The sequence below is a fragment of the Paramormyrops kingsleyae genome, chromosome 4 (assembly GCF_048594095.1).
Source record: "Paramormyrops kingsleyae isolate MSU_618 chromosome 4, PKINGS_0.4, whole genome shotgun sequence".
Classification (NCBI taxonomy): domain Eukaryota; kingdom Metazoa; phylum Chordata; class Actinopteri; order Osteoglossiformes; family Mormyridae; genus Paramormyrops; species Paramormyrops kingsleyae.
Window position 1 is genome coordinate 36331582 of NC_132800.1, and position 140635 is coordinate 36472216.

A 140635-nucleotide genomic window follows, 5' to 3' on the forward strand; every position below is an offset into this window, starting at 1 on the left:
TCCAAGGGGGCCGGATAATTGGCCTGGCCCCAAGCTTTGCTCTCATTAGTATATAATGTGTCTTAAAAAAGGAGAACAGAATGGGATGAGTACAAAAACATTTTGCAATATACCTGTACTTACACAAATGGCAAATAAGGCTTCATTTCATTTTATTTCCTTTCAGGTGGCACTTATCTAGAAGGGGAATGCGGTGGGTGAATTGGCTGGGCACATGTTGGTCATTAACAGGGTCTCATAACCTAAAGGCAGCCAGATGCCAGTCTTAGGTGGGCGGGGCTGGAGGCTTAGATGTAAAGAAATGGGCCGGGATGCAAAATGTGCAAGAGGGTGTCGTCTGTGGGGCTGGACGGGGAGGAGGTCCGTGTCTGGGGCTCCACGTCGCCCCCTGCAGCCATCGGCCAGCGGAGCGACACGCCCAGAGCCCGTGGCCCCTCGCAGACACTCCCTGCCTGCGTGTGAAATCGATCACGGTGCCTTCGCCCCAGTCCCCCGTGCAGGGGTGCGAAATGCTCCCATTTCGCAAGGGGGGTTGGGGGGGGGGGGACGCAGGAAATGCCCCGGGGAGCCATAACTGGGAATTATGGAAATGATGGGGTCCATTTTCTGAGAGGCACTGGATAAGAATGGAATTGGCTCTGGGTGGGAGGGAGATGGGGTGGGGGGGGGGGGGGTGCTGTCTCTGAGAGCTGATCTATCACCTGTATGGGGGGGGGGGGGGCTCACTGTGGGAGATAGTTCCCTTCTTCCTCAGAGTCCATGCAGCCAATAGAGCTGCCCTGGACGGGGAGGGAGGGGGGGGGGGGGGCAGTAAACCTACTTTGTAATATCAGTAATAAACTCTGCTATCAAGGGGCCACCACAGGCCAGGGAGGGCAGAACAAGGGGGTCACATTATGTGGAGGGGAAAAATATCCCAGAGTGCTTCAGAAGGCCTCACAGACCAGATATCAAGGAACAGAGCTGTGATCTGCATTAGATGCCATCCCTCCCTCCATCCATCCATCCATCTGCTTCTACTGGTCAGGAAGCTCTAATTATTCTGCACACGCTCGGGTCGGTGTTGTTTGGAAATTTTGCTCACTGTCTCTACAGTCACTGACTGTAATTGTGTGTCATGTCTCTCTGTCACATGCTGCGGGACAGTCACACTGGCAAGGACACCGTGGGGAAGTAAATTTACTCAACTGAATTACGCTGGACCTCAGTTGTGTGATTTAAAGGGCAGAGTGCCGCCCCCGCCTGGCTTTTAATAATGCGCTATTAACCCTGAGAAAGCTCACAGCTTCTGTGCCATGGGAGGCCCTGAACTAGTCCTCTGGGAGATCACCCATAACCAGCAGCACCACGAGGCCTCGTTAAAGGCACGTTAACCAACAGCCTGTTTCCATTCGTCAGCTGCCTGTCATGTGGCATAAGGGACAAACAATCCAGAAGAATCTAACAGGCACTGTGAGAACGGCACTGAGGGAATTGCTCTACTTGAACACAGGAGAAATGTGTTAAAAACTCGGTGTTCATTTACCAGCGGAGGGTTGGAGCTAGGGTTAGCATTCCGCTTGGAGTTGTGGTTAAGGTTAGCATTCTGGTTTCAGATAGGATTAGGATTACCGTTCTGGTTGGAGCTAGGGTTAGGGTTAGGGGTTAGGGTTAGGATTCTCATTTGAGCTAAGATTAAGATTAGCATTCTGGTTGGAGTTGTGGTTAGGGTTAGCATTCTGGTCTGAGCTAGGATTAGGATTACCAATTCAATTGGAGCTATGGTTAGGATTAGCATTCAGGTTTCACCTAGGACTAGGATTAGCATTCCTGTTGGAGCTAGTGTTAGGGTTAGTGTTCTGGTTTCAGCTAGGATAAAGATTAGCATTCTGGATGGAGCTAAAGTTATGGTTAGCATTCTGGTTTGAGCTAGGATTAGGATTAGCATTCCGGTTGGAGTTGTGGTCAGGGTTAGCATTGTGGTTTGAGCTAGGATTAGGATTAGCATTCCAGTTGAAGATAGGGTTAGGGTTAGCATTCTGGTTTGAACCAGGGTTTCTGTTTGCATTAGCTCTTCCCCAGTTTCATATGGGTTTTTTCTCGGGACTGATGTCCTTTAGTGACGCTGAATTGACATTCTCTGCCATTCCCACCAAGTCTGAAGCAGCAGCCCGTAATCCTGGGACTGGGGACAGGAGCGCAAAAGACAGCTTTCAAACCGGAAATCAAATCATTTTTACAAATTGTTTTCAACATAGCTGTCGGGACTTGTTCTATCCCTGTAGAGTCAGTGGGCTGAAAATGTAATTGATTGCCTCTTCCAGTCAAACTGCTACCATGATCCCACTGAAATTTTAGTGTTGTTGGCCGTGTCGATGAAGTGGACAACCGCGGGAGAGCATCAACTGGAGCCCAAGAGGAAAACGGCTGACCGCAGAGTGTCACCCACACTAGTCGGGCCGGATAAGATGAAGATCACTGTGGCTATTAGGGTTAGCCGCAAGCTCTCTCCCTGCCTCACGGCCAGCTCACATCTGTATCCATCTGCGTGAACAGACCACCGACAACCCCTTACGTTCAGGTAGCAATGACTCAGCAGAGATGCTGAGTCACCATCTTAGAATAAGATTTTGGGTAAAAACGTAGCCCTGTGCTACACCTGCCGTAGTGAGTCATTTCGTCCCCTGGTCATCATTATTCTGGGCAGTGTCAGTCACCTTGAGTAATAGTTTCTGCTAAATAAACCGTACCATTAAGAAATAAAACATTACCTTAAAAAAAAACAATAAATGAACAATAGTGTTTACTACAGCAGAAATGTAGTTTCTCAGGCCGATTTAAGCATCAAATCGTAATGAGGGCACTAATTAGACGCAGCCCTCTGTCTCGCAGATGCCAGGAGGCATGTCCTCCGCATCAGGACCGCCAGTGTCCGCCCCCAACGCTGATTGTTTTTAATCTCATCACTTGTCTTTCTTTCCAGTCAATAAACCACCCCCCGCCCCCCCCCCCCCACCCCAAATCAGATTGTTACTGAACCCGACTCGGGTCTCAGTGCCAGCCGAGCCTGTGGGCTCTCAGTGTTAATGTGGTTTGTCATAATTAAGTGCAGGAGCTAATTAATCAAGGGGCCAAGATGCTAATTAGGCCGCTTTGGGGGGGTTTGGAGGGGGGGTTGACTGCGGAGAAGTGAAGGGCGGGCTTGGTGGATGGAAAGATGGGAGGGACAAGGACTATGCCTTAATCCCAAATCATGATAATTATAATAATTATTATTAATATAGTAATAATACTGGCTCTATAGCCTCTGTGTGTGGATTTCGTACACTTTCATACATGATTCCTCCTGCTATTCTGGCCTCCAGAAATAATGAATCGGTGTCTCTAAATAGCCCATAGAATGTGTGTATGTGCCCTGCAATGGACTGGCAGCTCATCCTGGGCGACCCCAGCAGACCGGCGACCCCAGCGGACCGGGCGACCCCAGCGGACCGGGCGACCCCAGCGGACAGGGCGACCCCAGCGGACCGGGCGACCCCAGCCTTGTGCTCTGTGCCGTCTGGAACGGACTTCAGGTGGCTCCATGACAAGCGGACAAGCGGTTATTGAAGATGAATGATGATAATAACATTTCCATATTTTTCGGACAACATTCTGAACAGCTAATGTGCGTAAAACCATTTAAACGGGTCTGTAGCTGAAAGAAAAAAAAACAATGACAAACTTCAGTGTGTTTCTACCTGCAGTTTGGGCTCCACGGAGAATTTATTAATAATCTGCAAATATCAACACGTTAACAAAGCAGCCATTTATATTCACGGAGCTGAAATCTGGATCGGACATTTAAAAATAATTGACCGACATAAATTGTCTGAACCGCGGTGGTGAAATAACGACATCATCATAATCATGATAATTACTGTTGATATATTATATGGCCAGAGGTGATAAATCAGCCTCGGGGCCACAAAGGAGGGACAGAGGAGCACATTTCCTGACTCTCCGGCTCCCGTGGGATTTAGGGGGAAATCCTCTCAAAGGCCGATTCCCTGAAATCCCATCTCGGCTCCGGACCGGGGATAGTAAAGCGATTGCTGAATTCTGCCGGCGAGGGAATATCCAGGAAATGATGTTTGCTTGTCTCTCTGGGCTGAAGTGAGCGACTGTGGAGGTGAAGTCGGCCTTGAGACAGATAAATGCTGGCACAGCGACTTGGGGGCTAAACTTCGCTAAGTTCCTCTCCTCCTCCCGCTCTTCCCCAGTTCCCTTGAAATTTCTCTCAGGAGATTATCCGCAGGTAAGCTTGTTACCGCGGCGACCTGCATCAGCAGCTCTGCTCTTGCACTGACCACTCTGTAGGCGTGTGTGGGTGGGGTGGGGTGCGGGAGGGGGGGGGCACCAAGGGAGGAGACAGTCCCTTCGTGGAGCCCGATGCGGCGTGACGACATCACAGGTCCGATGCGAATCGCTCCCACTGCTTCCCGCAAGGGTCAGTCACACATGTGGGGGGGTGGGGGGGGGGTGGACACCCACAGCCTCCACTGTGGCCAGACTGCTGTGAGCTATTGCCGCCCCCCCCCCCCAGCCTAGAAGGTTGGCTCACTTGGAATTGCCCTAAATTGATTGCTCACACAGCCCACAAAGAGTATTACCTGGGTTGAGCGGGAGAGGATGGCAAGTCACACCTTTACCCACGCGCAAGTGTGTGTGTGTGTGTGTGTGTGTGTGTGTGTGTGTCGCCGCCCGCGTGCATCCGCTCTCCCTTCTCCCGTCGGCTGCCGACGTGCTCTGCACCGCGCGCCGTTGTGAAACCAACGCTCTGGCGCGTGTGATTTTTTACATTTATGTCTCTCTTACCCAGTGAAGTCGTTTGCCCCTGGAGGACGTTGTCACATCCATAAATATGTCACTAATGGTGACAGGTAACAGGGAAGCAGAGGGCCATGAATAAAACATCCATTAAACATTAATAAAACATTTCTTTAACTTTTCAGATGAATTAATTAACAGGTAAGCAGCCGTCTGAGGAGCCTGAGCAGGCGTGATGATAAAATAATACCCATAATCCTCCGCAGGCCTGTTCTGTTTACCTGGGCCATGTGGCTCTTTAGGGTCCCCTCATGTCATCGCCTTCAGGTCAGACTTAAACCTTTGTCCCCTCGCCAGTCTGTCATCCGCTCGCTGTGCTGTCGCACCTCACAGTGTTTCCCATTTCCACTTCTTTGTCTTATCCATACGATCCCCTCTCAGTGTGTAAACGCTATACTCCCTGCGCGCATCTTCATTCTTGTCTCAGGACCCTGCAGTGAAGTGGCGCCGGGTTCGAGCCCCTAGTCTTTGTGCTGTTGGACGTTCGTGTGCTTCTGTGTGTGTGGGTGTTCCATGTTCCTGGATGTATTCGTGATTATTATTATTATTATGTTGCTTTCATCCAAAGGGATTTCTACTCATCTATACAATAAAGCAAAGTAATTTCTCAAAGGTACAACAGAAAGGGCTTGCCGTGACCCTTGTGCCTTTCATAACTGTGGTGTGGGTTGGTTCTTTACACGTGTAAAAACTTGCTTCGTTGCAAAGGCAGCAGATTTGTTTGTATGTGACCATTTATTTGTGTCTGTGTGTATCTGTGAGTGTGTGTGAGTGTTTGAGTGAACTTGTCAGTGTCTGTGTATCTGTGAGTTTGTGTCAGTGTGTATCTTTGAGTCTGTAAGTGCTTGTGTGAATCTGAATCTGTATCTGTGTGTATATGTGAGTGTCTGTACATATTTGTGAGTGTCTGTGTGTATCTATGAATGCCTGTAAGGTTCTGTATGTATCTGTGAGTGCCTGTGTGTATGTGTCTGTCGGTGCTTGTATCTGTGAGTGTCTGGGTGCATCTGTGAGTGTCTTTGAGCGTCTGTATGTCTCTGTGAGTGTCTCTGAGTGCCTGTGTGTATGTGTCTGTCGGTGCTTGTATCTGTGAGTGTCTGGGTGCATCTGTGAGTGTCTTTGAGCGTCTGTATGTCTCTGTGAGTGTCTCTGAGTGCCTGTGTGTATGTGTCTGTCGGTGCTTGTATCTGTGAGTGTCTGGGTGCATCTGTGAGTGTCTTTGAGCGTCTGTATGTCTCTGTGAGTGTCTCTGAGTGCCTGTGTGTATCTGTGAGTATCTGTGTGCATGACCCCACCCCCCCAGAAGCCCTTGCCTGACCTGAGACTCTCAGTAACATAGGCTAGAACCTGCTTCCCCCCATTTATGCTGAACAGACTGAACAGATTAATGAGCAAAAGATGCCACCAGTGTTAATGAATTAGATTATCCGCTAAAGGGGAGGGGGGTATCCTCTGCTTGGGGGGGGGCAGATTAGGCGTGCCTCTTGGAGATGAATAATACGGCTGACATGGGGGAGGGGGGGTGACCCCTCCTCATTTATAGAGCGTGCTGTCACATAGTCAATGCGTCCCTGCTGAGCCCCCCCCACCTGTGACCGGCCGTACCCCCGCCCAACCTTCTCATTAATGAGAATCTAATAATCGCCGGTCCACCCTTCAAACACCTTCCCATTGACTGAGGTTCGATCCCTCGGTCCAAGCAGCTGTCTGTCACCTGGGCGATCCCACCCACCCCCCCCGCTGACAGATCACGACGTGCGCCATTCCACAACGCCTGGAAGGTACAGCGTCGCAGTGGAAGGCGGACCCCCGATCCATGAATAAAAGCCGAGCGCGGCATTTCCGTACGAGCCGGGCTTTCCGGAACCGCATTTCCCATTTCAGCGAGCGGTGTTTGCGTACGACGCAGGTGAGAATCCTCACCTCCGATCACATCCCCTTCATGTTTCGCAGGAGCCGTGAGCATCGGAACCGATCCGGTTTCCTGCCTTTAATTGATATGATGTTTGGGTGCCATTTCTGGGATGGTGTCACATGAAGCGGGATTTCGGGGGGGGGGGGGGCAGTTGTCTAAACGCTTTGTAAGCACTTTAACCTGCATGCTTGATCTCATCACCTTCATCACGCTCCCATCCTCCTCCTCGTTTGTTGTTGTTGTTCTTGTCGTCTGTGTTGTCAGGTTCCCCGTTCTCCTGGTTCCCTTCAAAGACAGGATTCCGGGTGGGGCGGGTGGGGGGGGGGGGGGGTGATGAAGGGAGGTTCCTTCCGCCATGCGCCTCCATCCCATGCAGACGTGCTCATTACCCAGCAGCCACCCCTAGCCAGCCTCCACAAGGACCATCAATTATGCATCAAGCCTGAATCCTAACACCCCCCCCCACCCCTGAATGCTGGCCCACCACAAAGCACGGAGATCTCACAGAAAGATGGGAGGGGGGGCATATCTCCGGAACATCCCAATCATCTGGGTTTTCCATGCGGAACAGCCGCGTCCTTTTGTGAAGATCCCAGTGAGCGCCGTGCTCCATGTGCTCATGCCTCCAGACTGCGTACCTGTCCCTCTGAAGCTCATTATCCCCGATCGACTGGAACATCGGAGCTCCTCGGCTTAGCTGCCGCGTCTCGCCGCTACTCCCGACTCCAGGACGTAGGCTGACGCCCCTCAACAACGCTCCTCAAGTGCGGTCTGCTGGCGATAGCATTTAGCACGTGGAAACTGAGCACAGCTGAAAGGGGTCACACCGGAGTGTGATTCTGATTGGTTCAGTCCACATGTGCCGTTAGACATTCCGCACAGCTTAGTGGGGCTCTCCACTGGTGGTTTCAGGTGAACACGGAAGGCTAGAACCACAGTGAGGCCTATAGTACTCACACACTACTGTCATGTGACCTGAGCGACCAATCACTGTCCATCATCCCACCCCATTAATATAAATATCCCAGTGTTCAATTCCCACTATTAAACTATATCATGTCGCTAGATTTCCGTTTTTCGTCCGTCCGTTTTTTTTGTTAAAGTTGCAAAGTCTGCGGTTCTTTCCATTATAAGCAATGCCTTAAAGGTTACATAAACACTCAAAAGAATCTGCATTACCCAAGTGCTTCCATTTAATTAGGGGAATACAATTGATTTACAGCACTAATTAATAGCAGCAACTGAAGAAGCTTCATCCAAAAAGCTCAATTATAGAATGAGGTCCACAAGAGAGTGAGTCAGGAGGGTGTTTTTAAGAGAGTGAGCTGTACCGAAGAGTGAGTCAGGAGGGTGTGTTTAAGAGAGTGAGCTGTACCGAAGAGTGAGTCAGGAGGGTGTTTTTAAGAGAGTGAGCTGTACCGAAGAGTCAGGAGGGTGTTATAGAGTTAAATAATGCCTGTAGTAATTGCCTACATCTTGTCTAGGGTGTAGCTGTACTGGGCTGACTGGGCTGGGCTTTGGAATCTGCTGCTGCTGGGTGATCCATCCCTCTCCCCTTCTTCCTGATGTTGTCCCTCTGTAAGTGAGTCAGAAAGCCGGCTTGAACGGCTGACCACACTCGTCCCTATAGGTGGCTTACTGAGACATGGTCACATGTCTCTTTTCCTATTGGTCCAAGCCCCGCAGACACGCCTTCCTGCTTTCTATTGATGCACCGTGTGACGTGAAGCATCATTTTTCCCCTTCTGTGTCCGGAACGTGGCCACACCCTCATGATTCTCATGTCGGGCAAGAAGGAGATGACCTCGCCGTGGTGGTGGTGGGGCGGCGGGGGGGGGGGGTCGTCTGTTCCGATCAGATGTGCCGATCTCAGGTGTGCATGCCCCCTAACCCTGGTCTTATATATCCCTTACCTGTGCACTCTGCAAGGGGCACTGACATCCCACGCCACCCTGCACCAGAGAATCAATGGGACGGCGCGGACGGTCACATGACACGCCCCGGGCAGATGGCCGCTCACCGTCATCTCACCTTCCAGCGGCCTCCGATGCAGACGTTGACCGGAGACCCTGACTGCGATCCATCATGACCTCAAGCGAACTGTCGACGCCGGAAACAGCATCACTCTGTGTCTGCACTCAGAATCCCCCCCCCCCCCCCCTCTTCCGTAAGACGGCAGCGTCACATGGAAGATTCCTGTATCTTAACTCAGACCTTAAGACCGGCATCCTCGACCTTCTGGGATAACTGGAAATTCACACCAGGATTACATTTCCCTCCCCTGGCAGGAGGTGCTGAAGACTGGGAATTGATCGCACTCAGAGGTCATTTCCAGGCTGTTTCAATTAACAATCAAAATGGAAGGACTTGCCCTCTATGGTTCCACGTTTCCAGCAGTTAGCAAGACGGATGGGGGCTAACAGATACTCACAATTAACTAAATATAAACCCAGGGCCTATTACAGTGTGAAGAGGACTTGCGTTTCTATGTTTATATGGGAACCGTTTAGCAGAAAGTCATTATTAGTAGGACAGTAATACTGTAATACTTTATGTGTTGCAGGTATGCTAATTAAAGTAGGGGTCTGCTAACTGTCGCTTAATGATGATGTCACAATAGTGGGCGGTCGCCCACTGCAATAAACTGCTCGTAATGACCCCCCTTCGAAGAGGGCAAGGGGTGGGAGTTGTGGAACAGGGCTATGCACACAGGCCCCTCCTGCGGATGACTCCCAGTGGCTGACTTAGTGTACCCCCCCCCCCATACCACTGCTCATAAAACCCTGAACTGAAACAGCTGTCTCAGCAATGAGGGCCAAAAATCAAAATATCAATAACCTCTTATAGCATTAAGAAAAATGCCTAAATCTGATGCTTTTTTTTTCTTTGTTTTTGCCAATATCACTCAACCATTTACGGCCGGCAGAGAGGGAGTTAGTGAAGCTGGTGTGTGATTCTGGTGCCTCACCAGCCTATTTCCACCCCCCGACGGACACACCTGCTTCATAAAAGGAGCGGGATCAGTGAGTCCGCAAGGGCGCCGTCCCTGTGGCAGGACCTACCGACCAGCAGATCTAGACACGCCCCCGAAAACACAAGGCAGGTGATGGTGAGGAAGACGGAGAGCTCTGAGGTTGAGGAGGATGTGGGATCCGGGAAGAAGGGGAGACAGGAGCGGAAGGGGAAGCATTAGAGGGAGAGAAGACAGGGATGACTGCATGGAGAGGAAGGATCCTGATGATTCAGGGTGTGAATTATTAAGCAGGGCAGGAAAAAACGCCTCAAATGTGTCTTTGACATCGGATACTGATGCAGGTCGATGGGCTGGCAGAGTATGGAGCTATGCGGGGGGCGGGGGGTCGCCGTGGGAAACGCTCAGGTCACTTTAACCGCACCACCGTGACCACCAACAAGCGACAACAGACATTATGATTATTATCATCCATCTCACAGCCACTTATCCAGTACAGTGTCACAGAGAGCCTGGAACCTATCCCATAATGCACAGGGCACGAGGCAGGGGGCACCCTGAATGTGATGTCACCAGGGCTGGGTTTGTTGTTCTGGGACCCCATTGGAAGAATTACTTCGGGGTCCCCTGTCGCTAATGCGCTTTGGTAAACGCTCCCACTGGATGTCAGTCCATCACCAGACACACACAATTACACACTTTGGACAATTTAGAGACGTCTGTTGGCCTAACCACATGTTTTGTGGAGGGGAAACCCAAACCTACGGACAGTTCTTTAACTAACACACCACCTGTTGGCCAATAAGAGAAAATATATATAGAGATAGGCAGCAGAATTGTTAATGGTGCGTGGGAGTGCCTGGGGGACAAGGCTGCCCCCGAAGCCTGACGACCTGCGCAGGATGCCAGACGCCTGTCACCCAGGTCCAAATGGAGAGCTGGATGGGCTCCTACCATAACTACTGTCTGAAAGCCCTGGATCAATTTCTCGGGGCCTATGAGATGCAGTGAGGCCAGTGGCTTAGAAACCCGCCCGCCATCTTTACCCCAATTCATATTTCACAATAAGAGTCTGTCTGCGCCCCAAAAACCGACAATAATGCATTTCAAATTTAAGGTGGACTGTCTTGTAATAAATTAATAAAATTTCTTTTGCTTATCACTGCAAAACTATTTTAGCTGCAGTAGAAGGGAGATAAATCATTCTTTTCCTCCTAATTAAAAGCCATCCCTGTTGCTTCCTCTCATTTCAGGGGTGGGGGGGTTCTCACTGAGATCTGTCCCTGAGCCGGACATGCAGGAAATCTTGGGCCATTTTATTTAAAGCTCTAAGCGGGTTTATAAATGTCCTGCAGTGTGGTCAGGTAGCTACAGCAGATCTCCAAGGACCTGCTTCCCGCGTGTCCCGCTGCGTGGCGTCTGAAGACCTGCGATCCAGAAGCTCCGGCAGCACGGTGCTGTCCCGTTCGGAAGCACTCCCCGGGAAGAAGCGCTGTTCCTAGACACCCCCAATGTCATTGTCCCCATGGAAACTGACCTCTCCCCCATGACGGATGGCTCCCTCACGGCGGGAGAGATGGATCGCCGCTCGTTCATAAATGGCTGCCATATGCATCATTTGCCTTGTTTATGATGCATTCATAAAGAGACCGACGCCCGCGGCCCCCCCTGCAAACTGGAGTTACGCTGCCATTAAGGCCCCAACGTCACCAATAAAGCCAAGGTTAATGCCCCCCCTCCCTTTTACCTGCCTGTCCCCCCCCCCCAATCCATCAGCCCCCGGAGGCTCGTCGCCAGGAAGCAGGGCCCCCCGGGCCGATCCCAACGGCCAGAGACGGGCCATCGTGTTCGCATGCAGCCATAAAGGGCACTTTCAGCATTCGATTGGGGGCCTAGTTTCCAGGAATTATGGGTGAACAGAAAGGGGCTGGGAGAGCGGGGTGGGGGGGGGGGGGGGGGCATGAAGGGTGTCCAGAAGAAGAGGGAGGGGGGGCCATCAACACACAGGCACACACAGAATGGGGCAGGTGCGAGGAGGAATGGAGCGGGCAGAGAAATGAAGCAGAAGATGAGGATCTCAGGATGGAGGAGAATATCTCAGACCTTCAGGGATATGTGTGGAGATACCAGACGTGGTTCCATGGCACACAGTGACCGTCAGTACTGCAATGTCCCATAGCATACAGTCACAGTCATTACTGCAATGTCCCAAAGCACTGAGTCACGGTCAGTACTGCAGTGTCCCATAGCATACAGTCACAGTCATTACTGCAATGTCCCAAGGCACTGAGTCACAGTCAGTACTGCAATGTCCCATAGCATACAGTCACAGTCATTACTGCAATGTCCCAAAGCACTGAGTCACGGTCAGTACTGCAGTGTCCCATAGCATACAGTCACAGTCATTACTGCAATGTCCCAAGGCACTGAGTCACAGTCAGTACTGCAATGCCCCATAGCATACAGTCACAGTCATTACTGCAGTGTCCCATGGCACACAGCCACGGTCAGTACTGCAATGCCCCATAGCATACAGTCACAGTCATTACTGCAATGTCCCAAGGCACACAGTCACGGTCAGTACTGCAATGCCCCATAGCATACAGTCACAGTCATTACTGCAGTGTCCCATGGCACACAGCCACGGTCAGTACTGCAATGCCCCATAGCATACAGTCACAGTCATTACTGCAATGTCCCAAGGCACTGAGTCACAGTCAGTACTGCAATGTCCCATAGCATACAGTCACAGTCATTACTGCAATGTCCCAAAGCACTGAGTCACGGTCAGTACTGCAGTGTCCCATAGCATACAGTCACAGTCATTACTGCAATGTCCCAAGGCACTGAGTCACAGTCAGTACTGCAATGTCCCATAGCATACAGTCACAGTCATTACTGCAATGTCCCAAAGCACTGAGTCACGGTCAGTACTGCAGTGTCCCATAGCATACAGTCACAGTCATTACTGCAATGTCCCAAGGCACTGAGTCACAGTCAGTACTGCAATGCCCCATAGCATACAGTCACAGTCATTACTGCAGTGTCCCATGGCACACAGCCACGGTCAGTACTGCAATGCCCCATAGCATACAGTCACAGTCATTACTGCAATGTCCCAAGGCACACAGTCACGGTCAGTACTGCAATGCCCCATAGCATACAGTCACAGTCATTACTGCAGTGTCCCATGGCACACAGCCACGGTCAGTACTGCAATGCCCCATAGCATACAGTCACAGTCATTACTGCAATGTCCCAAGGCACACAGTCACGGTCAGTACTGCAATGTCCCATAGCATACAGTCACAGTCATTACTGCAATGTCCCAAAGCACTGAGTCACGGTCAGTACTGCAGTGTCCCATAGCATACAGTCACAGTCATTACTGCAATGTCCCAAGGCACTGAGTCACAGTCAGTACTGCAATGTCCCATAGCATACAGTCACAGTCATTACTGCAATGTCCCAAAGCACTGAGTCACGGTCAGTACTGCAGTGTCCCATAGCATACAGTCACAGTCATTACTGCAATGTCCCAAGGCACTGAGTCACAGTCAGTACTGCAATGCCCCATAGCATACAGTCACAGTCATTACTGCAGTGTCCCATGGCACACAGCCACGGTCAGTACTGCAATGCCCCATAGCATACAGTCACAGTCATTACTGCAATGTCCCAAGGCACACAGTCACGGTCAGTACTGCAATGCCCCATAGCATACAGTCACAGTCATTACTGCAGTGTCCCATGGCACACAGCCACGGTCAGTACTGCAATGCCCCATAGCATACAGTCACAATCATTACTGCAATGTCCCAAGGCACACAGTCACGGTCAGTACTGCAATGTCCCATGGTACACAGACGCAGTCAGTACTGTCGATACTATGGTGTCCTGTGGTACACAGACACTGTCCTGTGATGGTTCATGGTCCACAAATGTGGTTGGTACTGTGGTGTCCCAGTACTACACTGAAAAGTAACTCTTCAATTCCTTAGCATTAGATGACAAGCAAGTTTTCCATCGATGTAGGGAGACGATCACTCATCACTACTACAGCTGGATTGATTTATCTTTATGGCCTTTAATGATACTTCTAGCTGAACATTTTCTATAGCAGGTTTTGAATATGAAAATTAAAAATTAATCTTGATGTGAAGCCTTATTTGCGGAGTGGTAATGTTTGTCTATTTAAAGTGACATAACATGACATGTTCTTATGTTCTTAACAATGGTCTCAAAAAATAAAGCAAAGGTAGATTATCCTTCTGAGGGATAAATGAAAGGAGGGCTGAATCTATACGATGTAAGCAGCACAAATGTCTTCAGTGAGGGTCTCATGCACATACGCGCACACGCGCACGTACACACAAGTGTATATAAACACAAATGCTCGCACACACACATTTTTTTCTGGAAACCAGCTTAGAAATGCAAACGCATGCAAGCTGGAGTGCTGCTGGGGGGGGGGGGGCGGGGGGGGGGGCATTGTCTTCAGCGCACTGCGCTTTTTGAAGTGTTTGTTTACTCACAATTACCAGCTGTGATGTGATTACGACGCTTTACTCAGTAATGAGCTTCTCGGGGGGGGCACACAGGACTTCTAAGGTCAGGAATGCAGGTGTATTAACTGAAGGCCTTGGTGCCGAGTCCCGGGGGGGGGGGGGGGGGTGATTGGGGGGGCACCAGCTGTTGTACCCATGAGCCAGAAATGCCCCAGCAAAATACCCAGGAAGCAAAGAAAGCCCAGAAAAACAATAAGACCCCATGGCGACCCGACCCGTAGCAGTATTCCGGGGGCGGCTAGGCGTGTTCTAGGGGGATGGGGGTGGATTGGAGGTGCCGCGGCACGCGGAGGAATCTCGTTTACGGAAAGAGCTGAGTCGGCGTGCAATCTGGCGAGTGGCGGACCGCGGTACGCGAAGCCCAACCGTGCTGTGTGAGCCGTCAGCCACCATCTATGCAAATGAGTGACATCGCTTAACAGCCACTTCAGATGGCATCTTCTGACCAATGATGTCATTTGGAATCGCGCTGTGCATGTGTGGTTCTGCAGGGTATTGTGCTCTGTATGTGCCGTTCTGCGTGGTACTGTGCTGCACATGGGCTGTTCTCCGCGGTACCCTGCAGTATATATGCAACTCTTTGTGGTACCATTCTGCATATCTGTGGTTCTGCGTAGTATTATTCTTCATATGTGTGCTTCTGTGTAGAACCGTTCTATGTGTGGTTCCGTTAATACACAATTCTGTATATGCATGGTTCTGTGCATGAATCATGTCTATCTTCTGAATAAGAAGGGTCACATTTGTAATACAAGTTCATCTACATTATTTTGAGTGTATGGTTCTGCTTAAAGTTAACAGAAATACAGGGGTATGGTTAAGGTTCAGGGAGATGGGTCAGGCTTTGTTTGCGTTCATTGCGGTGGGTCTTTCGTGTTGGGCATAACTCGTACTTTGTTAATGTAATATTCAGTCTAATCGCCACTCGTATTTCACTGGAGGTGAGTTTCAGCAGTTTCCGACCCATAAACCGTTTGACACAGAGCCTCTTCTAACAGAAGCAATAGAATCTGTGATCTGATTTATTCAGAGTTTACATATGCGATACGAAACATAAAACTCAGGGGAACGTCTTCTGACAGCCATCATTTTTAGTTACACAGCTCTCATTTTTAGTTGGACCGTTAGTAGGGCGAAGTGTTGGTCTTTCCATCCATCCATCCATCCAAGTATGTTTGCATGTGTGCTTTTTCGCATAAATGCAGCCTCGTACAAGTTCCCCTCCTGGATGTCTGGATGTCCCGTGTGTGCGTGCTGCCCTTCCGTTGCCCCCTCCCCAGGACCCTGTCCCCCCAAGGCACCGTCATCGATGGACTGCCTGTTTGATTACACTCACCGCAGCTTAAAAGGCTCTAATAACACAGTAATTAATCCATTGACCAGACAGGGGCTGATGAACTACAACAAAGGCATTATCTCTACCTTTGCCCTCCTTGCCGGGGGGGGGGGGGGGAGTCAAACACTCATCCCTCTATCTCGTTCCTTTACTCATCATTCTTGCACCTTCCCCATCTCTCCCTCCCGCTTTGCCTCTTCCCCAACCATCTCCCTTTTCTGGTCCATCTCTCCATCCCTCTCTTCCTCCATTTCATCCCTACATCTCTTTGTCCCTTTCTCCCTCTCTCCCATCCATCTCACCGTCTCTCCATCCCCTTTTCCCTCTCTTCCTTCTTTCCATCTCACCATCGCTCCGTTCTATTCTCCCTCTCTCCCCGTTCATCTCACCATCCCTTTCTCCCTCTCTCCCCGTTCATCTCGCCATCTTTCCGTCCTGTTCCCACTCCCTCTCTGCTCATCTCTCTATTCCTTTCTCCCCATTCATTCCTCCGTCTCTGTGTGACACGCTGATCAATTCCCCATCAAATCTTAATGCTGCAGTTTAACTCAAGTGTGGCATCTTAATTAGGGCGATAACTGTGTGCTGTCAGGGTCATTGACCGCACCTGCCACTGGCCAATGGCGGCCATTGACAGCCTGCCAATGAGGTGGCCGGGGGGGGTGGGAGGCAGGATGGGCCGGACAGAAATGGGACACCACACACCTTACTGTAACATCGGCTCAGGGAGTGAAGCTATCGGCAGAGGATAGCTAACGAGCTAATGTCATAACGATTGTTATTTAAATCACGGCGGTTCCTCATTTGCCCACAGTAGCAATAAAATACTGCACTCTAACCCCCTGTTCAGCAGCACGGCGGCCGGATCAGCTTCTGAGTCGCACAAAAAGATACGATTATGTTACGAGGAAATACATTAACAGCCTGGCTGGATGTCTGAAGAAGTGGAATCGCGGAAAAAGATGGATATTGGGGGCTGTAAATAATGAATGAAGCGACATGAGATTTGGCGGGGGGGGGGGGTGAATGGAGTGATGAGTCTGCCTGCCTCTTAGAGAAAGCACACGCGTGTGCCGGCGCCCACGCTCACACGCACACGCGCAGGTCGGTCCGGGAAACCCGTCGCGGGAATCGATGGAGGATGCGGCCCTCAGCTCCGGCCCATTCGTCATGCGGTATTTATGAAGCTGTCGCCGGCTCCTTCTCTCCCCCACTGGAACACAGCTGGAAAGTCGGCATGTTTATCACCGCTCAGGTCGCGGGTGCCAGATGTTAGGGTAGGAGTCACCTGCACCCACAGCGTCAGCTCCGAGCCCACATGGGGGGGCAGGTCATCAACCCCCTTCCAGGGCTGGGTCTGTGTGTGTGTGTGTGTGTGTGTGTGTGTGTGTGTGTGTGCACATGCATGTGTACAATGAGGTAAATGCTATTAAAAACAACTATAACTAAAAGCAATGAAAAAAAGTGAGAAGCAATTTAATAAGCAAATTAAAAAGTAAGGGAAAATATTTAACGGAGGCACAATTTTAAAATAATTTAAAAATACAATTATAACCAAAGTACGTGGTATAAGAACACACTGAAAATACATGAATGACAGTGCAAAGACTACAGTGATATTAAACAATAAACCCATATAAAACAAATAAACTGAAACCAAAACCAAAAAAGTTTTACAATTGCAACAGCAATCAAAATGAATGAACTCAAAAACAAACATGTATGTAAAATCTAATGCCATCCACATCAGAATCACCCCCCCCCCCCCAAAAAAAAACAAAATTCCTGTGGATTTATTAATGGTAGACCATTTTTCGGAATACATACCTTCCTATAACTCACTTCTGTGTTGAACTAAGTTGGGAAGTCTATTTTTTTATTATACACCTATTATAGACCTTTACCTAATATATACATAGAAATTATACTGTGAGTAGAAGGTCTACAATGCAACCACACAGAATAGGTGGTCATAGCTGCTTCCAAACAGAAAGTAATTATTCCAGATGCACTTTCACCTCGGCAGGGTGTGAGAAAATGTATGGATCATTGATTTAAATCTTCTGATAGACGATCGTGGGCTGTCGGGACGGAACCCACAACCCTGAGAGTTTTAAACTTAATTTATTATGGAGACAAACATTATCTTGCTTATTTTGCGTATTTTCTTGATGATCACAATAGTAATTTAGCACGGTGAATTTAATCCCAATTAATGAAACAATAATTCAAAACTTTAAAACTGTTATTATAACCTTGGCAGGTATGTCGCGTTATTTGTACTTATGAGGACGCGTTGTTCTGAGAGGAAACAGCAATCCGCAGCGCTGTACTGGTTTGCTCGGGATTGCTTACACTCGCCAGGGAAGCACTTTGCGTAAAGGACAGAAGCGCACAGCATCCCTGCGTGGATGCGAGTCCGATTAACGCGCAAACATCCCCCTCTAGTGGACAATTCGGGGAATTGCATTCATCCGCCATGTAAAGATTGTCTGCTCAAAAATTCAAATAACTCGAAGGATTCTAATGAATAGCAGTGACTCACCCAAACAGGACGACACAAGACAAAAAGCCGTTTTGCTATACACTCCATCTCAGTTGTCAAGCTAATAACCAACAGATTAAACTTAACTGATAGCTTTTTATGACAGGAGGGCCATTAATTGTGACTCTCAGCTTTGAATCACGGTGGTGGGTGTTATTGGCAAAAATTTGGATCTCTTTAAAGTGTCATACATGTCATACCTGGACAAGGCTGAAATGCCCGGATGCACTTTGCTATAGTGCCCAACTTGAAAAGGTTCAGTAATATCTACAGGGGGTTAAACGAATACGATTAAAATATGCAGAATACAAACGGGAGGTATTACGGTAACCATTGCGGATCGGCACACTTCACACTCCGGCCGCTTACAGGACCCTGTCTCCGTAAAACGGTGCAAATCGCAAAGGTCCACTACAACACAGACATTGGCCAATCGCACCCGGGCCAAACGCTTGAAGGCTCAGCTTGCCAAAGCAAGCAGCTGAGTTACACAAATAAGTAAACACGAGGCATGTGGCACATTAAAGAATGCCTTTAATGATCTTTTAAACCTTTCAATGCACGTATCAACCACAAGCAACACAAATGCATACATTAGTTATCATTAAATTAAATCTAGAAACGTATTTAAAGTGTTCGCTTTTAAACAGACCACTGAAGTTTCGTTTTTTTTTTAGCCATGCATGTTTTTGGTCTGTCTGTTCTTCGCTGCCGTTCTCCACAAACGCATTACGATCGCTGGTCATGAGGATCCGGTCTGACCATATTCCACCATTTACAACAGAACTTATAGTGAAATGCGGCACGCAATGCGATCCAGCGACTTTAAGACGCATTATTTCTCATCTGACAGATCAACCCCAGTTAAAACAAAGCTGGCTATAAATGATTATTTTTATTTCTTCCGTGGAACCTTGTCACCCAGTGGGACCTCCTGGATTAGTTTCTATCGAAGAACAAACACAAAGACTCAGACGCGCATGTAAACCGTAACACTGTATGAAGGTGTCTCATTACTGAGTGGTGTCACTGCGGGGCGTGTTAAAATACCTTCAGCAGCCGAGAATAGTACGCTCTGTCCTCCTCGAGCTCCCCCCGCCAGTCGTCCACTTGGTACCTCCGACAGGCCAGGAGCAGCTCGTTAACGTCATAAAGCAGGGCGGGGTCAATGCAGTGCCCGTTGATGAGACTGACCAGGTACTCCCTGTAGTGCTTCCTGGGCAGATGTAAACAGAAGCCAAAATTAAACCAGGGTTGAATAAGGACCCAGAGAATCGCCGTCCTGGAGAAGTGGTTAGAAGATGAATGGAAGAACGATATGCCATATTTCATAATGTTGGATGAAATACGGCAACTACGAAACACTGGCAATATTAAACAGCCTTGTATCCTGGCACCTGGAAGCCAAACGTGTCTGTGCAGAAGTAACTCCGGCAGCAGTTAAAGGTACAGTTGTTGCACCTGAGATATCTGCTTTTAGTTCTGCTGCTGTACCCTTGACCACAAAGACATCCAGCTTGTATGAAGTGTAAAACCAAGTGTAAAAAAAACAAACAATAAGCACAACCGTTTGTTTTAAGTGTGTTTGTTAGCTTGAGTGTCTGTTGCTAGGGCTGCGTGGGGTGGGGGAGGAGGGAGGGGGTCACGCACTCGCAGAGCCCCGCCTGACCCGGCTGTGTCTGGGCCCCACACGCTGCGTCCGTCTGGTGGCCTCCATCATCTTTCTGCTCCATCACACTGCACAGCCCTGGGGAGAGCAACGGTTATGTAATACACACATCCATCCATCCATCCATCCATCCATCCATCCATCCATCCATCAGCACAGAGTTCAATGGCACATTCCAACCTGAGAAGGATGCTTATGTGACATAGGCTCCACCCCCACGTACATAAGCAGCTGGAAGATGGATGGATATATATAGTTTACATGCAGAACCGACGGCCACGCACTGCATGCAAACATGCGTACCAATTGCACCACAATTAAAACATATTTCATCTTCACAGACCGAACAGAAGCTTTTGAAATATTTGTTTTCTGAACAACAACAAACAGGTCACATGACAATCGGAATGGCGTCCTCTTAGTAGCACACGTCTCACTGACTATTGAGTGTGCACACTCAGGTCAAGCTAACGGCTAAACTCAGCTGAGTTGCACAGAGCTAGAGGCTGCGTATTCAGCTAACCTCGCCCGGTACTGCTGGGTTACTAATGCGCTGCCTGTAGAGAATCATCCTTCATATGGATAGCAAAGTTAATGTGCATTCCAAAGGTTTCATTGGACTTACTGTTGTGGGGTTAGCTAGATAAACGGTATGTCAGTAATGTTTCCCAGGGTACGAAATCACAGAGCTTTAGTGCACTGGGGTGCAGTAGGGACATGGATTCACGGGGCCCATCATTTCACAGGGGCCCTTGAATACATAAAATTACATATAAAATTGGGTGGGCGGGTCCCAGGTGACTTACTGTCAGGGGGCCCATCATTTCACAGGGGCCCTTGAATACATAAAATTACATGTAAAATTGGGTGGGCGGGTCCCAGGTGACTTACTGTCAGGGGGCCCATCATTTTACAGGGGCCCTTGATTACATAAAATTACATGTAAAATTGGGTGGGCGGGTCCAATGTGACTTACTGTCAGGGGGCCCATCATTTCACAGGGGCCCAGAATTAACACTGATGCAGTTTTCAGTCTAGCTCTCAGCCATTTACTTTTAATTAATGATGACTGACGGCTGTTGTATTCATCTGTTAGTAACGCAGGGCCTGATCCTCAGACATGAACGTCTGGTCTTATGATCACAATATGCTGTTTACACTCTATGGAAGAAGCATTTGGAAAATGTGGCTGGAGTGGGCGGAGCTCCAGGTTGACAGCTTACCCGGCTGTATCCCATGGGGTGGCTCTGTGTTGAAGGCCACGCCCCTTTTCTGCAAGCAACAAATGAAAAGAGATTAAGGGGCTACTCATACTTGAACCGGTTGCTTTGAACCATGCCTGAGCATGACTGTCCCCCCTCCCCTGCTGGTCTGTGCTCACATTGCACCTGACATCCCAGACCCAAGCATGCTTTCATCATCACCGTGCGACTTTTTGTGTTGAAGAAAACAGGAAGAACAGCACAATGCAGTTAATGATTAATGTCCTTATTTTGTGGCTTTTTTGTAGTCGTTTTGGGCACAATGACACACGGCCCTCTTTTAGGTTTATCGCATATGCAACGCAGCGATTTTCATTTAATCGTGCGGCATGTATGTTAAGATAGTTCCGTATTTTACCAAATATCTCAGTTTTTGTGTGTTGCATCCAATTATTCCCACGTACTCTTGTCAGTCCAAATTTCCAGCAAACACGGTACCTCTACTGTAGACCAAAGTAATCTCTTTACTGCCATGTTTGTAAAAGGTTTTTTTTTTTTTTAATCCAATAACTGGCGTAAAAATCTGTCCTGACCCCAGTCTTTTGGTATCACACACTAAAAATGTTTATGAGAGGCGCATTATGATTCCGAAATGTCGGTAATCTGTTTAAATTCAGCGTATCCTTACATTTATTAAATTAATTTAGCGGATCACGCCACATGCCACTGTTTTGGTAAATCGAGGAAGAGAAAAGCACTGAAGCGGCGGTGAAGAAAGGAACAGCTCAGCAGCCATAACATCTTCTACAAGAGGAGATACCGTGGATAAACAATGTATAAGGACGACGTGGAGGCAGTTTTTGCAGTCCGGCACGTCTAAGAAAACCTGTTCTTCACACATATTTCTACACCCGTTATCAAAGCCCAGTAGCTGTTTGTCGCTACTCAATCTGCACAGCCTTCGCAATCCATGTTCATGTATATTGTACATATGTGCATGTGTGTGCTAGGGGCATCATTGACATCCTATTTGTGTTCTGTACTATGCGCACCAACGGACCTGTGTCCTGACCGACCTCTACAAGCGGACCAGGGCACGGTACAGAGCGATCACACTAGTCAAACGAACTGGACTTTGGGGGTCAGTACACCCTAAATGAGCACGGGCATGGGCGGGGCCATTCGCATGTGCGGACAGGGGTAACCCCGAGTGTTAGCGCGCCAACACGTGCTGGTCCGTACAGCACCTGCAGCAGGACCTGCAGCCGAGCCGGTTCCCAGTCCCTCAGGTAGAAGAGGCAGTCCCGGGGGTGGTGGGCATGGAGACCCGTCACGCTGCAGTGGGGCACCGAGCATGTCTGCACACAGGATGCGTGGGAGCCCGTTACCCCCCCCGTGCATCACGACGCCACACCAAGACACCTTCGCAACAATCATTTTCTGAAATATTATGTAACTCTGCACCTTTCTTTCACTGTCTTTGATTAGCTCTCTTCTCTTTCTTTCTAACCCTCTCCCTCTTTGACTCACTCCCGCTGACTCTTTCTCTCTGTCTATGACTCTCTTCTCTTCTGACTCTTCATTTCTAACTCACTCTATGACTCTCTCCCTCCATGTCTCTTTCTTTCTAACCTTCTCCCCCTTTTTCTCTCTCCCTCTCTGACTCTTCCTTTCTAACCCTCTCCCTCTTTGACTCCCCCCCGCTGACTCTTGCTCTCTCTCCTTCCCTGCCTCTCTCTTTCTGCCCCTGTCTCTGATTCTCTCGCTCTGACTCTTCCTTTCTAACCCTCTCCCTCTTTGACTCCCCCCCGCTGACTCTTGCTCTCTCTCCTTTCCTGCCTCTCTCTTTCTGCCCCTGTCTCTGATTCTCTCGCTCTGACTCTTCCTTTCTAACCATCTCCCTCTTTGACTCCCTCCGTCTACACCCCTTTCTTACCACCCTCTCTCTGACTTTATTCCACTCTGATGCCCCCGCATGACTCCCCGTTGCTGTGACTCACAGTATGGAAAGGGTTGTTGCAGCCACTGCAGAACTGGTAGCGGCACTGGGAGCAAGTGAAGTGCATGCACCCCCCCTTGGAGAGGGCATACTGGAACCTGCAACTGGGACAAGCTGAAGGGGAGGATGACCAAGGAATGAGGAAGAGCAAGCAGAGAAAGCAGTTGGATGAGAAAGCAGTTACTCTTCATTCTGCATATAACCAGTGTGAGCTATACTCTGAAACTCAAACTGAAGTTTCCTTATCATACGGAGGTCCTATCATATGGAAATACTATGAGAATCTCTGGACGTCTGCATTTACATGCGGCGCGGCCACACTCACTAATGCCGTTGTCACGCAGGTAGCCAGCCAAGCCCTGTCTCTGGTACTCAGGGTCATTCTCCCTCTTCCAAGCTTGAAACTGCTCACACGTGAGTCCGGCGTGCTGAGACTCCCACTGTCGATGAGGGGAGGGACAGGCATGGAGACTCAATGAACTCCCAAACCAGGGAACATTAACACTCAGAGCTGATTATAATTCTCACACATGGATCAAACAGTAGGAAGTGCAATTTATATGGATATTAGAGAGACAATCAATAGTTTTAAGCTTTAATTTTCAATCCTTGGAAAAGCCTTTGCAGTTTGATGCGCTAGCAAACAGTTACTGTGCAAAAGATTCAACATTTAAGGCTATTTATCTGGTTAGTTCATGTATATTTTCTCAGTAAAACAATTTAACATTCAATATTTGCAAATTAACAGTAAGAATTTCTTCCCTGCTCCAAAAGGTTACTGATATCTAGTTGGATGGCTAGATGAACACCGCTTCAGTTCCCAAATATTTCACCACTAGTTCAATTGAAAAATTAATTAAACTAGTTAAATAACTCAATGACGTACTGATTAGCAAAGGTATGCTAGTGATCGAGTTAAAAAATACATGTGTGAACTAGATGGTTGCTACAAATACTGGGATTTGAAATGGCGAAGCTGACACATTTTGACAGATATCATAGTTTTGCACCAAAGTGAAGATCATCTGAACGTCATTTCCCCTGACTGCCTCAGACTTTTGCACAGTGCTGTACATCCAAAGGTTGATACTCACTGGTTTCTTGCACTGGGCACAAAAGCTGTTCCTGCAGTGGAAACAGGTGACTTTGAGCTGATCTCCGTCATAGATGAAGCCGCAGGAACACTGTTGTGGTCCATAGAGAAGAGAAACCGGGAGCAATGACATTAATGCCATCGAGCGCCGATGTGCTCATCATTATTCCATACAGAAGCAAAATGCCCCAAAATGTTGCTCTGGAGACAGTTATGAGGGTCCCAGAGGCTGCTACCAGTGAGATATGATATTAAGGCCATGTGGTGAAGAATGTAATATAGGCAAACTGAAAAAACATAGATAAATAGATACTGTAGATAGATAGATAGATAGATACTGTAGATAGATGCCTTCACTCACGTGGCTGCACCACAGAAACTTGGGGTCCTTGATCAGCGCTTGCTCCGTCAGCTTCTTATGGAAAAGCTCATACACCTCAGGCTCCAGGCATTCCCGCAGCTAAACAGAGAAACGGCTCATGGGCACCCCTACAGGCCAAATGGCGCACTGCATGATCCCCTTGGAAATCGCAGCTTCTCCAGGACGGAGGAAGTAGCTTTAAAGTTGTACTACACCACCTGTTTTGCTCGAGAGGGAAGAAGATCCCTCTGTACCTGAATGTCCAGGGTGGAGAAGTAGCTGTTGAGGTGCTCAGGGTCATTGATGTCAGGTTCCCAGCACACAGGACACACCATGTCACGGATGTGTTTGTCTCTCACAGCAATGGTGAAGTGCTGCTGGAAACAGTCGCAGCAAACGGAGCACTGACAGGAGGTCAGTGACTGCATCTGTCAGGGACATGGAGGGATGAGCACAGAACTGACAGGAGGTCAGTGACTGTATCTATTAGGGACATGGAGGGATGAGCACAGAACTGACAGGAGGTCAGTGACTGTATCTGTCAGGGACATGGAGGGATGAGCCCGGAACTGACAGGAGGTCAGTGACTGCATCTGTCAGGGACATGGAGGGATGAGCCCGGAACTGACAGGAGGTCAGTGACTGTATCTATTAGGGACATGGAGGGATGAACACAGAACAGATTGGAGGTCAGTGACTGTGGTTGGGGACTCGCCTTGCTGTGGGGGAAGACGGACAGGCAGATAGGACACTCCTTGGTGAGGACGCGGCGGATGAAGTCCCGGTCATGTGACTCCCGTACGGCCTGCACCACATCCTCCAGAGTATAGGGCACCCCGGGATCCTGCAGCAGCGACAGGGCCAGCTCACAGCGCCCCCAGCTGGGCAGGTCGTAGACGGCCAGCAGTCGGCGACACACTCGCTGCACGCAGGTTAAGAGAAGACGAGGTAAGAGGCAGGGCTCGGGTCGCACGGGCACCAAGGATACCGTCCGCCCTGGTGCGGCCCCCACCTGTTTGTCGGGGTGCCGGACGTCGAGGCTGGGCTCCGGCTGATCGCTCCACATGCGCTGGTGGAAGGGCTCCAGCAGGGGGCGCTGCAGGAGGGACAGTGCACCCCGCAGCTCTCCCCCACTCAGCCGCAGCGCCTCTGCACACTTGGCCGTGTCGCCGAGGCCTAGCGAGCACAGCTCACGCACCTGAGGTCACGCGGGTGAGGGCGGAGTCAGGCTAACCGTACATGTAATGGCTGAACAGCCTGCCACCCGTCCTGCCAGCCTTACCTTGGTGCGCCTCTCCCTCAGCACCAGCCTCACCGCCTTCTCAGTGTCGCCCCCTGCTGCCAGCCAGGCCTGCTTCGCCTCGGCCCGGGACAGAGGAAGACTCCCACCCGGGGCCGTGGACCCTCCATCCTTCGAGGAAGAGTCACATGACCCGGGGCGCTCTGCGGGGGGCGCCGGCTGGACAGAGGCCGCCATGGCGCAGATTTCATCCAAGAGGTGGGGCAGCTCAGACTTCAGCCAATCACAGGGCGATTGGCCACCCGCAGTGGAGACACACTTCGCTGTGTATACCTCCTCCGGGCTGATGCCCTTCCTCTCGCCCTCCTGAGAGAACAATGGCAAAAGTCCGACAACGATTCTGCAGCGAAATGCTAATACGGTGCGACTGGTCATTAACTTTAAAGAAAAATGGCCGACGGGGGACGAATACTCATTTGGTTTCACCCACTCGAATCAGCTGAATCAGCTTTAAACCCTGCTCCCTCATCACTTTCTGCCTCTTCAGATCAGGGTCCTCTGGGGGCTGGACTTTAGGCTCGGTGGGTGCCGGGGGCACCTCCTTAACAGGAGACTGTGGGAGGGGCTTAGAAGGAGCAGGGGCGGGGTCTGGGCGTGGCAGGTCACACATCTCACATATAAGGGAGGGGGTGGAGTTTGCATATGTGCAGAACTGACACACCCACTAAGAGGAAAGAGAGTAAAGAAAAACAGGAGATGAAGCTTTACTGACAGAGCAAAAATGAAAGACAGAGGAAGCAGATGAATCACTAACCTGGCTATTAGTTTGTCTGGGGGGCTCTGATGCAGGCTGGGGAGAGAAGGCCGACATGACGGGGGGGCGTGTGGCCAGACGGGGGCGCTCACACACCTCACATAGAACACTGCTCCCAGCATTCACCACAGTGCAGCTCTTACATTGCCACTCTGAGCGAGAAAGTATGTATGTGTGAGAGAGAACACACATTCCCAATTAGGCCTATGAGAGCAGCAGCCCTAACCTGTGATGGTTGAAGGTTGCAGTACTTCCTCCAGCTCAGCGGTGGCAGCAGAGAGCATGCTGACGGGGCGAGTTCGCTCGCAGCTGACGCAGAACACTGCCTGGACTTTGTTCACTGTGGTGCAGTGCACACACTGCCATGTAGAAGGGGACGACGAGCTGGGACAGAAAAATTTAAGATGTTTTCTGACCACCGTCTGAGAATTTTGTTTTGGGTGGGGTCTCTTTGTTTTGGGTGGGGTCTTCTCTCACACCTTAAAGTCCTAAGAGGTTTAGCCGCAGTAATTATATCCCGGATATGGCCGGTCCTCCCCGGGTGAGAGTGGTACAGTCTGTCGCATTCTGAGCATAGCCGTTGCACGCAGGTGGGGCAGTGGGCGGAGACTGGGAATATCCCACAGATGGTGCAGTTGTCTGTAAAGTAAGACGAGAAAATGGACATTGGGCACATTTGGTGGTTCATTAATGCTGACGAGTGGCCGCTCCGGGATACCAGACAGGCACTACATAATGGATGCTCACCTGGCCTGGGCACCTCTGTGAGCTCTCGCCTGTGAGAGGCCCGGCTGGGGTGGCGGTGGAACACGAGGTCACATGACTCACAGAAGGTGATGGACCCACAGGGGGGGCAGAAGAGAGAGGGGTTGCCCCCACACAGGCAACAAACTCCTTCAGATAGATAGATAGATCAGTGACATTGGCAACATGAACTGACAGACAAAAGGGAGACAGGCAGAGTTAGGGGGTCTCACTTGCATGGGAGGAGGGGCTCTTGGAGGCGGAGACTGAAACTGGGCTCTGAGAGCTGGGAGGGAACGAGGACGTCAGAGGCTGGGCCTCAGTCTCCCACAGTTTCCCAGTGGCCGGAGCAGGCACGTCAGAAATGGACCTGGGCTCATCCTGGAAAAACAGCACTAAGGTCACTTCTACCAGGCAGTACATCCCCTGACACACATCGCTGTTCTGTGAGTGTAATACAGGCAGCACATCCCCTGACACACATCGCTGTTCTGTGAGTGTAATACAGGCAGCACATCACCTGACACACATCGCTGTTCTGTGAGTGTAATACAGGCAAAACATCCCCTGACGCACATCAATGTGCTGTGAGTGCAAAACAGGCAGCACATCCCCTGATACACATCACTGTGCTGAGTGCCAAACAGGCGGCACATCCCCTGACGCACATCAATGTGCTGTGAGTGCAAAACAGGCAGCACATCCCCTGATGCACATGAATGTGCTATGAGTGTAATACAGGCAGCACATCACCTGACACACATCGCTGTTCTGTGAGTGTAATACAGGCAGCACATCCCCTGACGCACATTGCTGTTCTGTGAGTGTAATACAGGTAGCACATCCTCTAACGCACATCGCTTTTCTGTGAGTGTAATACAGGCAGCACATCCCCTGACGCACATCAATGTGCTGTGAGTGCAAAACAGGCAGCACATCCCCTGATACACATCACTGTACTGAGTGCCAAACAGGCAGCACATCCCCTGACACACATCAATGTGCTGTGAGTGTAATACAGGCAGCACATCCCCTGACGCACATTGCTGTTCTGTGAGTGTAATACAGGCAGCACATCCCCTGATGCACATGAATGTGCTATGAGTGTAATACAGGCAGCACATCGCCCTGCCACCCCTCCACAGAAATTCCCAGCCATCGCCCCCTAGTAGAAGCTGGTAGAAGGAGCTCTCAACACCCGCTAGAATCACAGAATCACTCACACAGACTTTTGGCTGCCTCCTGACTCAATTAAGCCCCCAGAATTAAATTCTGCCACACTTGGCTGAACTTACATCAGAACACCCAGACTAATTATAAGTACTTCTGACTCTACGCTATATTTATTAGATTTTTATCAAAATGGCTGTTCGCCATGGAAACATCAGCATTGCATAAAGAGACACACACCTGCTCCCCCAATGGCTCCTCCTGCCTGAGAGAGGGGATGACTCTCTCGAAGAACTCCGGGTGGGGGTGAGAGTCCTGTACCGACACACAGCTGATTTTACTGAGGCACAGGTGACCTACAGAGCCACCGCAGAACTTTCCCAGACAACACTACTGTTTCATTAAAGTTTCAGACCTTGATGAGCATATCCAGCTCCATGCGTAAGGTCATGACCTCCACAGTGATGGCAGCCACCTTCACGATGTCGGGTTCTATGACGTCGTCAGGGAAACTGAGTCCGTCTGGCTGCTGATTGGTGTATCCATAGAGACACAGCACAGCCCTTCCTCCCTAGGAGATACAGATCACAAATTGCTGTAATAAATATAATCCAAAAGCTAAAAGTACAATGCATTTGCTACTTCAGTTGTGTAAATGTATCACATTTAGCCTAACACTGTGTAGAGAAGTATGTAGCGGAATGCTATTGGTAAAACTACATATCCCATGATGCCCCGCTTCCACATCTGACCATGGCGAATCTTCTGGCCTTACACTGATGGCATCGACGGTGGCCTTGAAGACAGGATTGTTGTGTTTCACGCTCCGCCAGTACTTCGGTCTACTGGGACAGGTCAAGTTACAGCCGTACTTCTCCAGTATGTTTAGGGCAGTAGACAACCTCTGTAGAGACTGAAAACTCTGATGTGAGAGGCAGGGAGGGGCAGGTGAACACAGGCAAGAATGCAGGAGGTGGTTAGAGAGAGCAGCACGAAGGGTCATGGAACAAAAAAACGTGAGAAGGCGTTTCAAGCGCAATGAGGGGGACATGCTGTTGCGCCCAACAGACATTGGACCTTAGTGTTTATATTTTGTTTATTCAGCAGGCAAGAGCCCAAAGGTGACACCACCTTGCTGACGTTGGGATTTGGGCCTCACCTCATGACGGCTCTCCCCGGCACCGTTCCCTTCCACCATGGCCTCGGCGGCGATGTGCTGATATTTGGCCGAGAGGGGCAGCGGGATGTTGGCCATAGCCACGATGTCGCCCTTGACCTCCGTGGACGAGCCGGTTGCCGATAGACGGGCCTCAGCTTTGGCCCTCATCTCCTCCAGCTGGGCTGACAGGTTGGCCATGCCTCTGCGAGTGGGAGGACTGTCCAAGGGGAGGGTGCAGGAACACCAAGAGAACAGCAGGAGGCGATAGAGTTCACTTTAACATGACCACAGAGCCCTGCCAGGGTACTTACAACGCACATCAACCAGAATATTACAAGTGAGAAGAAAAAGAAGGTAATGCAGCTGAACCTGCACTGGACATTATAATGTATAATTATTTATCGATTTATTCAGTCCCACTATTTTTATTCTGCTGTATTTATTGTTTACAGACACATTGCACTATGTTTATAAATCCTTGCGTCCAGCCTCCCTGTTTCCAACTGTCCTGTGTTGTGCACTGTAAGTACTGTGAAAATCCCCACTTTGAAATTTGCTGTTTCTGACACCAATGCCCTGGGGGAACGTTTGTTTCGTGCTATGATAAACCTGCACATGGATGGATGGAAATAAAGCCCACGTGACTTTAACTACTGGAAGATGGGGACGGTGCTCTCGTTATCGTTACAGAACACAGCTTCCCAAACCTACTCATTAGCTATTTGGTGACACATAGTGCGTTACGTATCACCTATATAAGGATGTCTTCCTGTCAGATAACGCGATGTAAGTGTGTGAACGGGTTACCACAGCGATGACGTACACCATTACTTATTGCAATATGCATGTTTTGAACGTTTTACTCGTGTGTTTAATGGTGTTCGCATCATTTTAAAAACCAGTAAATCATATATTGATGCAAACGCACAAAATAACTATCAAATATGTTTAGAAGACTATGGAACAGAAATATTTAAAAATTGTTTAAAAGAAAACTTTTAACACGCTCGTCTATGACTGCGCATTTGAAATTATAATATTTTATATATTAATCTTAAACGAATATATTGTTTTTTCAAATCCTAAATAATTTACCGCGTCGCTGAATGCGTGATTTATAGTGATAACCAAGCATGTCATTCGGTGATACTAAAAAAGACCTTCATGCTCCACTTGTCCACCGAGCTTAACACTAACTCAGCATATTGAGCAGATGCTTATACCTTTAAATAAGTAATTAATAATTTAACAATAATGCTTCCTATAAGCTTATAAAGTGCTTTTCCAGCAGTCTGTCACGTTATCATAAATATGTCAATGTGCCAAATGGGCATAACATCAAAATAAAACGATTCAGATGGCGGCGGAGCTGCCTTCACACGCACATGCAGGTTAATGCAGAAGCCCGTTATTTATCAGCATTTTCCCGACTGTCACCGACTGCAGGGTCGCTCCTGTCCATGCTGTCACGGTCACCGACGGTCGGCGACACTCACGCCGGCTGCGGCTCCCGGCCTTCGCCCTCTTAGTCCAAAATGCGAATTCAGTGCGACGGTTTCATTTTAAAAAAATCCCTGATCATACATAAGATGGAAAACGACCCACCGCTCCGGAAGCGGACTTGCTTTTGACGACAGTGAGGGCTGTAGATATGCGTATCCTCCGCTAGGTGGCGCTACGCTCCATATAAAAACAAATATTGCGTTTATTTAATAGGACACGAAAATAAAAGACAATCGCATGAGATCATTATAATTCACTACCCAGTAATGTGCATGCATCCGTAGTCTGTGATATAAATTCCCCGTCTGTGAAAAGGCGTAAATAACTTAAATCTGTGCCTTTCGCTCGACAGCAAAGCCTTGGCGTGTTAGGTAAATCCAGTGTACTTGTTGAGTGAAGTACATTCGTTACATGACCACAGCGCACAGTAACATTTACAGCACTGCTGCTGTCAGCCGATCCAGTTTCCAGCAGCGAAATTATATCCAGCGGCTGAGCTTAGACAGCCGTGCATTGCAGGGGTGGATCGTCCTGCGTCATGGAAGAACAGGGATAAGTATTTAAAATATATATAATGTATATTACGTTATATTAATACAGCAAACAAATGCTTATGCAGTCCTAGTAAAAACAGGTTCAGCATTTGAGTTTGCAGTACTGACTTGATAAGACATCCCCCCTCCCCCCGAGAAGCCCGAAATAAACAATGTACTAGTTTCACTTTACTAAAGATTACACTGCAGACAGCATGTGTTTCTCATTCTCTAAATATAGAATGCTCCTCTCCCGGTTAGAAAGGGTTCCGCGAAAACACGTGCTCGCGCTTATATACTGCGCCTGCCGTGACGCTGCGGCGATAAGGTGTATTGCTTAACTTCCCTATAACCGTGACTTTAAAATACATATTACACGTCGTCCGTTGATCAGTATAAGAAATTGTTAGTGTGATAAACAATTTGAGTTCTTCTTTTGTTTTGTTTAACACCTAAAAAATTGTATTATACCTACCAAATTGCCGTGCAGCAATATCGCCAGAAGATGGCGGTAATGTAACACAAGCGAACTGCAATTGCATGCTGTTGTTTTGATTGAGTAAGAAAAACAAATAAATGTGGTAACAGTAGAAACATAATAGGAAGACAGATAGTTACTCAGTAATCAATATCTATAGGTATAATATATTATCAAAAGCAGCCTTGCATTAATTTTTCCAGATAAAATACTTGTACACATACAGTGGAATCCGCTTATAGTGATGACATCTGTCTGGGTGAAATTGTTCAGTATAAGCGGATGATCATTATAAGCGATTTTTTTCTACTTTTTCTTTGACTCAGGCTGTTATGACGGCAGGGCATGGTGCAGGCAGGAAAAAGGTGAACGATCCACTTGCGGTTTAGAGACTAAATGGGTTTATTAAAAAAACAGAAGAGAATACTGAGAGAAATCACAAAATAAAAGGTACCACAAGGGGTCGGAACTAAACTAGAGGAAAAAACAAACAAATTAAAAGAAAATCAATAAGCTAACATACGAAGGGAAACGGGCAGGACCAGGAGCATGATACAAAGTAACAAAGCACAATGACTGACTGGGGAAATGAACAAAGGCAGGAACTTAAATACACTGATGATGAGGACTAACAAAGGGCAGGTGTGAACAGCTAATCACCAAGACCATGGAACAACAAGACACAAGTGAAATAACTTTCAATTAACAAGACCCGTGGCCTGTACTACGAAGCGGGGTTACTGGCTTATCGGGGTAACTTGTCGGATTTAAGATACCACAGTTTAAATGGACTTCATATTCGGTCACTTACATTTTTCCCAGACCACCTTAAATCCGACAAGTTTCCCTGATAAGCCAGTAACCCCGCTTCGTAGTACAGGCCACAGGAACCAGGGAACCTAACAAACACTAAGGCTTTAACAACACGAAGGAAGACTACGAACATATGTAGGCAAAATAAAAATCAATCAGGACATGAACACGGCAAACCTAGGACAGAAAAACTAAGATAGAAAATTTAACACCTGGAAACAGAACAGCCACACACTCAAACCACTGAGCCATGCAGCAGTCTGGGGGGCAGGGAAAACACACAAGGGTCTAGCACAAAAACAGAGGGAACAGGATGGCCAGTGACACCTGCTGGCCAAAGGGGGAAGAGACATGAAGGGCAGGGATGGACAGGTATATATCCTGACACAGGCAGATTGCTATGTAATTAACATTTGTATATTTATGCAAAAATTATGCATATAAAGTAATTAAATGGACAGCCTATGTATTTACTAAATTTGATTGACTATTTCAAAATATAATACAGCTGTTTCAAACACTTTTCAAATTGCAGTGTTGTACAAATTAAATTACTGAACTGTGTATAATTCAAATATGCTATAATACAGTATAATACTATAATAGTATAGTACAATACTGTACATAAAATACAGCTTATTGTGGTTTTGCTGCTGCATCTTGTTTTGGCAGTTTATCATAAGCTTTGATAAGTCTAAGATGTAAGATAAAATAAATCTTTGTCATTGTCACTATAAACAATGAAATTGAAAATGCAGTCGACTCGATGTGAGGCATAAGAGTAATAAAAAAATATATTAAAAATATACGAATTGCACTGGTGAAATATAAAAAAATAACAGTTCTATTTTGAATTTAAAGCCATGATTGCTTTAGGATAAAAACAGTTTTTAGGTGATTTGTCCTGTTTTATTTTTTATATTTGTATATTTGTCATTGAGAGAAAATTACTTTCTTTTTCCCGTCATGTTTTCTGTGCACACAGCATTAGCTTCAGATAGCTAGCCGGAAGCAGACGGATTGCCGTAAGGCAAAATAGGGCTATCAAAGTAAAGTAAAAAAAAAAAATAAATAAAAACAATTACGGTAGTTTTAATTTTTTTCATATGTTGTCATGTATTAAAAAAAGAACTCAAAATGAACAATGTAAGTGGACTACTTGATTACTATAAAGCAAATTATTTAAACAGTATTTGTACAGGATTGATTCTGTACCAAGATTGTTGATCTATATAATCACTATAACAGTGATCACTGTAAGCGGTTTCCACTATACACTTAAAAAAATTGACTCAACTTTAAAAAAAAAAAAATGTTTTTAGGTTTTTCCGGTTTCAATTATTGAGAAAACTAAAGGAGTATTTTCAAGTTAGACTAACTTAAATATTTAATTACAGCCAAAACGATTTGCCTTTACTTCTACAAATCTAATTAAGTTAAAACAACTTATATCACTACAACTTTTGAACGGATATAATGTCTACATTATTTGAACTTCGCCGTTTCTCCATCTTTATTTTACTTCCATCTTACGTCAGTTCTTCACCATATCAGGTAATGCATTTCTGCATGGTAGGCTACAGCAAAAGAGGGGGCTGAAAAACTAGATGAAACTCACTTCCTGAAGATGCATTAACTTCAGATGTTAAGGGAGGGCAAAAATATTTGTTCAAAATACATATATAACTAAGTTGGCAGAATATTCTTTATTTTTAATTTTGACCAACTTCTAAAATTATGTTGCTAACTATGATGGGAAAGTTTTATGCTGAAAAACATCATACTTGCAATCCCCTCGAACAAGTGTATATAACGGCGTTCTGTAATAAATAAATTACATAACATGTTTGGCTGATCTGCGAATCTATAGGTACTTCTAAATAATAATATTCTTAATAATATATCGGAAAATCAGTTGTCTACCAAATTTGGTTTTATGTCTCACACAACGCGCACTTGACCATGAATCCACAGGTGCTGCTATACGGCCGCAGATGAGTGCGATGATAAAAACAACATGTTTCTATGTTAAAGCCGGACTTAAAAAGAGGAGGTTCTTTTATGTTAAGGGGGAGGCGGGGATTTAACTGCGAAAGCGAAAGTTTAATTTGAGTGAACGGAAGAAAGACTGGGAGACGAACCGATTCTCGCTCTAATGTTAAATTATTGTCTTTAACGACCTATAACTCATTTACGTCGCTGCCACAATGTCAAAAACCGCCGTTTTAAAAATAACGAAGGCAAATGCCATCACGGTAAGTAGTGAAACACTGGGAAGGATAAAATGAATTGTAAGTATATCTGCAAAATGCGTCTTGTTGCTTTAGCCTAATTGGATTTCAACGCGCTACTGACGACAAATCAAATGATCAGGTAAAAACTGAACAGAAATCCTAACTAACTGGATAATGTGCTAAATATTCCACATTGATTACGCGTGTTTTAAAACGGTTAAATGGATTACGCATGCGTACCGAGATTTGTATAGACTTTTTAACACATCCTTTAGGTAATATCATATAAAATAACCACGCATATGTATTTCAAGTAATATATTATATTTGTTGCCGTCTTTGTCCAAAAAACACATAGTCATGCCATCCGCCAGCTACCCCCATGGGTACAGAAATCGAAAGTAAATTGTCGCGATCTCCTGGTATTCCCCTAAATATACTAATCAGAGAAAGGTAACGTGAACTACCCAAGCTTGTATACTCTTGTGCATGTCTATAATGTCATTTTATAGCCTAAGTAACATTTCACGTTAACATAGGCCCATTGTTGTTTGCCGTGCGAAGTTTCGCACACGCGGAAGTTTTGCCATGTGTAATAGGCGAGGCACGGTCATGATTTAACTTAACGTGTAATGCTATGCTTTTTTTCGTCCCAGGTGGAAAACTTCATGCGGTCCATATGCACACAGGTATCACTCGGATTTTCTCAGCTTTGGACAGTGATGTGATGATGTTATCTAGTCTGGTTTTATCCTCCTCTGGAGTTTCGTTCTTTGATTACATATATCCGCAGGCTTCTCTTTGCCTTACGGGTATTTATAGGTTTAATATACGTGTTAGGGTTTGCTGACGTGAATAAATATCGTTCTCTTATAAATGGCTTCTACGCATGCTCATTAACTCGGTTGCTGGTCTGCAGGCAGAGGACCTGTTTTCAAATCGCATTCCTGTGAAGATCACACAGCTGGACAAAATGCTCAAGGTTGGTCCCCTCAATCAGCCACATACTGACGCCATAGCGGCTGAAACAAGGCTGAAGGGGAGTTTGAGCTTTGATTCTGGACGGAAAACATTCGCTGGAATGTATATTTGGATTATTAATTCTTAAATCCTCTCCCCCATAGGAGCCTGACTTCTGTATCACTGACCTCGCTGCTCTCCACGCTCCTCTGGAAATTCCTATCCCTGACCCCCCCACACCAGAGGAGGAGGTCAGCTGATGTTGTGTTTGTCACGTTCCAGACTTCCCTCAGGGGAGGGAGTAAAGTATTAGATGCATTTAGTGTTAGGTGGCTGTAGAATCTCGGCAGTGTCCTTTATCTTTGCATTTAACCGCTAATTCTTTCATTCTTAGTGACTGTTGTGTACAGTGACCGTATTTGTAAACAGGACTGTATTTGTTTTCTTATGAAAACCAGGAAATGGAAACTGATAAGAATGAGGAGGATGAGAAGAAGAAGAAAAAAGGTAAAATAGCCAATGTTGCCGCTCTTCAGGGTAGCCCTCTCTCACCTCTGAGTAGCCTGCACCTCTGAGTAGGCCTGCACGTTTGAGTAGCATGCACCTCCAAGTAACTCAAACCTCTGAATTGCCCGCATGTCCGAGTAGCCCTCTCTCTCCTCCGAGTAGCCCTCTCTCTCCTCCGAGTAGCCCTCTCTCTCCTCCGAGTAGCCTGCACCTCCAAGTAACTCAAACCTCTGAATTGCCGCACTGAATTGCTCCGAGTAGCCCCGCACGTCCGAGTACTCTCCTGCAGCCATGCAGCATTCTGGGTATAGCCCACCAGACTGTCACACTACTCTGTTTGTCCCTGATCAGCACCAAAGTGCGGCTACATCCCAGGCAACGAGAAAATGATGAAGCTGCTGGACAAGGTGAAGCCTGAGATCCGGGACCTGAAGGAGACCTGCATCCTGGTGAGTCTGTACAGCAGAGCCGTGCTGCTGTCAGAGAGCTGCCAGAGACTGCACTGTGGGGCCGTTAAAATGCAGCCGGCTTATTATTATCATTATTATTATTGATGATTGGATGGGTGGATGGATAGATAATAGTAATTAACAATAATTCTTCAATCCATCCATCCATTGTCCAACCCGCTTATCCTACTGGGCCGCGGGGGGTCCGGAGCCTATCCCGGAAGCTATAGGCATGAGGCGGGGAACAACCCTGGATGGGGGGCCAGCCCATTGCAGGGCACACTCGCACACCATTCACTCACACACACACACGCACACCTAAGGGCAAGTAAGCAACGCCAATTAGCCTCAGCATGTCTTTGAACTGTGGGGGGAAACCGGAGTACCCGGAGGAAACCCCACGACGACACGGGGAGAACATGCAAACTCCACACACATGTGACCCAGGCGGAGACTCGAACCCAGGTCCCAGAGGTGTGAGGCAACAGTGCTAACCACTGCACCACCATGCGGCCCCTACAATAATTCTTTTTCATTAAAATTCTTTTACATCATTGGCGACTGCAGTTTATAACACAAATGGAAAAACAAAAATAAAAGATAAAGCAATACAAGGTTGTGCCAAAGAGGTATAGGGATGGAAAAACATTACAAGCACATGAAACATTCGGTGAAGGTTCAAGTTCAGTGTAATGTAAGTATTAATTTAGCTGCTACATAAGACACGAAACGTTACACATTTGATGTGTATAGTAGCGTGAACAGCATTCAGGGAACGAGTAAATAAATACACGGGAGGGACGGACGAACGAGAGGTGGCAGAAGTTTCTGGACGTTGGAGATCAAAGCAACATAAAGACAGACTGCAGGATCGGGTGCGAGGACCTGATGGTTACGTTTTGCTCCTTAGCAGCAGGGGGCGCTGTGTGCAGCCGCCGTGAGCTCATTGACAAACTCTCCCTCTTGTCTGCCCAGGTCACCTGCTGGATCCAGCACCTCATTCCCAAGATCGAAGACGGCAACGATTTCGGTGTCGCGGTCCAGGTAACGTCGCACTTGTGTGTGCCTTAGCTGGGTTACACACAGGAATGCATTATCTTTACAGACAGATGGATAATTCTTTAAATTATTTGCTATTTTTAACACAAATCGTGGTGCCATCACAGATTTACACAGTACAGTGACATTGCATCAGCTGTATTAATCACGCAAAAAAGTTGACTTTTAAAGAGCGTTTTCGAATTCAATGATGGTTTGTTTGCAGGAAAAAATTCTGGAAAGAATTGTGGCAATAAAGACAAAGCTGGAGGGATTTCAGACCAACATCAACAAGTGAGTTGGCGTTCAACTGACAGCCGTGACCCATGGAGTGACGTTTGTCATGTTCATTTCAAAATGGCAGACATCTACTGTGGTACTAAATCTAATGTTGACAGGCTGATGTCAATGCCTCCCTCAGGTATTTTACAGAACGAGGCGATGGTGTAGGCAAAGCTTCCAAAGAAACGCATGTGGTGAGTCTAGATCCTTCATAATATGGTCTTTCAAACCCCGCCTCAGCACGTCTGCGGGTCCTTGAGCAAGGCCCTTAACCCCCAGCTACGCCGCTGCGGGTGGCTGTCCTTCGCGGACAACTTACTCTGCAAAGAGCAAGTTGAGGGAGGCGTAAAAACAATTTCCCCATGGGGATCAATAAAGTATCTTATTATTATTTCAGCATTTAGTGGTGAGTTTCTCGAGTTGTCTTGACATGTCAGTAATAGTGATGTTTTGTTTTATAATATGCCTAAGCTGTGTTTCGGAGCTGTGAGTCCGTTCTAATCAATCGTGCATCTGTCCCCTCACTCCCCCTCTTTGTTCCCACTCTCAGATGGATTACCGCTCACTGGTCCATGAGAAAGACGAAGCCCTGTACTCGGAGATCAGAGTCATGCTCCTGGATGTCCGTGGATACTATGTGAGTGTCGGCGAGGGAAGGGCGAATCTCCGTGGTGACGGAGACGGGGAGGATAGCGACATGTGTCGATTTGTTGACGTATTAACGTGAAATTTGTGCGGTGTGCAGTTCTTACCAAAATTCATGACAAACCATGGGTTTCTCAATACCAAGAACGCAAAGACCGTACTTCTGCTCTTGGCAAGACTGGTCTTACTAACTTACCTCCCAAGAATGAACTTGGGGCGCAATTAATCATGGGATTCTGAACGGTGCATTGTGGGACTTCTGACATTCTTGTGGGACCTTTCCAATACAGTTTGGGAGCTGAATGTATTGTTAAATGCTATACAGTTAAAACCGTTAATAGTATGACAGCTGTTGAGCAGTTGGGTAATGAAAATACTACGATAGTTTATTTGTGCTGGGTTTTGTGTGAATTGTGGGACATATCAGGAGGAAATTAGTTCCGTGTCTGAATCCGAGGAATTTGATGATCACAGGTTTTTGTGTTACTTTTAACCATCGATGTGCGACTGCTGGAGCGTCAGTGCTGTGAGCAGCCCGGCCTGCTGTGAGCGGCCCGGCCTGCTGTGAGCGGCCCGGCCTGCTGCCTCACTGCCCTTTCCTGATTCCCCTTCCTTCTCTTTCCCCAGGCGGAACTCTATGACATCATCAGCAAAAATCTGGACAAAGTGACCAATCCCAAAGGAGAGGAGAAGCCTTCCATGTATTAAGGAGGCATGGTGGGGGTGGGGGGGGGGTAGAGATGGGGGGGCAGGACCCTCAAGCTCGTCCCTGTGTGATAGCATCTTTAGAGCAGTGATCACCTTTCTTCAGGTTCAACTGATTAATAAACACAATACAGGATTTGTCATGCTATAATGCCCATGTGTGACTTTCAATTTGACTCGACTGTTTTTTACAATTTTATATGGCTTCGGTATGTGTGAATGGCACCTGTGTTCGGTGATGAACGGCTTGGGACTCATGGTTATATAAGTGATCATATTACTACACTAAATGTTAATGTCAAGTGCAGTGTAGTTTCATTACAAATGATCACTGACATGCACAGTGATTACCTTTCTCCTGCGTAAAAGGTGACACTGCAGAAGTCTTTTGCTTCGAAGACAAGCTGCTTTCTTATAAGTCCTGTCCTTTGTAACTAAAAACATGCAGGTAACTTAACCCTAAATTATTTTTCATCCTCTGAAAGCCTTGTTAAATAACAGGTAATATTCAGTATTTTCCTGAAGAACTTAACTTCGTTAATGTAGTTGCTACATCTATAACACGTTAGAAAATTTGTGGATTAGTGGAATATATCAGAATTTACTGTGCATTTCACAATATAATCATACCCTCATAACATTAATTGCTTAATTGGTGTCCCTATTATACAAAAAGTGTGTTTGAGTATCTGTGCCCGGCAAATAATCAACATCCATCCTGGGTGCTTTGAGCCTGGGGCTAGCCAGAATATGCTTTGTGCTCGACCAGACTGCATAAGTGGTTGTGGAAGACCGATGGATGGATTATTTGCTGCATTCCCCATTCATGAAAGTTTTCAGGTTCGGCATTGGTGTGGGTCGAGCAATAAATTTCGGAACCGGAAGAGGGCGCCTCTCGGCGTTACGGATGCCGTGACGTCATGCTCCAGGGGCTGGACGAAGCAGAGGCGGCCATCGGCTGTCAGGCATCTTGTGCCCGGCCTGTCTTCGCCTCTGCGCCGAGCTCGATCTCCGGAGGCCATGGAGCCGAAGGGTGGCGCCGTCCTGCATGTTGTGGTGGTCGGATTTCACCACAAGAAGGGCGGCCAGGTAAGAGCGGCCGCCACCGGGGATCAGGGTTTTACCTGCGTGTTACCTTCCGGGGTTCGGCGAATGCAGTGCGGATCCGGATCCACACTAGCGCGGTGCGTCTGGCCGGACGGGACCAGTCCCGAATCAGGAATCAGCACCACGTCTCTGAAGACCTGGAACTGATGCGGCATCTACGACATCAGACACAGACAAGGCGCTGCAGTCCCTCTGCGTGCATTTTTACGGTGTATTGCAATAAATTGGATCGGAACCAGAGTTTCCGTGCGGACAGTGTTTGAGTGAGACCCAGCGTATTCGCTGCTTTTTACTGCAACAGTATGACAAGTGTAGTGCAAGAGTCTTGCGTCATGATATCTTTGACAGATCGCACTACACACGTGTACACAGAATAGATTTCCGCATTTTTAAAAAGTAAATACTTTTTTTTTTTTTTCTCAAGATCGTGTTGTTATTTATGCTGTTTGATTTTCAGGCAATGATAAGTGCTATAAGACTCATTGTAGCGTAAAAACAAAGTAACACAGTATCATTTTTTAATTGAAATTATGATGATTATTATTTTTTCAGCCTTTATTCATATAAACATTTTTGTCGAGGATTTTAGGTTTATGGTGGGAGTGAATTTTATTACAACAGTGTATTAATCTTACGTAGTATGCTGAGTGTCAGAATATCCCTGTGTGACTGAATCGAACCATGTAGGATCAGGATGAGCAGTCTGTGTAAATACAGCCACGTGCTTGAAACCTGAGGGCTTCAGCGGGGACAGCGATCCTGTGATCCTTCGCATTCCTGGAGTTACCCAGCTGTCTCCACATCTCCCCCTGCAGGTGGAGTTCTCATATCCCCCGCTTGCCTCTCAGGACGGCTCTGAGCGTGGTGCCCTGCCTGAGGAATGGAAATACCTGCCGTTTCTGGCCCTGCCTGATGGGGCACACAACTATCAGGAGGGTACGTACGTAATAGCCAGGGAAATGCCATAATCCAGACAGCCTCACAATCTGGTTTACATCCATCCATTTACCAATTCAGTCATCTACCCATCCATCCATCCATCCATCCATCCATCTTCTGATTTCTTGTCCTGGTGAGGGTCACAGTCACTTGCAGGAATATCATGTAAGACTGAAGCATGTCGTAATGTACCCTGTATAATTACAATTTTAGTTATCGATGAGCCATGTTGGGTCATGTTGGGTCATGTTGGGTCCTGCTCAGCTCTACAGCTGTCTTATTAATTTGTGGATGAGGTACGAGTGTTTTTGGTGTTGAATATTTTATTGTTAAAATACCTTTCAATATTGACACATTTCCGAGAATATAGCAAGTGTTTGTACTACAGGTGCTCATAATGGCAGCTGTTAGCTTTGCCATGTGACGCCTGTCACCTGCGCCTCACATGCTCCAGGTGATTTATGTCAGGAAGGGGGTGTCTGTCCTGTGGGAAATGCAGCACATATAAATAACTGCAGTCTATTTGTGCCGCTGGCTCATTGGCACGGGAGACTAATCAAACGCGGGTAAGTCTCCAGAGTTGGGTAATTCAGGGCCAGAGAGTAAAAGTCCAGACCAGGATTTTGTTTAAACCAGCCACTTGAGTACGCCGTGACTGTGACTCTTTATGCTCAATTGGTTGGTTTAACCAAAATCCCGGTCTGAACTTTCACTCTCTGGACCTGAATTACCCAACTCTGGTATCGTGTAGCTCAGGGCAGGTCTGAAGTGACCATATGGACAATGGATTTACACGATACACAAAAGCATGTTACACTCATTTGTAACTCATACAAAAGTGGATACTATTGTATACTATCATATGTATGTGTATAATATTTGGACATCTTTATTCCCATTGCATTTTTTTTTCTCACTTACTTATTGTTTACTTCCTCTTATATTGCACTGTATTGTCTTTTACTGCATCACTCTTTGTATTGCACTGCGCTTTTATCCTGTATTGCACTGCTCTTTTATCCTGTATTGCACTGCGCTTTTATCCTGTATTGCACTGCTCTTTTATCCTGTATTGCACTGCTCTTTTATCCTGTATTGCACTGCGCTTTTATCCTGTATTGCACTGCTCTTTTATCCTGTATTGCACTGCTCTTTTATCCAGTATTGCACTGCTCTTTTATCCTGTATTGCACTGCTCTTTTATCCAGTATTGCACTGCTCTTTTATCCTGTATTGCACTGCGCTTTTATCCTGTATTGCACTGCCGTCTGTCCTCTTGTCCCCCCATACACCAGTCCCGCCCCCTGCAACTGTAACATAAAAATTTTACTGTGCTCCTCTGATGATGCATAACAGTCAAACTTCAAACTTGTATGCAGTGTGTGTGTGTGTGTGTGCACATGTATATATATTAGCAGTGCATCTATAAAGCAACACGAATGTGAAATATGGTACATGACTGCAACACTATTTTTTTTTTCCTCGTAAACAGACACCGTGTATTTTCACTTGCCGCCTCTGGGGGACGAAACGGATTGCGTGTATGGGGTCTCCTGCTACCGGCAGATTGAGGCCAAGGTTGGTACCTCTCCACAGAGTATTTTCCTCCTTAGAAGACGCCGAAACAGACCTGATATACAAAGTCTCATTAAGGGACGAGCTGAGGGCTGTCGGATGTAAACACACGCCTTCTACACTGTGGAATAGAAGGTGTCAGAAATTCCCGTCATTCCTTTATCTGTCCATATTTTTGTCAGCTTCCATTTTGTGTTATTAAAACACAAGCAGCCAGTGTAGATTGAAGATATGATGTGTAGTTCTCAAACTTGACCGGGGGGACAGTGTACAGCGCAATGGGTTTGCATGGTGTCCCTGGGATTTGGAAGGTTATTGGTTCAAATCTTAGGGTCAGCGGAGTGATGTCACGACTGGCTCCCTGAGCAAAGCCTTTTAGCCCCAATTGCTCCTGTGCCTGTATAGCTCTGCTTTCTCAAAATGTTATTCAAAATTTGAATAAAGCATCTAATGAATAAATAAATTGCAATGCGAAAGTTTTTAGCCTAACTGAGGCCTAAAACGCGAGACTGAGGTACCTGTGATTTGACGGATTAGCTAACTTCCTCAGCCCTTTCTCCTCAGTCACAGATGTGATGGTTCGCCTTGCGGTAATTATTTTTGCTGCAGGTCCTCAAGGTCCGCCAGGAGGACGTCACCAGGGAAACCGTGCAGAAGAGCGTGTGCGTCCTCAGCAGGGTGGTGAGTCAGCGCTGCCGCCGTTTCGCTGAGTCATGCAGCCCCCGGACTGTTCCCATTGGTCGGGAACCCAGAGGGAACTGGATTATTTTCGGTGCGCCAGTCACGTCCAGGTGCACTGCTGTGGCCGAGCGTTGTGGCTCTGTGGAACCCGGCGAGCTTTTCCTTGCGAAGACAGTGTCTGGGTGCCGGCAGAGTTTAAGCCATTATCTGCATTTTTAGCATCCCCGCAAAAAGGGGCACGTTATCCACACAAACGAGAAAGTAGATCGGCAGGAGGGTGACTGGAAACTGGATCTGCCGTTTTCTCTGTCCTGAGCGGCGTGGAGGCGCTTTTCACTGATAGAGGATTCGGAGGAGGAATCTCTGAATAGAGTTACATAGATGTAGTTACTAATCTCACAAACAGGCAGCCTTGCAGGTGGCACAGTGGTAACCTCATATCTCCTGGGACTGGCAGTTTGCCTCATGTCCCACAATCATGAAGTTAGGGTAATTGCCACTTGTGTGCCCCTTTTAATGGGCTGGCATCCCATCTGGGGTGTGCCCCAGTCTAATTCCTTGGATGAGCTCTAGTCCGCCAACCCCCTATCCCTCCCCCCCCCCAACCCCATCCAAGATTAGCGGCAGGAAGGTAAATAGATGGCCGTCCTTCCTCCACGACCTGAGGACAGTTGTCTCATTATTTCTGGCTTGACTGCTTCTCCTGGTCCATTAATTCAGCCAAGTAGCATCAACACTGCGACCTCTATGTAAGCATACTTCATAAATTGTTCCTTGGTCCTGAGCCGCGTTCCTCGCCTCTGAGGATGGCTGAGGATCGTGACGTCAACGTTCTAATCAAGTTGCCGAAGCGCCCGGAAATCGCTGGAACCGCTTAATTTCATTTCCTTTGCACCTCATTAGAAATCACGGGAGAGAGTGATTAAGGATGTGAGGGTGGTAAATGCCCAGCTGCTGGTTTTGCTGCTGTTTGAAGTCTCCATTGGGACCAGCAAGGGTGTAGACCTGAGTATCTGGATATACAGTGTAGCAAAAAAATTATTGTACACTGTGAAAATATGGTCAAAAATGTAAATGAAATTGAGGATATCGATTGTGAAATTTTATGACTCTTTTCCTCAGTGGTATTTCAGCCGTTTTAGCCATGTTTGGAAACTCAGCTAACCCTACAAACGCTTTAGTGGAGAATGACCACCAAGCCTACAAACTAAAGACGCCCAGTGACCTGCCTATTTGGATCATCTGCTGTTGTGTGTTGTGTTAAAAGATCTCTTTTATGACTGGGGACTCCTCCCATTGTCACCTATTCATCCAGCTCAATGAATGGCCAGGTGAACAATATTTGTTTGAAGAAAATAAATGACATAATTTGAAAACAATTCCATAATATGTTTTGGCTAAAACATTTTCCTGTTTCTTTACATAACATACATAATTGTATCATTTTAGATGTTTTTTTTTTTTAAGTTTGTTCTTCAATATCCTCAATTTCATTTCCATTTTTGACTATTTTTTTCCACAGTCGTACAAATAATTTCCTGGCTACACTGTACGTGTAAATAAAATACGTCACGGAAGCGGTGTTGAGGAAAAGCACATATTGAGACATTAAAATATAATGAACCATATGATTCTCTTCCAGCCACTATATGGCCTGATCCAAGCAAAACTGCAGCTCATCACTCATGCCTACTTTGAGGAGAAAGATTTCTCTCAGATATCTATTTTGAAGGTAAGCTAAATTCTACACATTAGATAACCATTAACCGTGTGTGGATCGCCTGGCATTCCTTATGATGGTGAAAGATGGGTGCCAAATTTGACTGTCCCTCTTTCATCATGTGTTCTGGCAGCGTTTTGTAATGTCTGGGATTCCCATGCTGACCATTGGTTTCCCGCTGTAGGAGCTGTATGAACACATGAACAACTCGCTGAGTTGCAGTAGAGCCGTTGAGTCCCAGGTTTACTTGGGTAAGTGTCTCCCGCTATGTACGTTCGCCTCTCGGAGCTGTAGGCTTGCAGAGGATCTGCGTGGGGACGCATGGGTGTAGCGCCCCCCTATGGTGGGAAGCTGAACTGCTCCTCGGAGCCAAACACAGACATTCTTGTTTTGGCAGATTGGACGGTCTGGGTGTGTCCCAACTGAGTTTACGCATTAGCTTGAAAAAGAACCTGTTTTCATGATCATTTCTTTGTAGGTTTGTCACCCACGGATTTAATACTTCACTTTCGACATAAGGTAGATAATACTCCTTAAGATGATTTCCTTATACCTCAGCAATATTCCGGAAGGTTCACGCCATTCTCTCTCTTTTTAGGTCCTAATTCTTTTAAAGTTGATCTTACTTGAGAAAAAGGTATGAAAACATTTCTATAAGCTTCTGAAAGTCAGGGAGGTGCATATAAAGTACAGTAACTTTGCCGAGTTGGATCAGGTCACATTCAGATTATGAATGTGTGCAATTATTTCAGGAATAGATGTTTCATAATGACATTTTGTTGTCAAATTAATTAATCCATTTGATTTGCCCCCATTCTTTTTAGGTTCTTTTTTACGTTTCTCCGGTCAGCAGATTAGTTGGAGCCTTGATGACTCTCTTGTCGCTTTTTCCCGGTAAGGAAAATGGCGATTATTAAATCGCCTTTTAAATGTGATATGTGCCCCATCACTGTCACAGACAGGAAGTTGTGGGCGGCCATTGTAACTGTACTGTTTGATCTCCCTTGGGACTTGCTGTGCTGCAGGGATGATTGAGCGTGGGCTGACCGGCTGCTCACGTTACAAAACCAGGGGCAGCGTGTCCCGGGAAGCAGGACCTGAGGAGTTTGTCGCTATCTCTGCGGAGGATGTTGCCAGTGGAGAGCCTGAGCCTGGAGAGGATAGCACCAGTGAGGAGAGGGTACCCCGGAGCTCGCCGGAGTCCTCGGAGAGCGACTGGGAGACGCTAGACCCCAGCGTGTTGGAGGATGATTCCCCAAACGGCAGCAGGCAGACGGGATCTCTGGTCACGGCCCAGCCGCAGTCCGCTAGCAGCGATTCCCCCGACCTGGACTCGGGGCTGCAAGAGGACCAATTCGGCCAGCCCCTTGCCATCTTCACCAAGGTACCATGAGAGGCTCTGTTTGACGGTCATCTCCACGACTCTGTCATCGAGTTCCCTCTCTGCATCGGCCATTAATCTCAGCATCGTTTTGGTTGCCAGGGTTACCTCTGCATGCCGTACATGGCCCTGCAGCAGCACCACCTGCTGTCAGATGCGACGGTGCGTGGCTTTGTCGCCGGGGCGACCAACATCCTCTTCCGGCAGCAGCGGGACTTGAGCGATGCTGTGGCGGACGTGAGTTGACGTCCCCTTTGAGACCGAAGGTCATAGGTGGAGATTCCAGTAGACGTCGGCAGTATTCCCGGTGGTCTGTGGGATCTTCGGTCAGACCTGCTTAAAGCTCACCCACCTCCTCCGCCAGGTGGAGGAGGCCAACATCTCCGTGCAGGACCTGGAGCTGCGGAAGATCCTGAGTCTGACCACGGCAGACCTGCGTTTTATGGACTTCCTGGTCCGGCGTGTGACGGAGACGCGAGAGGGCACCCACCTGGGCGGTACCGGCTGGGAGGGAGGGGACGAGTGGATCCGGGCCCAGTTCAGACTCTACATACACTCCCTGTTATGCGCCAGCTTACACCAGGATGGTAAATCCTCTTCCTGGTTCCTTTTGTCTTACTAGTCCTCTCTTCCAGTGTTGTCGGGCTTCCAACAGTGACTGTAAAATTTGTTTACCATATTTCCTTTTCATAAGTGGCAACAGAATTAGCCTGATATAGAAAAATAACGAGAGTGTGAAGTAGTTTGACCTGGAGCTACCCAGGTTGATGTTACTGTGACCATTCCCAGCCAGGCTCCGTTGCGTGAACGGCACCCCCCCCCCACTTCTCATCCTTCTGCAGACAACGAGAAATTGCGGGCTGATTACGGTGCCTCCTTCGTCTCTGCATGGAGGGTCACCTACAACTACAGGGTGTGGAGCAGCAAAGTGCGTCCGGCCATGTCTGAGATCAGCCCGGGGTAGGTCGAGCATTTTTAGCTACCTGGGGGGGTGGAGGGAGGGGGAACTCGCTGGGATAATCCTGATCGACTGACCGCCACGTTTCCCTCCCCTCAGGCATCCGTTCCAGGGACCATACAGCGCGGCTGATGTGAAGCTTAGGCTCTCGCAGTGAGCGTTCGTTTAATACCCTTTTTTCTGCTTCATAATGTTTCCGTTTGGTCTGTTTTATGCACCGTAAAAAGAAAAATACGGTGAGGTTTTCACAGCCATTTGAAAACGAAGGGGTTATGATATTACTGTTATTAAATAATAAATGAGATGTGTATGGGTCTTTGCTTGAATGACATCCTCAAACTTTTAGTGGTGTCTCCAAGGAAACCATGGTGTCTCCAAGGAAACCGGAGTCCAGTGCCATGGATATGAGTGCAGAGCTAATGAGGTTTAGGATGTGATCAGGCATTAATATTTTAATTAGATGGGACGAGAGAGGTGTTTGACAGACTTAGCCAATGAGGAATTTTCTTTGACACACATGGAGAGTGGGGAAGTCATGCTCAGCCAATCACAGGCTGGTTCAAGACACCTCCCATTGGCCACTTTGAGGTTGTTATTGGATTAAAGGCAGTAACTGGTCCCTGTGTTCCCAGCTCCATGCAGAACAGTGAGAGAGGGATGAAACTGGGAAAAGCCATGATGAGTACCAGCCAGAGCGTCTACCAGACGGGGAAGGCCGTGGGTAAGGTCTGGGACCCAGTTCCCCATGACACGTTTTGACCGATTTCTTTCTTATAGATTTCATTTTTTAATATTGTGAATATCACCTCAAACAAACTAGTTCCAAGTATAATTCAGCATTAAGCAGCCATTTCTCAGTTCTTTTTTAGTGACTAATTTTGCAGGCCATTCGTAGATCTAACACGTAGATGTAGAAGACACGCCCCTGAGTGATGTAATTGGCTACTGTTCTTGTCCAACTGCAGGCCAGTCCATGGGTGGGGCACTTAACAGTGCCAAGTCTGCCGTGTCCTCCTGGTTCTCGTCACTGACCCAGCCCACAGCCATTACCGACTCCAGTCTTGCTGAACCACCAACGCGGAAGCAGTAATGCCCCCCCCCCCTCTCTCCTTCAACCTCAAGCGTCTCCCAGTTCGGCCCCCGGGAGTAATGGAACTGGGTGGTGTGGGAGGTACTAGGGCACCTGGGAAACATTCCCCCCCCCCACCACCACCTGCAACTTAGAGTGAAAAGGCGTGATGACATACAGGACAGCGCAGGTCCCTGTCAGTGAGGTCTAAACAGCGTTAAACACATAGGAGGCCCGTCATTGTTGGTATGATCCCTGCGTGCCATTTTTCTGATGGACATTTCATGTAAGATAAAGCAGAAAATGCACTAATGTTCCTTAAATCCAGTGGTGTGGTGATGGAACGGAATGTTGTCCCGATACATATTTCTTCACGAATGCTGTACGATGCCTTATGAAGGCCGGAGTCACGTGACTCTGAGCTTTTTTTCAGGTTTGTGGAAGTTTTGCTTTTAATGTTAAGTGTGGATTGAACTAATGCAAAGTGGGATTGCTTACTGATGCCAATATTACTCATTTTATACTTTGAATCTCTCAGAAGAAAAGCATGCTCTGCCCTAAGGTCATCAATATTAAGGTAAATGTTCAAATAACTGAGTCCTTGGCCCAGACCATTAATGAATCATCTTGGTCTTAAATTGTTCTTAAATACTGTTAGTCTTTGATGTTTTAATGTATTGCTTATCCCAGGCTTCTACTTCTGGTTCTAGAAATTGGCTGTGGGTACGGATTCATATTCTACTGGGGAATTTGAGCTCTTCATTGAACTTAATTGAGGATACAGGTTCTGTGGTGTTTGAGGTCATGGATGTTGAGGTCGGTGTTTAACCTGAACAGCTTTTGGTAAAATATGCAGCCATATAAGTAAAATCTGTAAGTCCTGCTTGATAAAAGTATCAGCTTAACCCGAATGAACTGTAGATGTCTGTCTTATTTATTTGAAGTTCTACATGCCTTTCGGGACCTCAGTGATTCCGAATTACCTACTTCTCTTGGAGACCACAAGGGGGGGGGGGGGCTGCATGGGGACCGTGTCCACACCCAATGTGCCATTATGAGAAGATCCAAGTGTCCCCCCAGCTGAACCAAGCCATCGAGTGACTGTTTTGCCTGATTCTCTTGTCAAACCAAACTGGAAACACCAACTTCAGCATCTTAATAAAAGGCCCACCTGCCATATTGTTCATTTTGTTATGAAACTGCAGTCCTCTCTTTACATGTAGTATGAGGTCTAAAATGAGTCCCATCCCTGCAATGGATAGTGTATGGGTCAGTATTTAAATGCATGTATTTTGCATATATATCCATCTGGCCATCCTCTATACCAGGGGCAATTCAAGGATTTGACCATTTGGGCAGCTTGCTAAATGGAATTTAATTATTATTTTTTTGTTTGGGGGGGGGGGGGTTAAGCCCCCCTAAATAGGCTTTAGAATCGCAACCTACATATTATCTGGTACGTACAGCAAAAACATTTAAGCTCCACACAGATACTAAGCAGGGATGGGATTCGAACTTAGAACCCTCAGGGCGTGAGGTTACAGTGTTGCCCACTGACTCATTCATTAGTCATTTCCTTTTTTTTTATATAAAAAAAATCATACCTGTTTTCCATCATCAAAAAATGCACATTAGATAACCCGCAATCATTCTCATTAAACTGGTCATGACAATTGGGATATTAACAGGAGTGGTATGCTCTCAGCCCTCTGGGGCGGGGTGTAAGAACCAAAGGCCTCCAGATGGTACTCAGATCTGTGGCTGGCGGAGAACGGTTAGAGAAGCTGGCTGAACACCAGGCAGATGTGAACACGCCTTGATCCCGTACATTTTAATCTGCCTCCACATCTGCGCGGTCGACTTTATCTCCGACGCCATCGAGCACGGTCCGAGAAATCCGGAACATATTTCCAACATCTGTCCCGCCTCAGAGGCGAGTTGTCTCAAGCTCGCAAATATTTCCTGGCGGATTCGTCGTAAAAAGGAGCATCTGGTCTGCGGAAAGGCAGAAACACTAAGTCATTTCACGTGAGATTTATTTTCCAGGTCTGGCTACAGTAAGGGTGGATGCGAGTGCATGCCCTGCGATGGCCTGACAGTCTGGGCCAGGATGTTCCTCTGTCTCGTACCATGTAAGTGCTGGGAAAGCTTACAGACTTACTGTGATCCTATACTGGATACGGGACTATGCAAGATGGATAGATCCTGTATGAAAGGGCCTTGGAGACTCACATGCTCGGATATTCAGCGGGGTGTGTTGGGAAAGTCCGACCGAGGAATTTTGCGTCTGCCGAACATGTAGACGGCTATTACCCTCAGCAACCAAACACAGACACACAAATATTCTGCAGACAAAAGTAGCAGGTGGCTGAGTTCAATGATTTTACATTTTGCTTTTTTAATAAATTAACGTCATTCAAAATACAGTGCTGAAGGAAAATGAGGCAGCCAAACATGCTAACATACAGTCTGTCTGGCGGGGGCCAGGTGCTCATGGGTCACCCCTGCTGACCACCCATGTCCCCTCTACCACTAGTGGTTCCCAGGCTGATTTGTGAAGCTAGGGGTGGGGGCGGGGGGGGGGCTATTTGCATGATTGAGGGGTATCGGGGGAGGTGGTATGGCTGGTGCCTGGACCTGCAGACACCATCGACACCCCAACCCCCCCCCCCCCGGGATTGTAAGCGTGGCTCTTAAGAGAGGAGCTGATCTGTCCTTTATCAGGTGGGGGGGGGGGGGGCAGGAGAAACGTTCTCTTACAGTAACCGTTGTCATGGCGATTGCGACGGCAGTCCCTTCCGACGTGTCACATTGTAAAAACAGTAAAAGGGGCCAGAAGCACCGACTGGGAGGGGGGGAAACAAGTCAAATCAAACGGGGATCAAACGAAACAGGGACACTAAACATTTAAATCATATATGTGCTAATTCAGTCTGAGGCGAACTGTTACTGAGGGTGGCGGTGGATGATGAGGCAGAGACACCGGCGAATGAGGACCAGCCGGGGGAAAGAGGAGTGACCTGCTTGCTCATTATGCTATTTCTGTTCCCTATGGGACACATGAAGCAGGCCGGATTGACCCAAATACCCTGGTTACAGCTAAACCCCCTTGGTTATAGGGAGGGGGGATGTTTGGAGCTATACGTGGGGGAGAGACACCATCTCCCCGTCCACCTCGAACTCTTCCACCCCATCGGGGGCGAAGAGGTACGCCGGGGGTTTCCAGGGCGACACTTCCAGGCAGGAGGGGTATAGCTTCCCCACGGCGCAGCGGAAGTCCTTGCCCAGGTCCCAGAGCACGCGCTCGGAGATGGCCTGGCGCGGGTACCAGCGGTCGGCCGCCACGTCGTACTGGTGGATGGCGTAGCGCGGCCGCTCGTTCATGTGTGTCTCGCGCATGAATATGCAGAGCGAGCCCAGCAGCACCACGGCGCGCACGCACGGGTCCGAGTAGCGCTTGGCGGGGATGTTGGCGGCACGGCGCCACTGGTTCTTGACGACGTCGTAGACCTCCACGGCGACCGAGGAGCCGTCAACAGTGCTGGTGGGCAGCCGGAGGCCCGAGGTACTGGCCACATGCAGGCCGCCCACGTAGAAGATGAGGTCGCCGAGGGCGGCGGCCGAAGAGAAGCAGCGGCTGGTCTTGCGGGAGGCCACCTCTACCCAGGTGTCGGCCTCTGGCGAGTAGCAAAACGTCAGGTCGTGGGCCAGAGCATAGATGCAGCCGCGCGCCGACACACAAGTGCTCCAGCTCCAGGAACACGGCAGTGGGCTCACCGTGCTCCACTGGTCCTTCTCCCAGTCGTATCGCTCCACGGTGCGCCGGTTCAGTTCTCCGCCGACGCTGTCGCCGCCCACGGCGTAGATGAAGCCCCTGCAGTGCACCAGCGAGGGCCGGACGCGGGCACACAGCATGGGCGTCTTGGCCACCCAGACGTTCTGCTGGGCGTCGAACCAGAAGAAGCTGTCCACCGAGCGGTAGACGGCCTGCGTCTTGCCGGCCTTGCCGTGGTTGGCCACGGCCGCCTTCAGCGGGATCTGGCCGCCGGCGATGAAGATGTCATTGTCCGGCGTCACCAGCGTGCCCACCTTCTGGAGGTCGCCAGGCAAGTTGCAGAGCTTGTAGACCTTCTCGGCCTGGGGGCTGTAGCACACGGCCGAGTGCAGGGAACCCGAGCCGGGCCCATCGGCTGGAGACTCCGACGCCGCCTCCACGAAGATCAGCATCTCCTCTTTGGTCATGCCCAAGCGCGGCTTGAAGAACTTGGGCATCGACTTGTAGAGGCCTTGCACGGCCACGGATTTGTCGTTGGGCGGTAGGCCCTGGAACCAGGCGCGCTGGGTGACCTCGGACAGCGTGTCGATGCGGATCTGGCTGAGCACCGAAGACAGATGCTGCGACCGCGATTCCATGTCATGCTCCAGCCACAGCATGGCCGCCTCGCGCACCGTCTCCTCCTTCTCCACGTTGAGGTTGTCGCTGCTGAGCACGTCCAGGAGAAGCTCATGCGACAGCTGCAGGAAGGCCTCCTGCTTGTAGACGGCGGGGAACTTGTGCTCCACCATGCGCTTGGCGCTCTGCTTGAGCTCGGCGCAGCTGAACATGTCCCCGATGCTCAGCATGCGCACGCAGTTGTCCACGTTGATCTTCTTCACTAGGTACTCGCGGCACTGAAGAAGCACATCCTCTACCTGTGGGGGGGGGGGGGGGGGGGGGGGGGGGTGGAATTCTTTTCAGGGAGGTAGTTTTAATTTTTATGGTGTCCTCTGAGACAGATTTTGAAGATATAAACTAAAAAAAAACGGGAAAAATGTAATGGGAAAATTCATATTGCAATGGATCCGTCAAACATCACAACAAACTTACGTTCACTTGAGGTGGTTTTTGTGGCGAGTCCAAAAACAAGAAATTTGCGAAACTGCAATGGAAGATGCATGGTACATAGAGAGTCATCAGATCTAGAGCAGGGGACGGCAATCCATGGCTCTTTGGTTGTCTGCTTAGGGCTCCAATGCAGGTTATCATGCATACATACACTACTAACTACACTGACAGTTGAGTAGTACACTTCCAATGAAATTCAGTAAGCACGGCATAATATGTGGCTGAGAATGCACCTTTACGGCCGGCGAGAACGCTGTAGATCGTATACAGCGCCTCAAGAAGTCTGAAAAGGCTTCCACAAATGTCACACGTTAATTATCGGTGGCTTGTGACTGAATAATAATTGGTCCACCCGGTATCACTTCTCATTTTTAAGCTAGGGAAGAGGCTTTGAAAAGTAACCTATAGCAGTGTAATTATTGAAACAAATCTTTTTTAAAACAAATTGTGTGTCACAAGGCAGCTAAAAACGGATCTCAAAATGTCAAAAAAAGAAAAATAAAACTAACATTGAGAATTTAAAGATGGATGGACAGAGGTGTACAAATTCAGTTACGCCATCAGGTTTTCCCATGTGCTTAAAATGCCAGAAGAAAAAGACGAAATAATACTAATGTTGTGCCGATATATTGAGGTTGCGTAAAATAACACGCCTGCTTGACCACAGCTGCTGAAGTAAAACGTGTAAATGACCTGTTCAGTTCCATTTTTGTGCCTGTATTTTTGGATAGCTTCTCGATATCCAGCCTGTACAGAGACACTGATTAACAAGCAAGACTGCAACCTTTCACTGTTCAGGCAGCTTCGGAGTTTAGCACAGTTGCTATTTTGTGGCATCTCTGGAAATTATAAAACACGGAAATCCCTTCACTGACACAAAATACATTAACGGACGTTTTATCAAAGTAGCACAACACTTCTTGACCAATTTCAAAAATAAGAATGATATAATTAAGAAAATAAGGGACATTCTGCTTTCCATGGAACAAAGAAAATAATTTGTTTACATTTTGTTATTGACCTCAAATAAAAAATGATGCTGACTTTTTTGGAATAAAATTTCAGCTTCCAATGGTTTTCATTTTTCTAAGAAAAATAAAAATAAAAAATCCAGAAGCGCGCTCTCTCAACTGGGCTGCCAACCCCTGTTGTCGCCTGCTAACTCGTGGAAAGCCTCCGTCCATGCCGAAATATGAGACGTTGATCTTAATCTCACGGGAGGAAAAACGGCAAATATTTGCATGACGTCAATTAATGGAAACTCAACCTACTTGCAATTTCACTTTGTCGACTTAAAGAAAATTCTTTAACAAATTGCGCAAATCGTTAGCAAAACACACGGCTACTGAGTGTTTAGGGACAGACACAGCAAAGTCCGTAACTGATCTTCAGAGACTTGTACCACTGTCTGATCCATCTGTCAGCTTCACCAAACCTCTGCATCCACAGAACCGATTTTACAAGCCGACAGCAACTCCAGTTAGAACACCTCTCCTACCGAAGCTTGGGGGTGGTGCCCTTGCCCTGAGCTCCTGGGTTGCAAGTTCTACCACCTGCCCCATATTTGTGTGGGTCTCCTTCAGGTCCTCTTCTTGTGTCCACAGTCTAAACTGACCTGCTACATAGCTGGCCCTTGGTGAGTGATAGACCAGCCTGCTATCCACGCTCACAGAACCAGGATGTGGACCCCCAGAACAGCGTGCAGCAGCTTCTGGAAGATAAGGCTCACCTGTAGGAAGCAGGCTGTCTCGTACAGGGGTTCCACGGTGCCGTCGGAGATAGCCAGGTTGCCCGTATACGCGTAGGTGACGATGATCCGGAGGGCGGCCGAGTTAACGCTGTGCAGATGGACCCGGCCCTGCCGGCTCTCGCTCAGCCCGCTTGTGAACATAGCCCTGCAAAAGAGGCACGGGAAAGCATGGAGTCTTCCTCAGTGAAGTATTCACCTGCTGCCACAAGGGCGGCGCCACTGAGCTCGGGGCAAACCTAGATGGACCCACTCACCTGAAGTAGGAGCTACAGGTGGCCAGCACCATCCTGTGGCAGGGGATCTCAGCATCCTCCACCACCAGCACCACATCCGTCAGCAGTCGCTGCTCAAAGAAGACCCTGAGCTGCTCCAGTAGGGAGACGGCATAGTCCGTGTTGACCGGCCGGGGCTCACTGTAGCCCGACATGGTCGCATCCCCCAGGCCGCCGCCTGCTCCTGAGTCTCGCAGCGGGGACGTCTCGGGCCAAGCTCCGGAAGACGACGCGGAGGGCAGTATGTATTTACACCCTGATCAACACGCTGAAGCACATATATTCGGCAACGGAGCGCAAGACGTCTGACGCTTGAGTATACGGCACACGCCCGAGGTAGACAGGAAGGGTCTTCACACACGGTGATCTGTCAGCAGCAGGTCCAGCGTCTGCGAGACGAAAAGGCAGGACACCCAGGGGGATATTAACAGACGATCCCAGGTCTGTATTATTTTGTTGTATTATGTCACTGAACTGTCACACAATTTGACATTTTGCTCGCTTAGGTGTCACCTTTACAGGATATGAGCCGCAATCAAAATGTCTATATAAAAGAATGTAGCCTTTCCCTACTCAGAACCCTATCTGGAGGTGCCTTCATCGTACTGTCGTTATCTTCGTGCATTTTAAAGATTTAATGTGCAAACTATAAAGTTTAGCCTTCTTAAATATACTGCACAATAAACAACTATATTAAACAAATAAAGTAGCAGCCCGATTTACGGTAGGCATGCATTCACACATGGTGGCTAAGAACTTCCTGCCAAGGCTGGGTTTTAACATTTTCAATACGAAATATCTATCTGCCTGTGTGCTATTCTACCGCCGTAACATCGCTGATATTCAGCTCTGGTCACAGATATAAAAAACCAATAAAAAAAGAGCCGAGGCTAATTAAGGAAGGGAGGAAATGCGGTCCCTAATTATGGCACCACGGTAAAGACGCCGGCTCCGCTCCTGTGTTTCGCATGCAGGGCTTTTATGAAAATGCGGAAATGCAGGACTGTCACACCAAGGCAGCCTGACATCAGATCCCCGCTCCCAGGACACATATTACTCCCAAATGCCGGTGGAAAGGGGCGCAGGGGTATCTGCCTGCTTAACCTTGCGTGTTAGTAAGGAAAGCCCGGAAATCGCCGCCAATCTCGGCATTTGGCGCCCCCCCTCCTCCCGCCCGCATGGCCGTGGGCTTTGGCGACCGAGGCCCCGCCGGTGCAGCGCTCCCCTACCTTGAACGTCCCGAGGTGGGGAAGGTTGTCAGCAAGTCGACGGGGTCCCGGTGCCCCAGTCTCGCACAGTAATAGATCAGCAGCTGCGGCGCTTCGCTTCCGGCTGCCGCCTGGCCGCATACACAGCGACACAGTCCCGGGATCACAGACACACAACCACACACACACACACCCCGACACTACAGACACACTTCCCGGTTAAGCAAACGCCCGTCCGGCGACGGATCCCATAAACGGCATTCAAAGGCACGTCTGAAAGCGGCGATGGAGCTCCGTGAACCCGCGTCCTACATGCTCCGCCGGTGCTGCATTCTCCACACCGCGCTTATTACACACTTACTACACCCTTATTACACTCGCATTAACGCGCGCATTGGCGAGTGTGTTACGTGCATCCGAAAGCTAGAGCCCCGCTTCCTGTGATCCCCCGCACGCACACACACAGGCGCAGCAGTGCGCTCCGGAAGCCAAATTTTGCACAATTAGAGTGAAAACAGCACGGAGCCTCAGTCAACGACGCAGGCGCCGTGCGGGATCAGGGGCCAAACGGGGATACCGGGCATGCGCCCAGCCGGCAGCTGCCGGAGCGCGTCTGCGGGCAAAGGCTGCCCCCTGCTGGCCAGGCGCACTTTCAGTTTCAATGCGGAAAGTGGGTGTCCCACGTACGAAGCAGGATTTCTCAGTTAACTGGGTTAACTTACAATATAAGTCCTGAATGCTTCTTACTTAAACTCTTATTAGAAAATCGTGCCTTTTAGCTTGAGTTAGTCCAGCTAACAGAAATCTTGCTTCGGGGAACACACCCCGGCCACCGGCAAGAAGGGGGGGTGGGGGGGTTTAGTATACCATGTCCAAATGTTAATCTTGCGTATCATTGCGGTGGAAACGGCTCTGGTGATGTCTTGCGAACCGCCAGTCCGTATGGCCGAGGGCGCTGCCAGTGACCTGACCATGCAGCGACTGCAGTGAAGAATTAATGAAAACAAGCTGAGCGTAGAACTTCCCCAGCCCAGAAAAAATAAACAAATACCTACATTTATAAGAGACAGAGTCAAATATTTGGTGTTTTTTTTGTTTGTTTAAACTACATTATTGTATTATACAGTTGAAGCTGCCCGCACACAATATCCATCACTCATTTCATATGCATATTCCCCACGCAGATTCTGTGCAACATGTGATCGGAATATTGACGGTATGCTGAATAGGTTTGCAATACTTTTCAGTAAATTCAGCTCAGGTAGTTATCGGATAAGTACCCTCTCAGTTTAGTGGCCTCGGACTGCTCACCAGTATATTCATTCACATGGGCGTTGGAACCCGGGGGCTGTCCCTCCCCCAATATTGAATTCGGCAAACTCTTTCCTACGCCATTGTTCATTCGTTTTCACGAAACAATGCCCTTGGACGTCTCCCAGCTGGCCGTGCTTCATTGTTTTTTCTTTCCGAGAGGCGAATTTCCCCAAAACACCTGTTTGAGTGGTGACTAATTAGACAATTACTGGAGGGTAGTTTATAAATCCGGCGCAGCAGAGGATGGACGGGATACGCATAAATATATATTTATTAAGTTTCTGTGTTAGGCGCACTGGTTTACGGGAACACTGAAAGTATTCACCTTCACCACTGAGGTTTGTACTTTTGCATCGTTTTTGTGACCGAAATGTTTAATGCTCTTTGAGTTTTAAATTATTCCCGAAGGTACTGCATTTTTTTCTTTTTATTTGATTAGTTACAGTGACTCCACTGACTGTGTTGTGGACCTGATACCCACTTTTCGCGTTCATTTATAGTGTATTCGGGGTATGTTGTACCCGTACTTTGTTTGTCCTGAAAACACGAGAAAATATGGAAGGTAACGTATTCCGTAATACTTGGTACATTTTTTTTTTTTTTTTTTGTACGACAAAAACGTTTGTCTAATGCGTTTTCCCAATCACAGAAAACGCTCCACATTCAATGGGAAGTGGACAATCACATGCAAGCAATCACTCAAGACCGTTTTTCTACGTTCAGCCACCATCTCATCCATACTATATGTGTCAGTGGCCAATGAACAGTCCGTTTGGTCCTTATGCCTTACCTGGTTCAGGTAGGTCTGAACAATTACCGCCCCCCCCCAAAAAAAAAACAAACTATGCTTTTGTGTAGCATAATTCAGTGGTATTTATCATAATAAGTTGGCTGGTTTTGAATATGAGGAATGCTCTCCTCTTGGTCCTAAACTCTTACAGGTATGCCTTTTGCGCGCCCATACTGGGCTCTGTATCCCTGCATGCAGTATCCAGGCTACATGATGCCACATGCACCGATGCAGCCTGCTGACTGCAGGAGAATGTTCAGCCCCCCTTTCCCCCCCACCCACGATGTCCGATTCCGCCACCAGCATCACCATCAGAGCCGTGTGCGGCGAGAGACCGCCTGCTCCGAGGTCCAGACTGACCCCAGCGACCTAGTGAATGAGCTGATTGAGAGCTTCAGCAGGTTCCGGAGTTTCTCTGTAGCCTCTGAGACCAGGAAGGAGCTGGATTCCGGTGTGGTGTCCCCGGGGGCTGGATTGTATGTGCATCCTGGGTGTGGGGACAAGGGGGAGGGGCTAACCACGGAGCTGGAGCCCCTGCCTCAAAGGCAGAGACCCACCAGGAGCGTCTCCCCTATATCTGCAACATTGGTGGAGCCCATCAGCACGACCTCTGGCATTAAGCTGAGACAGAGCTCCCATGAAGACCATGTTGAGTCAGACGGTTGGCCTTTAGCCTCTGAGGTTCCACCCTTGGACAGCTCCTCTGTGCATGAGGAGACTGCTGAGGATGATGATGACGAGTTAGAGCAGGACTACATGCCTGAGAAGCTCCACCTGGCTGATGCACTTGGAGCTGAAGCCCAGTTGCCAGGAGTGACTCGGGCCCGACCGGACTGCCAACCAAGCGATACGGGGCCCCCAGACACCGTCTCTGCTCAAGGTGCTGACCCCGCCCAAGTGGGGTCTCCCCCAGCTGTGTCGCCTGTGAGTCGAGAGAGCATAGAGAAAGGTAGCCAGAAGACGAGGATTCCCCAGGTAGAAGGAAAGGATTTCTCTGAAAAGCCCACCCTTGACTTTGAAGATCTGCCCTGTAGAATCTTGCGACTGCCTTGCGATAAAGTTGCAGCAGCTGGCGTGTTCCAGAAGGGGAGTCCCTTCTGGTGCATGGATCCAACACTCATGACCGCCCCCAGCTACCTGTCCTCCTTTGGGAATGCTCTATACTGCAGTTACTACCCCCAAACAGCCCAGGAGAGGCAGAGTGTCCTCAGCCCCTCCTTGGATGAGCTTTCCTCCAGGGATGAGCTGTTCTCTACTGACCTGGAGGACCTGGACTTGGTGTCGAGTCAGGGATACACCAGCAGCGGGAGGGTGTCTAAGGATGTCCAAGAGACCCATCTCCATGCTACAGACAGTGATGTTCCAGACCACTCCTTCCAGGAGCACTGTCCTGTCTGCCCGAAGAGAACGTGCTCAGTGTGTGGGATGCGTCTGTCAAAGGAGGCCCAGAGGAGAGCCTCTGTTGGGCCTGGAAGCTGCAGCAATCTGGAGAGGGGGCTATCCGATGAGGAGATCGAAGAGGAGGATGTTTCCAAGAGTGCTGCTGGCCAATGGAAGGCTCCAGTCGGCAAGCACCATGTGAAAAGGCACTCGCATACGCCAGTTTGCCAGCCCTCCAAACAGAAGTACAAGCAGGGATATTGTGAACATGAAGAGCAAACCAACCTTGAGCACCAGGACCAGGCTTACGTACGGGAGCCAGAGTGCTGTGATGAGCACAAGGCTTTGGCCAAGGCTCGGGATCAAGACTCAAAATGTGGCCAATCCTACCTGTGCCCAGGTATGAACTTCAGCTGCTGATATGTATGCAACCAGCTCTTAAGTGTGTGCCATAGCTAATTTAGCTAGATTTTTAAAATCGATTGACCAGTGTACCTGGTTACACTGTGTACTATCTGCACTTGGTCACTTTGACAATGTTTGTTTTGTGTGCTGTATTCCTAGCTTAAGCTAGAAGTACTGTCTCTCTCTGGGATCAATAGTTAGCCTAATAAAAAACAAACTGGCCATACAGTAGTCCCACCCATTGCAGTAATTGTTTTATTTTTTGATCCATTACAGAAGGTAAACACACCTGCCACGTCTCTGCTCTGCTCTTTGCCTCTTCCAGACAAACGGCGGCGAGAGGACTCCGCACCCTTAGACCAGGAGCATTCTGCTCTGAAACAAAGGCCCAAGTCCACAAAGCTTTGTTCACGGGGACAAGGTAGCGTTCATGTTCCTGTGATTTCAATTGGTTGGCCTGACGTTAAATTTTAAGGTGCTTTTTACTAGTGTGTGTGTGTGCGTGCGTATGCGTGTGCGTGTGCGCGTGCGCGTGTGAGAGCTCTACACGCGTTCTGCTGTGTATGTGTTCGGCTTTGCTCCTGTGACTCCGCAGAGAGACCTGCTCGAAGAAGAATGCCCTTCAAGACTGAACATCAAAGGGCCAATAGGAATGATTATGATGAGCCTGACGATGAGAATCCACCACACCAGAAGGGTAAAGGTGAGCCATTCATGTCTGTTGGATATCTGTGGCAAATCTGATACATCTACACCACTTGGTTGTGGCAGAATATGACACTGTAGTACAGTATGGGACACCCATAGTCTTGCTTGAACATTAACCTTTTATTCCTCTGGGTCTATTCAGGGTCCACAAAGAGAAGAGGTACAAGATGCTGATCAGAAATATTGCTTTTTAATTTGGCAGGGGGGGGGGATTCACTACAATGCACAAGGATATCACTCAATCCAGGAAGCGATGCAATGCAACAGAATCACTGCATGGCAGAAGTGGTGCTTCACTGCATGGCAGAAGTGGTGCTTCACTGCATGGCAGAAGTGGTGCTTCACTGCATGGCAGAAGTGGTGCTTCACTGCATGGCAGAAGTGGTGCTTCACTGCATGGCAGAAGCCCCATTTGATGCGTATGCAGACAGTGGAAAAGTGACCAGAGGCCAACTCTTGCAGTCCCTCAGTTCTGAGCTTGCAGGACAAGAGCCCTGGAACTCCTGGCTTGAATAGGGCAGGACCAAGGCACTGAACGCACAGTTAGATTAAAGGATCGATTGACTGGCTGGTTCCTGGAGCTGCAGTGTCTTGCTGTCTGTATGATGCGTTTGTATCAGGTGTGGTGGTGTAATGTTAACTTGACATCCATGTATCTGCATAGTGTTCATTAAAATAGCTGCATTGCACTTAACAATTAGGCTTGAATGAGTGTGTCTTTCTAACTACCTGTGGGTCTGTATACATACCCAAAAAGCTCACATCTCAATTTCTTTTAAAAGTATCAGATGGTTCAAGATGGTAAGTGTACTTTACTGCAGCCCTGGTGTCAGTTTTGACCCCAAACTTCAAAACTGTACAAATTTCTTTAATGGTTTCATTAGCATTTCTGCGGGGCTTTTAGACCCCCTGTGCTATGAAAGCAGGACCTACTTCAAAGGACTAGATTCGCACATTTTCACTTCTGCAGAACTGCAGTCCAGCTATTCATTTTTAAATCTCCTCTATAAACTTGTGTAACTGCACATCATTGATATTTAATATTTAATGGTCTAGTCTTCTCTCGTCCCTTTTACCAGTCTGGAGCTGGGAACTCTGTATGACTGTGGTGAATCTTTACCTTGACAGGGAGAAGTAGGGTTATTGTTCAAATGAGTCATTATGTCTACAAACACCAATGATGTGCTTTGCTGAAGGACTTGATTGTCCCAAATTTATATGCTGATTTCAGGCTGTAGTTCTAATTTGCTAAAGTTGTTTATAAATGATATTAATTTATCAGTCTGAATCAATACTTGCCAAATGCCAGTGTTTGTGCATGTTAAAAACTTTGAATATGTTGTCAAATGCCAAAACTTCTCCGGTACTCTACCTACATGCATTCAGATTATGCACCAGACCTTGCTGATGTCAGGTGAACATTGAAATTGGATATAATGTAGACACTTAATGCCCTGGTTGTAATCACGTTTCACTGCTCCCACATTGGATTTTTCCACGATTCAATAGGCAAATCATTTTGAGATGGTGTATTAGCTTCAATAAGTACAATTAATTTAAAAAAAACCTTTAAGACCTTTAGTTTGTATCTAAAATGACAAGCTAGAAAACAATTTAAGGCCATATTATCAAACTAAAGGCAATAGCCTAAGTGAAATTAGTTATTCTCAAAGTAAATAGATATAGACAAATATTCAAACAACACAAAACTAATAAACACTAAAAGGAAACCCAATGCATGCTGGATACACATTGTCCTTATCTACAGGAGGATTCTGCACACAATCATGGTGGAACCATCTGTTGCAAAGATCACAGCGAATTTAAAAGGAAGGGTGAGTGTTTCCATTGAAGTATAGTAAACACTTTTTACATTAAAGATTCAAAGCAATACAAATTATAATAGGAAATGAGGGCAGATTGCTGCCTAAATGTAACAACTGTTTTCCTAAAACACCAATATATATTAAAAAATGGATGAGAAGAAAAAGCGCGAGGAGTCTATTGATAAAGGTGCTCAACTTAAGGGCTGTAAAGAATGTTTCACTATATTATTATTAATGAATCTTAATATAAGCTTATCAGTAATGCATTGCAATATTGTAGCAATTCCCCATAGCCTGCCAGACTCCTTCAACCCACATGAATTGTAAAGGTTGCTCAGACTGTGAAGAAACGCCAGGAATGCTGCAACCGTCATTTTGTACATAAGTCACATGCTTTAACCGAAACAAGTTTTATTAACCTTTGCATGTGCTAAACACGAGTAACAATGGCTCCTCCGTTTTTAAGGCAATCACAACAGGAAGAGTTTAATGGTATAAAACAATCCTTGAGCAATTAAAAAAAATGGTAATATGTATAATATCAGTTAGCGTGAAGGGAGAAAAAACAAAGGCTACAGAATACATCATCCTTGGCGGAATTTCAGAAACGTATACATGGTTCCTATTGCATGAGGACACAGGCGAGACTAGAGGTGAGGACACAGGTGTTAGATGATATTATTGCGTAAGGTTATTCTTTATGATAAAATGCTAATTAAAAAATCTGAAATTTAAAAACAGTGGGGAAAAAATCTCCCCCTCCGTATAATCCTCTTTGTTGCAGCCAAACTATCGAGCATTTTAGTTTACGAATAGGACAACAGGTAACAGCAGAACAAATTTAAAGTCAGTCTGACCTTCCAATTTAGAGATAAGGCGGGGCGGGGTATTTTGGCAGGGAGGAAAATCACATTTCACTGCCGTGTTGCACTTGTATTACTGCGCATTTTACACATCTTGTTTATTAACATTTTTTTATTAAAACCATTGTTAGAAAAGTATTCGCAGTTCACCGAAAGGGGCGGGGGAGGATCTGGTAGGGGGGAACACCTGTTTGACGCAGTTATTTTAATAGCCAAACTGAAATACGTTCCAGCTGAATTGTTTAAAACTCATCCCTGATTTGCTTAAGATATGTAAAGGATTGACATTTTTAAGTTGATTACCCTTAACGCTCAGTTAGGTAAAATAGTATGGTAAATGTAACACTACCACGTGCATCCATAAAATGGTACTTTGCGCCATCGGTTGTTTTTGACTTTTTTTATTTAAGTTGCTGTGTCTTTAATAACATGCATTGTCTTAAACTGCACGATAGCATATATTAAGTGGGAGACCGGAAACCTCGTGTTCATTTCGGCGGCTTTTACCGCGTTTGACGTGACGAAGCAGTGTGCACGGACCGCCTCTAGGGCGCGCCAAACCCGCGTATATTTAAGCGTGGTTTCAGCAGCTGTTCCTCATCCAAGGGAGGGAGGCACCGCTACCGCACGCGCAAGTACGACACGGTGCCTTACAGCGCGTTTGATGGCGGCGATGAGCGAGAAATCCCGTTTCTTATGAAAATGGCTTCCAAGAGTAGTTTGGGTTTTATTAGTGCTCTCGGAGTTGTGTTTGAATTACGGGAAAACTTGGATAATTTATAGGCTGATATGGGACCGAATGTCAATAATACAAACGTTTGTCGTAGCTGTTCCGTAGCGTTTATTTGCATTAAGTTGTACTCTCCCATGCCCTCTTTAAGGTTAGCGTGCTGTTTGCACCCTCTAGGTGCATGTTGTATTATTGTATTTTGCAAAGCATTATTTAAAACTCATGACTAACTCCAGCAGACATGGCAGCCGCCCGGCCGACTCTGGGTACCGTACCGCTGGGATCAGGAGGTCCATTCTTCCCGAGACCTCTGCATGCTCCCCAAGGCCTGGCCGGCACGCGCCATGTGGTACCCTTTTACATGCACCCCTCCCCACCGTACCTCCCCTGTCAGTACCCGGTCCCGATTCCTATTCCCTGCAGTCCTCACTTTGGCCTCCCAACCATGGGTAAGTTCATTTTAAATGCTTCAGGCTTACAGGTGGTAAGAGGTGCGCAGACGTAGCTTGGATATTAAACCTTGAGGGCTGAAGCAAATTTCGAGGAGGGTTCAAACTAGTAACTTTACTTTATGGTTACATGCCTGATCGGTAACAAAAACTATAGGGTGTTCGAACCCGGTATTTTGTTGCGTTTCTACGGGCCCCTGTTAATTGGATCTGGCATTTGGCAGCTAACTGAAGTAACCTTTTTGGATGGGGCTGTTTGATAATGAAACTGAAGTATGTGATTCATTTCTGTACACAAAGTTCAGTTTGCCATTAAGAATTTGTACTGTTCTATCTTGGGGAATTTTCTGAGCAGAACATATGGTCAGGGGAAGATCCTACATTAACATTAATGCTGTGGGACAGGGATCTCCACTACTATTCAGTAGGTTTTCTATCCTACCTGGGGCCTGTACTACGAAGCTGGGTTACTGGCTTATCGGGGTAACTTGTCGGATTTAAGGTAGTCTGGGCAAAATGTAAGTGAATGAATATGAAGTCAATTTAAACTGTGGTACCTTAAATCCAACAAGTTACCCCGATAAGCCAGTATCCCTGCTTTGTAGTACAGGCCACTGGCTTCTGATGAGCCACATCTTTTCTCTGGTAAATACCAGGAACAGGTGCGGCTTATGAGAAACCGGGTGTAATGGAAAACCTTCTGGATAGTAGCTCTCCAGGATCGGAGTTGGAGCCGCATGCTGCAGGCCGCCGGTCCTGTTCCTTCTGCCGCGTGTGTTCCGTTAGTTTGTGCTGCGTGGACTAGATTCTTCGTGGCATTTACATGCTTTCCTGTTCATTGTCTTTCCAAGGTTTAGGCATGGCCATGTTGCCAAACCCTTACATGGACGTTCCTGGGTATGTCCTGCAGTCTTCCCAGTTCCCTTTGACAGACTTCAGGCAGGTGGTGGACCCTTCCCTCATGAATCTTTATCCCCAGAGGTTCAGACCGCCAAATCCTGGCTCGACGCAGGTGGTCAGCTCGGGGGTGCAGACAGAGCCACCAGCCGCCGTTAAGCATGTCACCAACTCCGACATGAAGTCCGAGTCGGGGAGGGGGACTGATTGTGCAGCCTCGGGGTCCCCTCTGACTTCCCCAGGCTCCAGCCCCCAGACCAGTGTCTACTTGCAGCCAGACAACCAGGCATGTCTGGGGAATGAGGGCTATGTCACCCAGGAGGATATCAGAAGGGCTTGTGGAGAAATTCTGCCAAAGGGTGTTTGCCTGCACGTGCCTTTGGCAGGGATGTCTGCTCTGACGGGATCCGCCAGCGCACATTCTGCGCAGGGTGACTGTGGGCCAGCAGATGGCGCTGCCTTTGCATACAGACCCCCACTGCATAGCAGTAGCCACTGTACAGATGCAGATGTGGGAGGGCGACAAGTTCCAGGTGTCTTGGCGCAGGAGGAGTCCCAGTCATCCAGCTTGGAGGATCACGAGCGGAAGGGTGCATCAGCACCAGATCTGAGCCCGGTACATGTCAAGTCATCTGTATGGGAGAAGGAGGAAGAGGAAGAGCAGGCAAGCGATGCTGAAGACGAGATGTTTAAGATAGTCAGGCTGCCCTTTGATGGGCAGTTTGTGGCGGCATGGCGGGAAATGGCAGAGCAGTCTGTGTGGTCCGTCGGGTCCCTACCGTCGCTGGTTCCCTCGCCGCAATGGCTGGCGCGCCACGGGCTTGCGTCCGGTGAGAATGGGTCCGCCGATGCTGAAGCTTGTGCGGTTTGCTCGAAGCCGGGTGAAGACGTATCCCTGGTGGTCGCTGTGACGGAAGAGCGCCAGCGGTTCTCGACGTCGTCAGACTCGCTGCCTCCTTACGTTCCCGCCGCGAGCTGGCTGTCCGAGTTCAGACACGTGCACTGCTGCGGCTGGCCGATTCCTGGCGCCCGGGAATGCTGCATCGTGTCTCGTGGACGACGGGGAAGGCAAGTGAGAAATTTCAGGGGATAAGTCAAAAGCCGTTTGAGTCTGACGGGTCTGCTTGTGTCCATCTGCAAGATTAGATGAACTTTATTGATCCCAGGGGGAAATAAAGCACTGCATGTAGAGCACTGCCAGACATACAGTGCAGAACAAAGTTCAAAGACATTATGCATAGTGCATGCAAGTAAATGCAGTGCACACAAATTGAAAAGTACAAGGTACCCAAATGCAATTTTGAAAGGATCTTGAAATATTAATGTATATTAGGGCAAAATAATACTGAATGGGTAAAATGAATTGGAACCTGGTAACTGGGGAAGTGCTCATTTTAGTGTATAAATTAGGGCTGTTCTGCATATGTCACCTACATGTATGTAAGATCTGCTTGCTTGAATCCCATTACAGAGAAGCCACACAGAGCAGCAGAAGCCCCAACTGCATCTAGGGAAAGGGTTTTGGATCAGGCTGAGGGGCTGGAAGCAGGAGCTGCAAGGTGGGAAATTAGTTTATGCTGATGCTGACCTTCAGTCGTCGGCCTCCGATAATGGGCCGAAAACCGGGGCCGTCGTTTATCTACAGAACCTGAATGTGGTCTAGTTTTCAAATGCCTGGGAAGGATGGACTTGCTGAATGTTAAACTGGAGGCAGGTTTTCTTGCTGAAATCTCATCTCGTGGTATTGAGATTTAAGTCATTTTTGTTCTGATTTCTCCCCCCCTTTTCTTTTTAGGAGCTGGTATAGAACATTGGCCTTCCAGAAATGTACAAATGGAGAACTGGTTTTAAATGACTTTTTGAACGTTTAATAAATAGTAAATATGACAAACTAGGTGGTCTTCATTTGAGGTTCTGTCTTGTATGAGTACTACAGCTAATATATCTAGAACAGACAGTGACTGGCTTTTGACCTGATCCCTAATGCTCTCTAATGAAATGGTGGTTCTCTACATAAAGGTGTCATACTTTCAGGTACTCATTTAAGGCTGTGACCAAATGATGTGCTTAAAACTCATACTACGGCCATTGGACAGGAGGGGGTATGAGGTCAAACTTTAACACCTGAAATTTGAAGCGAGCTGTTACTGTCAAACTAAAAGAACCCGTTACACTTCCTCACAATGTTACTGGACTCCACCCTATTAATAATGTGCGATTTTAATTCTTAGGTTTTGCCAGTAGCTCAGGTTCTATGTAATCCGTTGTTAAACTTTGGCGTAGGGGTTGCATTTTAATATTATTTAGAAACTAAAGGCAAAAATACTGAAATGCTGGATATTAAATCTGAGCCCTGAGTAAGTTCGTAAGCCAATATCGTTGCGTGTGAGCTTTATTAGCCAAGATGTCGGAGTGTCTGGCGAGATGCGCTCGCAGAACTATGAAGTTATGGCCAGTAACGGGGCTCAGCCCATGAACTACTGGATTCGTGTTTATTTAAACTTACCGCAAGCAGAAGACAACTTTGAATATCCTGGTTGGGTGAATCAGATTGGTCATAGACCCGTCTAGGCTATTTTCAGTACGGGTTTAGCCCTTTAGGGTGCCAGTGTTCCTGGGCAAATTCTAATAAGAGCGAATCGAGCTGCGCATTTTATCAGGTACGGCTGCATTCGCAGTAATAGGGCTGGAAGCTCGCTATTGTGAAATTCATCATGTTGAAATATGGATAAATCACGTTTGAAAAAGGGAATTAAATGCATGAACGAGGGCTTATTTCTGAAGGTTTGAAATTGAAATGGCGGTAGGCTAGTTTTCTAAGCATCAGGACTACAAGTAGCAAAACGGTAACATCTGAAAATGAATCTACTCATGTTTTGCTGTTAACGGATGTTGCTATATATGTGACATCTAAGCTATTAATAAAAATCTGGTTTTATGGGCTGTTTATTCATGCTCTGCAAAATGATTTTAAGGTGTGTGTGAGCTGAAGTCGAACTTAAGTCTCGCACCTTCGTAAATCTGCCAACTAATCGATGATCAGCGTTTAAACTGCAGTCCTATCACAGTCAATATCCGGTGAGAGAGACTGGAGTGGTGCGGGTCAGTGTAGAATATGCAAAGGACCAGGGGCGTCTCAGCGCGCACGGTACAGCTTCTCTGCGTTGGTGCTTCATCACGCGGTTCTATGGTGTTTATTCAGCGTTAGAACGCTCGCCGTTTATTAGCGGGAAATAAACCACGCTGGGCGAGTAACACGGGACACCTGTTGAGAACAACCCTGCACGGTGGTAGGGAAAGAGGGGGGCCTGGACCTAAAGTAAATGGTTTGATGCATGCAGGGATCAGCTCGAGGGTGAAGACGTCAACTTGGGAAGGAACGGAGATGGACGTGTCGGCTGATTATTATTATTTTGGGGGGCGGTCTCGGCGGAGGGAAGTTCAATTTTTTTTTTAAATCGCGGTTATATATTGTGTGCATGTATCAGTGATTCTAAATGAATTTGTTGCGGTATAATGGCGTTACCGTTATCCAGTGACAACGGGTGGGTTGATTTTGGGAATGATTTGAAAAAGTAGGCCTATTGATGATTTGAATCACATCTGCCTTTGTTGGTTTGCTATGGTTATACATTGCAATGCGGTTAGCCTTGTGTATGCACATAGTGATTTAGATATATTTTCCAAGTGTGCATTTTTTTTAAATGCCTTCCTTCGACCCAGGGGGGGGAGTGCAGCTTTTTGTGACCACTGATTAGAATAAGCTGTAGTTGGTTTAAACACGCGGTAGGTTCTAAATTAAAGACCCCATATCATTCGTCCTGTGGGGATCCAGTGGTTTTATGAATTCATTTAATCTTTTGTTCAAATAAAGGTTTGTTGTTACCATATCCCGTTTGTTGTGTAGGCTTGTGGAACTTTAGATGACTATATAACCGGACCTTAAGAAGGTGGTGGCACATTACAATACTACACTATTTTGGGGGGTGGGGGCAGTGCGGGTACCCGATGTATTACTATGGAGGATTTAAAAGGTCAATCCGTTTGGTTTCCAACTTTCAAACTTGTTGGCCGTCGTCCACATCACTGCCGCTTATAAATTACATTATACCCTATCAGTACCAGTGTGGCAGTGAAATACAAGCCGCTGTAAGGTCCTATATACGTATTCAAATTGTTTTCTGATTTATTGTATAAATACCGTACTTTATCGGACAGATGTTTCCTGTTTTTTCCCCAATGCCAGGCAGTTGTACCACAAAACGTTTTATGCTCGTACGCTGATAGCTTATCCCGATCTGATATTAATATTAAGGGAAGTAAATTAATAAGCACATTTTGCCACACTGCCGTGGATTCGGATATATAGACTTGATCTCCTCAGAGTAGGTAATAGACGCATTTGTGTTATAAAGCCACGATTCGCATTTTAAATTAATATAAAATACGCGATGGTTTTGAATAGTTGGTATTTCACATTACGGGACTGGGGCGCAGTGTGATCTCTCCCGTAATGACGGCGTGCTTCCTCTCGGCGGCGTGCCAGCATCCCTTTGTGTGTGACAGACTGCGGCCAGAACAAAGCCAGCATTCCAGGAGGGGGGATCAGACCCCGCGTTTCCCTCATCGTCCGAGCCTGCGAAGCGTGAAGACCCACGGTCCCGCACTCTCCACAGCCTTTGTTAAACGCTCTCACAGACACGGCGCTGAAAGACAATACCATCTGTTGGTAGGTATGTAATTTGACTTCTTTTCCTTTGCCCGTTTCTGTCGGGAGTAGGGCAGAGTACCGCTTTCTTTCGGCTGCGTCTTTACAAATGTGGATCAAAACGATAATCCCGCGTATGGATGTGCTGATGCTGCTTCTGCTTCATGGTCCCGCGTTATCTTTCAACATCCCAAAACTGCCTGAACAGCAGTACACGGTTACTCTGGTTAATGATCGGTGCCCCTTTTTGTGACAAAGGACAGACGCTGTCCCGACACGACCCCAGCTGCGTCCCAGGAAAGGGTGACACTACGGAGACCTGGGCGGGGAATGATACGCCCTGAGAGGTGCATATGGTCGGTCAGGGACTGTGCAGGTACCGGTCCTGTAGGGGTTCAGAGTCCAAGGCTCAGGGTGGGGTGTGTGTGTGTGAGTGTGTGTGTGTCGGGGGGGGGGGGGGGCGGCTAGAAATATGGGTCACCGGAACGTGGAGTCCTCTGCTTCACTTTGTGTCTGGTGTTAAATAATCAGGAAATTTATGTTTTTCTATGGCCGGTAAATTTAGCTTTCAGGTGGTGAACGGGAGCCCGTTATTTAAACACACAGGCAGAATTTGTTACCCATTTTTCACTCTATGGTGTAGTTTGTGTCGATGTTGTCGTGAAGTCAAAAGTACCAGGACTGTCGTATCCCGCAAATTTCCGGGCTGCTTTTTTTTGTTGCCAGACCGCCTCCTGCACAATCAACTCCTCTCTAGAACAAAGCAGATGCTCTAGTATCACATGCAAGTGAATTCCGCTTGTACAGTATATATGTATCCTATATATGCCCTGGCGATCTGCACTGAACGGGTTCGAGGATGATGGGACGCTGAGGAAGAGATCATGTGGATTAAGTCAGCCGCTGTGTATTTCCCCGTGTGGGGTCATACCTGACCCCAAAGCGGGCCACCTTTCACCTGACCGCAGGTGAGACTGAGCAGGAGTCCGGTAGGCTTGAATGCCCGCAGCGTCCACCTCCCTGGCCAGGAGGTACCGTCGGGTCTCACGGTGCCTCGGGATGAGTTGTCCCTGTTTATCTTCCACATCTGGCTTTGGGACATGAAGCGCAGCCAGTTGGCAGGACTGGGATGTAGCCCCGACCAGAACGTCTGCTTGACAGCTGCTGTCGTTAATTAGACAGACAGGTTACTGTAATCCACAGAGAGTCATCATTCTCAATCTGTTGTGTGGCATTATGTGCCTTTGCACTGGAGCAGTCTGGGTAAAATGCCTTTCCCGGAGCATCTGCCGGACTTACACTCAGTATTTATTATGGTGTGATGATATTTCCTACATTTTGAATATTTGCGCACATATTTTTTTTCCCAGTGCACATATATATACATATTTTATCCACTCTAATGTTATTGCTTGGAACAGGTTTCTCGGACTGGTATTCGCTGTGGTGCGCAGAGAAAGACGATAACAAAAGTGGTTTAGAAAAGCAATTATTAAAATATATACATTGTATATACATTTCTTTTAGTCCATACTGTTTTGTCTGTGTTTCCACAGTTCCACCAGTAAATATATTTCTGGCCAATGTCTCTGAGATGTGCAAGTGACTGCTTAACCTGAGGTTAATTGTCAATGTGTGACATGAGCAGAGGTGTGCTAGTTTGGCCAGAGAAAGGCACCAGGAGAAGGGCTGAATGTCCTATTGATGGTGGATGTCATTGATTTATTAACTCCCGCCTGATTTTCGTGCCGACACATTTGTCAAAGACGCATACACCACCCGACGTGTCAAAGTCAGGTACGTCCAGAAAAGTTATATGGGTCTTTTAATTGACTCGTGGATACAGTGATTTAGTGGCCGTATAATATAACGGTCCAGGTTACAGGCAGATGCGGAAATTGATTTTGACTCAGATTCGATTAGAATGTCCTCAGTTTCCGTTACTCATTTTGGTAGAATATTCTGAAATTAAAATTAGTTGGGATTTTGTGGTTGACGCACATCCTGGTCGCAGATAGCCTAGTTGATGGGCTGGTGTTCTTTTGATTATTACAGAACTCCAGTGTGGTGTCAAAGCTTAGTTTTGGACTGATTTGATGACTTTCACGTGCTAATCTAGGCTACACCCTAAAACATTATTAAAACCGTCTCGGGCACCTTGATGTGGCTCAGCGTATTTGTAAAAATTATGAGACATCCCAGGGGCCCGTTCCACTTACCACTCAATGGCAGGTGTAATTACGTAATTAATTATTTTTGACCGGCTAGAGAGAGCTGCGCAGTGAGCCTGACCCTCCCCTAGGGGGCCATTACCTACTCATAGCAGCATTGGTCACGTGTGCCTCTCGCTGTCATTTAAAGTGAATGTGTAAAAACAAGAGGGCTACCCAGGAGACCCTTTGTGTAAAATTAGCACAAGGAATGAGGCACCCAGCGCCCCACTTGCTAGGATGACGTCACCCGCATCCTGTATAATTTCTTTGCGCGGTGGAATTTAACTCGCTTCTTCTACCTTTTCTGTTACCCTGTGTTATACATCAAAGACTAACATGCAGTTCAGTTCATGTTATTCTTAACTTTATTCTTAACTAATTATTTTCATTTTTAAATGGCTGAAACGCACTAATGATCCGTTTTATTGATTTTTTTTTTTTATCAGTCCGTTTCATCTTCAAACGTAGTCTATACAGCCTCTTTCAGGCTGTAAGCAGAGGTCTTCAGTAACGTAGTAACTGATTTGTTTGCCGTCGGTCTTAACTTGGTCTTGCAGTCACTCCTCAGATGTGTTTTCATATCTGCGCATGAAGGAGATTGGCTGTTCAATACGGATGTCAAAGCGGGAAAAACTCCGGCAAGAGGAACTGGTTCTTGTCCAAGCTGTTTGTTTCCCGGGGATTTTACTGCATCTTCCATCAAATTTTAGGTGGTCCTGCGTATTTCATGCCCCAGCTTTCAGCGTGCATGGCAGCCTCCTTTTACCGCGGTACAGTATTTAATGTCACAGGGGCTTCGAGGAGCCTGGCTCTGATGGTCTCCACTACCCGAAAATGCAATCTTTGGCTCTAGCACTGATGAGTTCTGAAATAGGGAGGAGGAACCCACCTCCTCCAATCAGGGATCAGATCTGAGCTTTGGCCCTCCCTGAATGTGATGGGGATCTCTGACGGTGGAGTGTCACTCTATCCAGGGAGGGTTTAAATTGGATAGGCTGCTCCAGTCAGCTGCAGTGAAAGGGGCCTGCTTAACCTCCCATGGACCAGCACGTCACTGTGGGTAACACCGCTCTGCTCCAGACTGAGGTGAAGCTCATCCACAACCATGGTTCCTAAAGTCAGCTGAAGTTGTGTAATTACCCAGAAACACCTAACAGAGATCTAACGACAACATAACAAGTAGAAATCTTTAACACCTTAAATGACCAGTTAGACACCACTGTGGACCGATCTGAGAGACTGGCAATGAACATGAGCTCAATAACAACAGGCACTTTGTCACCACAGGAACTTCTTTTTTCAGAATCCAGGACCTTTTTCAGGAACCAGGAACTTCTGTTTCATTCGCACCACAGGAACTCGTTGCCATTGTAGTTCCTGAGCCTTATTTTAGTCCCTACTCCAGAATAGGTACTTTTTGCTCGACCAGAAGCGACTACTGATGTGGGGCTTACAGTGATAACTTGCTGGTTGGTTGGCTGGCAGCCCTGACACTAACTTTACTTATGCAGTTTGCAGAAGTGCAGGGAAAAGAGAGAGAGGGCAATTTGACCATTACAGGAAACAGTCTCAGTTTTTTCCACACAAGCCAGCTTCCATCTTCCCCTTTTATCATCGTTGCATCTTAATGATTTTTAATGTCTCATTTTAAGCAAAACAACAAATGGATTTTTAATCAGGAGTTGCAGGAGCCTGAAAATTAGGATTGAGTTTCAAACCAAGGAGGGACCCTTTCAATCAAAAATGTAATTTCCATGTTAATTATATGGTTAGGGAACTGGATTAAAGAGCGACAGATCTTTAATAATCATTTTTATCAGTAGGAGTGTAAAATTAAGGTTCCATCTCAAAAGTGGTGTTTTCGTGATGAAATAATGTCTGTTTTTTGCACTGTGTCTTTGAAATGTGCTTCTTTGAAATGTGCTTCTAAACACTCATTGTGTTTAAACCGTCTTTGAAGTCATACTGCTCAGGTTGGTGCTAACATCTGTTTTTTCATTTCTCTGTGAGAAATGCACTGTGCCTGTCATTGTTCTGGTATTTGAAAGGATCTAAAATCTCTTATTCATTCATTTTAAAGAATTATTTTGAATGTCTGGCTGCTTTTTCTGGTGGAATCTTTGCTCAGGCCTGCTTGTGATCCCCTCGAGATTACCCCCCAGCCTCAGAAACCCTGTGCCCGCAGGACACAAGGTCTACGAGCAGGTGATGATGGTATATATGATTCTGTGAGCAGCTAGGTCGCCTGGTGTTGCCAGACTCAGGTGTGTAGATCACAGATACGTCTGTTTTCGTGTCTTTTGTGACATGGAGTGTCTGGAAAATCTTCACTCAGTCACCGAGACGGAGAAACGCTCTCAATACAGCATGCTGTTTGCAGTGGAGGTGTTCTCTACCACTCAGACCATGCATTTGTATGGGGCCCTTGCAGTTTGGGGGCCCCTGCTGACCACAAACAGTCACTACAGTAGGGGGGGGGGGGCAGAGGGGCCTGGAGTGACTTTTTGAGTAGGGCCCCAGCAACCACACAAACCCCCCCCCCCCCCCCGGCTGTTTGAAAGTAAATGTTTACATCAGAAGGGAGTCTGCATTCCTCTCCAGTATCACTGCTGCTCTGTTATTCATTAGAAGGGTTATTTACCTTCGTGGTAGTGAGAGTTGGCCCATGCTTCAGTTTCCTGGGCCAGCTTCACGCAGTGCTGGCTTCAGATCCTCAAGCACTGTGCTGGCTGTTCCAGTGAGGACGGCTACACACTCTGTTGGCAGCATTGATATGTAGCTAGCAGGGTGTGTTAGCACAGCACCACATGTATTAACAGCGTACTACAGCTCAGGGAGGATTAACACAGTATTACTAAGGTAACTGCCATGGACTTACTGTAGTTAGCTGTAACGGCTACATAATGTGGCCTTACTCTTTATCTGCTGCAGATTTGCTGATTACCATGGAGTCAAAGCTGATTCAGTTACTGCCATAGACACACAGAGGCTCCGCCCCTGTCCAATGAGGCCCCGCCTCCACATCACGAGACCCCGCCCCCAAACAGTGAGGCTCCTCCCCAGACATGGTGGCTGTATGTTGACTGCAACATGACATTTGACTGACAATGAATAGTTCTCTGCACGCCTTCTTTTGACAGCCCGCTAACCAGGCATTTTCCGACAAATTTCTTGACAGTTTGCCGAGGCTCTTTGTTCTCCACTCTATTGTGTGAGGCGGGTTTGCACTGCCAATCTTCCAGCTCTTTCTGTAAAATGCAGATATCGTCTTGGACAGATGCGTCAGTTCCCGAAGGTGCTTTTCAGCCTTACTAGCTCTCAGATGAGAGGATGGGCTTCATTGTGCAAATTAGACACCATCATCCAAGGCAGGAAAAAAATGAACCAACAAAGGAACAGCTGGCCTTGCCTGAACAGTGCCATGTAGACCCTCCTCTCTCAAGGATACAGCCAGTGTTTATAACACTATTGAAAATGCAGGTTTGTGCTTTCTTTTATCCTGTCTGTTGCCTGTGTTAGCAGTTAGCTCAGGAGAAATAACACAAATCATCCAAATCGAGTCTGGCGTGCAGGTGAATGGGTTAATTGTCCTGAGCTCTCTCTGTTATGCCAGGTGTCTTTGGCCTTCTCCATTTCTTCTCCTTCATCTTCTTCCTCGGCTGTGATCCCCGTCCATCACCGATGTCCTCTGTGGCAGCGGCAGAGGAATTCTTGCATCACGATATTATCGCCTTAGGATAGGTTTATTGGAACGTAACCCCATCATAACCTGGGGAGAGGGTGTGTTTTAAATGCAAATATCTATTCTTGGGGGGACTGGGGACATGTATCCCCAATATGGCTTTAGTTGCCCCCCCCCCCACCCCCAAGAAAAAAATTTATATTTGTATTCAAAATACAACCTCTCCTCAGGTTGCGATAGGGTTACGTTCCAATAAATAATAATAATTGTTACTTTATTGTCCCCACGGGGAAATTGTTTTTACGCCTGCCTCAGCTTGCTCTTTGTAGAGTAAATTATCTGTGAATGGCAGCCACCTGTAGTAGCACCCAAGGAGCTGGGGGTTAAGGGTCTTGCTCAAGGAGTTGCAGATGTGTTGAGGTTGGGTTTGAACCGGTAACACACAGGCTTGGCCCACTGAGCTATATGCTGCCCCCAATAATGTTCCCTGTCCGGGAATCGAACCCAGGCCGTGGGAGTGAGAGCACCAAATCCTAACCACTAGACCACCAGGGAAAATGCATTTTATAACAGTACACATAACCTAACAAACATCGTAGCCTAGCCTACCTTAAATATCCTTAGAACACTTAAATTAGCCTACAGCCAGGCAATATCATTAACACACAGCCTATTTTATAATAAAGTGTTGAATATCTCCTGTAATTTATTGAATTACAGAGCCCCTAAAGCAGGGGTGGGCAATCTTATCCGCAAAGGGCCAGTGTGTTTGCAGGTTTTTGGGATAACCTGTAGGTCAGCTGTTCAAACCCAGGTGTGAGGACTCTTCAGCCAATCAGTCCTCTAATTAATAAATCTAATTAGGGAGTTGCAGCGAAAACCTGCATACACAGCGGCCCTTTGCGGGTAAGATTGCCCACTAGTGCCCTAATGGGACGTAGGTGATTAAAAAAAAAAATTACAGTATATGGTGCACACTAGATACTAAGTAATCAGTAGTATCAGTTATTTATCTGTTAGTATCTCAGTTAATCGGTTAGTATCTGGTGCGCACCAGATACGGTAAAAAAATATATAAATGACCTGTGTCTCTTTAGGGGCTGCGTATTGAATAATAGACTGAAAGTGAAAAACAGTTAGCCATCGTAAAGTCGAAATATCATAATATACGAACCATCGTATTTAAATCCCCCCCCCACCCCATCTTTCTGCTATGCCCTTGCTCTGAGGCATCTCACTGCCAGCTTGTCACTAACCTCTCCCTGTCTCGCAGGTCACAGGGGATGTGACTCACGGTGAAAAGCGAGCTGGGGATCCCCCCCCCCCCCCGCGGATTCCCTCCCAGACACCTTCTGAACTCGGACCCGCCGGTGACTCCCGCTGGTTTCCCCGCCCAAGGGGAGATGGAGCCGCTGCAGCAGGACTCCATCTCGGAGTGCCAGATCTGCTTCAACCGCTACAGCCCTCGGCGCCGGCCCAAACTGCTGGACTGCCGGCACACGTGCTGCTCGGCGTGCCTGACCCACATGCGGAGTGGCCAGCGGGAGCTGCGATGCCCCTGGTGCCGCGCCGTCACACGCCTACCCGCCGGCCTCCCCGTGTCCTGCCTCCCGGACGATCCCTCCGCCATCGCCGCCGCGGCCTTCCCGCGGGTCCCCGAGCGCGGTGCCATCTTCGCATCGCTGCCCGGGCCACCCCTGGGAGGCACTGATGAGCCACCCATGCCTCTGGGCACCCGGCAGAAGGGCATGGCCACGGTGGCGATGCCCGAGACCGAGGGGGGCGTGGCGGAGCGCCGTAGCGCGGCCAGGAAGGGGCCGGCGTGCCCCGGGGTTTGCACTGTGCTGCTGGTGGCCTGCGTGCTGCTCTTCCTGCTGGGCATCGTTCTGCACAACATGTCCTGCATCTCCAAACGGCTCACGCTGGTCCCGTGCGGCTGAGGGAGGAGATGGCGGGCTGGGGGGGGGGGGGCAGATGGGCGGGAAACGGAGTCTGGAGGCGCAGAGCTCTGCTGTGAAGACAGAGACAGAATGCAGGGCAGACGCAAGCTAAAGCACACAGACACAGAAACTCATGGACACACAGACAGACCTTGATAAGATTCACACACCCATACATCTGTGCACATGCTTCAGGAACACACACCCATGTTATAAACACCCATGTATGACACACATGCACACTGTTGACTATCACAGAGGGCAGTTGGTCTTCCTATAGGTGGTCAGTGCCATTACAGACCTGCCATCGCTATTACAGCCCTCCCAGCATCATTACAGACCTGCCATCACAATTACAGCCCTCCCAGCATCATTACAGACCTGCCATCACAATTACAGCCCTCCCAGCATCATTACAGACCTGCCATCACAATTACAGCCCTCCCAGCATCATTACAGACCTGCCATCACCATTACAGCCCTTCCAGCATCAATACAGACCTGCCATCACCATTAGTCCTCCCAGCATCAATACAGACCTGCCATCACCATTACAGCCCTCCCAGCATCATTACAGACCTCCCAGCATCATTACAGACCTGCCATCACCATTACAGCCCTCCCAACATCATTACAGACCTGCCATCACCATTACAGCCCTCCCAGCATCATTACAGACCTGCCATCACCATTACAGCCCTCCCAGCATCATTACAGACCTGCCATCACCATTACAGCCCTCCCAACATTATTACAGACCTGCCATCACAATTACAGCCCTCCCAGCATCAATACAGACCTGCCATCACAATTACAGCCCTCCCAGCATCATTACAGACCTGCCATCACCATTTCAGCCCTCCCAGCATCATTACAGACCTGCCATCGCCATTACAGTCCTCCCAGTACTATTATAGACCTTCCAGCACATTCCAGGCCCCACACATTGCTTTTACAGACCTCCAAGTTATATTATAGACTACACAGCACCATTACAGACCTTCCAGTGCCACAGAAATCTGGATACTTGGGGTTCATTCTCCCAGAAGCCTGTAACTGTAAGCAGTGCTGTGATACATGAAATCACTAGTGAGCCTTTCTGCTGTTTCTTACAGACTGTTAATCATACAGGTACACGAGCCGACAGGGAGCACAATTCAGCCACTGTGGAGCAGCAGGGAGGTTATCAAGCAGCTCCTGAAACACCATGCAAACACACACACACACACACACAGACCCATACTGATATCTTTGTGGGGACCGTCCATTAATTTCTATGGGGAAAACCCTAATGCCAACATTGACACCCATAAGCCCTACTCAGCCCTAACCTTAACCATAAGTAACCATTCAAGACTTTCGGCTATTTCAGTTTTTTGATTGTAGTCATAGATTTTTATGAAATTGAATTTCGCCTTGTGGGGACCGAAAAATGGTCTCCACAACGTCTAAATAAGGTTTTTAATCACATTGTGGGGACATTTACATGGGTGGTTGTTCACAGGTGCTTGAAATATTTTCCTAAACGATTTTAGTTCCACGAAAGTGGTTTGTTGTTTGGTATAATGAATAGGGTTACAGTACTTTGTACATACATTTTTTTCCTTACTGTGTTTTATGTGAACAGGTTATAGTTGGACACTGATTTTTTAAAGTTGCATTTTACACTTAGGGGTACTGATGTGTTGATTGTAGGTCTGTGTTTGTTGTCTTCCATCAGGATTAAACTTGGATGTCACTGTAGTCTGGTTGCCAGCCATTTCCATGGAGATAATGGTTGTCTCCAGTGGCAGTGAGCACAAAAGTGTTTGACCTTCATGGTTTATTGTGAATGCTATCCCCCAATCCTAATCCTAACCCTAACCCTAATCCTAACCCTAACCCTAATCCTAACCCTAATCACCCCCACCCCCCTACTAAGGGTTCATTGTGGTCTGTCTTCATAGCAAGACAGAGTGCATCTGAAATCGCATACTTACACAGTAAGTACTGAATATCTCTGGAAGCCTACTTCTGGACCATTAATGTAGTACATAGTATTTGTATGCATGACAACAATATGAATGTACTTGGACACACTGTGGTGGCCATCTTGCACATTATCTGAGCTGGATATTTACCAATGACATAGCATGACTCCCCACAAAAGTTAAATACTAGCTATGAACAAAATACATATTCAAGTCACTGGGCATTGTTTTCTACTTAAATTTGTATAGAGATGACACTTCCTCCACCATCTTGACAATTTCTGAAGTTCCTCGCCGCTTCGCCGGCCTTGTTGGGTAGTGTAGCATCCACTGGCTGTACACCTTAGCATTTCCCAGAATGGAGTATGTCATCTGGGTACCGTTCCTCCATGCTGAGGATTCGGATATACTGTTCATAACGCATACCGCATTTCATCTACTACATAGTAAACAAGTATGCGATTTTGGCCACACCCATTATTTGTCACTTTTTCTATGAGGAGAGGAAAAAAAGGGTTATTGGGTTTTGAATGTCATGCCTTCCGAAATGTGGTAGCAATACTCATGGAACTTATTAAAATAAACAGAAGTGTAATGTTATTATTATTTTTTTTTTAAAGAAAATTTTGAGGAGGCACACGGATGATGTGTGACCATCCCGCTTTCTCCTCAGAAACACCCGTTAGTGCTGCACCTCCTCCTTTCCGGATATTTCCTCACCTGGCCGTGTCTGTGTTCCTGTCAGTGCTGACACTGTTCTCCTAAGGTCTCTGTGCTCGTGTCTGTGTGAGGGCGCCAAGAAGCGCAGGTGTTTAGTGAAAATTAAAGCACTTCTGAAAGACACTGCTTGGCCCTGGAGTCCTCGTTCTGTCGCGATGTCAGGTCTGGGGTAGAAGTGGGAGGTGCCCTCTAATGGAGGGAGGAGGGATGAGGGCTAGAGACCAGGCGTGGATAGGATATGACTCTCTCACCATGCGGGGTTTCGTATACAAAGGTGTTGGATCATAACTAAATGATCAAATTATTAGGATGTTCTGTTCGGTCCAAGCCCAGCCGGAGCTTCTTTTCAGGAAGAAGAACATGTGAAGCTGACTGCTTCATCTGAGCCCTGCGGTAATACGGTGATTTTAAACTTTTTCTTAATTAAATATGCACTTTATTGATATATAAGAAGACTGACCTAAAGCAAATCTGACACACCGTCTGGATCCCTCTTTGGTGAATATCTGATGCTGATGAGTGAATTTAGTTGTGTAACTAAAATTAAGTGATTAGAAGATGGATTGATGTAAAATATATGCATGTGCATAGAAGCATCGTGCTTCATCATTTGATGTCTTGGACATCGAAGTCAACTTCATTTTAGATTCTTTTCATGTGTGTCATGTTTCCTGCTTGAAATATATCACCAGCCAGGTTGACAGATTACATTCCAAGCTTTTTATTTGGACATCCAATGATCGCTGTCTCAGAATAGCACCTGTCAAAATGTTGGTCATCGGTCGTGACACGTACAGTGATGTGAAATTCGGCATGGCAGAATGTCACTGTGACAATGGATTGTTGTAGTTGGATAATAGGGACATTTCTAAAAAGGTTCTAGCAGCATGGAGTCATCCATCCATCCATCCATCCATGATGCATCCATCAGATCTGATTTTTGACATTGTTTGGTGTCTTCTTTGATGGAAGTGAGTCCCCTAGCCACAAATACACCACAACTGCAGCTTTGCCGTGACAAGATCAGCAGCTCAGTATCAGCCTTCAACCAGCCAGGCTGATAAAAAGGTAGAGGTCTTCTAATGTGATTGCACCAGTTTTATGTCGTGTCCGGCTGTTGTGGACATCTGGTGCCACAAGGGGGCGCTACCACGAGGGGTCTTTCCTTCCCAGCACCCCATATATTAAGGCCAGCTTTTCAAATTGCGGCCCCCATTCGCGTAGGTAGCTGTAGTCCTGCGATGCGTTGGAGGGGCTGGCCACCAGTGGACTCAGGGACCCAGCTCTGGAGTCCTCCCCTTCGTAAGTGTAGGTCTGCAGGGAGTCATACGGCGGGCGCCATTGGTCGGTGTTGGCCTCCTGCAGCTTAGCCAGGAGAGAGTCACGCAGGAAGCCACGGCGGCCCTTAGTCTCGCCACGGCTGTCTTTGATGATCCACATGGTGGCGAGGTCAAAGGCTACGGTATCTACTTCGCCGCCGCCCTCGTCGTCGTAGTGCACGATGTTCTCGTGGGCAGTCAGCTCCTCGTCCCGGGGGTAGTACCTCCTCCCTCGGCTCCTCAGCGACACGATCAGCAGGACGGCGACTGCAGGAGAGGAGGCGCGGTTAGGGGGGAGGAGATCCGGAGCAAGCCCGGAGCGGAGGATGTCGGTGAGCAGTTACCCAGTGAGAGGAGCGTGCAGGCCAGGATGGCGAGCAGAGCCCCGCGGCTCAGTCCTCCAGAGGTCAGCGGCTGTGGCTCGGCCGTGCAGCTCAGCACGTCGCCGCGTGCGTCGCACCGGCACACGCGGACGGTCAGCGTGCTGGTGCCCGTCTGGGACGGCGACACCCCGTCACGGATGAGGATGCTGAGGTGGTAGGTGGTCTGATCCTTCACAGAGAATCCTTCTCTCAGGACCAGCACCCCAGCTGTGTTGTCTTTGGAGACACGTATTCATCAGCTGGTGCTACTTTTCATCATCTTCATTATAACAATCATCATCATCATCATCAGGGATTAAAGTGGGGCGGAATGATCCAGAACGGCATTCCGGCACCTTCGATTAAATAAATATCTGGTTTCATACATAATAATGTCAAGCGAATACATTATTTGTGCTGCATCCTGGCATGTTTTCCTGCTGTTGCCATCGGGACACTTAACAAATCAGAAAGTAACATCACCCCACGGCCCCGCCCTCACACTCGACACACGTAAATAAATTTATGATTGTGGTTTTACCTAGCTGCAGAAGGGGAGCGGACAAAAATTAGTTGCTTTTTTTCTGTAGTGGTAGGTAATTTCAAATGCAACATTTCAAGTGAGCTCAACAAACACACAGGCTTTATGTGCAGGTCCTGCTTAGAGACAGAGCTAGCATGGGGGTGAATGGTGCGAATGCTGGGTGTGATGCTTGCTAGGAATCCCCTACAAGAGCCCTCCTCCCCAGGCCTCTCCGAGTGGGCAGGGGGTGATTTTAGCTCCACCACTGGTTGCTATCTTAGCATGAAGCTACGTCCACACTGCTATGTTTTTTGTTTAGAAATATAGACATTCGTCTCCATTTTCACCTTGTGTCCAGACTACCTCAGAGTTTTCAGCCCCCATAAATGGAGCCTTCAATCAACACTCTAACAGCCTAAAGTTTTAAAAACTGTACTTTAGAGTTGCTGTTTGGATGAGTGAAAGCGATGACTTTTTTTTTTTTTTTTTAATTTTTTTTAATATTCCCTCCTCCACCCCCCCTCTGCGGGGGACTGTATCTATTTATTTATTTATTTATTTTTTAATTATTATTTATTTATTTATTTTTTATTTTATTTTATATTTTTATTTACTTCCTCAAAAGAAGGAGGGGGGGGGGACAAAGGAGAAGGAGGGAAGAGAGAGAGAGGGAGAGAGAGGAATGGAAAGAAAACAGAAAAAAAAAAACAAAAGAAAAACAAAAAAAAACAAAAAAACCAAGAAAAAAACAAAACAGATAATCTGCTTCCATGTCTGTTGAAAAGAGAAAGACAACATACAACATCTGTACTAATCACAACGTCCATCAAACGTTAAATGTTGTTGAACAGCACACACAACCAGCCTTGCAACCCATGCCCAGAAACAACAGCCGATCAAGACAGTGTGTGTCCTTGAGCACGTGTCCGTGAGCACCTGTGTGCACACCTGTGTGTCAGCGCGCTGGTGTTCCTAAGGTTTCTCCAAGTAATTGTCTAGTAGTGTGTGTGGGGAGCCACAGCCCCGCCCACCCAGGACATGAAGTCGACACGGGGGAGACCCGGGCCCCAGATATCCAGAGGCCCCCCAGGGCACGGGAACCCCAGGAGGACCAACGCAGGGACAATTGCAGCCCCCACCGAGAAAAGGGCAGAGGAGCGCTCCGGAGGGGGGCCATCCGGCAGCCACATCACAGGAGCCCCAGGGGGCCGTGGCGACGAGCACGCAGGCCCCGCCGGCGGCCGGCCACACCAGGGCAGACCGGACCCCGGGCCCAGAGATCCAAGGGACCCCCCACCCCCCAGCCAGGGCCCCGACAGAGCCGGAAGCGATGACTTTTGAAAACGCAGACTCTAAAAGCACCCTGATCGCTCCTTACTCATCACATGGCCCATCCCTGATTTGATCCCACTAGATACACCGTCTCATTGGTTGACTGATCACCTGGTCACACTACATCGATGTAAACAGTATTCCAACATGGTGGATATGAAGGAGCTGCTTTCAAAGGCACTTTCCTTGTTGCTGTCCTGTATGCAGTTAAATAGCAGGTTACATGGATGACTATTGCATATTTGCCGATCACTGTGTTGAGGTGCGCATGCCCAGTTTAGGCTAATAGCTATGTCATGTACATTTTGGCTTGTTTCAGTGTGCATACAAATACCTTTGTAAACTATGTGAAAATGCCTGAGAGGATGGGGCTCGTTCTTCGTTTGGAGGTAATTTGGAAGCTATCTGCAGGCCAGATCTTAAGGTTCCTCCCCCCTTCCAAATCCCACTTTATGACCTGATCATCATCACCACCGTCATCATCAGTATCATTTTCACCACCATCATCATCCTCAGCATCACCATCACAATCACCATTGTCATTATCACCACCATCATCCTCATCATTCATCATCATTTCATCACCATCACCACAATCACCATTACTACCATCATCATCATCATCATCATCATCTAATATTATTAATCTAAGAATCAAGCTGTCTTGAGATGCCAACACCAAAGCCAGCACACATTCCTCCGGGACTGACATGTGAGCCAGAGCCAAACAGGGCCCATCTGCTAGCGGGGGGAACGGTCACCTTGGTTATCTCTCAGAAAGAAGTAGGAATTGTTGGTATCCTCGGCCTCTAGGCTGTAGTAGAGCGGCTGTGCTCCATGGGGATCGTCCTCATCTATGGCTCTTACCGTGTATATCAGCTGAGGGGCGCAAAGAGGAGACATAGACTGTGATGACAAGTGCAGAAGACATAGACTGTGATGACAAGTGCAGAAGACATAGACTGTGATGACAAGTGCAGAGCGTGTAAGGCAGGGGTCTCCAACTCCGGTCCTGGGGGGCTACTATCCAGTAGGTTTTCTATCCTACCCGGCTTCTGATGAGCCACACCTGCTCCTGGTATTTACCTGAGAACAGGTGTGGCTCGTCAGAAGCCGGGTATGATAGAAAACCTACTGGACGGTAGCTCTCCAGGACCGGAGTTGGAGACCCCTGGTGTAAGGTATTCAATGAACTGTTGCCTTCATGGCGATGAGCTACCTGGCCCGTCTTCGCATTGTCACACACGAACACGTCACACTGCTCCAGTCGAGGTGGGTTGTCGTTCACGTTAAGAACCTTGATAGCGACGGACACGCTACCCATCTGTGAGGGGTTGTCTGTGACAGGAGAGGGCCGTGATTGGCCAACACAGGCGCTGATTTTATAAACAATATCATGACATACAGTCAAAGTGAAAAGCTTGTGAACCCGTTGGAATTTACTATATTCATGTGTAATTCCCATATAAAACATGATCGTATCTCCATGTAAGTCGCAATAATGAACAAACACGGTCTCTTATAACTAAAGATACACATATTTTCAGAGAATTTTTGAATCATATTGAATAATTCATTCAAACTGTGAAACTGAAGGTTGGAAAAAGTAAGTGAACTCTAAGCTAATGAGTTTTTTAAAAAAAAGCTCATTGCAGTCACAATTTAGCAAACCTGGAGTCCATTTAATGAAAAGAGGTCAGAGGTGTGGCCTAGAATTACTGTGTTTGATGAAAAACACTGAAAGGTTTGAGTTTGAGCTTTTGACAAGAAGCATATCCAGATGAGAATCATGCCGCACAAAAGAGCTACGATCAAGAATTGTTAATTTACATAAGGCTTGAAAGGGTTACAAAGTCATCTCAATTTTTTTTGATATTCATCAGTCTACTGTTAGGCAAGTTGTCTATAAATGGAGACAATTTGGTATTGTGGCTACTCTACCTAGAAGTGGGTGCCCTACCAAGACGACCCCAAGAGCACAATGCAAAGTCATCAATGAGGCAAAGAAGAACCCTAGAGTGACAGCGAATGACATGAGGACGTCATTAGAACCGGGTAACATCTCTGTTCATGATTCAACAATACACAACACAGTAAACAAGAAAGGAGTCCATGGCAGGACACCAAGGAGGAAGCCACTGCTGTCTAAGAGAACATTGCTGCATGCCTGAAGTTTGCAGTAGAGCACTTGGACACTCCACAATGGTCCTGGGAAAATGTTTTCTGGAGTGATGACACCAAAATTGAACTATTTGGGAGGAAAAAGCAGAACTTCATTTGGTGTAAAAAGGGCACCTGCATATAAACATCAAAACATCATCCCTACAGTAAAGTATGGTGGAGGGAACATCATGATTTGGACCTGCTATGGTGTGTCAGGACCTGGACAGCTTGCCATCATTGAGGGGAAAATGAATTCCCAAGTTTTTCAACAAATTATCCAGGACAATGTGAAGGTGTCTGTCCATCAACTGAAGCTCAGAAGAGGCTGGGTGATGGAACAGGACAATGACCCCAAACATTGAAGCAAATACACAGCACAATGGTTTCAGAAGAACAAAATCCGCCTTTGGAGTGGCCCAGTCAGAGCTCAGATCTCAGTCCTATTGAGAGGCTGTGGAATGAATTGAAGAGAGCCATACACAGAAGACAACCAAAGAATAAGGAAGAGTTAAGGCCGTTCTGCAGGGAAGAATCGGCTAAAATTCCCCCTGCATGATGTGCAGGTCTGATCTGCAGTTACAGGAAGCGCATGGTTGTGGTCATTTCTGCCAAAGGAGGGTCAAGCAGTTATTAAATCCAAAGGTTCACTTACTTTTTCCACTTCCACTGTGAACGTTGAATGCGTTTGTATAATAAAGACATGAAAGAGTAGAATTTTTTGTGTATTATTGGCTTAAGCTCATTGTGTATATCAGTACCTGTGACTTAGATGAAGATCAGATCACTTTTTATGACCAATTCATGCAGAAAACCAGATAAGTCCAAAGGGTTCACATACTTTTTGGCTCTGACTGTATATGATACTACAAAGGTAATGCAAAGAATATGTGGTTAAGTGCTGCATAACTGGGAAATGCCATTGCTTGGTAGAGTTACAGAGTCATTGTTCCACATACTATGTCCTCAAGGGGGCGGTGTGGGGCTCATGAGGTTACGATGCTGTGTCTGTGATTGGTAAACCGCTGGTTCAAATTCCAAATTAATGTAATTAGTATCTTAATGCCTTGAAATATGGTTGAAATACTTTTTTTAATTAACACAGCAATGTGTTCCCTCTACTGGCTTCAACACTTCACAAGGCCTGGATCTTATCCTTATTCACAGTGCTCTTGGTTTAGTTTCCGTATTAAAGCTTCGAGGTTGGCATAGTGATAGATTACAGAAGTGTGGAGCAACAGAGCAATGATTAGCGGCATCTCCCAGAGTAAAGATATCAGTATACTGCATGTGTTTCACAATCCGGTCCTCGGGGACCCACAGACGGTTCACGGTTTGCTGCCTCCCAGCTCCCAACAACAATGCGGACTGTCTGGGCAGGGAGCTCAGAGGGAGCAAAAACATGGACCGACTGTGGATCCCCGAGGACCGGATTGGGAAACACTGTGTTATACTACTGAGCTGAACATAGTTCCAAAGCTGATGTCTGCTCTGGCCCAAATATCTGCAGCCCAACCTAACACATGTGCCCCCAGTGTAAGACCATGTACTGGGGGCAACAGGGGTCCTAAAACTGAATATCCCACTGGTGTGTTCTTCTGTGACCGGGAGTTATTATTGTTAACGAAACCTAAAATTACTACAAAACATTTTTGTAAAACAAAATAAAATGTGAAATTAAAATTTAAAAACAACTAAATGACAACTATAAGTATTGCTTCCAGAACTAACTGAAATAAAAAAATAAATGACAAATACTTTGTGTCATCGTTTTCAGTACTATTCAGATAAAGTAATGATTTGTTTATCTTTAATTACCATTAAAAAACCTGGAAAAGGCTCTGGCCATTTCGAGTACATTAGCACACAATGTGTAACACATATTGATGTAGGATTCTGTAGAGTAGCTCTGAAACTTTCACTCTGTCTCTAAAAATAAAATGACTTAATCTGATTTTCAGGATGCCACTTCATAATGTTTGCATTCTTTGCTGTAAATGTACTTAATTACATTTTGTTAAAATGTTGTAACATTTTGTAATTGTACCTTGGGCTCTGGAAAGGTGCTATATAAATTAAACATTATTATTATTATTATTATACTTATTATTATACTAAGACTGAACTCAAAACTAAAATTAAACTAGATTTCAACTGAGAATTGAAAATAATATAAAAATCTAAAAAAAAACAGCTAAATGTAAAAGTGGGAGCTGTAGAAGCCGGGCCCCGGACTCACTCATCTCCATGGCCAGTACGGTGATGTTCTGCCAGACGTACTGTTCTCGGTCCAGGGGACGCTCGGTGATCAGGGAGCCCGAAAAGCTGTCGATGTAGAAGAACCTCTCCGGGTCGCTCAGCCTCTCGATGGAGTACCTGATGGTCAGGGGGGGGGATCTCTGATGTCGAACAAGACCGTGACAAAAGCGCGTGTCTCTCAGCGAAGTGAGAGGTCAGTGGTAGTGTCTGCCATCACGGAAACCACGCGTTTGTGGGGAAGCCCAGGTTTGGTGGCCACAAAGATTCACTACGCTGAGAGGAGGGGGCTGAAGAGAGTTTTTGAGTGGGGGACCCAGGGCCTTTCAGAGGCTACACACACTGAGGGCTCAGATAATGGAGAATCATGCAAACTGCATCCATCCATCCATCCATCCACAAACATCTCAAACTACTATAACTCTCACATTGCCTAGTTCTCTAAGCCAGCCTAGTGCACCACATGTTTTCAGTATAGCCACAGCTTGCTTGGTAGACATTGTTTGAGCATGCAGCGCAACCCTTTATATATATTTTGTGACATTTTCATGACATCTTCTTATAGCTAAAACGGCTTCACTGCTGTCACAATCTGATTATTGCCTTAAAATCAAGTCTCATTATACTCTGTCGTTGGTGGATAAACCCCCCAGTCAGTAAATTAGACGTGTATTGTACAGAATTGCCCGTACTAACCGCACATAATAATCAGAAATTCTCCTGGCATCAACTACACGATACGGTGCTACAGGTGTAAACAGCACACAAGCTGCATAATGCCGCCACCCAGTGGCTATATTGATAAATTACAATGAGTCAATATTATGAAGGATGTAATCTAAATCTAGGTCGAAATGGTCAAAACGGGGTTTAACGTGCCCAGTAAGTATGTATTAATCAATTAACTGAATCTGCCTGTATGAGAAAACAATTTGTTTTACATCTACTGAATCACATGGTTGCTTATATTCACTATCATGTTGTAATCGCAAATCTAGATTACAGGCAGTCCCCAGATTACGACGAGATCCGTTATTCTTTAAGCCGAATTTGTATGCAAGTCGGAATAATAATAATAATAATACAGTACTGTATATAATAATAATTATTAACCTATATAATAATAATAAAAGTAACTACATGTACTGTACTTGGAGCCGACGAACCGATGAAGCCGCACAATGTTTTCACGAGCGTCACTAATGTTGTGCGTGCGTTCGTTATCGTGAACCATGACATTTTACCTGAATTTTTAATGTAATAGGCTTTATGGCAGTCCGGTCGTAAGTACGAGCTGTCCGTACGTCGGCCGTTGTTACCCGGGGAATGCATGTATAAGGTGTCACCATCATTCGTTGGGGTTTTTGTAACAGCTGCACTGCTGTCAGGCTGCCTTGGTTTCCCACCTGATGGAGTCGTTGGCCATGTCAGGATCCATGGCGGAGAGGGTCTCCAGTTCTGTGCCGGGCTCCACATCCTCTGGGACCTCGAGGTAGTAGAAGGGAGCGCAGAACCGGGGCGGCTCGTCCACATCCTCCACGCTGACCCTCACGCTGGTGACGTCGCTGAAGGGGCCCAGCCCGAGGAAACGGGGGTCCGGCTGCGTGTTCGCCGCCTCCACCCTCAGCGTGTAGCTCTGCCTGGCCTCGAAGTCCAGATCCTGCGGCACCACAAAGACTCAGAAAGCATACAAATGGGCAAATGTGGAGGAAACCACAACTGTTTCATCTCTCAGGGGAAATATCTGTGAAGGTTTAGTCACAACAAAAGTTTTAAGCGGCTCTTTCCACATGCGGGCAGGACAGCAACCCCTACAGGGATGGATTCGATCATTATTAGTGTTTGCATCATCTTTGTGTCATTGGCGACTCCTCCGTCGGGTTTCGGCAGTTTGACATGATCACGTGACACGGCCAAAGTGAACGTGCTTTTGCGGAGGAAAATGTAAGCAGCTGGCGTCTGTTAGGCGTGAGTCTGTCTGATATGGGATTGATTATACCTGCAATGTCCTCGTAGGCTACATATTTATAAAGATGGTGGGTAAGATATTACTAGGGGTGTCTGATGAATTAACACTAATTAGTGTACATTTATTTGGGGGTGGGGGCAGGGCTAAAGCTCCCCCTAGCACTGCCTTGCAGTTATGTTGTGTGTTCCTGCATGGTAACTGTAGCTCTGATGCTATTGGTTGGTTTCAAATGGATGATTAAGTTGCTGATGTGGTCGTCAATCAGCTGCTGGTTTGCCATCGATACCACATAGATTGTCCTTAGATCTGGCTCATGAGCTCGTCGGTAATTAGACTACTATGCCAGCCACCGGATTTGAACCCACAGCCTTCCGGATGCAGGTGCTGATCCCTAACCCGCTGTGCTACACTGCCCCCCCACAGAGATCTGTACCTTCTTCACGGTGATGATGCCAAAGCGGTTGGTGGGGTCTGTACTGATGGCGAATGTGTCCTCTGCGTCCCCTCCGACGAGGCGGTACACCATGTCGGCGTTGGCCCCCTCGTCTGGGTCGTCAGCCCGGATGTAGCCCACAACGGTGCCCTCTGCAGCCAGCTCAGGCACACTGAGCTGGTAAAGCTCTATTATGGTGAGGAGTATGACACAATGAGATGCAGTGTGTGTGAGGGAGAATGAGTGCTCACAGAGTGAATTACGCGAGAGCTGTGGTTTTACGTGACAGAATTTACAACACTTATTTTGCACTATATTACTATTACCAAATATATATGATAATCATGGCGATATGGTATATATTGTCATACACCATAGTTAACAATATTTTACTATGTTATCCTTTTTTGGGCAAAAATTAATTTCCCCAGGGCAATCAATAAAGTTCCATCTTATCTTAGAATGCAAGCCTCCCAAAAATCACAGAACTTAATAATGAAAAACACGTCACGGCAGCTGACCTTGGGAGAACCTGGGTGGGCTGTCATTGACGTCGGACAGGGTGACGGTGACGGTTGTGGTGCTCGCTAGCCCCCCCTGTTGGCCGGCCATGTCCTTGGCCTGGACGACGAGGTGGTAGATCGCCTGCTGCTCCCTGTCCATGTCGGGACGGGAGACCCGGAGGATGCCTGCGAGGGGGGGTTGGTGGTGAGAGTTTGCTGGGTTACAGGACAGTCTGTGACAGTGTTAGGATGTTTCAGAACCATCCACTACAGGAGCTTTAGAACATATTTATAATGAAAAATGCCTTTTCGGCATGAATTTCCCAAAATAAGTACAGTATGACAAACATGATCTTGATTGCAGGGCTGCATTGAACACTAATGCTACTGGCTGCCACTAGGGGGCAGGATCTGCATACAGAGGCCATAATCGCACTAGGTAAGGATTGTGCACTAATGCAACGCATTGCGTCACCCACTACATGATGAACCACCTCAGGGATGAGAACTCGAGTGCCGCCGTGCAGCAGGTGATACCTCAGCACCACATTAGTTCGAGTGGAATGGAACAGTGCGAAAAAAAAATTTCAGTGGCTGGAGAGCAAGTCCTGCCACCAACCCCGCAAATTTTCCCTGTAAGTTGGAGGACCTGCTTGCAAGCCTGGATGTAGGTTAACATCATGCCCAGGATGAAGCAATTGCAGGTTTAGGGTCCCGTTCACGGGCCCAACAGAGTAGGATCACTATTGGCATTCATGGGATTCGAACCAGCAACCTTCTGATCGTCAGCACAGATCCCTAGCCTCAGAGCCCCAAACAACTGCACTGCTTACAGCATTATTCCCTCAGGCACATTTTCTCCTGTTGGGAGGGGGGGTGTTAGTGGGAGGATGCGGGGCTGAACCCCCACCTGTCCTGGCCTCCACAGTGAAATAGGGCTCCCCCTGCAGGAGGCTGTAGGCCACCATGGCACTGCTCCCGTACGCCGGGTCGTCCGCGTCTGTCGCCGTCACCCGGATCACCGACGTGCCTGTGGAACCCGGGGACAAACGCCGACAGCGTTACGCAGGGGACCCTGATACCCGCACAAATGGTGATAGCAGGTGAAAGAAGGGGTTCTGTTCTTTAATTACATTGATTCCTGGGGTGAAGGCCTGTAGGTGGCGTAGTCGAGCACTGTTGTGTATAACAGCTTGGTCAGCTAAAGCTAGGTCAGACATATACATACATGCATACAAGCAGTATTACATAAACATATATACAGTACAGCGGGTAAAATAAGTATTGAACACGTCACCATTTTTCTTAGTAAATATATTTCTGAAGGTGCTACTGACATGAAATTTTCAACAGATGTCGGTAACAACAATACTTTTTCCCTGTGTCACTCCATTTTATTACACACAACTTAATTTATGGACATCTAAGGTTTGATTTCTTTGCATGTGTTGGTTGCATGTGTTGTTACCGACATCTGGTGAAAATTTCAAGTCAGTAGCACCTTCAGAAATATATTTACTGAGAAAAATGGTGACGTGTTCAATACTTATTTCACTCGCTGTAACACAACATTGAAACATAGTGGGGAATCAATTCTTGTAAAACCTATAAACACATGGCGTATATTGGTGCCCTCCAACCGTATTCACTGTGAGAGCTGCTCAGTAGGTATTGTTGATGGTAAATATTGTCGACCAGGGGATGGATGTAAAATTAATTATCCTTTTGCGACCACTCCGCACCACGGCGCTCCTTGTCCAAAACAATCAAAACAAACTAAATCTCATCTCACCACCCAATGCACAAAACTCGCTTGCACTCTACCCAAGCTCATTACATTTTATTCATTTATTTTTTTATTTGTCCACGTTTGTCTCACCATTGCACATCTTTAAAAAAAAAAATTATTATTTTTTTGCTATGGATGTTTCTTTTGAAAAATACCAATTTTTTTGCTTTATTCTAATTACTGTCTTTGTATTTTTACATTTAGATTGTTAGTTGTTTGTTTAATTTCTTTAAGTCATGACACCACCTACACCAAAAGAAATCCCTTGCACTTGTCTGTATTTGGCGAATAAAAGACTCTGATACATACAGTGCCAGTGGGCTTACTAGCTTGCCGCCAGCAATTCGCTAACCACTGTTCTGATGCAACTTCTGCGTACTAATGAAGTTAGCTAGCGGCCTGGTGAAGCACAGTGAAGCATGCTATTTGATTGGGCAGCATCGTGGTGGCTGTGTGATTGGCACGATCGACTAGGAATGTCTGAGAGATACTGACATGTATATATGTGTACATATGCCACACAAATGACAGAGGGGAAGATGAACAGCTGACTACCGTGGTTTGTTTATGATTGTGTGACATACAAAACCCCGTCATACACACTGTATATACATTACTACAAATACAGAACAGAGATCTGATGTACATTATATGTGCATTATTTTATTACTTCGCATATTGAAAGGATATTGTAAAAAGAAATGAGCGTTGACTTGAAAATTCTTAAAAGATTATTATCATTTGATGTGGTTTTAACATACTAATTTATTTACTAATCTTACATACTAATTTACATACTGTTACGTTGACAGTGCTAATAGCCACCGGCTGTTGTTTGTAAGCTCACCTAGGGCGGACATCTCGGGTACGGTGGCCTGATAGGGTCCATCCAGAAACTTGGGCTCATTGTCGTTGACGTCCTGGATGCGTATGGTGAACTGGGAGTCCGGTTCCAGCGGGAGCCCCGTGTGCCGGTGCAGGGCCCGGGCCCGCAGCACGTACTGGGCCTTGGTCTCGCGGTCCAGCTTGCGCAGGGCATGTAGGTCTCCCGTGCTGCCGTCCACGGTGAACACGGTTCCCGCCCCCTCGCCGGACACCATGTACTCCACGGAGCCATCGCCGGAGTCCAGGTCCGAGTGCAGCTGACCGGGTTGGAGGGCATCACAATATCTTGTACTACTTAACATTTAAAGTGGTAACACTTGTGCTCTGGAGTCACATTATGCTGCTATATGTGGCTGATGGAGAAGATAATTCATGCAGTTACTTTTCACTGAAGCTAATCAGTTAGTTCCATGTAAAAATGAGGCCCATGTGACCCAGGAGCCTGTATCTGTGCCTTGTGTTAGAACCAGTTCATATGATTCTGCGCGCTGTGAAAGAAGAGGACCAGCGCAAATCTTCATATTGCAATAATAAGAATTAGCTATAACCCTAACTCTAACGCTAATGCTAATGCTAACCCTAATGCTAATACTAACTCTAAAGCTACTGCTAACCATAATCCTTGTGCTAACTCTAACGCTAATGCTAACCCTAACTATAATGCTAATGCTAACCATAATCCTAAACCTAACCCTAATGTAAATGCTAAACCTAATCCTAATCCTTGCCCTTGCCATAACCTTAGGACATCTTGACAGGATTGATTTTCAGAATTTTACAATGCAGCTTCAAGGCCCCCCCCCCACCAAAGCAAGCTCCCTGCAAAAGCCTCAGACAGAGAGCAGAGCGATTTGTTTACTTCCATCATTCTCAACCTGCTGTGTGGTGAGAATTGTGGTCTTCCAAATGTTTCACCTTTGGCTCCCAGCACGATGTCCAGCCTTTTCATCTTTGGGAATGGTTTATTAATGCCTGTTGGCTTTCATGTCTCTTGGCCCTGGGCTCTCCATGGGTGCCTGTTGAATATGGATTACTCTGAGGCCTCCTACCTTGCCCACATAGAGCGGCTGAGGTCCAGCGTACTCCTCCAGCACGTAGAACTGGTTCCAGACCCAACGCCTCCTGACCCTCCGCAGCTGCTCCCCCTTCTCCAGCCCTTGGATGGGGAGGAGCTGGACCAGAGCCACGATGCTCCACCAGCAGAGGTCCATTCTGAGAGGCGGGCTGCTGGCGGCCCCCATCGCCGGGCAGACGTCTGCAGGCAGGAACAATGGGTCACATCAGGGTCAGGGCAACGTTTTCACACAGACCTAACATCCTACTGGAACCGAGACACAGTACTTTATATACTACATTTCCCATCATGCAATGCAGGGTGGCATATTCTGAGGGGGTGTCGACTTAGCAGGCCAATATCACTCTGTCTCGGATGGGGGGGGGGGGCAGCAGTGTGGCTTGCCAAGGGATGCCACAAGACCTTTTTAACTGGTGCTGATGTAATGTGTTATATTTTACAAGAGCCAAGACCTACTACTTCGTGATACTTCTTGTCATTACGTTGTCATGTGTAATCACACTGCTACATAGCTAACTCAGGGCAATGATAGCAGTGATATCACACTTTATTACTGCTTGTGTCAGGGGCCCCATTTAGATTTATCAGTGCTGTGCACAGACCTTTTGAGGGGGAGGTACTGGAACAGGGCGGGGAAACTTGGTAAATTTCACATTGACCGGGGAATCGCTTTCAGCCACTTATAACTTGGCAAAGCTATCCAGGGCTCTGGCCCGATTCTGCTTTCCGTTGAAGCCGGAGAGTCCTGGGGAGTCACTCAAACCAATTCACTGAATTTTATATAGCGCCTTTCACAAGGCACTTGACGAGAATCGCTCCAAGGCATTTCACAGTACACTGGCTCTTCACAGGAGTGTGTACCATTAATATGCATAATTACATTGTTTATAAAAAAAATGCATGAAACTGGGAAAAGGGAAAGAAAGAATGGCAGAAGATGAAGGAGATAAAGAACCCAAAAGCTAGTAAGAAGAAACAACCCCTGAGGGTCCAAGGTCAACTGGCTGCCCGCACAGATAATCTGGAATCATTAGGTAGCTGTTTAAAGTGCTGAACCAGTGTGATGCTTTGAATAATGTAACAATGCATATAGGCACTAGCTTTGAAAGTGTGGAACCTTCCAGAACATCATGCCAAATACCTGCTTTGATCTGCCCATGCTTCAGTCCTGAGTGACAATGGAGAACGGCTCCACTCACCTACGGAGAAGCACACTGAGGACACCAGGGGGACTGACTGCTGTCCTTTGGGCATTTCCTGGATATTTAACATGTAGATGTGAGACATTGAGACGGATCGTATTCAACCCATAGATTTTCTACTGCGGCGTGAGCAGAAAGAGAGCGGAGTGCAGCATCTTATTCCATATGCACTTGTTCAGAACATCCACGCATTTTAAGAAGAATGCTGTCATACTAATAGCACTCACTATTCTCTTAGGAGACCCAGCAATCTCACAATTTGTAATACCCTGATTTTAAGTGACTCTGTGACTTTCATAACTCCGCGGCAAACTCTGACGTAAATAACGATCTTGCACTTTTAGACCTGCTGTCAGCTTCACTCTTTCCTTTGACAGCTGACTTTCCATTGATTGGGATAAAAAACAGTTCTTAAAATACCATTGCATGACATTTAAATTCAAATTTTGATGAGAGTAAGTGATAATTCAGCTGAAGACTGAAATGGATTTTGAGAGAATTATGATGACTGTCATTAGATCACTGTCAGTGACCTTCTCTGGCAACAGATTTTTATAAATCATTATCAGACTTTCATTTCATTGATATAAACTCCTCCAGCCAATAGGGGGCACTAGAGTCATTGAGGTTATCCTCTCATGACCCTATCAAGACAATTGTTCAGACAAAGACTTTAAAGCTGTTTATTACACATGCTGGGTGTGACTTTCTGGTCTTGTCTTGCTTGTAAATGTGACACTATTTGCTTATTTCCCTTCTTTTGTTGACTTTGGGCATTGTCTGTCCACCTGGATCGGATTCATCAGCTATACTTTCTCAACCTGGTTTACCACCCTGCAAGGTTTGCCCGGAAGTTTCTGAATTCCAGCTAAACCACCAGTAAACTTAGGCTGCCTGTAGTTAAGTCCTTGCTGCATTCTTTCTGAAACGTACAAACCAGTATAAGAAACCAGTACGTGTAGCACAGTAGCTTGCCAAATCCTGTGGTAAATACTTACTGCTGCAGGAGTTCTTACTATAGTAACTTTTTATGCATCAGTACAAAAGTCCCACAGAGGCAAGCTGAGCCACTGGTTCTATGTGCTGTTTGATGCCTATCCTGTTGTTTTCATTTGTACTGGGATGAATGTCTGGCTGTTTTAGTCTTTACTGGGAGGTGTCAGTTTGTCTTAATCTATGTTGGGATTGCCATCCCTCCTTCCTGGCGTTCACTGATCCACTTTCACATACACAGATAACAGCTAAGTGTAAAATAATCACATATTTCTCATAGCTAGTCCATCTACACGGACGTCTGCCCTGTGCTTGGCGCTGAAATGCCCCTCCTGTTTTTGGCTTTCGGATTGTAGTCGTGACCTTGTGGTCTCGCCTTGGCCAGAGGCAAGATGCAGTGGCCAAGAAATGCTTGCTTGGATGGTCATGACTACCAAATCCCAGGAGGGATACCCCCCCCGCCTCACTACTTTGTAAAAATGAGCAGATGAGTTCGTTTAAAATGCAGCCCCCCAGCTATATCATGTTACTTGCATTTAGCTTGTGGTCAAGGGTCCTTTCTGAATCTCAATTCACACACAGACACGCACACACTCACACACGCGTACACACACACACAGACACACGCGTACAAATACACGCACACACACACACACACACACGCGTACAAATACACACAGACTCACACACACGCACAGGTATGTAATTATATCTTTGTGGGGACTCTCCATTCATTCCTATGGGGAAAACTCTAATCCCAACATGACGACCTTAACCCCTACCCAGCCCTAACATTAACCATAAGTAAGCAAGCGATCACAGATCTTTGTGGGCACTTGAAAAATGGGCCCCACAGTGTCAAAATAACAGGTTTTTATCACATTGTGGGGGACATTTGGTCCCCACAAAATAATATAAACATAATCCACACACACACACACACACACACACACAGGTAATGGCGCTAATGAAAATGTTTCCACTAACTACTACTACTATGAAACCAGTCAATAAAAATGGCATTGAGGGTAACTCTAAATTTAACTCTTTACCTGTAGCTTTAACAGCTGTAGCGCCAAAATTGGCTGTGAGCTTAAACAAAAGCCATTTTGCAGAAGCGGTCCTTGGCGGCGGGGAAGCAGGTTACATGCGGCTCAGAGCGGTTTCATGAGGCTGACAATGCGCTGCATTCGCCCATGTTCCTGTGTCCGATCGGATTCAAATCACACCTTAATGGTCCGACGCTCACTGTGTCTCAGGGGCACGGAAATCTAATCCTCCAAAGTCGGGCCCCCGCAGATAAGCCGTTTTTTCATTAGTTCTTTCCGTACACAGGAATCACCAGGTGAGGAGAGCTTACTGGAAAAAAATTACATTGGCGGGCGAAGAAGCGATTTGATGGAGAGACTGGTGGCCGTGGAGGAGCTGATATTTCTGAAATCACATGACCCCCGCAGAAGCAGGGGGGGTACGCGCCGTAAGAGAGTGCGAGGATCAGCTCAGAGGGCCATGTCACATTTCAGGGGGTGACACATGGAGTGGGGCGAGTGGGGGGGTGGATATCACACGTTCTGAAGCTGAGGTCTCCTAACTCTTGCACGGCCTGGTTGCTTCCACCAAGAGACCCAAGCAGTTTCAGTCTGTGAGATGATGTGAGATACCTGTCAGCCATGGCCTCATGTTCCCAGCGATGCTGCGGCCTCCTAGGAGATTAAACTGGTTTTACTTGCCGTTTACAGAAAATCTGGTACATTGGAACATGTTTTTCCACATACACCACATACACATTCATAGTCATATCTTTCTGGGGACGTCCATTCATCTCTATGGGCAAATCCCTAATCCCAACAATGACAACCCTAACCCCTACCCAGCCCTAACATTAAACATAAGTCAGCAGAAGGTCAGCGATTCATCCAGCATCACTGAGGGGGGGGGGGGGGGGGGCGGTTAAGAACACTCCCCTATATGCTCAGGGTTCAGTACTGTCTACTGGAAGCACATTTCTGTGTTTGAAACCTTATTTCTATAATGCTGTTGGCCGTTTGCCGTTTTTTCCTGCCTTCGCTAATCCCCATTTGTATCCCACTTATGCACCCACGCCCCGAGTCGTCCGTCCCATCAGCATTTCTGCGGTCACCTGTTTCCCGTGGTGTTCGGCCCAGCGGACTGAATCCCAGCGGGGGGGAGGATGAGCGGGGGGGCTTGGTGCTCGTGTCTTGGCTGATCTTGCAGCAGAAATTCATGGTCACTAAAATCCTTGAGTCTTTCATACAGTGACATTACACCTTGGTTATGGGTTCACCACCGAACACAACAGACACTGTGCATTTTATAGCTGTGATACTAGCATCACCAGAGTTTACTTTGCATATTCACAATTTATTTAATTTACCCTTTATTGTTACTATCTCATGCTGCTTCTGACTGTAGGTGGGGAGTCTAGTGTTAAAAGAATGTGCAAAATTTCATGAGTACATACAGAACTTTAACATTGTGCTGAAATTGCTTGAAATGACTCTTTTCTTAGGAAAACCGACAATTTCACAATCTGTAATAACCTGTTCTTAAGCAAATGTGCGTAATCCGCGACCTTCAGAACTTTGCAGCAAACTTTGACGTAAATAACGATTGTATACCTTCCCTTTCAGACCTGCCGTCAGCCTCACTGTTTCTTTCAATAGCTGACTTTCCATTGATTGGGATGAAAAACGGTCCTTAAAATATCGTTTCCTGCAATATAAATTCCAGAAGCCCGGGGGACACCCATTAAGACAAATTCCTTGTATGCTTGGCCAATAAAGATATTTATGGTTCTGATTTTCAATGTGACTAGTTTAATCAGGGGAAGGGAACCTGTTCCATGGAGGGCCGATATAGGGGCGGTTTTTGGGGTGACCTCACAATCAGCCAATAATAAAGCAGTGGTTTTCAGCTCCAGTCCTGGGGATCCACTGTGATTGGCTGATTGAGAGGCCATCCCAAAAACCCACACCCACACTAGCTCTCCATGGAACAGCTTCCTCAGCCCAGAGTTACATCGATCCCAGGGACACAACTTGTCGTAGTTATGCAGTTGACCTGTTGAGAGGTTCTCCAGCAGAAGTCTGGGTTGTCACCCAGCTGGCAAACAGACTGGAATGAGATAAAGATCAGATTTTATTTTTCAGATTTCTTGCCTCTAAATCTGTCTGTCTTTTCCGGAAGTATGCTTCTGCTTCCTAAGGCAAGCCGAGGGGGGTGTCTGCAATTTTTTCCTTTCAATCCAAATGCTTCTTGACAAGTGTAGAGATTGGTAAACGATTTCAGGAGCTACAAAGCAGAGGGCGTCTTAGAAGAACACGCTCTGCGTGCGCTGTCAGAATTTCAAGAGCCGGAGAGCCGAACTCTTTGGCGGTACACAACCTCTGTTCGGAAGCAGTCTTTCCAGAGAAGGACACAAATACACAGCCACCAGCCAGGATCTGACAATGTCAAATGGGCAGCGTAGTGAAGCGTGCTGTTATTTAGCTAAACTAAAATAGCCTGCAAATACGACTGATAAAAGGAAATTAGGAGAAAGAGTTCATAATCAAAGAGGTATTATTAATATCCGCATCAATCGCAGCACTCTGTGGGAGGGGGGGGTGGGGGTGTGTGATGTAGGCTGTTTTCTACCTCACAAGCAGAGCAGATGGCCATCGCCCCATGCTGGCTTTAAATCTGCTGCTGCCATTTTTTTTTGTTTTGTTTGTTTGTGTTTTTCAACACAGATATACTATATATAGTATACAGTATAGTTCACCCATCGTGCACCGATTATCCCGGTCACAGGAGTCACAGGAACCGGAGGTCATCACCGTGAAGAATTCTGATTCTTACTTTTGTGTGTTCCTAGGTTTTGCTTAGACAATAAATTATTTGGTGGTGAAACTACAGAATTGGTACTTTTTCCACTTCTATTATGTTCGTGCTTATTTCGATTGCTGATGGTCGAGCGTATTCACTCGAGCCAGGCCAGGAACCCCTGTCAGCATTAGCCTGTAGCTGTTAAAACACATTAGCATTAGCCTGTAGTTGTTAACGCCCATTAGCATTAGCCTGTAGTTGTTAGAGTAACTCCCATTAGTATTAGCCTGTAGTTGTTAAAACCCATTATCATTAGCCTGTAGCTGTTAAAACCCATTAGCATTAGCCTGTAGTTAACTCCGGTTAGCATTAGCCTGTAGATGTTAAAACCCATTAGCAATAGCCTGTATCTGTGAACTCCCGTTAGCATCAGCCTGTAGCTGCGTACCAATCCCCGCAGCGATGGGGGGCTCCAGCTGCCACTTGGCTTGCAGCTTAGCCGCAGGCTGCGGTCATTTATTAAAGCCGCGGCAGACGCCTGTCAGAAGCGCTGCTAGGCACAGCGGTATACACAGCGGTATACCGCGCCGCGCTCTCTGCTCTACCCACGTTTGCGGTCACACCAAATGCATTTGTACTTTATCCACAGCTGTTCTGTCGGGGGATGACCGTACAACTCCCTGTTGGGCAAACTTGTTGAAGTACTATTATGTTGCTCTAGATAAGGACAAGACATATAACACATAGCTTTAACAGTAGGTGCTTCCATCCATCCATCCATCCTTCCATCTCCCCATCTTCCTGTAATCAGGGCTGGGTTGTGATTAAAAATCAGCCCAGGTTCTCTGAAGACCCCCCCCTATACCAGAGGTTTCCCACGATACATTCTGCAGATCAGGGCAGGGATCCCCCCCACAATGGAGGGTACCCCATTAATTTTGCCAGCCCACATACTAATCGGCCTATCAGGAAAATACCCACTATGGCAGACGGCCAGTGCAGGCCTGCCTGAAAAGCACAGGAAAGCAGTGCTATTTATCCAGTGCAGCTTAAATTCCAGTTCATAAAATGTATGGTTATAATTTGATGTTTGGTTTTTGGTCTATGCTTGGAGATAACTCTGACAAAACAATAGAGGTTAATATAAAGCTAAGAAAGGACGACAGAGAGAACTTTCTGGAAAACCAAGGATCATCTGCTTTGGTGGAAGACCTTGGTACACTCAGCAAACTGTAACGAGCTGTTTTGACACCAGATAAACACGGGACGCGGCCCTGCATTGAAGCACTAGGTTTGGGCTGGCAGCTGCAGTGAAAAGGCGTATTTCATCAGCTCAGAGGCTGAGGGTATATCATCTACCAGCAGCGAGAAACGCACGTGAACATGCTGGTGTCTGTACTGGTGGATCCCTGCCCAGTTAATTACTGTACAACAACATGTCAAATTATTCAACTGGTGCCAGACTGGTCCGGGGAGAGCATTTTCAGGGCTCCATGTGGGCCAGCCTCAGAAGAGTCTCATTGCAATATTTTTGCACTTTTTCCACAAACTTATTGTACCAGTAGCTCAGCAGTATCATATTAAAAGCTGATGTACAGGCCACACTGCCTGCTTGATGAATAGAAACTACATCATTATTGAGGGTCAAAAATGTGGATACCTCTGCGCTTCTTATCGACAAAGAGGATAAGCAACACCATACAGCATGCCGTCTGCCAGATGGTCTGGCAGGTTTAAAGTGGAAATATTAACTTCACTTTTCTATGTGAACAGACGCGTTTGCGTAACTGGATGCCAAGACGTCTTCGTAGGAGAACTTTCTCTGTATGCGTAATACCATTTGTGTGTGCAGAGCAATCCGACATTCAGTTACATGCTTCAGGACGTTGCTGAAGGGCGGAGATGTGACTATTCTGCTGAGCACGGGCTTTGAACTGGCGAGTTTCCAATCACAGGCGCAGAAGACTAACCTACTGACACGTACAACCCACCTGGAAAGTTTACAAACTGTTTTCAACACGTTCTAAAGCAGACACTGAGTGTGAGATTGCTTTGCAGGCACAAATGGTATTGTGGAAATGGAAATTCTCCTACGGAAATGACCATCCTAAGCTAAACGCAGCGGTGCAAACACGTCGAGCCGTCTCAGTTCCTGCCTGGGTCATAGAGAAGGTTTAGGGGACCAATCAGACATCACCGTTTCAAGCACAGGCTTCTACTCTCGCCACAGTTTCTCTATCTAGAATTTCCAAAAGCACTTTTATTTAATAAGCAAAGAATTACAAAGGACGGAAAACACAAGTTAATGAGACATCTGGAGAGAGCTAAATCCAGACTATGACATATAACTCTGGCAAAAATTAAGAAAAGACTCGATATTTAAAAAAAATCTGCATTTTTATATCTTGGTTTAATCCTGGTCCTGCTGGCAGAAGGCTACACTGTGAGGCAGGCTGCTTCCTGGCTCAAAAAGGTCTAAGACAGCAGTACAGAAGAACAAGGTGAAGCAGGAGAGACTGGAATGACCACAACCAGCAAGGTAGAGGGCAGAAGCAACTTTCTAATGCCTGAGATGACTGTCAACTTATTAGTGCCTCATGAATTGGAGGATGACCTCAAGTGACCTTCAGATGGAATGGGAATGGACACTGAGTGGAGTCTGTGTGCCCGTGGTCAGAAGATTGCCAGTTTGAGTCTCAGCTTTGGCAGAGCAGACACCTGTCTGAGGGTCCATGGCAAAGCCCCTAACCCCCCCTCTAGGAGCAATGCATAATAGCTGACTCAGGGCTGTGGCCCCTGAGCTAGGGAGAGCAAGATGGGCTCAATGGAGAAAAGCATTCCGATGTACCTGTTTGTGTTGCATGTTTGTGTTAAGAGCTGTGAAGTGCACTGCTAGGACAGTTCATGTCAGGCTCCTAGAAACAGGACTGATGACCCATAAAGCAAGGAAGAAGCCCTTCATCAATGAGGAACAGTGAAGAACCAGGCTGCAGTTTGCAAAAAAATATACACACCCATAAATTGAGAAATGAGTGAAACTGAAAATTTTGCTGTGATGTCTTAATTTTTTCCAGAGCTATTTATCCCATTGATTCATGGTGTCTACGTTGGGGTTTAATTAAGCTGATTCTTCCCACAGTAATGACACAGAATCTTTGTAACGTTGACCCCCACCCCCCCCCCACACACACACAGATAAAATCTAAACACAAAGCTCATGGCACAGAGCATAACGCAGCCTACCTGCAGTGAGCCTGCCTCCGGTCAGTCGGTGAGCGTGTGGAACCTTCAGAAGTTCTCCGCAGTCATGCTCTCGCCTTATGCGTCCACACGCTGGCACACTGTTTACTCGCCGGTGAGCATATGCAGAATAAATCCCAGGGGGGCCCGACAATATCACAGGAGTGAGGTGTCAAAATTACTACCTGCAGCCACACCGCTTGCCTGATCTACCCACCTACCCCCAAATCTCTGGAAAAGGTCTGGTTTGGTCTCAAGCCCCTACACTGTCTCATAAAGGTGTTAGCTTCCCCAAACTTCCACCTCTCCCTCTCTCTTTCCATCTCTCCTCCCTCGCTTTTTCTTCATGCTCCTCCACCCTTCACGCACAGCTGAAGAGGACTGCGTCCCCTGTCCTGGGAGCTGGAGACTCTCCAGACCGCGAGTCTTCCCCCGAGTGAGTAACAGATGTCAGGTCTGAGGGAGGCCAGTATGGTGCAGGTTGGCCAGGCTTAGTCCCTCGGTACCTGACCTTAAGATCCATGTCTCCATGGCCGAGACGCGTGACGATCAGAGACGACCCGCATAGCAGACTGTAGTAGACAGTTATGTGCTGTTATATTAATAATTACAAATTCATCTCAGCAGTAATAGCGTCTCTGTGATCTAAGAAGGGATGGATTATCGTATCACAAAAAACACAGGAAAAGAATTAAGTGGATACTATAGGAAAGTCTACACAGAGCTTTGAAGGTTAAATTCTGACTTATAAGACTTGAAGAGTGACCTTTTGGATCTGGTAACTTTTTTTTATCTACAAAGTCATTGTCTTGTTATAAATGTATTGAGTCTGGAGGTACTTATTCATTCAGTTCGGAGCGTTTACCATCCAAGGGGAGACACTTAAGCACTAGAGCTGAGCTTTGAAAGATCTTCCTTCAACGCAGGAATCAAGCACCGGTGCAGAACTGAACCGAGGATGGCAGTAGAGAGGACGCGGAGGCCACGTCAGGGCAGAGATGAGATCTGCAAGCCGTGTGTCTGCTCGAGAGAAAGCACAGCGGAGAGGTGCAGTTATGTATAAATGATCTTGATGTTGGTGTGAAACTATTATATTATGCTTGTCAGAGAATGGGAGCTAAGCCACTTCAAAACCTCTGCTGAAATAACCCCAGCATTTGCAGCAACCATACAATACATTTATTTATTTTTTGACTCGACCACTAGCACATCTCATATAGATAATCAATTAATCATTGACTTTTTTTTTTTTAACTAATTAAGTTAATTGATTAAGTGAGCTGGTGGTGAAATTGAATAAATACATGGAATGGCTGAGGTGCCCCTGAGGAGAGGTTTGGGAGCTGAAGCAGTTTCCGTCTAGCAATCCAACAAGATATCAGTAACGTTTTGGAGAAGAGAATTTTTTTTTACTAGTGTTTATTGTGTTATTCTTAAATTTCATATGTTCTAATGCTAAATTGTGTTTTTCACATGTGCACTTACTTCCCAGATAAATAGCTTCAAACATGGCTTTTAATCAGTGCTGAGTAGTTCCTGTTTGTTTTATTATTATCGGTAATGTCTGCGTTTTGTTCGTTTTGTTGCATTTTGTATCGGAATGTTGTTCAGCGCTCTGTGACCTTTGTCTGAGAAGGGCACTATATAAATAAACTACTACTACTTTTGACTGCCTAAGACAATTGCACAGCACTGTAGCTCCAAACTCCATTTTGATTTCTAGCCATCATTTAGTTCCGGCTATTTGAGGCCAGCCTGAAACCCATTGCAAGAGGGGTTCGGCCTCTGAGGTCACACACTCAACCCACCGAGGCTTGCGGCCGCCCAGGCAGAAGGGGAATGCAGTAGGGACTTAGGACAAAGACAGAGGAGAGAACAGGATGGGCACCGACCCTGACGCACTGCGGCCCCCTGCCCGCTTCTGATCCAGTTGACTGTCAATGACCCCATCAGACACGGGGCTCTGGAGTGGATCCAGAATCTGGGGTGGGAGGCAGATATTTGAATGGAAGCTTGTCCACCTTCCACAAATCTTTTCAAGATTAGGAATCTGCCAAGCCCCTTGCATCCCTGAAACCTTCAGGTTTTCATCTTATGCTTTACCTATTTAACATTTTTCTCCCATTTTATACAGGGTTGCATACAGGGGCGGGGCCACATGTTTGCTTAAAGCTGATTGGCTCCTCCCCTGTCACTCACCACATCATCGATTGACTCCTCTGTATGACTTATCGGGTCCCTTATGCCTTCTACCTTAAAAAATCCTACAATCACCCAATGCATTTATATACCCACCCCAACCAGAATATACATGCAAGCATTAATGCATATGTGCTGCAGAGGTAAATAACAGGGCAGTGTCTATGAATTTCCTGCCTTAGTTCACCCCCCCCCCCCCATCCCAGGCCTCCTCCCCCACACTCCTCCAGCATGGAGCTTTTTGCTGGGTCAGCCCCCCCCACCCGGATCTTTGATGTTCCAGCAGAAGCCTCTTCCGCACAGCCCTGGACGGAATAGCGATGCCATATCGGAGCGTTTGCCCGGCAGGGCCGCATCCGTGCCAGATCCATTACTGCCGGTCTCCAGGCAACCAAACATCAAATGCCATTTTATTCAGTAAATGGAAGCTTACTGGAGATTGTTTTTTTTAATAAGTCATAGGGAGCAATTCTGACAAGTAGTACAGTGCCACAAACTGCAGCTTTTTAAAGGTTCCTTATAATGTGGAAACGGATAAACATTTTGTCCTTATGAGTTAAGGTGGACCAGCAAACAGAGTGTGACGGTGGATCGGTGGAGCAAGCAGAAGAAGAGATGTTCAGATATTAAAGGAGCCTAAGAATAATAGACAACATTAAATACGTTGTCATTAGAAGGTGCTAGAAGCTAGAAGGTGATTAACACACTTTGAGTTAGCAGTGATGTTCAAGCGTCATTAAAGCAGATGTAGAATAGGGAACTTTGCTGAATAAAAGCCTGAATTGGGGTTTCTTATCCTGCTCAGGCTTGGTGGGGGGGGGCGCTATAATGACCAATTATAGCGCACACAATTTCAAAATTAGCTTTAATTTTAACAAAGCTGAGCTGCATTTGCTGCACAAATGTAATAAATGAGTATGAAATATGTATAACTGCACGCTGGACCGGCTGGTGCTATGACCTAAACGTCGGCTGCTTGATTCCGACATCGATCGGCAGAAAATGAAGGCGGAGCCAGACTGAGACCCAGGTGACTCATTAGCAAACATGTCAGGCTGATGCTCCTGTAGACTTCATACACCTTCGTCTTCCTAGGTGTTGTGTGTGTATTTTCGCTGCTTCTGCTGTTCTTTTAGGAAACACACCATTAGATGCATTGATAGGCTTGTCAGAAGTCAAATGTACGTCAGAGTATGGTTAATGGTTATTAGCGAGAAGAAAATGTTACATATAATGGTAGCGATTTACTTGAGGGGATAGAAATACTTAGGAGTAACTGAAATATAAATCATGAACGAGTATAGGGGTAATTTGAGATTAAAGATGTGCCACGATTCATTAATGATGAACAAACATGAGATCAGTATTTCCCTCGTGTTATTCATTACTTGATCCTTCAGTAGTTCACAAAGGTTTACATAATTAACTGAAATAGTAACAAATATAGCAACTGCTTGACATAAAAGATGCGTCACGATTCATTAAAGTTGAACGAACGTGAAATCAGTATTTAACTTGTTATACATTACTTGTTCCTTCAATAGTTCACAAATATAGCAACTTATTCAGATATATTGTCATGATTCGTTAGTGATGAAAAAACACAAGATCAGTATGTAACTAAGACTCAGTTTGTGATTAATACATTAGTAGGACCCATAACCTCCTGAGACCCCAGCCATTCATTTATGTCCATTGTAATGGACATTTTCTGTTTTTGTATCTATCTTTTCACTGATGTAAGGAAACATATTTATTCCTGTTGTACACTAAAGAGGATATGCTGTGAAATCAAAAATAAAGATGTCTTATTTCCTCCAAAGACATAGGAATCACAATTAACCTAAAACTGAAGGACACACTGTTTTCCTTGGGTCTCAGGAGGATAATACTATGGTATTAACTGTTTAAAGTCACTAAATGCTTTCCTGGGAGAGAGAAGATGTTAAAGAACAGGAGGGGAAGTAGAGGATCCCAGCCCAGTGGGCGTGGTGACCTGTTATTGTCTCCCACAGACGTGTGGATGCATCCCCGGGCGCGTCCGGCTTCTCTGGCTATTTTCATTTGGAGTTTGTGCTGCGGACTGATCGCCGAGATAGCAGATGGTGAGATAACAGTGTTACGGAGAATACATATGTGCAGAGTGCGAGCGCACGCACGAACACACTGTCTCACTCCATTTAACGCGTCTCCAAGTGTATCCAACTGTGGCCAAGGCAAGAAAAAAAAAAATCAGTCTGCATATCTTGGATCTTAGTACAGATGCATGTGTTTGAATGGCAGGGATTCAGATGCATGTGTTTGAATGGCAGGGATTCAGATGCATGTGTTTGAATGGCAGGGATTCAGATGCATGTGTTTGAATGGCAGGGATTCAGATGCATGTGTTTGAATGGCAGGGATTCAGATGCATGTCTTTGAATGGCAGGGATTCAGATGCATGTCTTTGAATGGCAGGGATTCAGATGCATGTCTTTGAATGGCAGGGATTCAGATGCATGTGTTTGAATGGCAGGGATTCAGATGAATGTGTTTGAATGGCAGGGATTCAGATGCATGTGTTTGAATGGCAGGGATTCAGATGCATGTGTTTGAATGGCAGGGATTCAGATGCATGTCTTTGAATGGCAGGGATTCAGATGCATGTCTTTGAATGGCAGGGATTCAGATGCATGTGTTTGAATGGCAGGGATTCAGATGAATGTGTTTGAATGGCAGGGATTCAGATGCATGTGTTTGAATGGCAGGGATTCAGATGTATGTGTTTGAATGGCAGGGATTCAGATGCATGTGTTTGAATGGCAGGGATTCAGATGCATGTCTTTGAATGGCAGGGATTCAGGCAAATGCCCATAATTACACATGGATGTATTTCTCTCTTTAATAGAATAATAAGTATCACCTTCCCAAGTTTGGAGCTAAAGTAGGATGCTTTTATTTACATTTCCATGCTCAAGGCAAGCATGTCAATCTGCTGATCAAGATGATCAGCTGAGGATCAGGCCTGAAGAACCATACTCAGGGATTATAGAGAAGAAAGGCTGGAGAATGTTCAGGCCAACGTAATGAGCATCGTCAGAAAGTGGACATCTACGGTTTTCATTGGTCAGCAAATATATACGTATAAATATGTATGAATATATATGTCCTGTAGCAGCATAGCCCCCCCCCACAGGCCCAGTGTAAAGAGGCTTGTACGAATACATTTACTGGCCTCTACTATTTTGCACACTCCCAATATCTGTATTTACTTTCTTTGTACTCACAAGCTACTAAACAAACATTACGCCTGTAGCAGCTGGCAAGTGTCTCAGATATAATATCAGAAAGTCATGGATCCATTGTGGCGGGCCTGGCATGGAGCGTGCTGATCTGATCCATAAATGCCACACCCAGTGTCTCTGTGTAGGTAGCGGGGCATTAGAGTAGCTGTGGTAAAAACCAGGGAAATGCAGGGAGGGATATTTAAAGTCACACGCAGGACCGGGGTAAGAGCCCACAGCACACCCCCAGCGGAGCGAGGCCACCCTGTAATGACGGATTATTCTGTTCTGCGCTCATGGGAGTCACCCTAATGTGTTTAATCTTCCTGCGACCATGAGAGTTTCATCCATAATGGTGTCTTTTGTAAAAGCGGACTTGAAAAGGTCTTTTGTACTCCTGTGAAGTATGGACTGAAACAGGCCTTTCTGCCAATGAATGAATCTAATGATAATGATTCTGGAGGAAAAAAAACATGCTAAGCAGTAATGGAAAATGGAAAAAATAGCACGGGCGAGTATCAGCCACATCCCATGCACGTCCCATGCATGATTTTTCCATGTTTCTAAATTCATAGGTCACATCCCAGTCTCACGATCCCGTCTATCAAAAAGTCCACATCCTCCTTCCTGGTGGCCGGGTTGGAGAAGACGCATCGGAAAAAATTGGGCTTCTCTCCCAGCGGCTGGTATCCAATCAGCAGCATCCCCTCTTCCATCATGGCGGCTTTTATCTTGGGGGCGATCTGCTCGACAACAGAGCGAAAAAGGCCTGTCACATTGGGGACGACCACGCACGGTAATAATGTCCTGTTTATAGACATTACTGTCCAAGGTTCAATGCTGGTACCTCGTGCAGGCGGCTGTTTCTCTGTGGTCCTCGGGACATCGCTCTTATACTTGGCGGAAGGTACCAGAAGCAAACATTGCTGTGTTCCGGCTTCAGGAAACACGACAGCCGCTCATTCCAGAACAATTACAATAACAGTTAAATCCTTGTTGACATTTGGCTAAAAAGGGACAGTGACAGAATTCTGTGTCTAATGTCATGTTGACTACACAAGTATTTGTGGCTCAACAGGTTATGATGCAGTGCCTCTGATCAGAAGGTTGCGGGCTCAAATCCCAGAGTTGGTGGGGGTGGTTACACCACTGAGTCCTTTAAGCAAGGCCTTTAAGCCCCTATTGCTACAGAAACGGTCTGAACCTGCTTTGAACTGTAGGTGGCTTTGGATGAAAATGCTTGCTAAATAAAAGCAATTTATTTAAAAGAACAAAAGTGCCATTACTGGAAGAAAGGTCTATACACTTACTTTAGTTTTACAGACTAGCTCAAAGTCGGGCCTTTTTTCCAGCTTATTGAACAGGTACTCTGCATTCTCCAAGCACCAGTTGACCTGACATCCGAAGCCTTCGGACCCCTAGAAGACCACAAAAGAATTGAGAAGGTTCAGATCTTTTAGAAAGCCTTACCTGCTGTAACCTTTGGGAATGTATGCTGAGAAAAGGACGGTTAAAAACTAAATTGGATCGAAATGAAGTAAAAATTCCTGACCACTGAGGTCACCGTCTATGAGGAACGGTCCCATCACGCTCCAGCATCGTCACCTTGGCTTTCCACATCAGCCAGAGCTTGAAGACATCGACGTGCCGGCCGCACTGGATCGACTTGTCCCCCGTGTCGTATGTGACGTCGTAGTGCTTGTCTGGCTGGAAGAGGTACTCCGCGCAGAGCTGGTTGCACTCCTGCAGAAGCCCCTGCAGATGTGCAGGTGAACATACTGTTTGTACAGGAAGTATGGGGAGCACACGGAGTACAGGAAGCACGGGAAATAGTGGAAGTACAGGCAAAACAGGAGGTACAGGAAGCACTGGAAATAGAGGAAGTACCGGAAAAACAGGAAGTACAGGGAGTACAGGAAGCACGGGAAATAGTGGAAGTACAGGCAAAACAGGAGGTACAGGAAGCACTGGAAATAGAGGAAGTACCGGAAAAACAGGGAGTACAGGGAAATTTGGAAATAGAGGAAGTACCGGAAGTACAGGGAGTGCAGGAAGCAGAGGAAGGACAGGAAATACGGAAAGTATACATGGCTCAGGGAGTACAAGAAGCACAAGGAGTATAGGGAGTACAGGGAGTATAGGATGCATAGGGAGTACAGGAAGCACAGGGAGTATAGGGAGTACAGGGAGTATAGAATGCATAGGGAGTACAGGAAGCACAGGGAGTATAGGGAGTACAGGGAGTATAGGATGCATAGGGAGTACAGGAAGCACAGGGAGTATAGGGAGTACAGAGAGTATAGGATGCATAGGGAGTACAGGAAGCACAGGGAGTATAGGGAGTACAGGGAGTATAGGATGCATAGGGAGTACAGGAAGCACAGGGAGTATAGGGAGTACAGGGAGTATAGGATGCATAGGGAGTACAGGAAGCACAGGGAGTATAGGGAGTACAGGGAGTATAGGATGCATAGGGAGTACAGGAAGCACAGGGAGTATAGGGAGTATAGGATGCATAGGGAGTACAGGAAGCACAGGGAGTATAGGGAGTACAGGGAGTATAGAATGCATAGGGAGTACAGGAAGCACAGGGAGTATAGGGAGTACAGAGAGTATAGGATGCATAGGGAGTACAGGAAGCACAGGGAGTACAGGAAGCACAGGGAGTATAGGGAGTATAAGAAGCATGAGGAGTCCTTACTGGGGGGGGAGTTGCTTATGGGTGGCAGTTTTGAAGCACACTCACTAATTCAAGTCAGAACTTTCTGCCTTTCTTGGCACTATAACTGTCTTTGATGTGAATTTGAACTGTTCTCCCGTGATATGGGTTCATAGGTAACCCCATAACCCCTTATAAAGCGGCACAGAGGGGAATGTTAATGATTGTGCAGGAATATGTCCATCCACCACGTCTGTCCGTGAAAGAGGAAAGGCCGGCCTGGCCCCAGGCTCCGGCTACCTCTGACACAAGCACACAAGCTATTTAAGCATCCACGTCATCCTTAATCTCCCAGGTGGAAACTTCGGAAGCCTAAATCTTAAGTAGCTGACTTAATTATTTATAGGAATGATTGTAAAGTAAGTTAAGAGGTGATTCTGCCTCTTGGCAGCCAGTCGCTTAGAGTCAGGCCGACTCGGGTTGGACCTGGGCCCGGTGCCTTGTCCCCCTCTTCTTCTGGCTTACCTTCTGCCTCAGCAGTATGGCCGAGCACTGCAGGGGAACGCCCATCAGTTTGTGGGGATTCCATGTGACGGAGGTAGCCCTGGTGGAAAGGGGGATGGCGTTTATCTCCGACGCACCGCTCTCCCGGCGCAGGAAGGAACAGACACAACTACGTATCGACTCCGCCTCTACTGATTATTTCGCAAAGGATAAAAACAGGTCTTTCATGTTTGCTTGTGTGATTAAAGAGCATTATGACGAGCCGCTCAGCACTGCAAAGCCTGTGTGACGCGCCGGATCCCTTCAGGCGGGGCTCTGACCTCTGCGATTCGCGCAAAGTGTTAGCGTAGCGGCTAAGCTAACGCCGGCGTGGTGCCGGCTCCTCACCTCTCGATCCCTCGCAGCTTCCCAGCGTGTCTCCTGGACAGTAGGAGGCCTCCCCCCCAGGCGGCCTGCAGAAATGGATGCCGTATTATTAGCAACTGGATTTAGCGACATTCTGCTCCTTTACGATCCATTATTGCCGTTTTACGCGCTCCTGTTCTCACCTACACATTCCTACGTCTTTAATCCTGCGTCTGTTAATCGCACGCATCACTCAAATAAATCATATGGGAAAACGATGATCTTTACAAGTGACAAAGTATATTACCGGTAAATTGTGTTGCGAAATGCTTAGAAACTTTGACAAGCCCTGAAATGAAGGTGTGACTCTTCAGAGAGGTCAAATTTTAACCCGTGCTTTTTATCAGTAAGCTTCAGCGAGTGTGAGCGTGAGCCGACTGTCTCAGGCATCGCTTCTTATTCAGCATGATGTGTATTTTATCTAAACTCTTTCATATAAACCCATTAAATCCAAACTCCTCCACATTCACAGTTCGGTCCCACGCTTGTCTTAGAACTTACAAGATGCTAAATTGCTCTGGATGCATTTAATACATGCCGTGCATTTAGCTAAAGGAAAGTTTTGGGCAGCATGATGCCTTTTCTAACTGACACCCCTAGCTTTAAGTAGCATCTTTTAGATGGTAGGTCCTAAGAATCTGTCTGTAAAAGTCGCTTGTTTGGGACTGTGGCACCAAGTTCATCATATGATTATGGTACATATGCCATTCGGCCCCGTGAGATGCTGTCCTCTTCTGTTGCCAGGGTTACTAGAGGGATGAAGAATTGCAGGTAAGAATTGCAGTGGGTGATGGACAAGAGTGTGGGAGAGAATGTTATATCGGGGGGGAGGGGGCACAATTTAATAATTTAAATGCAAAGGTCTTCTTTTTGGGGGATGCGTGAATCCCCCCCCCACCACCCCAAGTTCCTGCATCCCTGCTAAAGGGCAGTTTTAGCCTAAATATAAGAGAAGCAGCTGAGACGGCTGAACGGATGAAGATGTGTTAAGGCAGTACGTCGACGTGCATCCAGAGCCCATGTCTCTCGCAGACGTCGGCGATTTCCGGGAGAGGATCAAAGGCCCCGTACACGGTGGTGCCGGCCGTGGCATTGACGTAAAAGGGGACCCATCCCTGTCAGGGAGACACAGACACGACGAGACACAGACAGAGACACAGACACGACGAGACACAGACACGATGAGACACAGACACAAAGAGACACAGATACAAAGAGACACAGACACGATGAGATACAGACACAAAGAGACACAGAGACACAGACGCAAAGAGACACAGACACGATGAGACACAGACACAAAGAGACACAGACACGACGAGACACAGACATAAAGAGACAGACATACAGAGACACAGGCACACAGACAGAAACAAACAAACAAACATAAAGAGACACAGACACAAAGAGACAGAGATCCTGCATTATACATCACAAGAGGCAGCCTCTGCAGTATGACGGAGCTTGTAAGTCTGATTCACAGCTTGGTCACGTCACAGACCCCCAGACAATCTGGATCACAGGAACATCTACCTCACCTAACAGAGAACACGGCACTTTACTTTACGCTCTTTATACTCTCACACACCTTTTACAGCTGCGGATACCACTGCTTTTGATTTTATTGCTTTATTTTACTGTTTTATTTTATATATATATATATATATATATATATATATATATATATATATATATATATATATATATATATATAAATTTATACTATTTTTCTTTGTACTACTGTACATATTTGCTTTTAAGCACAATCCAGGAAGCAGGTGTGACAACACGTTTCGCTATACAAATTTACAGTGTATGTTTGCGCTTGTGACAAATGAAACATGATCCGAGAGTCGCTACCCTAAAGATATGTGATGAACATGACTTTTTGCTAAAGTTTGGCAGTAGAGTAACTCACCCCAGCCTTTGCTCTTGCGATGCTGGATTCTAGGTCAGAAACGATCATCTTCCCTCTAAGATTTTGAAAGGAAGAATAACAGATCAGTTTTAATCTTAGGGGAAAAAACAGGAACAGCAACACTATACCAAGGTTTATTAGTCAGTAATCTGTTACAGGTTGAGCCATTAATATTGTTAATTACATGCCCCAGTTAATTTTTCAGATTTGTTCTGTTTTTACCTCTTGTCACATTTTACCAAAAAAACATTCTCTGTTCCAATTCCCAGGACACCAGCAGCCTTTCTGATCGAATAGTGGCTCTGAAAATGAATATTAATAATTAATAACATGTCTACAGTCTCCATGTATGGGATGAAAAAGGCTGTACAGAATCTAAAAATACACAACGATCATTAACAAGTAAAAGTTTCCTTTAATATACATCAGTGATAAGGCCTGATTTCCTTCAGCCTCTAGAGAAAATCACAAACTGCTTTTGAGAATGCTGAAGTTGCATGTTTTGCTCAGTCCGCTTAGACCTATAAGCGAAATATGTTAAACTTCATGTATGTATTATGTATGTTTTGCAGTCATTACATGTTCAGATGTAAACAGGGCCAGTCTCGGAGCACATGTCATCCCCTGTGTCTTCGTCTTCGGGAAGTACCTGTGGCGTGCCACCAAGATGCTGTACAGGTTGGACATGGAACCACCTGTAAGATGGACACCGACGGTCTCAGCACCGGGAGACACAGGAGAACGTCAGGAGAACGTCAAGAGAACATCAGGAGAACGTCAGCCCAGCGCGAGTCACGGTGTGTCTGAGCCCCATCAGTCAGACTCAAAGACGGTAGCGCTTTGTCTGAAGGCTACACAGACACAGGCAGGTACGTGTTATCTATCTATCTATCTATCTATCTATCTATCTATCTAATTTATTTGTTTGTTCTTTCTTTGTTTCCTAATATTCCTTTCATAATATTCTGTCTGTGTACCGTGTATTATTTTCAGTTCGCTTGCACTGTCTACTTTGTACTATTTCTATGTTTGCGCTTTATGTACTTTGCTGCTCTATGCACAAGAATCCAGCATCAATAGCCTCTCTTATCTTTTATCCTATACCTGCAGGAACTTCAGCTTTCTGAGGTCTGCCCCGGTTTGATGGCTCATTTTCACCGATAAAATAATTAATCGTACAATTACGAGCAGCAATAAGCTTTAACCTGGAATAACTGAGATTTATCCATGCTCCAAGATGACGCAAATTTACCAGGACAGAAGATGCCGTCTCCTTCCTCATGTGCCCAGCCCACTTTCTCTCGCATCTTCTTCAGAAGAACCTCCTCCATGAGGATAAATACTGGGGAGATTTCAAAAGTGAACCTGAGGGTAGACAGAGGAATCCAGCAGACAACAATCTGTTAGCCGTCGGCCTGCCGCAGTAAAAAGCGGCTCGCCTTGGTATCGGCAGAGGAGACACATACATGTTGGTGTTGGCCGCTGACGTCACCCACTCGCCTGCCAGGCCGACGACATCCAGCCCCGACGAGAGCTGATTGAAGTAGCACGGGTGACCTGCGAGGTGGCACAAGTCAGTTTGACCCGGCAACACGGAGTGTGCTTAGCTCAGAGATACTCACAGTGCCCCGCCTTGAGACTTCACACAGTGCTAGAAGGTTCCTTCTGCAGGAGCCCAACTTAGGCCGCGTAAACGCTAGCGGGTGACATTAGCCGGTATCCAGTGCCTGGATTCTGAGATTAAAAATGCCTGTTCTGTTATATCATCGAGAAAAATACTGTACTCTATCCACCGCTTCGTGGATAAACACTTTAACAAACGGGCAAAACCGATGGCTGTCTGTATTTTTGTAAAAAAAAATAATAATAATTCACCGGACAGATAAATAATATGAACTATCCACCCACTAAATAAAATAAATATAAAGTGGGTTTATGTAACCTGGGCCTGAAAAATAAGCTCAGAAGAAAACATCCGATTACATAAATAAAGAGAGAGCCTGGGAATTTGAGCTTTGCTTTATCAATATTAGTCTCTAAGGTACAATATCTCATGATACAGAATCTGCATGACACCACAATGCACAGGGGCTTGACTACATTCAAGATTTCACTGTTCATCACAACAGACATCTGACAAGAGACCAGCAGAGTATGATTTCATTGTTGCCATAGCTACAGTGCAACAGGTACCATTGTGGTTTGAGATGTAGCTGATTTATGTTCCCTAAAAGAGCCCCACAGCCTTAATGCCCCTGTTGACGTCTGGCTGTCAAGGGATCCTCAGGTCTGCTACGTGGCTCCAGGGAGAAGCAAGCAAAGCATGTTTACCAGTTTTCACTCCATACTTCAACGTGTCTCTACAGTCCACCAGCAGCTGCTCCAGGTTTTCTGGCTGCTCTGGGAGCTCCAGGCTGAACCCTTCCAGGCCTTCCTTGAGCTGGTGAGGGTGATGGAAGTCAAGCACTTTGGTGCTCCGGTCAAAGGTCGTCTTGACGTGTGCGAGGAGAATGTTCACCAGGGCTTGGAGGAAACCTTGGGTCAGTTCCTCGCCGTCACGGTCGGGAAGCAGATCTGTATGGACGGCCGCTTGATGTCACTATCATCTCCAGCGCATGCTGTTACAAAACAGCCCAGCGCTGGACTCAACAGCACATCAAAAAGCTGAAATGGTTGTGTAATTTCAGGCTCTTAACCTCAAAACCTTCCAGTCCACATGCCAGTGCTGTAACCATGCTGGTTATGTTGTACGATGTTATTTTATTAAGCCTATTCAACTAGCGGCCCACAAGAATCTGCCAGTAGTTCAAGCACTTATGTAACATGATCAAACAAGGCACATTTATAATGCAAAATAACGAACTCAATGTGATTGGCTGCAACAAGATTACACCGGACCTGCACTGCCATAGCTTGGACTGCAGAACCTCAAATGGAAAGCCAAGAATTTGAGGAATTTGAGCTGACATCGTCCCTCTCTAAGCCTAAAAGATGTAAATTTGATTGTAAAAATTGCCAGTTCCAGAGCAAATGGATTGACAAATATCGATACCATTTATACTGCAATATTAAGTCATACTCCCACAAAGTGTGGAGCGACTCAGGAACCCCAAGAGATTTTGTTATTTGCTCTACTTACTGCTGAAGTTGAATAGCCCTGGTGTATACTATATGGCCAAAACACGTGGACGCCCCAGTTCATCAAACTAATTGCCTAATTAATTTACACCCAGCGCTAACTCTGTTGTATAATTACACTTATATAATCGCACATCCAGTAAAAGGCCTTCCTGGAAGAGGAGCGACTATCATAACAACTAGCGTAGTCACTATTTACTGTAGATGTTATTAGATGTTTGAACATCACTGGTGAGATGTGCTGCTGTTCAGGTAAGATATTGATCTTAGGTTATCAGGTCTCTTTCTGTGAGATTCTGTGGCCTGCCGCTTCACAACTGAACATCCTCCTCGACATTTTGATATTAACCTGCAGTTGACCAGGGTAGCTCTAGGTAAGGGGCATGCACTGATACAGTGTGTAAGGGGCATGCACTGATACAGTGTGTAAGGATCATGCACTGATACAGTGTGTAAGGAGCATGCACTGATACAGTGTGTAAGGGGCATGCACTGATACAGTATGTAAGGATCATGCACTGATACGGTGTGTAAGGAGCATGCACTGATACAGTGTGTAAGGATCATGCACTGATACAGTGTGTAAGGAGCATGCACTGATACAGTGTGTAAGGGGCATGCACTGATACAGTGTGTAAGGATCATGCACTTATACAGTGTGTAAGGGGCATGCACTGATACAGTGTGTAAGGGGCATGCACTGATACAGTGTGTAAGGATCATGCACTGATACAGTGTGTAAGGGGTATGCACTGATACAGTGTGTAAGGATCATGCACTGATACAGTGTGTAAGGGGCATGCACTGATACTGTGTGTAAGGGGCCAGTGTTTTTTTCAGTGGCTGGAGTGCCAATCCTTTTATCAAACTCCAAATTTTTCCCTGTAAGTTGGAGAACCTCCTTATAAGGCTGGATGCAGATTAACACCATACCCAGGATAAAGAAACTGAAGGTTAAGGGCCTTGCTCAAGGGCCCAATGGAGTAGAATTACTCGTGCCATTCATGGGATTTGATCCAACAACCTTCTACTTGCTAGCACAGATCCCTACCCTCAGAGCCACCACTCCAGCAGCTCTAGCAGGGCAAAAACACGGTGAACTGACTCGCTGGAAAGATGGCGTCCTACGATAGTGTCAAGGTCGTAACGTCTTTTGTACAAACAGCCATTCTGCTGCTAATATTCGGTGCAGGAGTTTGTGTGACTGTATGCTTAATTATACAGCTGTGTCAGTAATGGGTATGACTTTATCAGGAAGGTGTCCACATACTTTTGGCTATATATAGTATAGGATCTTCTGTCTCAACTCGCTAGCTATTTATTTAGTTTGAAACATCTGAGGACAGATAAGTGGCACAGAAGTGACTTTTTGAGTGGGGCCCCAGAAATGACAAATTGGCCCCCGAATGGGACATCCAAAGGGATGACGTTCACAAGGGCAAACCCCCGAGGTGGCGATGGTGGCGGGTAGGCCCACAGGAACGTGCTGTGGCTGGCTCTGAGGGCCGTCCGTCTGCAGCGCCCGGCCCCTCCCTGTCTGCCGTACCTTTGCCGTAGATGGCGCTGAAGTCAGTGGCTTGTCTGGGATCGGGTTTCCCATTGTTCTGTCCGTGTTTCTGGCTGCTCCCAGCCGGGGGGCATTGTGGCCAAATCAGAGCTGCCTTGCCCCTCCCTCCAGACATCATTTCAGTGCTGCCATCTGGAGAAGTCACGCAAACACACAAACACGCACAGTTCATATAGTCCTGTCATTGTGGGGACTTTCCATTCATTTCTATGGGCGTTACCCTCATGGCCATTATGATAACCTTAACCCCTACCAAGCCCTAACCTTAAACATAAGTAACCAAACAAAAATACAAGACTTTTGGTTGGCTAATTTAATTTTTTGATTGCATTCATATTTTATTGTAAAATTGAGGTTTATATTGTGGGGACCTGAAAAATGTCCCCACAAGCTAAAAAGTAACAGATTTTACTATGTGGTAAATACAAACTGCAAACACACACACAGAGTATACTATGCTAGAGGGATAAACAATTTATTTGACACATCCATGTTTGAAGACAATTTTTATGATGAAAGCCAACATTATCTTTTTATTCAGCTATATTAACTTTGTAAACTTCAAGTTAATTTTGCCAGCTTTAACATGAAAGTCACTGAAACAAAAGCCATTAATTTTTCCCATCATCGCTTTTACATTATTTAGATTTTTTTTATTACATAATTATATATATGTGTGTAATTCATTTTTTTTCCTTTTAACTTCTGCAATGTAAAAAAAAAAACCCAATAAAAATATGATTAAAGAGACACTATATTCTCTAGAGCATCACTGCATCTCAGCGTATGGACGGCTCGTCTACAGAAACCACGACTGACTTACCGAGAAAGGCTTCTGCCGTGTCCATGCTGAGGGTGTCTGCGATTCGGGGCAGTGAAAGGTGCAGTCAACCTGCCTGTCGAGGATCAGGAGGCACAATATGAAGAGACCATGGCCTTGGACTAGATAAATAGCACAGAAGCACCTGGGCGGATCTGCCTTGTCACATGTTCATTCAGCCTGGCTGCAGACAAGCCTGCATCTAACTTTTAAAAAGCTGCCCTGCATTAATACTCTGTTTTTGTTCCCTGTTTTTTTCCGTGCAGCTAATTCAGGGTCGTTCTGTTTTTTGTTCTCCTCGTTTGTTTGATCCTGTGTTTGTACTAAACATCAGCGGTCCCGCTGAGGTGGGGACGCCGCCACAGAGGGGCCTGAGTGTCTCACTCTGTGCCTCAGGATCGAGGCGAACTGTTTGTGCCGCTCCCGGCTGCCGCCTGTCCGTCCGCAATGCGGCTGCACGCTACGCTCAGCCTCATTAGCTGTGCGATGTCTTTAAGCGCCGTGGCTGATTTGAAAGCGAGATGTTAGACGCCGGGAGCGGGATGTACGATAGCGTTCGTTGGTTCATTTATTTATTTTTTAATTTGTATTTTTTTTTTGCTTATGGAAAAATCGCGTGAAGGATAGTTCAGGTGCCTGAGTGTCAGTGGATTTCCACAGAACCTACAGTATGGTCTAGATGTCATGAAAATTAAACTGAAGTGTGACAATTGCGTGCGTAACAAAAATGCAAGATAAGAGTAATTCGAGCCTTGGTGTCCACGGGAGGTTTGCCCCTAGGACCTGGAAACTCCAGTCTGTCTAGTTTTACCAGCATAGATTCATACATAAAGAATTCTAGCTGCCTTTTGAGACCTCCAGAAGTTTTTAGGGAGTTAAAAAAACAACAACCTACAACCAGAAATAAGGCAGCAAGGCTTGTAAACATGTTTTATTTTATTTTTTTCGGATTTTATAACAGTACACCCTGGATAAAGCAAATGATCACCTGGAGCAGAAATGAAATACTACATTTATTTACATGAAAATACCTCCATGTTGCTCAGGTCATTTGAATCATTGCTGAATGAATAGGCATTAAATAACGAATAACAATACCTTAATCTAGGTTGAAAATAATGGAATAAGACAACTTGAGTGAGTTGGAGAATTCGGAGAAACAGACAAACTTTCTGAAAATGGGGAAGATGGAGCTGACATCTTTGGAGATGCTTATAGACAGACCTACAAAGGGCAAACCTCAAGGACCGACCCACAAAGGCAGAACCCTAAAGACAGGCCCACAAACACAGAAACCCAGAAACAAACCCACAAAGACAGAAACCCAAAGATAGACTCAAAGGCAGAGTTTGATGTTTGCACTGGCATCCTGCTCACCTCACGTGCTACCGCACATCTGCAGGGTGCCAGCGAACTGCTTAGGCAAAGGTGCAAAAATGCCAGCATAGAAGAATTAATTGCAATTTCGACCCCTGAAGACAGAGACCCAAAGACTGAGACAGCACTGAGACTCATAAAATTAACTGATTCAAAGGAATCTGCTGACATAGAGAATGTGGAAGGATCCACATTCTTGGTGTGGGAGCTGCTGTTTGAGGCGTGTGAGGCAGGCCCCGACAGGAAGTCCGCTCCCTCCCGTACCCCCAACACCTTTGCCTTTAAGCAAACTAGCAGAGATAGCTCCCTTTCGGCCTCACGGCACACCCTCAAAATTAAGCTACCCAGTGGTTTCGAAAACCCCATCATTTTCTGCTTCATGCCAATTCAGAAAAGTCTGACTCCAAACTCGACAGTTTTTCTTGCGTCTTTCGAGAAATATCTGTAGAAGGTCTTCATTGTATTCACCTAAGATCCATGGGACAGTGTTATGCAAAAAAAAACTGTATGTTTCATCCCTCAAGCCTTTCGATTCAATTATATACTGCCAGAGGACCACAGTGCCATTCAAAGCAATCAGAAGCCTGCTTTCTGCTAACTGTGGCTCCGAGAACTAATTTCCCCAAGAATTGGAGAGGAAGCCAGAGAGGTGACTGATCACAGAATGATGAATTCTGCTTTATTTCCATTAAAAGGGCTCCCCCACTAGAGGACAGATCCGCACTCTTAATGCCTTCCCTCAAACGGTCAGAGACCAGGCGTGCTGCCGGCCGGCGGGGAGCTAGCGGAACGTGAGCAGACTGTAAGGCATCGATGTCACACTCGTGATGTTAGATTGCACACTAAAATGTGACACTCACCATTTTATCATTTTGTCACGTTCATTCCTCTGTGATTTTAACCTTGATTACTCTAATTTTTTTTTTCAAAAGCAACGTACTCATTCCTTCCTTACACAAGTAGGCATTTTGTGGGAGGAATTTGGATTGAGCACCATACTCATGGGTACCGCTCTCTAAGGCAGTGATTCCCAACCCAGTCCTCAGGGACCGCAGACAGTCCACATTTTTGCTCCCTCCCAGCTCCCAGCCAATCAGGAACACCAAAAACCGGGGAGGGAGCAAAAATGTGGACTGGCTGGGGTCCCTGAGGACTGGGTTGGGAACCACTGCTCTAAGGCGTTCTGTGGTCTGAGCTGGCAGACCCCATACTGCAAAGCACGCCGGCAGGCTCTGTGCCAGACTCTGTGGTTTCTGAGGGGTCAGGCCTAATAGGATGCGTATCACAGCAGACCAAACAGACTGATAAAGGGGGCGTATCCCGCTACCAGTGACCATGTGGTAATGGGGAATTTACACTGAAAACTGCCACTTAAATTATACTTGGAGGCCATTTTGTGCTATATTGCATTTCCACATTCTTTATTTTTGTTATTTTTTTTTTAAAAAAAAGGGCACCTATATTTAGCTAATTTACTAAATAACTGCCAAACTATTCTAGCATTTATAAATATACCGTAAATACCAAGTAGAGGAACACACTAGCCATCATTTTAATGTTGAACTTAATAAACAGAGCCTGTTCCAGGATATACGAGGGACAGGTTGGCTGGAAAACCAGAGACGGACACGGTTCATAAATCACACAGTATCAGTACTGAGGGAACTGTACATGAATGGCACCACCAAAGTGAAATGAATTAACAAGAAGATGTTCAAACTAAAACCTTAAATATTAAAAAGGAATATAAAAACATAGCTATATGACTAAATTAATGTTACAGGTGATTAAATATGCTCAAGATAAGCCTGATCTTAACATGTGGTGTTTTGACAGAAATTCCTTGGAAATGCTGCCTGTTTTCTGTGCTGTTTTCCCAGTTCTTCTGTGCATGGTTGTCTAATTAAGCAAGTGGACTGCATTCTCCGCTTAGCTACCCAGCGATGTCTAGTATTACCGCGGCTCGCACAGACATACAAGAAAGAATGAGGTTCAATTACTGTCTTTTTTTCTCTTTTTTCCTTTTTCTTTAGTCTGATTTTCCATGGGATATTACTGTAACATCAGAATACAAGTGATGTGGCTTTTTTTCTTACACTCCATGAAACACTGAGTTAAGCAAACAGAGCTGATAATTAATACTAGATAAAGCAGATTCCTCAGCTGATGTTTCACACTTCATATTACAGACTTCCCATTGGGTAAGGGACCTCCAGCCAGCCAATTACAGCAAGTTATATCCCTGAGAACACAAAAGGCAGGTGGCTCTGAATCATGTTGGCACATCACCCATGTTGGCTAAAGGAATTTTATTATATATCAGTGTAGAAAACAGCTACACATGCATTTGGTAACAATCTAAAGGTCACGGGCAAAACCTGGCAGAACATGTGACCTTGGTTATGACTGACCCACATGCAAATCAGGGGATTTACATAATCCGTAAAAACCGTGCATGTCAGCCAGATGGAATGGAGATGGCTTGTGTTTATCAGAATGCTGCTTCATGCTCGTAGGATCTGCCACAATCCACGGACGTCGGATAAACCTCAATGCTACCCGCTTATGAGTGCAACCATCAACACAAATATGAAACAGACCATCTAAAACTACTGCATTCAAGACCACATCAATTCTAAATATATCTCAATACTTAAAGTTTAGCTGTATAGTCATTTTTTAAATATGAAAGGAAGAAAGTAGCACCATTTCAAAGGAAAGCAATGCTAATTAAATAAAGCTTTCTTTGATAGGAACCCTAATTATTCTGCTGCTCTCCCCAAAGATAAATACGATCCCAAATCTCATGGCTTCTGCAGTAGCCAGTACACATGCTAAACGGTAACAGTAACTTGGAAGTACATCTTCCAACCATTATTCTGGATTATTCTACCCTTATATGAAGAGGTGCAGCCTACATAAGTTCCCCACCTCCAGCATATCTGACAGTGCCCACATGCCAAATTGACACACAAAATTACGTCGGCAGGTAAGAGCATCCATTGGATAACGTGACGCATAATCGCTAATTAAAGTGGGACTTACGATGTTTGGAAGGCGACACGGTGATGTGGGGATCCAGCTGTGTGAGCTAACCAGGTTCCCTCGAATGAAACAGCTGTCCGCCTCTCTCGCCCTTCTCATCCTGCATGGACACTTTTACGGCCTCCACCGAACTTGTGCTGACTTGACTCTCCGACTGTCTTGAAGATGATCCGTCTCTTTAAGCTCTGAGTTCAATGCTGTGTGGAATTTCCTGCAGGAACCGCCTGGAAATGCACGTCGGTCAAGATGTTACTGCCCCTCAGTATCAAAGTTTGGGCACTCAAAAAGTCACCAGTGTAGTGACTCTTTGTGACCAACAGGGGGCCCACAAACCGTGAGTAGTTTGACTGGTAGTAAACGTTGGGTACAGGGCTAAGTAATCTGCATTAAGCTATTTATTGTTATTGTGTCAGGGGTATTATGGTGTACTGTGGTAAATGTAGTGTGCCGTGATAAATGTAGATACGTTAGCAGCTCATTTACCTGTAGCAGTTATTGTTTCAGGGGTATTAGGGTATACTATGGCAAATGTAGTGTATTGTTGTAAATGTATAAACACATGCAGCTAATTTACCTGTAATTTTCTCAGGGATATGATGGAGTATTGTGGTAAATGTGGTGTACTGAGGTAAATGCCACTCTTCTGTACGATTATACACTGATCTGGGAACTGCGTTTATTGGCTTACGTGTGGATTAATTTGTTGCTCAGGAACAAACACACAAATGATACATTTCACATTATAACTAAATAAAAACATGTATAAAGTATGATCTTAACACCAGCCACATGTGTCAAAATCTCACATTAATGGTTATGAGTAGTTCAAGATGCAGTAGGCGTTAACTGTGAAGTCCTTCCGGCACCGTTTTAATGAGATCTATTGGGTTCTGCCAGTGAGCCGTCTCTCCATGACATTGTCCCACGGCTTCTATGATTAGCCATTGTGTCTGGGAACACAAGGTCTCAGTAACATAGACTGGGCCAAGTATGAGAACGGCGCCCATCAGGGGACATTAGTTAAGTGGAGATTAATGGCTGCGCTGGACCCAAAGCCAAGCGCAGATGATCAGCTCCCCAGCTTGCGAGCTGACGGCTGATACGCAGTCCTGCCTTCATGGTTTCCGGGTGCGGGAACCAGACGGGGACACTGCTGTGTGTTTCAACAAAGGAGCCTGTGGACAGGAGCCGTGTAAGAGCAAAGCTCAAATCACCTGCTCGACCCGAGGAGTCGACAGATGTGCTTTGCACCTTGATGACGGCACAGGCTCCAGCTTTGAAATGCTGGGTGGGCCGTAGAGTTATCTAAGGAGACTGGGGGCCAGTAGCAGAGCCAGAAACCATAGCGTGGGAGGACTGGCCGAAAATCAGGTGGGCCAGTCCCATAACAATTCACAGTACCGACTCAACCACAAATATACACACACAAACACACACAGGTTTGTAATTATATCTTTGTGGGGACTCTCCATTCATTTCTATGGGGAAAACTCTAATCCCAACATGACGACCTTAACCCCTACCCAGCCTTAACATTAACCATAGGTAACCAAACAAAATACGAGACTTTGGGCATTTTAATTTTTTAAATTGCATTCACAGATCTTTATAGGGACCTGGAAAATGGTTCCCTCAAAGTCAAAATAACAGGTTTTTATCACATTGTGGGGAACATTTGGTCCCCACAACGTAATATAAACATAATCCACACACACACACACACACACACAATACTGTCAAAAGTCGTAGGCTGGCAAAGAAAATGATGATTAAATTATCGTCATGTTTGTGTAAAATTAGGATATTATGCCTGTAAAAATGTGTCAGGTCCGGCATTTCAAAACCTCAGCTAAAATCGCCCCTGTATTTGCAGCAACCATGCAAGACACCCACGAATTTTTGACTTGACCACTAGCAGACCTCATATGGCTAATCAATACCTCTCTGACTTTCAAATACTAATTTAGTTAATAAATTAAGCAAGCCAGTGGCGACATTTAACAAATACACGGAACGGCTGAGGTGCCCCTGAGGAGAGGCGTGGAAAATGAGGCGGTGTCCATCTAGACACCCAACTGGACATCAATAACTTCTTGGAGAAAGAAGAAATGCCTGTGAGTTTTTATTGTGTAACTTTTCATTGTCATATGTTCCAGTGTTAAATTGTGTTTCTGTTCTGAGCAAATGTGCACTTACTACCCAGATAAAAAGATTGAAACATTTCCTTAAGACTTTTGCACAGTACTGTATGTACATGTGTGTGTGTGTGTGTGTGTGTGTGTGTATATATATATATATATATATATATATATATAAAAAATCAATTTTTAAATGACCTGTGGCATTACTAAGACCAAATGAACAAAGACAAAGAAAAGTCTGTGGCTGAACAGCACATTTCCTCTGATAACTCTAACTACGCACAATCATATGCCTGTTTTATCATACTGTGTCGCCCGACGTGAACGCCGAGTGGGTTCCTACCTGTGCCGTCGTGGTAGCCAGGGACCACAGAGCCAGCCCTGGCTGCAAACATAGAAGATACCTGGAAGGGTGTATAAAGAGGGAGACACTAAACTGAAGTAGCATGCAAGGAAGTCTCCCAAGCCTGGATTCACGTGGGCCCGTAGGATGTGGGGAAAAAAGGCAGGACACGGTAGTGTGGAGGATATAGGGGCGCTGAAGGTGCTTTAGCACCCCTTCTGGTTGTTGGTGGTAATGCAGTACCAGAATACTGCCGGAAACACACAGGGCTGCCAACCATCACGCATCTGACGTGACTCTCACACTTAAAGACTCCCTCATGCAAGATATCTTACAGCAAATTTATATTAATTTATTATATAATTGTAAAATTAGCTACATTCATAAGGTTGCGGGTAGTTTTCAAACCCTAAAGACTAATTACAAGGTAGTAAAACTACATATAAATACGTGTGCATGTGTGTGGAGACTTGTCTCGAATGGAAAATCTCACTACAGCCACCGAAATTGGCAACCATGGAAACAGGTTAATTATCTCGCACTCAGATGCGATTTTATGATAATTTCTCCAAAAAGACTACCAAACCATCACCAAAAAAGTCTTTTGGCGTTCCGAATTTGGTTGCGGTGGTGCACCAGCGGGTCCCTCCATCTGTCAGCGGGGTATGAGGCGTGACAGCTAGGTGCCGTCTGCCCGCCCTCGCTTCTTAATTACAGAGCCGGTGACCGCGGCTCCGGAGTCATTAAACTCACACTTAATTAACACTCACCCTATACCTCATACAGCCTCGTTTAATACCTTATGCATCCATGCAGGCGCAATTAATCTCTGCCTCTTTGAAGAAGCTGCTTGTTAATCGTATTATTATGTTATTAAATTATCTATTGCAATTATTGAGGTCTCAAATGTGATGGTGATGTTTTAAGCTACGAAGCTTCCTGGCGAGTGCGCTCCAGTTCCCGATTTTGTACCTTCACTCAAGTAGGCCTATGGTTCCTCACCACTCCTGATGACCGGCTGGTCACCACTATTCCTTCGTCTTTCATTTGATTCTACAACTTCTTTAGAGTATAACTCAATCCAGCCGAAACCCAATGTAATGCATAAAATCACTACCAGACATTGCATGTATTTGCATTCCTAACCTAAGGTGAATTCAGCAAAAGTGGGGCATTTAAGATTTGCCCTGTGCTACTTAAAAAAAAAAATCAACAACTAATGATAACCAACAGTGCTAAAGTCATGCTACAACAGGGCTTGGTCTTCAACAACTGGTTTCATTTGTGTGGCATGTTAATGATGGCTGTGTTCATAATTTCAAGACTGTGGAGCGAAAATGGACCGACAAACGAAAAAGCTCTTTCGAAAGATAAGACTGCTAGAAACATATAATAGGGTATATTGTTTAAGTTGTTGTATTTTATTAAAAGAGGGCTGGAGATTGTTTTATAAATATAGCACATTTTTGAACAAATACATTAGTTTTTTTGTTTGCTTTTGATTTTAGCGCTGTCCCTCTTTGGCTGAAGGTTCTAGTAAAAGTGGAACAGTACTTTTCAGGTAAATTGGGACACATTTTTACATGTAAATAATGTAGATCGGGGGTCCCCAACTGGTCGATCGCGATCGTCCAGCGCGATATGACAAATACTGTATTTCTTTGGCAGCTAACAGGTCAATGCGATCGCCCGAAAATACGTAGGGAAGCTTCCCCCCCACCGACCAAATGCCGGCAAGATATGCCAAGGAAGATTTCACTGAGATTTAAGGACACTCATGAAATGAAAAATAAAACAATTAGCCTACTTATTTATATAAAAGTAGTAGTCAACGAAATGTTCTAATGAATTTATTTATAGGTTTTTTTTTTGGTCAATAAAATATTGCTTTGTGCAATTAAAGTACATGTTGCCTCTATACAAAACTACTGTCCCGTTTTTGCAGAAGAGCTGTCCCACTTTACCTGAACAAGCTCGATAAGAAATGAGAGGTGCCTCTCTATGTTTTATCCCATTTAACTCTTACATATTACATAGATTGTTTACATTTCCACACTAAACTATTTAAGGAGACAAGCGGTTAATAGAAAAATATATTAGTCTGAGCAAATGGCTTTCGTGAGATTTTTCTAAATCATTTACCAAAAAGTGCACGATTGCATAGTTCACTTTACATGCAGTATTTACAGTTAGATTAGACACGCCGTACTAATTCTTTAGTATTATTTTAAATAGGCTACTTAATTAACAGCTACATAGTCTGATGCATAATTTTTGAGAATCATGTCATTGTGTAAAATTAACGGGTGGCGCAGCTAATGTCTGAGTATATATTCTGCAGAGGTGGAAAGTTCAGGTCCATAAAGTACAAATCCAGACCAAGGTTTTATTTCACTCAACCAGTTTAGCATAAAGAGTTATAGTTACGGAGTACTCAACTGGTTGGTTGAAACAAAATCTTGGTCTGTATTTGTACTTACTGGGCCTGAACTTTCCACCTCTGATTTCATGATACTGGTTAATTATATCTCATGGATATGTAAACTTCGGGACCGCAAAAACCAACTTCAATGGGCAGAACCGAGCCCTGGACGAACGTTTCTTCTCAGTACACGGGAAAAGAAAAACACCCACACTGAATTTTAGGGAAGCAGACAGGAACACGAGTGACACATTCTTTAAAATAGCACCTCTTTGTCACGAAATGTGAGTGCAGCATTCAGACCAGCTAAAACGGGAAGGATCGAGAATGAGACACGACTGGAAGAAAATAGACAAGTCATTATTATTTATTAAAACTATACATCCACTCCGACACCGATAATGAAAGGTCGTTATTTCACAGCTTAAGGACAACAAGCAGCCTGATACCACAACATGCACAGGAAATCGGGAAAGGACAGAATTAAGGCGGCGGGGCGCCTCCGCGCTCAGGTCACACAGAACGCGCACACGGATCCGCAAACGCGCAACTTTACGCGGACACCGGGAAATCAGAAGCTGGCACATTCGGATAGCATAACTATACGTGTTTCATGTTTACAGAAACTGATTATTTGTTCATTTTAGCCATAAACTGTGCGATGGAACACCAAAGCGGCCATGCAAACATTTCATTTTATAGTTTTCTGCTCCATACACCTATCGGTATGCGTGTTCGTCCTATAAAGTGCGTCGCCATATATTTGTGCCAAATTATTCCGTTTGCGCGTTGTCCTCGTAAATAAAGCTTAACGTTCTGTCATGTTCGGTTTTCTTTCCTCTTCGAACGCATCCAAATGGATGTTTTTAAAATACATGTCATAGCCGCAGCCAGGCTGTTCTGCGTGGCACATAATGCATTTTTTAAAATTAGAAAGCACATCCACCGGAAAGCTTCTGTCTTTCCATCAGCCGACCTACCTCCTGAGGAGGGAAGGTGACACAAACTACCGCGTTACCGAGAAGTGAGGGGAACGTTAAACTGGCATAAGGCGTCAAAAGCGAATGTTGTCGTTTCTCTGTGAAGGACCCTCAGCCACTGGGCATTTCACAGATGCAGGAACTGGTGAGGCCGTACCAGCAGCAGAAGATCTCCTTGAAGGTCTTCCTCATCTCTTGGCTGCGGAAGGCGTAGATGATGGGGTCGATGACGGAGTTGCACATGATGAGGATGAGGTACATGTTGAAGTGCGACATGAAACAGACGCAGTAGGGGTTCCGTGGGCAGGAGATCATCAGGATGAGGTGAAGGAAGAAGGGGGCCCAGCACACCACGAAGACGCCCAGCAGGATGGTGAGAGTGATGGCGCCCTTCATGTTGGCCGCCTGCCACACGGGGGCGCTGCCCGGCAAGGCGGCGATGCGCTTCATGTGCAGGCGCGCCAACAGGAACATGTGCACGTAGAGCGACGCCATGAGGGCTAGCATGGCAAAGAACATGGTGATGAGGAGGATGAGCACGGTGGTGCTCTCCGAGTAGACGATGAAGAGCACGCCTGACACCGTACAGCACGTCCAGATGCAGGTGATGATGGCCACCGCCCTCCGCACTGTCACGATGTTGTGGTAGCGCAGCGCGTAGAAGATGGTGACGTATCGGTCCACGGCGATGGCCAGCAGGCTGCAGATGGAAGCCAGCAGCGAGCTGCAGATCATGGAGTCGAATACGTTGTCGATGCTCTTGATGAGGCTGACGCGGATGTTCAGCTCGTCGTTGGTGATCAGCGCTATGACGATGGTCTCCGTGGCATTGGAGACGCTGACCAGCATGTCCGCCACGGCCAGGCTGCAGATGAACAGGTACATGGGCGAGTGCAGGTTCTTGTTTTTCACGATGGCGGTGACCACCAAGATGTTCTCCAGCAGGCTTATGATGCCCAGGGTCAAGAAGACCTCTGTGGAGATCAGGAGCTGCTCATAGCAGCCGGAGGATGAGGAGCTCTTTCCTCCGGTGGATTCATTGCTGGAGGTACCCAAACTCAGGTTCCTGGGATGGATTAGCCCATGATGAGAGACATTCATCTTCCAGATCAGGGCTGAGCTTTTTTGCCACGATCTTCTTCTTAATATTCAGTCCAGGAGACTCCTCTACCAGGGCTTCTCTTCTCCACGTTGGACCAGAAGGTGCCTGGGCATAGTGCAGCTGAACACAGGCTGCTGGTCCACCTGCCCTACCCCCTAGGGATGCTTCCTACCTGCTCCCCTGACCCCCCCCCCTACACACCCCCTGCTGAGCTCCCCACCAATCCACAAGCAGCCCTGGGCCACCTCCTTGTGAATGCTCATCCCCCCAGCTGGGGAAACAGGGGGAGAGAGAGAGGAAGTGAAAGTGAAGAGAGAGAGAGAGAGAGAGAGAGAGAGAAGCTGGATGAGTCACGGAGCAGAGAGGACCGTCATTCGGAGATGAGGGAAGCGGCGAGCGTATCACACCTCAGTAGACGAGCTCAGCCGGCCTTGGGCTTTATGAGATGTGCTTCGTCACTCTCGCATCTGGCTCCTCCCACTGCTCTCCCCGCAGCCAATCAGGACAGGCAGGGGGTGGTAGGCTTTGTGTACACGTGTGTCTTGGGGTCTGACAGCCGAGCTGGATCTAGTTGATTAACTAAGGAGGACTAAAGAACTAATTCTTTAAAGTTTCTTTGCTTGCTTCTTGTTTTGAGTATTTTCAAGATGCATTAACAGTTCCTAAGGCAAAAAGAAGGAGAAAAATAATAATACACTTCCTTGGAGTGGGAGAAAATTAAAACAGTTAAAGAGTCACATTTTAATGATTGCATGGGATCCCAGGGACGGTTTTCATGTGACTGAAACTGAAATCCCTTGTTCAGAATCACCCAGTTGGACAGACGCTCTGTTGCTTGGTGGGTGTCTGCTGTATAAACTACTTCTGTGCAGCCTGAGGTACGAGATGGAGATCTCAGCTGGACATTACAGCCATTCCAGGTTTGTCTGTAACCTGTCTGTAACCTCTAAACCAGGGCTCTTTAAATCTGGCCCTAGATTCCAAATCCAGTGCGTGTTTTCAGCTCTCCCAGGTAGTTAGTTTAAAGAATAACTGATTCTGATTGGCTGGAGGCTTCACATTTGGCTCATAGGTAAAGGAAGGCTGGAAGAACTCGGACCTTGAGGACCGTGATTTGAACAGCTACGCTCTAAACGTACGGCTGGTAGGACCTATTGGACAGGAGGAGGCGGAAATGATGGCATTCCTAGAGCACGTCTGAAAAATCACCTCAGTAATAACAGAAACCAAACTTGTGAATTTTAGAGCCCAGATCCCATCCCTAGGGACTATTCCTGGGACACACTTCAAGATCTGCCCCCCCAGCCCCATAAACTGGGGCAGGTTTGTTATTTCTGCCCCCCATATTTCAAAAACTAAATAGCTAGCGAATAGAGCTGTATCTAGCTAACTGGTTAGCAGAACATGTCGCTTCAGCATCTCCTATATTAGCAATGTGTTTATTTAATATTTAGTGTGGTTACAGTTTTTCGCCAGCAGAGGGCTCCCAAACCTCAGGGCCCCTATGCAAATGCGTGGTTTGAGGGGTGGTACACCGCCAGTGCCCGTAAGGGATAAGCAACACTTTCCCACTCTTGCAGAAATAAATGCATCGATTTCCATGCAGTCAAACCATTTAAATGAATCATTTAATATTTCGTTTTTCTATAAGGCACAAAACAGTGCAGAAACTACTGAATTAGAAACAACTTGGGGAAACAAACTGAATTCTACCATTTTTTTAAACAGTTTCCAATATCTTATGTGATACTTTAGATTACACTAGTATAATATACTGAAAATAAGAAGCTGATTGTAATTTCATGGGTGATTAAGTACAAACCATGACTGAAAATGCTTCTCTGCACTATCTGATTATAGCTGTGCAACTTGAACAAAATAAACGAGCACTTATATAATGAATTTCAATGTAAATATGTGACCAGCGATCTGCACATCACTCGCAGTCAGCTGGGAATTAATTTAGATTAAGCTCAACTAGCCTTGTGCAGTGACCTGCCTGAATCTCTCGGTGGCACTTTAAATTACATCCGATTGGACGCCTCGAATAAACTGCTGGAAATGCGTCACTGGTCAAGTGTTGCCATGGTTACCTTGGGAAGCCCAGCCCAGTTCGATGGTCAGCCTCCCTGCTGAGTTTGGGGCTGAACCTTATCTCAGTGCTGGGGGGGAGGGGGCATTGGAGCCCCCCGCAAGGATCCAGTGAGATGATCACAGCAGAGGCATCTCCGACAAGCAGGGCAGCTGAGTACAGACCTGTGTGCTTCTCCGCAGATCATTAGTAGGAAAAAGCAAACCTAATTTCGAAGGATCAAGATCTCAACTTGCGGGGACTCTCAAAACATAGATTAACTTTTTCAATATGCCTTCTAAATCTTGCCCGTTATTTTATATATACTGCAGTACGGGGCAGGCAGGTTCACTGCAGTGGGAGACCAGGGTTCAAGTGCTTTCATGCACCCCCCCAAAAACAAAAATTGCTAAGCTTTTAAAGATCCCACACCGACAATTATAAACTGTTGGTATATACGGCCAGAGTGAATTTGGTCGGAGGTATCAGTGATTCCTACAGGCATTAAGTGACTCAAATAATGGCCAACATGTCCGTCACAGTCAGGCATGATAAGGGCTGTAGATTGGGGGCTGGATGCCTGATGAGTGCTTCATTTATCAGCCCCACCCTCGCTAAATGTCCTCTGGAAGCGCTCAGGATCCCTTTTCCCGCCATATATAAATCCGATTTTTTGACCCAAGGTTCGAGCACTCGTTGGTGTGCCGAACGCCCCTTCGGCGAGACGAATCTCTGAAGAATGTATCTGACTTTTTAACAAGCACAGAACACTGCCTCGGCCGTAACACATCTCACCCCAAGCAGCTGTGTGGGAGAACGGGAGCTGTGATTCTCATTATTATTTTCTCCCAAACATCAGGGAGAGACGGAGCAGAAGAGCGACTCAGGAGGAGCTCTGGGCCTCAGGTTCTCAGCTGGAGAAAGGATGGGGTCACAGCATCGACCACCACCCAGATCAACAGCGCTAATGTCGTTTTACATTTAAGAGAGGTGGAAAATTCAGCTCCATAAAGGTTTTGTTTCAACCAACCAGTTGAGTATAAAGAGTCACAGTCACAGAGTACTCAACTGGTTGGTTGAAACAAAACCTTGGTCTGGATTTGTACTTTCTGAACCTGAACTTTCCACCTCTGTATTATGAATATTTAGCAGACACTTTTGTCTGAAGACATGTACAATTGAGGCAGCTTTCAAGGAGTCAACTTAGCATAAGTGCAGCTTGGCTGAGCTTCCAGTGAATGTCCAGGTACGAGTGTAAGCAGGATCATAGCAGGAACTACACAACAACTTCTAACCAGAGGAGAACCTAATAAGACAGCTGTTCAAATCTGCAGAAAGTGCCACATTAAGATCATTCGGGGAACATGGTGAGGTTCCAGGCTAGAAGAGGTGTTCCTGGAACATATGGGTCTTGAGACGTGTCTTGAAGGTGGAGAGGGAGTCTGATGACTGGACGAGGTTCAGGCGCTTATTCGGGGAACCACGCAAGAGAGCCGTTTTCTCCGTTAACTCTGCCTCATCCTTTTCTTTTAGTTCCCAGGAACTGAAACTGAGCCACTGTAAATGTTCACCCGTCACTTTATAGAAGAGCAGCCAACTGTAAGTGGAAGCAAAATTAAACAAATTAAATGAACAGGGAATGTGAAAGCAGTGCTGCCTTTAATGCCCTGTTTTGCATTGAAGAGTAATATATCTTTTTTTAAGGGCTGTTTCTGCATTCAGATGCTGCCTCGAGGGATCAGTACAGCATTGGAAACACACACACACACACACAGTCACAGAACAGACACACAGACCAGTACTCATATCTTTGTGGGGACTCTCCATTCATTTCTATGGACATGACCCTAATCCCAACATGGCGACCCTAACCCTAACCTTAACCATAAGTATCCACACAAAAACAACTGTTTCCACTTGTGGGGACTGGAAAAATGGTCCCTACAACATCAAAATAACAGATTTTAATCACATAGTGTGGACATTTGTATATACACTCACCTAAAGGATTATTAGGAACACCATAATAATAAGGTCTTTGACCCCCTTTCGCCTTCAGAACTGCCTTAACTCTACGTGGCATTGATTCAACAAGGTGCTGAAAGCATTCTTTAGAAATGTTGGCCCATATTGATAGGATAGCATCTTGCAGTTGATGGAGATTTGTGGGATGCACATCCAGGGCACGAAGCTCCCGTTCCACCACATCCCAAAGATGCTCTATTGGGTTGAGATCTGGTGACTGTGGGGGCCATTTTAGTACAGTGAACTCATTGTCATGTTCAAGAAACCAATTTGAAATGATTCGAGCTTTGTGACATGGTGCATTATCCTGCTGGAAGTAGCCATCAGAGGATGGGTACATGGTGGTCATAAAGGGATGGACATGGTCAGAAACAATGCTCAGGTAGGCCGTGGCATTTAAATGATGCCCAATTGGCACTAAGGGGCCTAAAGTGTGCCAAGAAAACATCCCCCACACCATTACACCACCACCACCAGCCTGTACAGTGGTAACAAGGCATGATGGATCCATGTTCTCATTCTGTTTACGCCAAATTCTGTCTCTACCATTTGAATGTCTCAACAGAAATCGAGACTCATCAGACCAGGCAACATTTTTCCAGTCTTCAACTGTCCAATTTTGGTGAGCTCGTGCAAATTGTAGCCTCTTTTTCCTATTTGTAGTGGAGATGAGTGGTACCTGGTGGGGTCTTCTGCTGTTGTAGCCCATCCGCCTCAACGTTGTGCATGTTGTGGCTTCACAAATGCTTTGCTGCATACCTCGGTTGTAACGAGTGGTTATTTCAGTCAAAGTTGCTCTTCTATCAGCTTGAATCAGTCGGCCCATTCTCCTCTGACCTCTAGCATCAACAAGGCATTTTCGCCCACAGGACTGCCACATACTGGATGTTTTTCCCTTTGCACACCATTCTTTGTAAACCCTAGAAATGGTTGTGCGTGAAAATCCCAGTAACTGAGCAGATTGTGAAATACTCAGACCGGCCCGTCTGGCACCAACAACCATGCCACGCTCAAAATTGCTTAAATCACCTTTCTTTCCCATTCTGACATTCAGTTTGGAGTTCAGGAGATTGTCTTGACCAGGACCACACCCCTAAATGCATTGAAGCAACTGCCATGTGATTGGTTGATTAGATAATTGCATTAATGAGAAATTGAACAGGTGTTCCTAATAATCCTTTAGGTGAGTGTATATACACTTGTTTATAAACACCTGAGACACACACTTACATACACATGGGAAACATGTTACACACCAAGGATGATCAGGGACTTGTTGGTGTATCACTGCGTTTCATGTGTTTCTATCTGATTCTTTTCCTATTTAACGCTCTGTACGATCAAAACTGAACACTGTATCCAGATGTGACTCATCGCTGCTAAGCTGAACACTGTATCCAGATGTGATTCATCGCTGCTAAGCCAAACACTGTATCCAGATGTGACTCATCGCTGCAAGTTTTTTCCTAATTCCTCCTTAAATGTTTTATGCACAGAATCAGCTGGTATTATTTCCCGAAGGTTGCCCAGCTCAGATATTCATCCATCCATCCATCCATCCATCCAACTGTCCTTCTATATATCTATCTATCCATCCATCCATCCATCATTCTATCCATCCATCCTTATATCATCCATCCATCCGTCCTTCTATCCATCCATTCATCCTATCCTGTGACCCCTGCCCCGATCCCCCTGAGGGACGGGCACCCCACCCAGGGAGTCTCAGTCCTCAGACACTCTTGAGCTTCCTGGAACAGGTGCCAGGGTCACTGCAACCCTGCCTTACATAAAAGAAGAGGCCGGGTCATAATTCACAATATTATTACTGCGGTTAGTCCATTATAAATAGGAGTAATTCCAGGAATTTGATATGAGTGTTCATAATTTAATATCTAGGAACCTTTATAAAAACAATTACACAGAAATGTCCGAATATGGCAGCGAGGGAATGTTTTCGTGCTCATTTCATGGCACAAATGAAAAACGAAAACACCTGTGGCATTATAACAGAAATGAAGACGGTGCTGGTGCATAAACCATCCTCACAGGCAGGTTCCTCATTAGCAGAAGCACTAGTTCAGCTAAATGCCTCAAACTTGCTGGTGCCCCTTAGTCCCCCAGCCTGTTGCCCACCTGACACTTAATGCGCTTAAATTCTAGCATCATATGACCCCAGCTGAGTGTCTCAGGGTATTAAAGGACTCTGGCAACTCTTTGCATGAATCTTTTTTAAAAGCCTTGCTTTTCACATTTGATGGGCATGACGTCTTTTTGTGATGTATTTTTTTTCTGTCTTATCTGCTTCTGTCCTACCATTTTGTTGGCTGCTCTCCCTCACTCTAAATGACCCCCCCCCCCCCCCCCACCCCACCCAACCCCCTCAGCCCAAACTGTGATTGACGCCAGAATCTCCAGATGCTGATTCTATCTGCTCTCGTTAGCTACACGATTACACGTTCTGGTTACCAGACCTCTGCACACAAACCTTATGAGGCATTTACAGCGGCGTGCTCTATGCACTTATTATATGCAAACCCACGATCTAATTTACTCTAATTTTCCAGGTCTAGCGAATGAAATAAGAGCACATGGAAATTAAACAAAGGTGGCAGGATCATTTGGCAGCGATTCGCTGTGGCTTGTAGCTATAGTTGCATCTCCTGCTCTGTTGACACAGCCGTATAAGAGACTTGTGGGATCTACACTAATGCGATCACCATTATTCTTTATTATATTTACAGTATACATTGGTTAGGTATTCTGCATCACATGCGCAGCAACGTGAGGTCATGTGATCACACAGCAATGAATTCTGGGAAGCACACAGCGGGGATGCATTGACCTCCTGGCAGCCCTCAGAAGG

At 46.5% G+C, this 140635-nt stretch overlaps 10 protein-coding genes across 26 annotated transcripts; 5 read left to right on the top strand and 5 right to left on the bottom strand.

The window, feature by feature from the left end:
* Nucleotides 1-18699: 18699 nt before the first annotated feature.
* Nucleotides 18700-31533, bottom strand: rnf31 (ring finger protein 31). Of its 5 annotated transcripts, none has more exons than XM_023816208.2 (24): nt 31131-31532; nt 29635-29851; nt 29251-29397; nt 28891-29046; nt 28716-28790; nt 27539-27686; nt 27309-27455; nt 27041-27200; nt 26788-26945; nt 26562-26713; nt 26238-26471; nt 25790-26113; nt 25520-25705; nt 25223-25429; nt 24762-24935; nt 24508-24606; nt 24148-24237; nt 23379-23493; nt 23055-23167; nt 22302-22412; nt 21076-21124; nt 19834-19930; nt 19234-19399; nt 18700-19129 (listed from the first exon to the last, which is right to left on the bottom strand). In XM_023816208.2, exons 2-24 carry the CDS (start codon nt 29830-29832, stop codon nt 19079-19081), a joined length of 3357 nt encoding a protein of 1118 aa, XP_023671976.2. In that variant the 5' UTR covers nt 29833-29851; nt 31131-31532; the 3' UTR covers nt 18700-19078. The 5 variants fall into 5 exon arrangements, with proteins under 5 accessions (XP_023671976.2, XP_072567349.1, XP_023671975.2 ...); XM_072711248.1 differs by having other exon boundaries at nt 29251-29388; nt 31020-31532; XM_023816207.2 differs by having other exon boundaries at nt 31020-31532.
* A 3475-nt stretch (nt 31534-35008) lies between these two features.
* Nucleotides 35009-39802, top strand: psme2 (proteasome activator subunit 2). Of its 2 annotated transcripts, none has more exons than XM_023816135.2 (11): nt 35009-35216; nt 35852-35884; nt 36115-36177; nt 36320-36406; nt 36614-36662; nt 37014-37111; nt 38087-38155; nt 38376-38443; nt 38571-38625; nt 38982-39068; nt 39704-39802. In XM_023816135.2, exons 1-11 carry the CDS (start codon nt 35169-35171, stop codon nt 39782-39784), a joined length of 738 nt encoding a protein of 245 aa, XP_023671903.1. In that variant the 5' UTR covers nt 35009-35168; the 3' UTR covers nt 39785-39802. The 2 variants fall into 2 exon arrangements, with proteins under 2 accessions (XP_023671903.1, XP_023671904.1); XM_023816136.2 differs by lacking the exon at nt 35009-35216 and adding an exon at nt 35228-35334.
* Nucleotides 39803-39824: 22 nt separating this feature from the next.
* Nucleotides 39825-50122, top strand: LOC111846219 (late secretory pathway protein AVL9 homolog). Its single transcript, XM_023816228.2, has 16 exons — nt 39825-40870; nt 41704-41824; nt 43320-43405; nt 44012-44083; nt 45726-45815; nt 45988-46054; nt 46282-46322; nt 46402-46440; nt 46628-46697; nt 46829-47187; nt 47287-47421; nt 47549-47771; nt 48027-48144; nt 48242-48295; nt 48775-48863; nt 49108-50122. The coding sequence occupies exons 1-16, from the start codon at nt 40532-40534 to the stop codon at nt 49230-49232; spliced, it is 2028 nt and encodes a 675-aa protein (XP_023671996.2). The 5' UTR covers nt 39825-40531; the 3' UTR covers nt 49233-50122.
* A 1462-nt stretch (nt 50123-51584) lies between these two features.
* Nucleotides 51585-58734, bottom strand: LOC111846212 (kelch repeat and BTB domain-containing protein 2-like). 4 transcript variants are annotated; one of them, XM_023816216.2, is made up of 5 exons: nt 58638-58734; nt 58194-58307; nt 56101-56507; nt 55826-55991; nt 51585-53903 (listed from the first exon to the last, which is right to left on the bottom strand). In XM_023816216.2, the coding sequence occupies exons 3-5, from the start codon at nt 56271-56273 to the stop codon at nt 52350-52352; spliced, it is 1893 nt and encodes a 630-aa protein (XP_023671984.1). In that variant the 5' UTR covers nt 56274-56507; nt 58194-58307; nt 58638-58734; the 3' UTR covers nt 51585-52349. The 4 variants fall into 4 exon arrangements, with proteins under 4 accessions (XP_023671984.1, XP_023671983.1, XP_023671981.1 ...); XM_023816215.2 differs by lacking the exon at nt 58194-58307 and having other exon boundaries at nt 58638-58731; XM_023816213.2 differs by lacking the exons at nt 58194-58307; nt 58638-58734 and adding an exon at nt 57348-57904.
* Nucleotides 58735-58769: 35 nt separating this feature from the next.
* Nucleotides 58770-62620, top strand: LOC111846211 (bucky ball-like). 2 transcript variants are annotated; one of them, XM_023816212.2, is made up of 7 exons: nt 58770-58978; nt 59080-59202; nt 59290-59439; nt 59582-61210; nt 61541-61636; nt 61811-61918; nt 62066-62620. In XM_023816212.2, the coding sequence occupies exons 2-7, from the start codon at nt 59196-59198 to the stop codon at nt 62095-62097; spliced, it is 2022 nt and encodes a 673-aa protein (XP_023671980.1). In that variant the 5' UTR covers nt 58770-58978; nt 59080-59195; the 3' UTR covers nt 62098-62620. The 2 variants fall into 2 exon arrangements, with proteins under 2 accessions (XP_023671980.1, XP_023671979.1); XM_023816211.2 differs by having other exon boundaries at nt 59141-59202.
* A 2256-nt stretch (nt 62621-64876) lies between these two features.
* Nucleotides 64877-68579, top strand: LOC111846196 (uncharacterized). 7 transcript variants are annotated; one of them, XM_023816164.2, is made up of 6 exons: nt 64877-64980; nt 65579-65791; nt 66643-66688; nt 66771-67756; nt 68160-68247; nt 68484-68579. In XM_023816164.2, the coding sequence occupies exons 1-5, from the start codon at nt 64943-64945 to the stop codon at nt 68197-68199; spliced, it is 1323 nt and encodes a 440-aa protein (XP_023671932.2). In that variant the 5' UTR covers nt 64877-64942; the 3' UTR covers nt 68200-68247; nt 68484-68579. The 7 variants fall into 7 exon arrangements, with proteins under 7 accessions (XP_023671932.2, XP_023671929.2, XP_023671931.2 ...); XM_023816158.2 differs by lacking the exon at nt 64877-64980 and adding an exon at nt 65263-65493 and having other exon boundaries at nt 65582-65791; XM_023816161.2 differs by having other exon boundaries at nt 64878-64980; nt 66643-67756.
* A 742-nt stretch (nt 68580-69321) lies between these two features.
* On the top strand, nt 69322-79231 carry LOC140588828 (E3 ubiquitin-protein ligase RNF152-like). 2 transcript variants are annotated; one of them, XM_072711251.1, is made up of 3 exons: nt 69322-69348; nt 71235-71417; nt 78565-79231. In XM_072711251.1, the coding sequence occupies exon 3, from the start codon at nt 78695-78697 to the stop codon at nt 79229-79231; it is 537 nt and encodes a 178-aa protein (XP_072567352.1). In that variant the 5' UTR covers nt 69322-69348; nt 71235-71417; nt 78565-78694. The 2 variants fall into 2 exon arrangements, 1 of the variants encoding a protein (XP_072567352.1); XR_011990033.1 differs by lacking the exon at nt 69322-69348 and having other exon boundaries at nt 71271-71421; nt 78565-78598.
* A 3395-nt stretch (nt 79232-82626) lies between these two features.
* Nucleotides 82627-106235, bottom strand: LOC111846184 (cadherin-20-like). Its single transcript, XM_023816134.2, has 12 exons — nt 105794-106235; nt 96502-96707; nt 95415-95709; nt 93689-93808; nt 92797-92964; nt 92276-92463; nt 91280-91533; nt 89857-89993; nt 86677-86795; nt 86219-86336; nt 83585-83839; nt 82627-83507 (listed from the first exon to the last, which is right to left on the bottom strand). The coding sequence occupies exons 2-12, from the start codon at nt 96691-96693 to the stop codon at nt 83068-83070; spliced, it is 2286 nt and encodes a 761-aa protein (XP_023671902.1). The 5' UTR covers nt 96694-96707; nt 105794-106235; the 3' UTR covers nt 82627-83067.
* A 4504-nt stretch (nt 106236-110739) lies between these two features.
* Nucleotides 110740-126782, bottom strand: gad3 (glutamate decarboxylase 3). The gene is made up of 16 exons (XM_023816149.2): nt 126686-126782; nt 122267-122339; nt 121423-121575; nt 119070-119312; nt 118205-118295; nt 117991-118103; nt 117318-117433; nt 116961-117040; nt 116739-116793; nt 115819-115935; nt 114803-114867; nt 114437-114515; nt 112858-113007; nt 112563-112670; nt 112100-112189; nt 110740-111995 (listed from the first exon to the last, which is right to left on the bottom strand). The coding sequence occupies exons 2-16, from the start codon at nt 122289-122291 to the stop codon at nt 111822-111824; spliced, it is 1659 nt and encodes a 552-aa protein (XP_023671917.1). The 5' UTR covers nt 122292-122339; nt 126686-126782; the 3' UTR covers nt 110740-111821.
* A 39-nt stretch (nt 126783-126821) lies between these two features.
* On the bottom strand, nt 126822-133839 carry LOC111846195 (melanocortin receptor 4-like). The gene is made up of 3 exons (XM_072711252.1): nt 132729-133839; nt 129170-129230; nt 126822-126909 (listed from the first exon to the last, which is right to left on the bottom strand). The coding sequence occupies exons 1-3, from the start codon at nt 133670-133672 to the stop codon at nt 126877-126879; spliced, it is 1038 nt and encodes a 345-aa protein (XP_072567353.1). The 5' UTR covers nt 133673-133839; the 3' UTR covers nt 126822-126876.
* Nucleotides 133840-140635: the final 6796 nt, after the last annotated feature.

What these genes read in the sequence shown, in the direction of transcription:
- rnf31 (XM_023816208.2), bottom strand. Translation starts at nt 29,832, where the DNA reads ATGGCCAACCTGTCAGCCCAGCTGGAGGAGATGAGGGCCAAAGCTGAG. An exon ending in GCAACCTTCAACCATCACAG is followed by an intron (nt 26,714 to 26,787) that starts GTTAGGGCTGCT and finishes TTTCTCGCTCAG; the next exon opens with AGTGGCAATGTAAGAGCTGC. An exon ending in TCTCCACCCTGGACATTCAG is followed by an intron (nt 24,607 to 24,761) that starts GTACAGAGGGAT and finishes TTCTCTGTTTAG; the next exon opens with CTGCGGGAATGCCTGGAGCC.
- psme2 (XM_023816135.2), top strand. Translation starts at nt 35,169, where the DNA reads ATGTCAAAAACCGCCGTTTTAAAAATAACGAAGGCAAATGCCATCACG. An exon ending in TGCGGTCCATATGCACACAG is followed by an intron (nt 35,885 to 36,114) that starts GTATCACTCGGA and finishes GCTGGTCTGCAG; the next exon opens with GCAGAGGACCTGTTTTCAAA. An exon ending in TGAAGGAGACCTGCATCCTG is followed by an intron (nt 37,112 to 38,086) that starts GTGAGTCTGTAC and finishes TTGTCTGCCCAG; the next exon opens with GTCACCTGCTGGATCCAGCA.
- LOC111846219 (XM_023816228.2), top strand. Translation starts at nt 40,532, where the DNA reads ATGCTTTGTGCTCGACCAGACTGCATAAGTGGTTGTGGAAGACCGATG. An exon ending in TGATCTTACTTGAGAAAAAG is followed by an intron (nt 46,441 to 46,627) that starts GTATGAAAACAT and finishes CATTCTTTTTAG; the next exon opens with GTTCTTTTTTACGTTTCTCC. An exon ending in GTGAAGCTTAGGCTCTCGCA is followed by an intron (nt 48,296 to 48,774) that starts GTGAGCGTTCGT and finishes CTGTGTTCCCAG; the next exon opens with CTCCATGCAGAACAGTGAGA.
- LOC111846212 (XM_023816216.2), bottom strand. Translation starts at nt 56,273, where the DNA reads ATGTCGGGCTACAGTGAGCCCCGGCCGGTCAACACGGACTATGCCGTC. An exon ending in ACCTGTAGCTCCTACTTCAG is followed by an intron (nt 55,992 to 56,100) that starts GTGAGTGGGTCC and finishes CCTCTTTTGCAG; the next exon opens with GGCTATGTTCACAAGCGGGC. An exon ending in AGACAGCCTGCTTCCTACAG is followed by an intron (nt 53,904 to 55,825) that starts GTGAGCCTTATC and finishes CCCCCCCCACAG; the next exon opens with GTAGAGGATGTGCTTCTTCA.
- LOC111846211 (XM_023816212.2), top strand. An exon ending in CCAATCCTACCTGTGCCCAG is followed by an intron (nt 61,211 to 61,540) that starts GTATGAACTTCA and finishes TGCCTCTTCCAG; the next exon opens with ACAAACGGCGGCGAGAGGAC. An exon ending in ACCACACCAGAAGGGTAAAG is followed by an intron (nt 61,919 to 62,065) that starts GTGAGCCATTCA and finishes GGGTCTATTCAG; the next exon opens with GGTCCACAAAGAGAAGAGGT.
- LOC111846196 (XM_023816158.2), top strand. Translation starts at nt 65,402, where the DNA reads ATGGGACCGAATGTCAATAATACAAACGTTTGTCGTAGCTGTTCCGTA. An exon ending in CTTTGGCCTCCCAACCATGG is followed by an intron (nt 65,792 to 66,642) that starts GTAAGTTCATTT and finishes TGTCTTTCCAAG; the next exon opens with GTTTAGGCATGGCCATGTTG. An exon ending in CCTTACATGGACGTTCCTGG is followed by an intron (nt 66,689 to 66,770) that starts GTATGTCCTGCA and finishes CTTTATCCCCAG; the next exon opens with AGGTTCAGACCGCCAAATCC.
- LOC140588828 (XM_072711251.1), top strand. Translation starts at nt 78,695, where the DNA reads ATGGAGCCGCTGCAGCAGGACTCCATCTCGGAGTGCCAGATCTGCTTC.
- LOC111846184 (XM_023816134.2), bottom strand. Translation starts at nt 96,693, where the DNA reads ATGGGGGCCGCCAGCAGCCCGCCTCTCAGAATGGACCTCTGCTGGTGG. An exon ending in AGCCGCTCTATGTGGGCAAG is followed by an intron (nt 95,710 to 96,501) that starts GTAGGAGGCCTC and finishes CAACCCGGTCAG; the next exon opens with CTGCACTCGGACCTGGACTC. An exon ending in ATGGCCAACGACTCCATCAG is followed by an intron (nt 89,994 to 91,279) that starts GTGGGAAACCAA and finishes CCTGACCATCAG; the next exon opens with GTACTCCATCGAGAGGCTGA.
- gad3 (XM_023816149.2), bottom strand. Translation starts at nt 122,291, where the DNA reads ATGGACACGGCAGAAGCCTTTCTCG. An exon ending in CAGCGCCATCTACGGCAAAG is followed by an intron (nt 119,313 to 121,422) that starts GTACGGCAGACA and finishes CCGTCCATACAG; the next exon opens with ATCTGCTTCCCGACCGTGAC. An exon ending in AGCTAGTCTGTAAAACTAAA is followed by an intron (nt 112,190 to 112,562) that starts GTAAGTGTATAG and finishes TGTTTCCTGAAG; the next exon opens with CCGGAACACAGCAATGTTTG.
- LOC111846195 (XM_072711252.1), bottom strand. Translation starts at nt 133,672, where the DNA reads ATGAATGTCTCTCATCATGGGCTAATCCATCCCAGGAACCTGAGTTTG. An exon ending in AAGGAGATCTTCTGCTGCTG is followed by an intron (nt 129,231 to 132,728) that starts GTACGGCCTCAC and finishes ACACCCTTCCAG; the next exon opens with GTATCTTCTATGTTTGCAGC. An exon ending in TGGCTACCACGACGGCACAG is followed by an intron (nt 126,910 to 129,169) that starts GTAGGAACCCAC and finishes GTGCATTTCCAG; the next exon opens with GCGGTTCCTGCAGGAAATTC.